Source organism: Oryza glaberrima, chromosome 1, assembly GCF_000147395.1.
Source record: "Oryza glaberrima chromosome 1, OglaRS2, whole genome shotgun sequence".
NCBI lineage: Eukaryota > Viridiplantae > Streptophyta > Magnoliopsida > Poales > Poaceae > Oryza > Oryza glaberrima.
The window spans coordinates 11,263,346-11,402,510 of record NC_068326.1 but is presented as its reverse complement, the minus strand read 5'-3'; the positions used below and the strand labels follow the sequence as shown (position 1 = coordinate 11,402,510).

The following is a 139,165-nucleotide window of genomic DNA, read 5'->3' as shown; positions in this document are numbered from 1 at the left end:
TTAGAGTTTTTAACAATTTTAAATCATGTATATGCTAGTTATGTGCGATAATTAGAATTTTTAAAAGTTTTAAGTCATGCATGTGGCATTTACATATGTTACTTAGAGTTTTTAACAATTTTAAATCATGCATATGCTAGTTATATGCGATAATTAGGATTTTTAAAAGTTTTAAATCATGCTTGTGGCATTTACATATGTTAATTAGAGTTTTTAACAATTAATTTAATATCATTCATATGCTAATTATATATAATTATTCGAATTTTTCTTAATTTTAAGTCATGCATGTCGTATGTATTTACATATGTTAATTAGAGTTTTTAACAATTAATTTAATATCATTCATATGCTAATTATATAAGATTATTAGAATTTTTATTAATTTTAAATCATGCATGCATGTCGTATGTATATACATATGTTAATTACAATTTTTAACAATTTAATATCATTCATATGCTAAGTATATATGATTATTAGAATTTTTATTAATTTTAAATCATATATTTGCTTATTACGTTTTATCCACTTAATTTACTACAGACAACAATAATTTTTCGAAGTAATTGTCATTAATTTTTTGACTTTAAATAATTTTAATGCATTATTTTCTATTTTAGAAACACATATGTAATGGAAATTAATATTCAGTGCGCTTATCAGTAGTCCCGGTTCTTAACCCTAACCGGGTTTAAAAAGAATTTGGAAATAGCTGGAAAATATCTTTACTCCCGGTTGTTCTCATCAACCGGGACTAAAGATCTAGGGGTATATATATTCCCGATGCGCGCCCTCGTCTTCTCCACCAACACTTAGAAGTTTTTTCCCCGATCGATCTCTCTCGGCTTCTCCTTCGCCGCCACTGCCTAGGGCATCCCCGCGCCGACGCCGCCATCGTATCTCGCCGTCGTCTCGCGCGCGTCGTCGTCGCCGCCTCCGCCACTGCCGCATCTCTGGGGTGAGAGCCGCCGCCGCCTCCCTCTCTCTCTATCCGATCTCGATCTCTCTCTCTCTCTCTCTCTCCCCAAATCGCCGTCAGCCGCCTCGTTGCCGACGCCGCCGCCGACGTCGTCGCGGCCGAACATGACTACGCTGCGCCGATGATGCCGACCCCGACCTCGATGCGGCCGGCACCGGCGACGACGTCACGACGAAGCCGCGCCACGACGCCGCAGCAGCACGACACGCCGGGACGCCACGACGCCGCCGCGGCACGGCACCGCCGCACCGCCCCGCCGTAGCTGCGCGACGCCGCCGCCGCGCCGCGCGCCACGCCGATGCCGCGGCGGCGCCAAGCCGCAGCCGCGCCGCCCCGCCGCCGCTCCGCTGCCGCCACGTGAATGAACGAACGTGAACGAGAACGTGAACGTGAACGTGAACGAACGAACGTGAACGTGAACGAACGAACGTGAACGAACGTTAATGAACGTGAACGTGAACGAACGTTAACGAACATGAACTTAACGTTGTATTTGAATGTACATAAACGAACGAACGTGCGTCGAAAAGTGAACTTAACAAGAACGCGAACATTACTTAACGTACGTTAACGTGGACGCACGTGAACGAACGAACGTAGGTGAATGAAACGTGAACTTAACGAGAACGCGAACGTGAATGATCGTGAACGAAACGTGAACTTAACGAGAACGCGAACATGAAATACAATATATGTTACTTCGCGTTTATCCTAATACATCTTTTTGTATGTTGCAGAAAAGACGTTGTCGTCATCGTCCCTCAAGCCGGAATGGTAGCTAGCCCTCGAAGGAATTCGCGCAGGCAAGTGATGTAAATATATGATTGTTAGATTTTTAATGCAATTAAGACTATTAGATTTAATATACGACACTTAGACTTAGCATTATAATTAGAGTTTTAATACAATATTATTTGAGTTTTAATATAAGATTGTTATAGTTTTAATATAAGATTATTAGATTTGTAATTAGACTTAGCATATAAGATTGTGTAAGGTTCTAATATATGACAGTTAGACTTAGCATATATGACTATTTGAGTTTTAGTATAAGATTATTTGAGTTTTAATATAAGATTATTAGATATGTAATTAGACTTAGCATATAAGATTGTGTAGAGTTCTAATATACGACAATTAGACTTAGCATATATGACTATTTGAGTTTTAATATAAGATTATTATAGTTTTAATATAAGATTATTAGATTTGTAATTAGACTTAGCATATAAGATTGTGTAGGGTTCTAATATACGACAGTTAGACTTAACATATATGATTATTTGAGTTTTAATATAAGATTATTATAGTTTTAATATAAGATTATTAGATTTGTAATTAGACTTAGCATATAAGATTGTGTAGGGTTCTAATATACGACAGTTAGACTTAGCATATATGACTATTTGAGTTTTAGTATAAGATTATTTGAGTTTTAATATAAGATTATTATATTTGTAATTAGACTTAGTATATAATTATTGACTAGCTAGGGTCCTAATATACGTCACTTAGACTTGGCATAGTTGACTATTACAGTTTTAATACAATATTATTTGAGTTTTCGTATAAGATTATTATAGTTTTAATATAAGATTATTAGATTTGTAATTAGACTTAGCATATACGACAGTTAGACTTAGCATATATGACTTAGCATATATGATTGTTAGCATATAAGATTGTTAAAGCAAAAATGTCTCATGACTTAGCAACTATTTCTTGTATGAACAGATGGCTGATTGCGATGAGGAACAGATATTATACGATACAATCACGGAGGGAAGCAGCCAGTACTGGAACGAAGAAGAGGGGAACAAGGATCCAAACCAGTACTTGAACGAGGAAGGGAACGTGGAGAGGGATGCGGAGGGGAACCAGGAGGGGCACGTGGAGAGGGATGTGGAGGGGAACCAGGAGGAGGAGGCTAGTGGAAGTCAACCCTCCGCTGGACAGAAGAGGGCACGCGGGCAACGAGGTGCCGCGAAGAAGCTTGAGGGTGGACACATCATAACGGAAGTGGACGAAGACAGCCGACCTAGTGCCCCGGCGGAAGCAGCCAAGAACTACGTACGTCACAGCGGTTGGGTTGTGCGGGATAACGTGCCTGTCAGTACGGTGTACTGGCGCAGAACAAGGGCACGCCGAGATCATGAGAGCTTTGTCCCAGATTCGGAGAAAGAGATGCTGTGGACCACAATGCTTGAGACATTCACTCTTCCCGCGGGTACAGAGGACAAAGTGAAAAGGTGGGCTCTAAAGAAAATGGCAGAACAGTTTCAGAGCTTCAAGAGAGATCTGTACCAGAAATATATCCTGAAGGGGCAGACACCGAACTTCGACACATTCCCAAAGCTAAGGGATCACTGGGACGAGTTCGTTGCATATAAGACAGGTCAACAAGGGCAGGCGATGATGGAAAGAAACAAAGAAAATGCCGCCAAGAAGAAGTACCATCACCACTTGGGGTCAGGCGGCTATAGCGTCGCAATGCCGAAGTGGGAGGAGATGGAGGCAAGCTTGCTTGAGAGGGGTATCGAACCGGCCACCGCTAATTGGCCAGATCGATCGAAGTTCTGGTACTATGCTCACGGTGGAACGCTCAACCCAGCTGATGGCTCCCTGGTCTTCAGCGATCAGATACGCGAGGCTGCGCGTCGACTAACAGATGCAGTGGAAGCCTCTTCTCAGGGCACGTTCTGACCCGACAGAGAGAAGGACGAGCTGTCACTCGCCCTGTAGACTCCAGAGCATCCAGGACGAACACGAGGGAAAGGGGTGATTCCTTGGAAGATTGGGTTCAAAGGAGGACATCCACACGTATAGGAGTCGGATGAGGAGCAAGAGAGATACCGAGGCGAAGATTGCAGATCTTGAGTACAGGGTATCGAGCTACGAGCTCAGCATGCAAGAGGTGGCAAGGAAGGTTGATGAACGCATGGCCGCACATCGGTCCCATGATCCCCAGCCGACCATTCCTCCTGCAATGGTGAGCCCTTCAGGAAATCGTAGCAGCTACGCCTCAACGGGGCAGGTAGGATCAGAGAGCATGGACGCCATGCAAACCCAGGACGAAACCACCTGCCCCGTTGATGACATCACTCAGTGGACACCATGTGAGCTGCATATTCCCTTCAAGAACTTATCAATAAAGGTAAGCTCGTAGTTTATAGATTTTAGATTTGTCCATTCCGCAAGTTGCTACTTATATATGTTGATTACTAATAAATAACCTCTCACCACGTGAAGGTGGCGTCGGGCATGGCCATCCCAACGGACCATTCAGGTACTTACCACTGTAGGCCGATTCCAGCAGGATACTCCAAGGTTGAAGTTGAGTTGGTCGAAGGCGCGTACGAGGACCTCGAGTTGGATTACCCTGGTAGTCTGTTTGGTTGGAGGGAGTTTCTAGGAGGGATTGGGAGTTTAAAGGGATGAGGCTATTAACTGTTTTGTTTGGTTGGGGAATATGGGAATTTTGGTGGGATGGGGATGGGGAATTGAGGAATGAACTCCCTCCTTTTCAATACCTGGGTAGAGGCAGGTAATTGGGAGGGAATTCCTCCTTTACTTCACCTAAACAAATCTCAGCCATCCGTTTTCATTAATGATCTAATCTCCAACTAAACTCCCTATCAATTTCCACCACCTCTACCAAACAAGAGACTGGGATGAAAAATCAAATTCCCATCTTAATCTCACCATCAATTCCCTCGTGTAAACTCCCAATCCCCTTCCCTCAAGTTGCCAAACAAGCCATGGAGGAGACGGTGAGACGCATCTACGAGACACAAGCCACGCCATTATACTATGGCGCAAGCGGTACATCATCCTCCCTGGGCGACAAGCGGCGTCTCGTGCACCATCTCCTCCTCAGGCTCCTGCACCGTCTCTTCCTCATGCTCCAGCACCGTCTGCACCTCAGGCTCCTGCACTGACTCCTCCTCAGGCTCCTGCACCGACTCCTCCTCAGGCTCCTGCACCGACTCCTCCGCAAGCTCCTCGTCCGGCACCTTCCAAGTCAAGGGCCCCCCAAGCTCCACCGCCTGCCCCCACAAGGGCAACGAAGAAGGCGAAAGTTGACGCCGCCAAAAACAAGGACCCGGGCTACGATTGCACGCAAGAGGAGCTTGACGCTTATGTGGCATCAGAAGTCAGGAGACAATTGAAGTCTCGAAGTCCAGAAAAGAAGATTCCTATAGACCCGAGTGTCAAGAACTTCTTCAGGGGTATGTCTGCACCTGCCAAGGAGGCCATAAAGCTATCGGACTATGAGCGAACACTCAAGAAAGCATCTTCTGGAAAGTCCAAACCAGTCCCTCAGCTTGGAGAGCAACCAAACCAGGAGATCGAGCCGTTGGTGACCGGTGAAGATTTTGGAATACAAGAATTTATTAATGACACCGGGCTAACTACGGATCAATTGCTACAAGGCGCACCAATCGAAAAGGCGGAAGTGAAATACATGTACGAACTCGGTAAACCGCTTGTCGAGCCTGAGCAGCTGCAGTCCCTACCCACACAAATGTACAAGTTCCATCAACTGTACATGGAGATGAGCGCCACCGGTAGAGAGATGATCGGAGCGAGGATCAGGGACACGGACTTCTTGCAAGGAGATGACATTATCTGGATCAATTTCAAGGATATCTACGAACTATACCAGCTGAACGCCCTCGACGTCTCTATTATGAGTTGCTGGATTTTGTAAGTATCGTTCAGTTAAATTTCTTATTACGTTTCCTTTAATTAATTAGGTCCTTGTATATAAGTACACTATATATAATATATACTCCCTTTTATCGTTGTAGAATGGAGATTCAAAGGGCCCGACGGCAGGGGGTTTTCGATACTGGATTCATCAACCCTCGGAAAGTAAACGTCGCAATGCTCGACCAGTATCCGCGAGCCACAGAGGACAATCTCATCCATCTCCTGAAGGCACAGCATTACAAGACATTCATACTATTGCCGTACAACACAGGGTTAGTTTAATTTTACTGTCTTCCTATACCAAATTTCATTCCCGTACGAACATGCTAAGTGTTTCATATGTAATGCATCCCACGCACATTGCAGATTCCACTGGGTGCTTTTACTCTTCGACCTGGAGGCCTGCACCGTCAACGTATATGACTCAATGGATAAAAAAGAGTCTACGTTTGACAAGGTTTTCGAACTTATAGACAGGTACTGTCATAAGTTCCTATGTTAATTAAGAATCTTGTTATAGTTAATTGCTACTATGAATCATAGCTTTAAACTCCATGTAGGGCTTGGTATCGGTTCCGTCATTTGGTCCGCGGCAAATGGAGAGAAAGACTTAGGCGGAAGTTCAATTTTCCTGTGAATACACATGCTCTACATTTATATTGAATCTCCAATTCAAATACATACAAGTGTATATTAATTAGATCTCTTGCCGTTTGTCATTTATTTATAGTGCGCAAAGCAAAAGCAGGGAACTAACTTGTGCGGCTACTACGTGTGCGAGTATTGCCACTACCTTGCAGACCAAATCATCACCACAAGAGAGCTCGATGTACGTACAAATAAATTCAAAATTTCATTACGTATCGATTTGTTGTTTAATTACTAATTAATTTCATACATTCATATAGTTTATTCGCACGAGGGATAACCTGATCACACACAAGGAATTTATCGCGGCGGTTCAAGAACAACTCATGGAATTCATCAACGAACAAATCCTTGATCCCAAGGGTGAATTCTACTACGACTGAAATACAATTCATAGGTCCTTAGCTTCTGAGATAACGACTACTACTACGTCGAAATCGTAGCTAGCTAGGACATCATAATGGATTGTAATTAATACATGTTTATTTTTCTATATGCATGTGTACACATTTTCTTTAATGTAAATATATATTTTAGTCATATATATATATATATATATATATATATATATATATATATATATATGCACAAAAAATGTTAAGTGCTTTCATCTATGTTATATATACATATATATATATATACATATATATATATATATACACACATGCATTTGCATAACATATGCATGGTTTATATATATATATATATATATATATATATATATATAAACCATGCAGCAACAGGGCCATGAAAAAAAAGGTCAGCTCGATCTTTAGTCCCGGTTGGTGTTACCAACCGGGACTAAAGATCGATATTTAGTCCCGGTTATTTCACCCGGGACTAAAGATAGCGATCTTTAGTCCCGGATTGGTAGTCCCGGTTTGGAAACCGGGACTAAAGGGGGTTACGAACCGGGACTACAAACGCTTTCTCCACTAGTGTTAGTTTTGCTCTTCCACTGACTATCTTAGATTGATTGATTGTATTCTAATCTAAACATACAAGGGTTGTACTTCATAATCTGATCTGATCTAAATTCTATTAAGCAATAATTAATCATGTTAAATTCAAGTTGTGGCATATTAATTGCTTCAGCACCTTCTCACTAGCTACATGGCTTACTGCTTCTCATAGCACTCTAGTTTGAAGTGAACGATTTCAGTGGTTTATAGCATAGTACGGTTAGGTGATCAAATCCTCGCACATTGCTGCTGTATTTTACTATTATGCCTTGCTTTTGACCAAATTTAAGTTATGAAGAATCCAGGATTTGTCCGCAATTTTTTCAAAGTTCATGATAGTAATGCCTATTTCTGAATTTTATCTGCTGATTAAAATAGCCTTTCCATTAGCCATAAGAGGGGGCAAGTGTGTTTCCTAGCTTTTCTGATGCTATGTTGGCTGGCATAGCTGCCAATGCTGCTGAGTTAGTTTTGTGCGCACCATTTAAATTCCTGAAATCTGCGGTGATAATGTTGGGGAAAGAGTACTCACCAACTATGTCATTTTGTATTGGCCGAGTTCAATGAGGAAGTTGATAAGGTGATTGAAACTCCTTGAATGTGCTTTGCACTTGCTGCAATAGGATGAAAGATTTAGTGAATGGCACAGTGTTGCACAACTTAACGTTGAATTAGCACAGATGTGACACTGTCAGCCAACGGGGCAACATCACCCTATCCTCTTATGGAGAGGTTGTTTTGTTCTTATGAAATAGTAGATATTATTATTGATTCCTCAATTTTCTCTCATTTTTCTATGTGAGTTGTAGCCTACTCGTTACAAGAGCCTCAGTAGCACCTGAGATCCTGGGTTCGACTATCCATGGGAGCGAATTTTTCAGGATTTAACGGCGCTGTGCTTCAGTGGTAGGCGACGTACCCGTCGACAGCGAGGCGCCTGTGGTGACTTCGTTAATCTCTCCAAGATTTGCCAACCCAGTCTTCGAAGATGCTCATAGGAGTAGGGTTTGCGTGCGTGTGTTCATAGGAGTGAGTGCACGTGCGTTGTGAGTGTCTGCGTTGTACTGTGTAATTCTCAAAAAAAAAATCCATCTTCGATGATTACATAACATGTGAACTATGCATATGGGGCTTAAATTGACCCATATTGTCTAGCCCTGCTCTGCTCACTCTCCTAAATTTCCATCATGGTTTTGTTCTGCTGGAAACATGCTTTCTCTCTTATCCTTTGTGATGCATTGAACAGGAGTTGAGAAGCACTATAATTTTGTAGAGAGCTTTTACGGTATTTGCATTCTAAAAGAGGTAAAAATCTAATGGTCCACAATAAAAGGTACCACTTAAAAGATATTTAATTATTAATATAGGTACCTAGGTAATAAGGGTAAAAGGATATAGAGAAGGGCATAATAGTCTTCATGTTAATTCTAGGTACACAGGTACCGCATCGGTACCTCATCTCTAGTATTGCCCAATGATTCTCATTTCTATTATTTACGTGTTTTGAAAAGATTTACATTTCCTTCCTAGGAACATGATCGTCGGTAATCCTCCATTGCAAAGTTTACGTGTTTCTTTCTTAGATTTACATTTTCTTTCTAAGAATATGATCGTGGTGTTTTTTAGGTTGATATTTTGTTTCTAATAACACAATCGGATAAAATATGACCGAATGTTTACGTGGTTATTTAAAATTTATATTTTATCACAAAGAACATATAACCTCGGCAAAAGATCATCGGTTTGTAGGTTCATATATAATTCATCGTCAATACGCTATATTTACACGGTTTGTTCATCTTTGCATATTATCCCCCAATGAACATGAACATAGATACTATAATTTCAAAGTACAAAGTCCTAAAGAAAAAAAATCAAAGTACAACAAATGACAGTAAGTGAAGAAGGAATTGATATGTTTTGTTGATCATGCAGCTACGTTGTTTTGGACGAAAAAAATTGTGTCGTTTTTTATTATTGTGTTGATTAGGGTGTAATCGCTAAAATTGAGGAAATTCTTTTAAGAATAAAATGTTTTCTCTTTAATTATACAGTAATCAAATGTGTTAATTAGTGGGACCCTGATCCTGTTCTCCCATCTCCTTTCTAAATATTTGAACTTGCTAGCTAACTTGCGTTACTCGTGTTAAGCACGCTAGAATTAGGGCTAATTTGACCATTATCGTTTCCAGCTTGATCATCGTGCATGCATGCAAGTACGTACATGCTAAATTTAGGTGCTAATTTGGCTGCCACGTACGTACTTTATATATAGAAACATGCATGTCAACTTACTTATAAATTTGTGATACATGAAACAACACAAAAATACATTCAAAAATTAGAAAACTATAAAATTTATTTGGGAGATAAAATGTATGCGAAGATTTACATTTTTCGACTGAACGATAACAAAATGTATAGGAGACAGAAAAAAAATGCCTCGGAAGATTTACAACTTTTTCTACCAAACAATACCGATCGATTCAGCTAGGTATTTGATTAACCTAAAATGCTCATATTTTACTAGTTAATTACTTCGCTGCTATCGATTACGATAACTTTTATTCCGTACCTTGTCCCTCTATTAATCAACGGTTTATATTGTTCTACCTATCCATACCTTTAGGTACCTCGCAAACGCTGTAAAAGCTCTCGATTTTGTAATGGCTGGGTGTTCCTTGGCATTACTGAGAGAACAATACCGAGAGATGGATCCAAACTCACAACATGCTCCCCAAGGATGTATATTAGTCTGTCAAAGATGTAACTTTTTTCGCATTTTGTTGATATTAGTCATCTTGGAACACCAAATCCATCTGATTCTGGTAAGTAAGAATAGCTCCTTAAGTATGCTTCTAGATCTCAAAACATTGGCTTGACAGTAAAAACGTCTAATGTACTCTTTCCATTTTCAATTTCTATCGATGTGAAATGGAGTAAGGTGATAATACTAGGTTTGACCCCAGTGATGCTGAATTGCTGATGATGGAGTGAAGTGAGAACGAAACTTTCGGAAGCCTTACAATCAAATGGTCAAGATGCCAGTTTGGATGGCAGTGATAGTGAACTCGAGAAGAATCACAAAACGTATCCTTTGGGTATGCATGTGAAGGTATGCATGCTTGCCTAATGGAACATTTCAAATCTGTAGATTTTTTAGTGTGTACAGATTGTGCAACAGTTCCAAATCTGTACATTTTACTGTAACATTGTCAACAGTTTCAATTCTTTAGATTTCAGGGATCAACCTCTAAACTCTGTGTAGAATCGTTGTGTGTGAAAGGCATGAATGCCTGACTACTTTGCATGAATGTCAGTCTTGCAAGTTGATCCGTACTTGCTGTAGGTTGTTCATCAGCAAATCATTACAAGAAATTGGATAAGCAAATATGCAGTTCAACATAGGGCAGTGAAGCAGAGGCAGGACCTGTCTGAAATGAGTGTATAACGGAAAAAGTTTCAGCTGTAAGCACGGTTCAAAGTCTTGGTTTCTTCCAAAGGTTACTGTAAAACACTAATTTACTTGAGAAGATTCTCAGCATAGGATGGATATTATATGGCTAGTAAGTAATAGCAATGACCATGAAAGAACTAATTAATCAAAGTAGCAAGCCAATGTCCGAGAGCACTTATGTGAAAGAACTGAACACTAATAATTCCTTCCAGGTATTAATATGTAATCCAAAATTCTGTGGAAGACTGTAATTCATTTGTTGTAACTTTCAAATGCTCATACAAGCTTAGATCGTAACGTGGATTGGTGTGTCAGTGTCCAACAAAAATTGCGTGCCACACTTTGATCAACCTAAGAGAGGCATTGCAATCTCCGAATTAAATTTGAAAATATATTATTAATTTGTTTTTTTCTCAAAAATATTTGGGATGTAAAAGTTTTGACAGAAATATACCGTCGGACTCACGTAACCATTGTGCGAGAATGATGTGGACATGACGATGCACGCGGTATCGCGCTACGAAATCGCGAGGCCGTACAGCCTCGCGGGACGAAAGGGCAAGACCGAACGGTCTCGCGTTACCAGCGAGCGATACCGATGGCTGGCCGGACTCAAAATGTTTAATAACCCTGATTAGTGATTAATTAATATGAATTAATCATTAGTGATTAATTCATAATCAAGATAATTAATTACTAATTATTATTAATTAATTCCTAATTGAGTAATTAGCCACGGCAGCTTCTGGCGCTCTCGCTCATTCTTTGCACCAGACCGCACCATCTCGCGTTTTTATCGCGCGAGACCGCGCAGTCTCGCGCTTTCGTCACGTGATACCGTGCGGTCTCGCGCCGTCATTGTGCGAGACCGTCCGCATCGTCACGCCCACGTCATTCTCGTGCAACCGTTGCACGAGACCGATGGTATATTTCTGTCAAAACTTTTACATCCCGAATATTTTTAAAAAAAGTACCAATCAACGGTATATTTTCAAATTTAATTATGCAATCTCTGGCGAATACAGACCATCAACCGAAGTGTAGTGTAGCCATCGGGTTGGACCGTCATCCGAAGTGTAGTGTAGCCATCGGGTTGGTCCGTCATCTGTAGAACTATCCATGATACTGAGATGGAGATCGAAAGATTGAGTAAATCTGTAGCCAAAGCAGACGACCACGTGCATACATTGGTCCTTGTCTTCCCGGTCCCTCAGTGATCTGTCAGGGAGACCGTAGTAGACTACATCACCAATACATGCACGGAATTCATGTCTGACGACCCACAGCACGGCGATGACCGGACCATGCTCATAGATGAATTTTGCTACTTCATTCATGCTCCAGCCTTCGTTTTCAAGCCGATGTGGGACAAGGCCGGTAATAGGCAGGATCAGGCCGGTAGTTGTTGTCAGTCCTCCTGTTTTGCTGAGCACTTCAATTACTCTGATAGCTGGGATACCTTCATCAGGTTCTAAAAAGGAACTATCAAGACAGTCCTGCAGAAGTATGTGTGGTGGCCTTTCGATGGTACATCTGAACCCATACTTGTGGAACTTAGCTTCGATGCAGAGAGCAACGGCAGAAACAGAGCAGGTGTCTGAAAGAAAAGACATGTGTTAGCTAAATTACCCAGTACCAATATGTCATACGCCAAAAGTTAAGTAGTTTTAGTCTGAAAGTAAAGGTATGTGTTGCCCTTTTTGTATCATTGCATATCACATATAAAATGATCATGAAAAGAAAAACTTAAAAGGATTGATAACATATTAACATAGATCATTGTAAGTTGTGTGCGTAGACATGCAAGTTTGAATTTAATATATACATGCTGAAAATGAAATAAACAGTCTAACTATGATTAGTACTAGCACATATTACATACTTAGATTTTAGTTTATCTGTTTTATTCCTCAATTTTCAATTTAGAATTGAAATTTTGTGAGACGATGGGTAAGAACTATTCTACCAATAGTTTATTCATTTTTTAACTATTTAAATGATATTTGTGGGTTAGGGGAAAAAAACAAGTGAGTGTGACCTATACAAAATAAAAATAGAGATGCCATACAGAAGAAAAATAAAGACAAGATTACTTACTGCCAATTTGCTTGATAGGAGGGCCAAGAACACTGAGCCAAGAGTGCTCCACAGGCAGAGGCCACCCAACAGCTTTTAGAACACATTGCTTTATCTTGTCTCATAGACTAGGCCAATTAAGAAATGGTCTTGCAAGCCAATGCAATATCTTGTGCCAAAGAGTTGGGGCTGTAGGGCGTTCTGCTACCTCTCCAATTGCGCCGACATAAAGTCTAGATGGTACCATAAGTGCTGTAAGAACATAGAACTAGTCACAATTAATTTAGGTAGACATCCACGTGTTTATTTGTATGCCAACTAAATGGTAATAAAAAAACTTCGTAAAATGATAAAAATATATTAATATATAATATGTCACTCCACAAATATACAAGTTTAAAATTTAAGTTCTACGAATTGTATCAAAAATAATAAATTAAACTCTAATTAGTATGTATATATGTGCAGTTATTTTTGTTACAACTTGTACAAATCGAATTTAAACTTGCATGTTTCTAAAGTGATATATTTCACATTAATCTATCTTGTTATATTTGTTAAATAAATTTTTCATAACCATTTAGTTGACGTACAATAAATGGGTGGACGCCCACTCACATGATTAGAATCCCTTTCCCCACATCATATTTCAAATTTAATTTTCTATGGCTTCATATTTTCCAGCAGTCTAAGTAAAATACTATAGTCTGTTTTGACAAACATGTTGTCTCAAATGTTAAGTGAGAGCAATGAGCATAAAGAATCAGAGAATAGATAGTAAAAAAAAAACAAAAACAATGATGACAGATACAGCAACAGATGCAACTTCTTAACGTTGTATATATGAAGACAGTAGATCTGAAAATACTACTAATACGAAGGCAAGTCTTGTTGTAATCACAGGCCCGTTTGAGAAATGAGATGAGCTCGCAAAGTGAAATTAATTACTCCCAAAATCATGCCCCTTGAGTACTAATAATTAACAGTAACAGACTAGTCAAGTGATCAGGTCATTCCTTGACACATACGCCTCGACAAAATCAGCAATCAGCACAGGGAAGCTAAGCATGAATATGAAGGGAGATCCTACCGCGCTAGAAAAAACATGCGACACACGAATGTATCAATCAATCATGCCCAAGTCTGAATATGTAGAACATTCCTAATTAACCAAAAACATTGTGTACAAGCTTGCAGGGAACTTGCCTGGTGTCAGGCCGACTTCATGCTCAAGCGTCCATTCCGAGTCCTCCGGATCGACCAACGTCCACGAGCTCACCACCGGCGCGTCCGGGATGCCATGGATCTTCACGCGCACCGTGGCGAAGAGCCAGCGGTGGTGCTTCTCGTCGTCGCCGACCATGACGCAGCCTTGGGGAAGCTCGACGTAGCGCAGGCGGCGGAGCTCGTCGGCGAAGGGGACGCAGCTGGTGAGGAAGCCGTAGGGGAGATCCGCGCAACAGAGCACGCCGCCGTGGCAACCCCCCATCGCGCGCTGGTGGTGCGGGCACTCCTTGACGTCCCACTTGTTGTCCCGCGCTGGGTAGTCGACGACGGTCTCGTGCTGCTGGGTGGTGGTCGTCGACGTTGGGTGGAGCTGCGCCTGCGCGACCATGCAGTAGCCGCGGTGGCGAGAATCCTCCACGCTTCGCCGCGGGAAGTTGAGGTGCTTGAGGGAGTCGGAGGGAGGCGGCGGGGTGGCGACACGGGTGCACGCGTCGCAGTCGCAGCAGATGTAGTAGGCGCCGTTGAGGCCGTACCACCCGTCGGTGGCGCGGAGGAGGAAGCGGCCGGAGGGAAGGGCGTCGTACTCGTCGACGATGACGTAGGGGACGCAGCTTGACTTGCCGGAGTCGGGGTGAAGGCGCCGGGGCACGGTGAGCACGGTGGCGCGCGGGCGCGGCGGGCACACGAACAGCAGAGGCAGGGGCTTCTTCTCGTCGCCGATCACCCACGGCGAGCAGGAGCAGCACCGCACCGGCGCCGCCTCCGGATTGTCTCCCTCCTTCGCCTGACCACGCCACGGCGGCGCCCCTTCGTCCATGGCCATGGGCTTCTTCCCCAGATCACGCTCACGCGACGGCTCCCCCTCGTCGCCCATCGCCGCCGCCCGGATCACGCGCGGCCCATCCCCACAAGGTTTGGCACTTAAACCTTGTGGGGGTTTATGGGGGGGGAGGAGGAGCTCTTATATTCTGACAGCGATATGATGGCGGTTGCGTGTTGGGTTTTGGGCCTCGGCGATTTTGGAGTAGCGCGCAAGTTGCCGGTGGCGTCCGCATCGACGGCGTGGTTAGAGAGCTCGCAAGCGCAAGCGGAGGCGAGGCGTGCAGTGCATGCGAAGAGTGTAGAAACTTCCATCGCCAATGGGGAGGTTTTCTGCTGCCTGCCTGCGTCTGACTGCCGGGGCCCACTGGCTCCAACCTGGCACCTCGCATTCGAGCGCCGCGGCCACCGCAGATCGCCCACTCCACAGCGGATCTGGGCCGTCCGCGGCCGGCGTTGCTAATGATGCACGAATTCAAACTAGGATTATGTTAGTATGAGTTTTGACCATGCCATATCCTTCATTTCTTAGCTGTTCAGAAGTGAAAAGATTTTACTAAGCTTTGTTCCAAACGTCAGCAGAAGCAAGAAGTCAGAGATTATGCAGTTCCTTACAAGGATCTAGGTGCCTGAGGCTGAAATTAATCTGCGCACGAATCGGGAGGAGTGGTGATCCATCGGTGGCCGCGCTGGCAGGTGACTGTGGCGGCGGCATGGCCCAGCAACCGCGCGCTCTGTGTGCGGTCCGTCGGCGAGGAGGTCGAGGACGAACACTTCCGCACCATATCTTCCCCCCGCCGACGTGTCACGTGCCTCGCCAGCAGCGCCCAATCAACTTGCGCGAGGGGAACAGCAAAGACGTCGGGTCGCGGCAGGCTACGGGCTACGGCCACCGGGAGGAACTTCGGCAGAGGGCCCTTCCAGACTTCCCGTACCAGGCGGCGTCGAGGGCACCGACCGCAGGAGGAGCTAGCGCGAGCCCGGGCGAAGACATGCGGCAGGCAACGAGATGTTCGGCGTCGGCGAACGACGTCGATGGCGATAGTGGTGGCTGATGGCGAGGATGAGGAGGCCGCCGCCGATGTAATACGTATAGGTGAACCCAGGCTCAGCATCTCTGGCCTCGCTTACAACTTTTTTTTTTTTGAAAGAACACCTCGCTTACAACCGGAAAGTCCAACCGGAACCGCTTACAACCTGTCGCAGCTGGGCCCAAACGACGAGGAGCGCCTCGCCACCATCTTCCGCGCGGACGTGCCTCTTCTTCGCATCAGGGGAGGCACGCCCATCTGGACAAACTGCGGCGGAGATCCCCCCATCCACTCGCCGTCGACGTCGAGGGCAACGACGCGCGCGGACCGCGGACGCGGCTTGTGGCGACTGGCGAGCGAACAGCCGCCCACCGCCGCCGGAGACGATGTGCTCGTAGAAAGGTGGCAATGGCGCGTGCGCTGCGTCCTGTGGCGCGGGGAGCACGATGCAGCTCTCGCCCTCGGCCGGCAGCGAACGGAGTTGGAGGAAGAAGGGTGCCGTGCAGGTGCGAAGCCAGGATTTGAGATTAGCGGGGTGTGGGGTGAAGATAAACCATGAGACCAAATAAGTAATATTGATAGCAAAGGAGGTCAAATAGTCACCATCAATAACAAGCAATACGTAAACTAGTCCTTTAAAAAAAACTTAAATTTTAGCTCTTTAATAATATCATTGGAAGTTTGAAACTAGTCTTTATTGCAAAATTCTTTTAATTTAAACTATTAAATAATCTCACAAATAAGTATCATCTATTTTACTTTGAAAAAGATGAGAAATCACAAACTAATTTTGTAGATCATGTTTCTTGCTAATATTTTTAGACTTGCTAACTAACTAAACTGATAATACTTTCAAGCTACACAAAATAAAATAGATAAATATTTATCTTAGCTAACTTAATATAGAGTAAAAATATGGGGGTGTAGTGGTGGTAGTGTTTGGATAGGGGGTGTTGGCGGGTACGCCTAATGGGCCCCTCCCCTATACGGCTATACCTCCGTCACTCCCTCCTCTCCTCCCTCCCTCCTCCCCCTTTTCTCTTCCTAATACACCATAAATATTTAAATTTAAATTCAGAATTGAAACGGCTATGTAAACTTTTGACTTATAAACTTTGGGTCTATAAACTAATATTTGAATTCAAATTCAAATTTGAATCGGGTATGTAAATTTTTGACTTATAAACTTTGGGTCTATAAACTTTAGGTGTATAAACTTTAGATGTATAGAAATACTATATATAAAAAATATTTGAATTCAAATTCAAATTTGAATCAGATATAATTCAAATTCAAATTTGAATCGGGTATATAAACTTTTGACTTATAAACTTTGGGTCTACAAACTTTAGGTGTATAAACTTTAGATGTATCTAAATACTATATATAAAAAATATTTGAATTCAAATTCAAATTTGAATCGGATATATTTCAAATTCAAATTTGAATCGGTTATATAAACTTTTGATATATAAACTTTGGGTTTATAAACTTTAGGTGTATAAACTTTAGATGTATAGAAATACTATATATAAAAAATATTTGAATTCAAATTTAAATTTGAATCGGATATATAAACTTTTGATTTATAAACTTTGAGTCTCTAAACTTTAAATGTGTAAACTTGAGGTGTACAAACTTTAGGTGCATAAATTTACTAAAATAGAAAAGTAATGCGGTACCAAAAAAGAAAACTAGGTGGAGGGAGGGAATCTGAATCTGAGCGCCCCTAGCGACCCCCTAGCAATCGATCGCTAGATAGCATTCTTCGGTGTTGGCACCCTTTGGCACCCCTAGCTACGCCACTGGTGCCGCACGTGCGCGGGGGAGAGAGGATGGCAAAAAGTATAGTACTACTACTCAGTCTCCTGCGCCTCTTGGGCTGTGGGCTGGTGGTTTGAAAGGAAAAGAAACCAGGCCTAGTTAGGACGTGGGCCGGTAGCTTTTGTAAGCGGAAAGTAAAGGAATAAGTTCATCTAAGATACCTTAACTTGACAGTGAGTTCGACTTTCGTCCCTGAACCGCAATACCTGATACAACAGTCAATCAACTGTCAAAACCGGTACAGACGAGATCCCTCGGTGGTTTACATAGCGGTATTTGGCTGACGTGACACCAACATGGTTGGTTGGACTTGGTCCTTAGTCTACATGCCAGTGATGTGGCACTGAAAGCAAAATATAAAAATTAAAAATTAAAACAAAAAATGTGGGGCCAACATACCATTCAAATAAAAAATAGTGGAACCTACATGTCAGTGGGTCACACACTCCTCTCTATCTCCACGGTGAGTCACACCTCCTCCTCTCTCTTCCCGGCCATCCTTGCTCCCTCCTCGAGATCCCTCGCTTGCGGGCGAGCACGCAAAGAGAGGGAGAAGGATGGCGGCTAGCCCTTCTCGCCGTCGCTTGTGGCGGCTGCGGTGGGACCTACAAGCACTGGGCAGGCCGCCTCAAGGAGATGTAGGAATCGAGGTTGCCGCAAGCAAAGGGGAGCGGGAAGGGCGAATAGGGCGGCGAGCAGCGGAGGACCTCTTCGTCAACCAGTCCTCCCTCATGTCCGACGGCTACCGGAGCCTCAACGACAACGACATGTCGAGTTATCTGTCGGATCCGGCAACGACGGCCGCACCAAGGCCGTGGAAGTCACCGAGCCAGGCGGCGGTGCGCTCACCGGCGAATCCCGTCCCAGCGGCAGTGGGGATTGTAGCTAGGTTAGGGGTGACCACGGCTACGGAGGCAGCATAGGTACAACGAAGGAGGCGGCCATGCATGCTACAAGTGCAGCGAGGAGGGCCACATGGCCAGGGACTGCTCCGAGGGTGGTGGCGACAGTGCGGAAGGAGTACAACAGATGACGACCTCACCTGGCACGGCCTCGACGGCAGCAGCAGCGACGACGAGGTCACCTCCTCCACTCTATCTCGGTCGACAAACCCTGACTCAACGTTGTCGTCGTTGTTGTCATCGTCCTCCGCTGCCTTTCCCCTCGTCTGTGCTGACTTGCTCCAGCTGCCGCCCGCCACCCGGCGGCCGGGTGCCCCGCTCCGACCTGCTCCGCCCAAGTGAGAGAGAGGATAGAGAGAAGAGGGATGACATGTGGGGCCAAATGGGCCCACCATTTTATTATTATTTTGTGTGTGTAACTGACATGTGGGTCCCACGGGTTTTATTATTTTTCTGATAGAATTGTCACGTAAGCACCACGTCAATGCCACGTGGAACGAAGGTCTAGTCAAAGGATATGTGTAGGCGCCACGTCAGCTAATACCAGGGTCAATATTGCAAGGGACCTCGTTTGCATGGTTTTGTAAGTTGAGGGGTGCGTTGTATCTGGTTTCCGGAGTAAGGACGAAAATCAGACTGGGTGACAACTTGAGGGACTTAGAATGAACTTATTTCCCCAGAAAAATCTTGATGACGTGGGCCGGCCTATTTAGCCAGAAATGGAAGGCAGCAACCAGGCATGCCCCCAGCTTGATTATAGTCTAGGATAGTACTCTCCTATTTACGTCGTGGTCCAGGATGAACCTGGACACACTGTTTGTCCAGGTGGGGATTTCGTGCTTTCCTAACTCGATTTTTTTTTCTTCTTCCGCGCGAATTAGCCGTTGTAGGAGTACGAGAGGAAGAGATGAGATTGGGTGTCACTATCTGTAGCACACACGTACTAACTGGCTCTGCATGCGTTATGTGTGTCATCGTGGCCCTTGAAGCAAACAGGCAGGCAACAGATTAAGTTTTATAAACTGGCAAATTGATAGTATCTTAGGATATATGATCACATCGCCCGAGCCATTTTCGGTATCGCTTGGCTGTACACACCATATTTATGTACATTCATTTCTTCTGAACATAAATCTGAATCTCTAGAAATTGATTTTTTAAACTAAAAATAGGGCTCAATCACTTTCCGTCTGTCTAAAGGCCTTATTGTTTGGCTTATTCACCAAATGAACGATATATTTGTAAACGAAAAGTAATTTGAGAATAAAATTTTTATAAGCGTGTTCTCGGCGATCTAAAAGTAAAGGCTGGAAAATAAACTTCAATGAAAAAAAAGCTTCAAAATCAGCTTCAAATTTAATGTTGAAAATTTAAATTTTAGCTGATAAGCATAAACATAAGCGAAAAGATGAGTCCGTAAAATCTTCGAGATATGTGCTTTCACCGTTGACACTTGTTCTTTGTCATCCCCCAACACGCTATTATGTGTTTTGAACTACTCCCTCTATCGCGAAATATAAGAGATTTTGGATAAATGTGACACATTCTAGTACTATAAATCTGGACATACTCTCTATCTAGATTCGCACACTAATACAATAACAATTTTTCCGTGTGGTCGAAAGCGGTTTTCACGTGCAGATTTTCCGCTTGACTAGAACGAAGTGTCTGCGAAAATATGATTTTATTCTACGAATCTGGACATACTATCTGTCCATATTCGCACACTAGTATAATAACGATTTTTTCGTGTGGATCTTCCGCCTGTCTAGAACGAAGTGTATGCGAAAATCTGATCTTTTTTTTCGTGCGGTGACGCACCCACACGAGAAAATAAAAAATTGAAATAAAAAAAAGAAAATCAAAAGCCGCCCTGGAACCCTAATCCCGCCGCTACCGCGACTGGCCTGCCCGAGGCCCGCCGCCGTCATCCCCGTGGTCGCGGTGACGGATCCAGAAGCCCAAGGCTAGGAGACCGCTGCCGCCACTGCCGTCGTCATCAGCGCCCTGCCCGAGGTCCGCCGCGACGGATCCGCCCTCCCCGCGGTGGCCGGTGACGGATCCGTCCTCACTGCGGCGGCCGGCAACGGATCCGCTGCGCTGTCACCACCCTAGCCGATGCCGATGCTGCTGCCGTCGCTCTCATCGATGCCGCTGCCGCCACCGCCTTAGCCGAGGCCGCCGCTGTCGCCAGGAGTGGGTAGAGGGGGAGGGAGAGGGGGGAGAGGGAGTGGGAGATGGGAGATGGGAGGAGTGGGAGGAGAGATGGGAGGATGAGAGGGAGAGGGAGTGGCCGAGGGTGGGTGGGTTATTTTCGCGTGCGGTTCACTTAACAGGTCTACACACAGAAATAAATTTATTTTCGCATGCGGATCTGTTAAAAGGCCCGCCTGTGAAAATTGATTTTTCCGTATGGTCATTTTAAAGAGCCGCATGCGAAAATGGAGCACGATTTTTACAGATGCGACCACTTATGGTCCGTCTACAATCTAATGTAAGTCCCGTATAGGAAAATCATTTATGTACTAGTGGTAGTACCAGGATGTGTTACATCCATACAGAATCCCTTATATTTCAAGATAGAGGGAGTATTATATCTTCATCTCAAAAGAGTAAGATGGAGGTAGTAGTTTACTTGCATCGGTACCCTTTCTTTTTATTTTTCCTCCTTTTACATACTATTCCTTCAAGTCTCATGAAAAACAAACATAGTAAAAACATACAATTCTATCCAGATTTGTAGTACTATAATATATCATATCTTGTGCTAGGTTTATTTTTTATGGGATGAAGAAATACGTAGTATTCTACTACTCAAATATCTATCATGTCTTTATCTTCTACTCTCTCCGTAAAAAAAGCTCAACCTAAATGAAGATGTAATAACACAGTATAACGAATCTGGTTATGTCGCATCTAGGTTGTTTTTTTTTTAAGGATGTGCTTCTCCAAGCGCACTCTCCTCTTCCTCTCTTATGACTAAGGCAATGCTACTGTAGGGAAGGAGTATTATCATCTTTTAACGGTGCTACAACATTAGAGACGGAAGGTTATTTATATGGACATAAAATACTTATGTGGAGGACACATCACCGTTACGTACGCCGGCATACGGTGACGTGTCCTCCACATCAGCCGGATTACTTAACCAACAGTGGCTTAATAAGCACTGAAGGAAAGAAGGCAAGCTGAAGCATGATGTTTCAGGAGAAGGAAGGGCTGGATCTTGCTGCCCACTGGCCATATCCTCTACTAGCTGCCTGCCTACCTATAGCTCTTGGAAGAGAAGAAGAGGCAGACACACACACACAGAGAGAGAGAGAGAGAGAGAAGGAGACAAAATAACTGAAACATAATCTTGATTGCTTTCTGCACGAAGCATGCTGTCCAAGACTCCAAGTTGTCAAATTTTTTTCGTGCTTTTTTCGCTTTTCTAATCTTTGATTAATCAGGATGTTTTGGTTGATGCTAGCTAGATGCTGCATGACAGATTGAGATTCCATGTAATTAACGGCTATATGAGTCTAGGGAAGAGATCATCTGAGGCTTTTTTTTGCCGTGTCATCATGAGTAATTTTGTAATGCATGTGCCAGTCCTTCTGAACATGGGTGCATGTTGCTGAGCTTCAGCTCATTTTTTTAGGCATCAAAAGATGAACATGAAAGCTGCGGAGGAGAATGTCAATTTGGAATCTTTTACTAGTAGCATTTTGCACGGATTTACAGGTGATTGGATAAATGTGTGGAAGTGAATCTCATGTTCCTTTACGAACAAATGAAACCATATTGACATATTTACATGAATACAAATTTTATTTTTCGCACAATTTATTCTTACAATTTTATTTTTTACACCGCAAATCATTGGAACAAGTTTGGATAAGGAAGCCAAACTAGATTCGTACAGAACACAACAACATTCACTCATTCTTTTTCATAAGCAATATTTTAAGACTCATAATTTTATTAAAAGATTAAGCACCAAGTACAAAAGCTAGGGAATGATTCTGTTGTACATCGATCGCCTTTTAGGAGGAAAATAAACAAAACGAACTTATAACCATCCTTCATCAGAAAGACAAACTGAAAATTTCAAGCTTGTTTCCAATTAGATGCAGTCGTGACAAAGAGAGGTTTCCCGAAAAATGTGATTACATAATAAGATTTAGATAATAAGGACAATATTTTTTCATCGAATAGCTAGCTAGTCCTTGTCAAGAAAGAAAATCCGTTACACTTGACCAAACATTTTTGAAACTTTCACTAAGCAGTTGGAAATTTTTAATTAGGAAAAAAAAATTCTCACTACAAACCAAACCGTTTTGAAAGCTTCTGTATGCAACTGGAAGTTTTCAAATTAGAAAAAAAAATCTTACAAAACCATAATTAAATACTCTCTCTGTCCAAAATTTTTCTTTTCTGATAACGAATCTAGACAACATCTATTTAGGTTCGTCTCTAAAAGTTGATTTTCTTTTGGGACGAAGGGTATGTAGTCAACAACAATTTTCTCAATTATGGACGAAATGCCATTTTCATGATATTCATTGCAAGCATTGTAGGAACGTCACTAATTTGTATGCACAATTTTTAAAACGATATACGGCAAGTATTTGGATTTTGACTCTGATGCTAAAGATGCTTATGCAATCTGTTTCCTTTACCCCTTTATTAATTTCTTTGTAACGCCTACAGTGTACTCTTCGCTTATGGCTCCTACTTCACCAACTACAAGTGGACTGAAAAGGAAAACGGAAAACAAAAGTTAATTCCTCAGTAACTCTCCATCACCACAAAATAAATAAAAACTTTGAACTCCCTTCCAAAAAAAAGTTCAAAACAAGAAAGAAAATATAGCTCACATCATCAAAAGCAATGGTTGGTGATGTGGAGAAAAAATTTTCTATAGCAAGAGAAAAAAAAACACACTAAAATCCGGAAAAACAAAATGAGAAAGTAGTGGAGGTGGAGAGATGTTTGGTGAGGCGGGCGTGGGCCCCACCCAACATGGGGTTGGTGGCCACTGGCCACGGCCACGGGGGGTTGGTGGACGCGGGGGCGTGGGCCCCACCTCCCCAGCGTCTGTCCGTCCGGCGGGTGAGAAAAGTTTCGGGCGGGGTCAGCGACGGTTCACTGGCTGTGTGTGCGGTCCTCACGTGCTCACCCCCCGGGGCGAAATACTTTTCGCACGCGAATCCTACCCGCACCCACGGTGGGGTGGGCCCCACTCCACTCCCCCGCGCGTCGTCTCCCACCTCCCGATCCGCACCCGACGCGCGCTATAAATAGGAGGCGCGAGCGCATTCCGGAGGCCACCCCCGTGCAGAATCACACACGCCGGACTCTCCCCTTCTCTCTGTCTCGCTCCTTCGTTCGCTCGCTTTATCCCCCCCGAATAAAGGCGAGAAGCCGCAGCGGCGGACGAAGAAGGTGAGCTCTCTCGTCTCGCCTCGTCTTCTTCTTGCTCGTGAGATCCTCACTCCTCTCGGGGATTTTTTTTTTCTCTGTTGGGGTTTGGGTTTGGGGGTAGATCTGGGTTGGGCGCTCTTCGATCTGAGGAGCGCGAGGTTTGGTGGATTGGAGATCTGGGGACTAGGGGTTAGGGGTTAGTGATTGTTTGTTTGTTTCGTTTTTCGGTCGCGGAAGTGGGAGGGGAAAGCGGTTGGGGGGATATTCTTGCTTTTTTTGTTTAATCTTTGATTGTGCGTGTATGGAGTTCTGGATTAGCAGAAAAAAGAGTCCGATCTTTTTGGTTTATGGGGGAGAACAGGCTAGGCTAGATCTAGCGTTGGTGGATCCAATTTTAAATTGCAAAATTTTGTCAGTACTTAGCTGTCGGCTGCAGTAGATCTGAAGAATGGATCTCTGTTTTGTGATTAATTTTCTCTGTTTTTTTTCCTTTTTTTGTTCTGTGGTCTACTACACCAATAGAGAATTCGAATTTGCTCTCCTCTTTCTTTCAGCAAGTAGGAGTAAAATCACTTAGTACTAGTATTATTTTAGGTGCAAAAATCGACTCTTTTTCTCTTGGATACACCAGTTCGTCCTCATCTTGGCTGCAACGAATGAATGGATTGATCATCTTTAGAAACTGTCTGCACAAAATCGAGTATTTTTTTTTCTGATGGCTTGCAACCGATGCATGCAGAGGGCAGATAGAAATGGCGGCGGAGACGTTCCTCTTCACCTCCGAGTCCGTGAACGAGGGTCACCCGGACAAGCTGTGCGACCAGGTGTCGGACGCGGTGCTCGACGCGTGCCTCGCCCAGGACCCCGACAGCAAGGTGGCGTGCGAGACGTGCACCAAGACCAACATGGTGATGGTGTTCGGCGAGATCACCACCAAGGCCACCGTCGACTACGAGAAGATCGTCCGCGACACCTGCCGCGGCATCGGCTTCGTGTCCGACGACGTCGGCCTCGACGCCGACCGCTGCAAGGTGCTCGTCAACATCGAGCAGCAGTCGCCCGACATCGCGCAGGGGGTGCACGGCCACTTCACCAAGCGCCCCGAGGAGATCGGCGCCGGCGACCAGGGCCACATGTTCGGCTACGCCACCGACGAGACCCCCGAGCTGATGCCCCTCAGCCACGTCCTCGCCACCAAGCTCGGCGCCCGCCTCACCGAGGTCCGCAAGAACGGCACCTGCGCCTGGCTCAGGCCCGACGGCAAGACCCAGGTCACCGTCGAGTACCTCAACGACGCCGGCGCCATGGTCCCCGTCCGCGTCCACACCGTCCTCATCTCCACCCAGCACGACGAGACCGTCACCAACGACGAGATCGCCGCCGACCTCAAGGAGCACGTCATCAAGCCGGTCATCCCCGACAAGTACCTCGACGAGAAGACCATCTTCCACCTCAACCCCTCGGGCCGCTTCGTCATCGGCGGGCCTCACGGCGACGCCGGCCTCACCGGCCGCAAGATCATCATCGACACCTACGGCGGATGGGGCGCGCACGGCGGCGGCGCCTTCTCCGGCAAGGACCCGACCAAGGTCGACCGGAGCGGCGCCTACATAGCCAGGCAGGCCGCCAAGAGCATCGTCGCCAGCGGCCTCGCCCGCCGCTGCATCGTGCAGGTGTCGTACGCCATCGGCGTCCCCGAGCCGCTCTCCGTGTTCGTCGAATCCTACGGCACCGGCAAGATCCCGGACAAGGAGATCCTCAAGATCGTCAAGGAGAACTTCGATTTCAGGCCCGGGATGATGACCATCAACCTCGACCTCAAGAGGGGCGGCAACCGGTTCATCAAGACCGCGGCGTACGGCCATTTCGGCCGCGAGGATCCCGACTTCACATGGGAGGTTGTCAAGCCGCTCAAGTATGAGAAGGCATCTTCCTGAGGAAGAAGATAAAGATGATGACCATGAGAGGGGGGTCTCTCTCTCGCTATCTACCTCCATTGCCGGCCGTTGTCGGCGCCGCCGCCGCCTACCTGATGTGTCTTTGATCAGTAGTGACTGGTTGCTCCATAGAAGAAGAAGAAGATGGGAAGATGATGAAAGGGTTGAAATCGACTTGCGAAGTTGCTAGTGATATCGGTGTAGCAGCCAGAGTTTTAGTGTTCGGATATCTTCGGCGTTTTATCCTTTTTTCATTTTTTTGAGTCAGCTGAAACTGCAAGAGAGCTCTGCAGTTTGCTCTATCAGTTTGTCTTGTTCTTTTTGTTTTCAGGTTGTTGTGTAACCGCATCTGTAATACTGTCTCTTTCAATATGAAGGAACCATATGTGATACTGGCACCATAATTCATCCATCCTCCTGGTCCTGGAGTATACAATTTTCTTCAAGCTGTTTTTCGCTGTTGTGTTCTTCACTGTTTAGTCTGACTTGGAAGAAATGGTGAAGTCAAGTTCAGTACTTCAGTCGGTAGTTGGTGCCATCATCATATATGGACATGGCCAAAGCTGAATTTACTACTGCTACTAGCAAAATTGATAATTTGACACTTTCTGAAAAACTTATTTCGCAAATAAGCCGCGGCCAAAATTTATTTAAAAATAAAAAGGAATATTAACGCCAAATCATATGGCGTTGAAAGTAGTCATCTCAGTGTCGAGTGAACTGGCACTGAATTCGTGGGGAGGTTGTGGAGTAAGTTAATGTTGACATCCAGCGTTAGTTAACTTAGCACAGAGATGATTTGGCGCTGATGTTTTGGTTTATTTTTAAATAAGTTTAGCCGCGATTTATTCGCAAAATAAATGATTCCAAATTTAGAGGTTAATCATAGTATGACAACTTTACGTAAGGCAGAGTTGGGTTTTTTGGGGTTGATAGTGGAAAAATTGATAGATAAGTCACTATTCCTGCCCCTCTACAGAACCGCACATGAGATTTTCACCTCATACGGCTCCTCATTCAATTCTTTCGAAGGGATCCTTTTTCTCGTTCGAGTCTCCGCCCTTCTTCCACTCCGTCCCGAAGACTAACTAAGACCAATTGAGTCACGTTTTCATGTTCTAATTGAACACTTTCCATTTATGATTGTTCTTTCTCGGTATCAATCCCCTTACCCCTTATTCTTTGAGAATCAGAATGATTCTTTTCAAGTTTCCATTTCTTGTTTTCTAAAAGGGTTAAATTATTACTCCCTCCATCTACTTTTAATAGTCATATTTCATCTTGACACACAGACCAAGGATAAGTAGCTCTACTTATCATTAATTTAAGCATGCTACTAGTCATTTCTCGTAAACAAGCGATTTATTAATGTTTACATTTCTCAAAGCCTATGTAGCCAATCATGTGTGGAAGAATAGAGAGTCATGCATTAAATTCGAGAAAATCATTAAGATAATAGATTGTTGGATTGAAATATGCCTATCAAAAATAAAATTTTCAGATTTAGAAATATAACTATCAAAATTAGACGGAGTGAGTAATATTTTTGTCAGCTGGATGTGACAGACTGTGGATTAACACGAGCTGAATAATCAACCCCAGAAATATCTAGTACTCATCTGTTCCTTAACCACAATGTACAGGTCCGAAATCTCAATCATGGAGACTGATTATTTTAGTAGTTTGTTGGACTGATTAAATTAAGTTTGCTGGAGTACATTATTAATACTCCCCTACATTAGCATGGAATTTATTTTGCCTGTCTCCATATCTATGTACCTTAAGCCACAAAGTTGTCTCAATCAGCAGACATCATTAAAAATTCCCTAATTTTTTGACAAACAAGCTCTTTTATGTATCTAAATATACTGCTCCCTCCGTCTCAAAATATAAGTAATATGTGTTATTGCTTACATTTTGAGACGGAGCGAGTAGTAGATGAGACCTGAAACATATGGTTTTCCTTAGCCCTCACAATACAGGCAGCAGACTCCGCCAAACAAGTTCTGAAATTCATTTTGCTCCTCCAAAATTACATGAATCAAAGTCCAAAAACTACTACTCGCTCCATCTTATAATATAACAATCTAGTACTTCCTCCGTTTTATATTATAAGATTTTATAGCATTGTCTATATTCATATATATGTTAATAAATCTAGACATATATATGTGCATAGATTAATTAACATCTATATGAATATAGGCAATGCTAAAAAGTCTTATAACCTAAAACGGAGGAAATACTAAATAAAACACTTTATAGTACAATAAATCTGGACATGCTTATTGTCCAGATACGTTGTACTCATATTCAGTCCTAACTTACTATATTACGAGGCTGAGGAAGCACATGAATCGAGGTTCTGAAATTCCACTGAAATTCAGGATGCACGACGTTTTGGCGAGCTTGTGGAAGCTACTAAGCAGCTGTCTGTGCGTGTGTGTACAGTGTGAAGGTCGCCTCGGCGAAGAAGATTGAGAGAGATGGAAGCAGCGGGCAGATCGACAAGGCACACACCATGTGACATGTGAGGACAGCGCCAAGCACACACATTCCTGTATGATGCATGTTCCAGCATGTCACGTACTACTAGTACGTCTGGCCGTCAGGCGTCGGCGAGAGAGCGAGTGGACACCACGTCGTGCTGCTGAGATTGTCGGTGTGATGAGACAGCTACTAACGAGGTGCCGCCCGCCGCCGCCGACGCCTGAATCCTGTGGATCCTCTGCTGCTGAAATATCTCTCCAACTGCCGTAGGACTCGTTGTTTTACGGGGAAAAAATGTTATAGAACATAGTAGTAAGATTGGTGATTTTTGCTGTTAGATATCATGAAAATAAGATATTTTAAATTATTGTTAATTTACTACTCTCCGTTCAAAAAAATCCAACCTAGACACAGATGTAACACTACATAGTACAACAAATCTGGACTGATTCGTTGTACTATGCAGTGTCACATCTGTGTCTAGGTTAGTTTTTTTGGACGGAGGAAGTAGAAGACACGAAAACGATTATTTTATTATTTCCTGCCTATTTGGAGAGAGAAGCAATTCAAAAAGACCGAGATGCCCAAGCTTTGGATCGGTTTTCTCAGTGGGCCCTAAGAGCATTCACAGTGCATCCAATCCCTCAAAGTGTCACGTAGGCTAGAGTCAAGGGTCCAAAATTTATTTTTCTTACAGTGCAAGTGGTTTTAATAGTGGCTTTGATTTTATAATTCAACCCCTGAAATTTTAGTAGTCAAGGGTCCTCCCCTAGCCAGTGCGTTGAAAAGCTCGACGATGCGGGAGCGGGGGATGGCTGGAGCTCGACCCCCATTCCTCTCCTCCTCCAACTAGCGGCCTTCCTCCCTTGGCCGGACACCGACAAGCTTCCCTCTCCCTCAACGTCAAGCTGCTATGTGGTTTGGAGCGGAGACAACCACGGGCTCGGCGACGCTGCACGGGGACGAAAACGAGGTTAGGCACTGCTATCCTCCCTTCTCCTCCCCCAACCACCACCGCCTTGTCGAGCTCGCCAGATCCGCTTTGGGGGCGGCGACGCATCTCGTGGTGGTGGCCTCGCTAGTGACCGCTGCTGCCTTGCAGAGATGCGGGGGCGTCGCACAGGGCCACGCCTCTCCCAACGCGTTGCTCGCCTCATTCCTCAGCTCCGCCCTGACATATGCCTACGCAATTTCTAACGAAGAACCTGTGTCTTTGTTTGGCTCCGTGGTCTTCAGGTTGGAAGCACGGACACGTGCCTGGCGTGGAATCTCCGACATGAATGGTCGGGGCCGAACGCCACGCACACACACACTGTGAATGGCCTAACATTAAGCAACTCCATGTTGATTTTTTTGTCAACATGATCAATCTAGTTCAAATCCCCAATTATCCCATGCAGATACTTTTCTTTTCCATAATCGACATACGGAGTAGTGCTTATTCAGTTCATAGGATTTACAAGTAAAACAGGAAAAAGTAAAGAATTAGGATGTCACATGCACTTTATTCTTTAGAAATTAGCTTGTAAGAGTAAATTATAATCCTTATGAATTTGGTAGGATCCGTTCAAATGAAACAAATGATGCATATAGGAAACGTCAAAACAGAATGAGTCCACAGCTTCGTCATTCGTCGTGGCCGACGTTGTTCGCTGGCGTTTAATGAGCACGGGCGACTGTTGGAGTGTATAAAGTGAATTGCCCGCTTTTTTCTATCAGTTTAGGCTTTTAGGTGTAATTGGCTGGTGTATGCAACTTAATATGGTATCAGAGCCAGAGGTCTCGAGTTCGAATCCTGGCTGGCGTGCAATTAAATAAAATAATTGCAGCCCACTCTAATATTCCACGCTTGAGACTTGAAGGGGTCTCGCGTGAGGTGGAGTATTGGAGTGTATAAAGTGAATTGCCCGTCTTTCCCTATCAGCTTAGGCTTTTAGGTGTAACTGGCTGATGCATACAACTTAATAGCGATAATGGTGCGCCGGGAAGTGGCTCTCGTTGGCAGATGGCAGCGATGCAACCGCACACTACACACCCTTACCCACTGGAGTTCTAGGGGCTCCTGGCCGCGGGAAGGATAGTGCGGCGTGAGCGACGGTGACACCGGAGATGATGCCTGTCTAGGATAGAAGGACAATTGAATTGATAGGGCAGTTGCACAAGGACACGATGACAGGGCAGGAGCATGCCTGCCACCGTGCCGTGTGGGCGTCATTGCTCAACCCCATGTAGGTCAGGGCGACGCCAGCTTGGGCCATGGCCAGCAACAGCGAGGCCGAGGCGCCACCACCTGCTAGCTATTCGTGGCAGCCAATGAGGTTCAGGGACGGATCTACAGTATAAGCGTGGTGTCAGGTGACACCGACAACTTTCGGTAAAACCTATAGAAAAATGCTTACCCATATATTATAACACCATAATCTAAGTATAATTAGCATACTATAACACCGATAGACACGTTATAACAGCAACGAACCGATTTTCTGGATTCGCCACTGAATGAGGTACTCTCTCCGTCCCATAATAAACAAACTCCGTCCCATAATAAACAAATCTAAAACTAGATGTGACACATTCTAATATAACGAATCTGGACAAAGATATATCCAGATTCGTAGTAGTAGAATATGTCACATCCAATACTATATGTTGATTTTTTTTTATGTGATGGATAGAGTGGATCGCTGTGAAGGGTGGTGTCATGGTGGTGATGCCAGTTTACAAAAGAGGAACGAAGAGTGAAAGAAGAAAAGAGCAAAAAATGATATTTCATAGGATTTCCCATAAAAACCAATCTATTACTAAATACTGACACATTCTAATATTACGAATATAGACAGAGATATGTTTAAATTTATAGTAATAGGATGTGTCAACATCTAATACTAGGTTTATTTTTAAAGGGACAGATTGAGATAGGCAAATCATGTCCATTCAGTTCTCTCATAGAAACATCATATTTACGGTGTACTATGTATGGCGAATAAGGGTGCGTTCGTTCCATGGACAATGAGTGAGATAGCACATCGTTTTTCGTGCACACGCTTCCCAAACTACTAAACGGTGCATTTTTTTAAAAATTTTCTATAGCAAAGTTGCTTTAAAAAATCATATTAATCTATTTTTGTAATTTAAAATAGTTAATACTCAATTAATCACATGCTAATGGTTCACTTCGTTTTATATATCTTCCCAATCTTCTCAATCCCCTGTTACTCAAACTCACCCTAAGTGAACATAGAGCCACAATCGGCGTAGCCAAACATGACCAACATCCCATATGTTAACTTTTAAGAGAGGTTGACCATGCTCGGCTAAGCTGGCTGCGGCTAAGTTTTTAAGAGAGGTTGGCCATATGGCTTTTAAAGGTGGTTGGCAAATGCAACTTTTAAGGGTCTTTGAAACATGGAATTAACAAAAATGAAAGAATAGAAAAAAACACATAATTTTAATACAAATTTTAGTGTAAGATAGATAATTTAAAACATAGAAAAAGACATAGGAATGATCGTTTGATTAGACCCGAGAAAAAACGCAGGAAATCAGATAAGAGATATATTCGAAGAAAAACTTTCAAGAGGTTAGAGCTCTTGCTATTTTTTTTTCCAAAATCTATATCTAACGAGCCATTGCATAGGAATTTCATAGGATTTTATAAGCTTCAATCCTTTATATCAACGAGTCAAATAGGAAAATTTCCTATAAAATTTAAATCCTACCAAATTTCTTCACAATTGTTTGATTAAAAGGGACTCTTAAGTGAGCTTGCCACTGACATTTCTTAGGTGGACTTTAAATTACTTGACCAAACTCGTTAGCCATAAAAGAGCTAGGAACTTTGCTGAATCTGGCAGCGTAGCAACAAACTAAATACGCATAAGATATAACTTTGACCACGTAATTAAAAAATACACCCAACTTTAATAACATGACAGTTTTTGTTATAATAAACTTGGCTAGTTATATGGTCCAAGTTATCCCTCTGTCCCATAACTAATATAACTAATATAAGGGATTTTTTAAAGATTTGACACTTTCTAATACTACGAATCTGGATAGGGAAGTGTCACATCGCTCTAAAATTCCTTATATTATGGGATGGAGGGAGTATTCTAGAAAATAGTTCTCCTAGTAACAATAGTTCTCATAGTAAGGCCCTTTTTTTTTATTAAGATTCAGATTTTATCTCTGTTTATATTAGCACGTTTTTTAAACTACTAAACGGTATGTTTCGTGTAAAAACTTTCTACATATAAGTTGCTTTCAAATATTAAATATATCTATTTTTAAAGTTTATAATAATTAAAACTTGATTAATCATGTTCTAATGATTTTCTCGTTTTATATCCGCCAGCTTGGTCTTTATTTTCATCAATTTCAACCACTACCTAAAAAGAATCACTGTTATTGACTAGAGGATTCTAAAACAGCGTACTCCGAATGTAACCGGAAAATACACTTTATGGTCATACACCATTATCACTTATAAAACGACTAGCTTTTTTACCTTCATGGCGCGACCAAGACTACTCAACTCAGTGAAAGACGTATAGCCCCATCGTTTTGGCCTAAACAGCCAAAGAATAAGCCAAAATTTAAATTTTTGAATTTGATTTTGAAGTTGATTTTGAAATGTTTTTAACGTAATTTTTGTTAGTGTTGGTTTTTAAGTCGCTACGAACAAATCTACAAAAGTTTTACTTATAAATTAATTTTAATTTTCTAATAAGCCAAATAAGCCATTTTGGACCAAATGGACAACCGATGGGAGCCGTAGCTGGGAGCACGTAGACTAACTAAAACCACACACTGAAAAAGTGAAAATTAAAGACCGTGTGTAACGTAACCTTAGTTCTTCAGGTATTACTTTACCTCCATTTATTTTTTCATGACACTGAACTATATATTTTTCTTTAAGATAATAGAATAAAATTTTGGTTTTTACTCAACGAGCTACAACCAATTATTATACAAATTCACCTCAACAACAAGCTCACATCAACAAGTAAAAAAAAACACACACCCAAATAATCTTTAACGTATTCTTTTTAAAATTTACGCTAAAAAAATTGTCTTACCATATTACTTTTCTTTTGAGACAGTATAACTGTACCATTTGCTTTCATCAAACACATCATAATTTAAAAATTATTGATCAAAGATAAAAATGACATTAATGGTTCACAGTAGCAAATAAAAAGAAACAGAGCGGGGGTAATTAGGTCGCAGTAGATGTTTGGTCAAGTCAGTCACCTAGATATGCCAACAAAATCGGGGGTTGTGAGCTGTGGCCCCGGACCGGTCATTACCAACCCCATAATCTCTCCATCTTCTCTTTTTGCTTGCAGGTGCCGTATTGCTGTTGGTCCATGTCCAACACTCAACCTCATTGCTGTTATGCATGTGTGTCTGCCTCTTTTTTGGGGGTTGGTCAAGATGCAAAACATAATTAAGTTTGATGGGTGCGAGATAATGGATGATTTAAGTAGTCTGCTTCCAGCTAGCTTCCTTGAATATATATGCTCACATGTCTTTTGCATGATGATGTGAGTGACACCAACCTGATCGATCATTTCCCAAAATTGCTCTCGGAAAAGATTTATTATTTGTATCAAAAGGAAATCTTTGTTGGAAAATAAAGTTGTTTTGATTTTGTCTTAAGTCAATCTTTTTATATAGATACAACATTTAAAACACAAAACAAACGTACTATAAAAGTATATTTCTATGGTTGTCTTTTTTGTTTGGTCAAGATGCAAACATAATTAAGTTTGATGCGTGATACATCAAAGGATGTACTTCCAGCTGGATTCCTCAAGTGCTTACATGCCTTTTGCATGATGTGAATGAAACCAACCTGATTATACCCAGAATATTGTTAGAAAGGATTCTGGCACCGGAGGAAATCTTTATTGGAAAATAACGCAAGGCAAATACAAATATTTCTTACGTCATCTTTGGAACGTCTCATAGTACTCCTAAAATCTTGTAAAAGTTCTATTAAATTTTTATATGGATGAAGATTCCTAGCTAGGTTTCAAAGTAATATATATCTTTAAAAAAAATCTCATTTTCCTTACGGATTATGCTACACTCTTAAATTAATATTAGTATTCTTTATCAATAATAGATGTGTTTGGTTAATCTTACTGTCGTAGTCGTTGCGGCTGCTGCGACAGCTATAAATGGTCATATACTCCCTCCGTTTCATATTACTAAGTCATTTGATTTTTTTTCCTAGTTAAGTTTGACTAAGATTATAAAAAAAATTAGCAACACTTAAAATACCAAATTAATTTTATAAAATCTAATATTAAATGTGTTTTGATAATATGTCTGTATTGTATTGAAGATACTAATATATTTTTTTATAAACTTGGTTAAATTTGACTAGAAAAAGTGTTTAGCGACTTATAATATAAAACGGAGGGGCGGTTGATTTGAACTGCCACAGCCGCTGTCTCAGCTTAACACCGCGAATCAGCCCCAATATTTCTTCAGTGGGATTAGTTGTGATGCAGACACACGAAAACTCGTGAAACTTGTGCTCATTGTGACATTGTGTTGTGCCAACAACTGTGGCAGGATTAGGAAGCTGCTTTACACTATTCTGCCATTTTCTGAAACACGTCGGCTATTGACGTGTGAGTGAAGCAGCAAGTAGCCAATTGACGGGTGCCACGAACAGGAAGAAAGATGCATAAGGGCATCTTAACGTTTGTGGTGTAGCGTAATTTTAAGATGGGTCCTATGAACAGCGAATCATTGTTAAAGATATACTCACAATTCTATGGTTAGAATTTAGCCACAAGATAGGTCCACATAGAATGGAAAAATAATTGTTTCATCTCTTGTTCATGAAGTGAGTGAATGAGAGAGAAAAAATATTTTCTTTTTGCTTGTGGTAGACCTTAAGCATAAGGTGCACCTTAAACTAATGCTACTTTCCACAATGTATATGGCTCATTTTACAAGTACAATTATTGTTTTAAGGTCATCTTTTTCATATATTGTGGTTGCCCTAATACTACTGGTTAAGCTCAGTCATCGACAAGTACAAGTGAGTGCTTTGGTGACTGATCTCTTTTCATGTAGTCCCTCCACCAAGAAGACTTCGTCCTGGTCCCATTCATTTGGTTCAGAAAATTTCAAATTTAAAAGAGTTTGAAAAAAATAATAGACACTATCTCCGTTCTAAAATAAGTGTAGCCGTAGGTATCCGTGTCCAACATTTGACTATCCATCTTATTTGAAAAATTTATAAAAAAAATAGTCACATATAAAGTATTATTTATGTTCTATCATCTAATAATAATAAAAATACTAATCATACAAAAAATTCAAATAAAACGAATAGTCAAACGTCGGATATAAACAGTGCAAAACTGTATTTTTTTTACGGAGGAGTATATTAGAGTTAAAAAATAATAGATAAATATATTGAAGTTTTTCAGAAAATAATATTCTAGTTTTTTACTTTGTATTGATATGTCTTATATAGATAAAAATGAAGCGACCAGTTTGAAAGGGATGATGAACTAGGACGGGAACGTGGCCAAATACAGAGCGACCAGCGCTGGCCGTCCGGTTTGACTGCAACAGCACTACGACTACCTCTCTTTGTTCTGCTCTGGGCAACTCGTAACACGTGACAGAGGAGAACACAAAAGAGAAGAAACAGGATTGGCACGTTGTGTTTGTAGACCTGTAGAGTTTTTCTTTTTTCCTTTTCGTTTGGTCTTTGCATCTGACTCGTGCCATTCTCATGTTCACCTTTCGGTGGTTTTCTGGGCCCACGTGTCAGCGAAGAACACATTGGCGAAAGCGAAATGCGAAACTTCTGCCCATCTCTTTGGGAAGCGGTACGCATACAGCTCTTCCCATTTCTTCGGACATTCATTGAGAGCAACTTCTGAACGTAGGTTGTGTTTAATTCCCATCAAATTTTCGAAAATTCCTATCATATTAAATGTTTGGACATATGCATGGAACATTAAATATGGACGAAAAAAACCAATTGCACAGTTTGCATGTAAATTATGAGACGAATCTTTTGAGCCTAATTACGTCATGATTTGATAATGTTGTGTGGTGCTACAGTAAATATTTGCTAATGATGGATTAATTAGGCTTCATAAATTCGTCTCGCAGTTTACAGGCGGAATCTGTAATTTGTTTTGTTATTATTCTGAGTTTAATACTTCAAATATGTGTCCGTATACTTCAATAAAATTTTGGCTGTGGAACTAAACACGGCCCTAGCTATCTCGATTTTCAAACTAAAATTGAATAGATTTAGGAAAAAAGAAGTTCTCCAATAAACTTCAAATGGCTGACCAATTTTCTCATTTGCTAGTCAAATCTAGCATGTTGAAACCAATTGTCATATGTGGGTCCCATCATCTGACCCTCTCTAGCTTTCCTCTTGCCCATAAGGGCATCTACAATGTAAGTCACTCCTAGAGTGCCCTCACTAACTGAGGGCACTCTCGGACACTTATCTCCTAATAGAGAGTGTCTCTGGATAGACTCTTCAAAATCTAGGGTCCAAAACAAGTGTCCTAGCCCAACCAGCCAAAAAGACCACATATGACAAATTACTCCCGTACCCCTCCCTCCAGCCCACCGACGCCCTCGAGAAAATCATCCGCCCCAGGCCCCAGCCGTGTCGTCCAGATCACCACTCGCCCATCTCTCTCTCCCGCCGCTCTCTCCCTCTCCGCCCTTCTCCCTCCACCCGTCGCCGCCTCCGTCGCGCCCGCCACCGACTCCACCCCTCTCCCTCTGCCTGTCGCCGCCTCTCTCTCTCTCTCTCTCTCTCCCTCCACATGGCGAGTGGCGCACGGGGTGGTCGCGGGTCACAGTGACGGACGGTGCACGGCGTCGAGTGGCGTGACGAACGACGGTGGCGGCATCGAGCAGTGCGGCCCAGTGGCGGCGGTGCCTCCCTCTCCCTCGACATCGAGCAGTGGCGGCGAAGTGGCGGCAAGCAGCGACCACGCGAGAGGAGTGGCGGTGGGGTGGCCAGATCCAGCCTAGGCTTGCCGGATCTGGCCTCGGGCAGCAACGGTGGCGGCTTGTCGGCGAGGACAGTGCCCGGTCGCCCTCCTCCCACTCCCCTCTCTTCCTCCAGCTGTCGCCGACAGAGCTCATTGTCATCGTCGCCGACGAACCTCCTCTTCACCGCCTCTCTCCAAGATCTGGCACGCCGCCAACCCCCAGCGCCGCCTCCACCGCCGGTCCTAGCGCCGCCGCCCTCTCGCGAGGACAACGACAAGGCGAGGGGTGGAAGAGGAACTCTGGGCGTGGGAGCGATGGCCAAGGGACACTCACCCTCGCCAATGCGTCTCCCGGCTCGGTGTCTCAGCAAAAAGGTGGTGAGGAACGCTCCCCAGTGAAGAACCACGCGCCTAGCTAAGGGAACGGGTGCGGCTGAAAAGGTAACGGAGGGCGGACGGCCATTCCCCGGGCTACGACCCTAGGACACCGATTGTAGATGGCCTAACTCTTTAAGTCTCAAGCCACTGCATTCCCCACTGCGTGAGCGCCCGCCATCATCGTCGTCACGCCTCCGCCATCATCCTCACCTCCTCCGCCTCCCCTTGCACCGCTGTCCCCTTTGCTCCACCCCAGATTCCTCTGCAATCGTTATGGCTGACCTTGAGCAGGCTATCCTGCTTGTCTTAGACTCCCCTGTAACGGTCGTCAGCTCGCCTCAGACTCCCCTGTAACGGTCATCACCTCCCTGGTCGTGTATACCGAGGCGCTCGCCTACTATGTCAGCGCCTGCGACGAGACCCTGCCATCGTCGTTTCTCCATGCACCGTCATCTCCACCTTCGCCTCCATATCGCTGAGGTGTTGGTGCCAGCATGCCGCCGCTGGTGGGTGGTGTACAGCTAGAGGATGGAGGATTGGAGACAGTGGTTGAGAGGAAGGTGAAGGGAGGAAGGAGTGAAACAATGACGTATGGATCTCGCTATCATACTCGCAACGAAGAGTATATGTAGATGGAGAGATTGTTGGAACACAAAAAAAATATGGCGAGGGATACTTTTTTGTCAACTTGCCAAATGCAAAGATAAAGAGCCTAATTTGGATAGGCTGTTAGAAATACCCACGCCCCAATTAATCACATGTTACAAACATATCAAAGAGAATATAATGACATCGAAGTGCTCTTTGGTCATAAAACACATTATGCAAGTGCTCTTGCAGGGAATCAGGATGCTTGTAAAATTATATTTCTGCAAAGAGGATATTCTAATTCGACCATGATAATTTTCTTAATCTCCCTTTTCTTTGCGTCATTCTTAGTACGAAATCTCAATTCCTTCAACATCATACAACCTATATTCTCGTGCAGTCTCTTTCACTGCAGCTGCAAACTTGCTGTTTTGAGACCCCCACAGCACCCAACCCAACCTTGTTCAGTGCCAACGTACACTCGTGACTTCCCAGCATTTTGGACGTTACAAACAAGCATCCTAAGTAGCAGGAGTATATATGTACAGCTGCAGAAACCACATAATGCCATCTTCTTATTATTGGTGATTGATGGATCAGTTTTATCTACACAGGCTGCATTTTGCAGACTACAGTAGTATACAGTTATCCAGTCCCTCTACATGTTGATTGGTTGCAAATTGCTGACTATCCTCAAAATATTGTTATTGATCGGACTGAAAGGTGGAATGTGCGCTGTATTTGTGATTGCAGGTCATTGCCCCATTGGACTGAACACTGAATTCATGATTGTTTGGTAATATAATTCACTCATCATTCAACTGTTTTACCACTGCGTCGATCGGTAATGCTCCCAATGGGACTGATGACTCCAAACGCTTAAGCATGTCATCTTCGAAATGATCATCCTCTGCGACATCAGAAGATTCTGTAAACTCATGTTGTTGGGGTTCAAGTGTACCTGTCTCAGGCTCATCTTCGGTGTATTCAGCATTTAGGACATCTGGGTTTGATTCATCATTGGCCACAAGCACAGCTGGAAATGAATGTTCGACAGCCTGAGATGTAACACTGAAGTCCTCTACCCTTGTAAGAAGGGAATCAGGTGTAAGAGCATCCACTTCAGCATCATCCAACATCAGTGCCACAGATGACTCAATCGCATTTGTCCATAGTTCAAACATTTTAGGTCTCAGTACTTCTCTTACTGCCAAACGGTCATCATCATCAGTGGCTTCATCTGTACAATAAATTGCATGTTAATCTAGAGAGTACAAAGCTCTTGAGAAAAAAAAAACTATAAAATAACTGGAAAAGGAGATTTTGTTCACACAGAACAAAAGGGCAGCATGTGGTTTCCATGACATTCGAGCACCTGAGAGTATTACTAAATTAATCGCGAACTAAAACATCTGATAAATCATTTGCAGAAATAGATCCAAAATGCAAACACTGATTGCAGCACGCTATTCTATGTAAAATGTACATGAATTTTAAAGCAATCGGATCATGGTTACACTGCTTCCAGTTGGATCTTATATGGTTGTTATTATCACTGCTTGAAAATTTTCTCCTGTCTCACTTGTGATAAGGGTAGAAAGTTGAGGATACACACCTGAACTACTCTCATCAGATGACATTGGAACATTATTCTTTCGAACTTTTGGAATAAGAGTCAGAGGCTTTGGATATCTGGACTTCCATTCCTTGCCTCTGAACATTAATATCTGCTCATTGTCAAACGACAAAAGAACACAAGGAACAAGATCCTGCATGTACAGAAACAAGAAACTTTATCTGAGGGGGTCAGGAAGTATATACAGGTTTCGCTTCAACTATCTGCAATGACATGAAACAGAGAAAGGCATGGGGATGAGTTGGACCCTTAGTTTTGCTCCAATCTTTTTGTAGTCACTTGGATTCAACCCCTCGCAGTCAATCTTCACCAGATCACTTCCCTCAAAAGCATCTCGAACATCCCTGACAAGATAGATGTATATACCATTTTTTGCTGCAAAACAAAGATAAAAAAGAGGATGTCATTAATGGTAGATTTTGTTTATTTCCGTATTCTGTCCGTTACAAACTTACAGGGTAAGAGGTAAGTAATATACATGCCAGTAACCTCAGTAAATCCAGTATATTCCCATCACCAGATGGAAGACAGATATAACAAAAATCGTAGTATTAGCAAACTGTATACACATTGGCGGAGGGTGGAGCAAACTAAAGGACAGACCAAGCAAACAAGCATATTTACAACCTTATCATGAGCTTTCCGCTTTAGTATTTGGTTGCCATATTTTCATAATCAATAGTTTTCTTAAGCAATATCCATAAAAAAACAGGGGACCAAAACCCACTCTGGACTCAAGGAGCTCTGCCAGTGTCTATTACTCCATCCGGTCATAAATATTTGATGTTTAGGACAAGATTCAATCGAACTTTCAAAATCCCAATCGCCAAATTTGTTGGCAAATGAACTCCTCCATCAGGGAACCGTGAGGCCCCCTCTTTGTGAGTTCGGCCGGGGACAGCGGGTGAGATCCGAGTGCTTGGTGAGCGAAGCTGTGTGATCTTGAGGGGGTTCAATCCCCCAAAGACGATGAGACAAAAGGGGTTTATACAGGTTCGGGCCGCTGAGAAGCGTAATACCCTACTCCTGTGCTTGATTGATTGAGTGTAGAACATAAGTGCTTGGGGTTACGAGACCCAAGCGCCAGTTCGCTCGGAAGTTCCTTCTCTCTTGCTAGGCCTGGACCTCCTTTTATACCTCAAGGGGTTACCACATAGGCCCAACAACCTAACTTTGTCGAGAAGTATTACAATCTTTTACATTAAATGCATGTCTTATTCCTTAACTTGGAAGCCGCATACACGTCGCCTCGGTCGTGGGGCCTACCACACCATGCCGCCTGACACGGGGGGCGCCCATGTCATTCACCATTTAATGGGTGAAGACTTCTGGGCTCCTATTACACCGGGAAACGGGAGCATAGCTTTGACCAGAGCGGGAGGACCGACTCCGGCTGGGATAAGAGAATGAGAACCTCTCACCATCATTATTTGACACACGAGCAGCGCACAGGCACACTACTCAGTCCCATCGGACATTTGACCGGTCACAGACCGGTTGAGTACACTGCACGCTGCATTAAATGCGGCGTGGCGCGACCGCTCGGGTCGCCATAAATGCGGGTAGGTGGGCACCTATAGGCGGACACCTAACCCACCGTACATGGTGACCTAAAGAGGGGGTCGGGGGAGCCCGACCCCTAGTCACGGGAGGGGGCGGTCGCCGCCCGACCTCGGGCCCGATCCCCCCTCGAGGGAGGGCCACGTGGCGCCTGGGGCAGCCTTCTCCCTCTAGTCTCGGCCAGGGAGTGGCCACCACCCTACCTCGGGCTCGACCCCTCTCGGGGGAGGGCCACGTGGCATTGGGGGGCAGCCTCCTTCATCTAAACATGATACCCCCGGGCCCATATCACCGACAAAATTTATATCAGAATAAATTTATAAAATTCTACTTCCTCCGTTTCACAATATAAGTAATTTTAGCATTTCTCACATTCATATTAATGTTAATGAATCTAGATAGATATATATGTCTAGATTCATTAACATCAATATGAATGTGGGTAATGCTATAATGACTTACATTGTGAAACGGAGGGAGTAGTAAGTTTATGATATTATGATACAGTAACTACTTTTCGAGGCAAATGTACATACACCATTATTTATGTTGTAAACTAAGCATTTGAAAAACTTATTCATGGTCAAAGTTTTATATGTTTAAGCAAATCTTATCCTAAGCATCAAATATTTATGACCAGAGGGAGTACCTTGCACACTTGCAACACAATCTTATAAATGATAAAAAAAGCAAAATGAGAAACCATGACCAAAAGGAAATTCCTTGTCAATTAGCTCTGGATTCATGGTACTAGGTTATGCTTAAATGGTGTAGAGCAGGGTTTAGGTTCCTTCAGAAATAAGCTACATTTATACTCACAACGGTGTGTTTGTACATGATTGGAATTGATGTCTATCATGCACTGTTTCCTATGGAACATGACACAGGAATAAGGCAAGGTTTCAGTATGTAAACACATCAAGGGGTTCTGAACATCGTGTAGAACACAAATATTCAGCCTAATCCATAAATACATACCTAATTTGCAAATTGGCAGCAGATCCTTCCCTCTTCTTCTCATTTCATCTGCTTCCTCTTTTGTAAGACCTTCTGGGGCTTCCTGTATAAGTTTTGGATAGACAGGAGTAGCTGGCTTCCAAAGCATTAGTGGATAACGAGGCCGGGTTCGAGGGTTGTAGTTTCTTCCACGGTATAAGAAAACTACACCACCTACTCGGTGAATAACCTTTCCGCCTGATTTTTCCTGTAATTGTGGATGTCACATGTCTGGAGCATAATAAAACAAGATACCTGTGTTGGAAAATGTTGAAGTGTGCATATATGAAAACAGAGGTCTTCTTGTTCCACAACATAGAGGGCTAACAATAGACAAGTCCTCCAGTCCAGGCTCATGTACTCTTTTCTAATAAGAAAACATGCAATTCTATTTTATGAACATACTCCTTTGGCTTCACAATATCCATACTGAAACTATTGTCCTACATTATTGCATTTTACCATGAATATAATAAATTTAAAAATTAGGGAATTGGGGGGTAAAACCACATCCCAACCAGAGTCTTAATTCCCTTATGTACAAGAAAGGCCAAATAACATACAACATTTTTGTCTTATTTTCTGGTTAAGAAATTGTGATGCTATCTTACATTATATATGAGCCATTATGAAGACCAGGAAACAAAACGAACTTCACCAGCATCCTTCTCAACGTCAATAAATTCACTTAAGTGTAAAGAACACAACATAGCATTGAATTGCAGATTTATAAATGGTACTTCTCAACCATTCTGTGGATGGTACCAGGAGGTGGCATGTCCATATTCCCACAGTGCATGAATGCATGTACATGAGCACAATTCAAAAATAGTTATACTTGGTAATGGTAGATACCTCAAGGTGATAGCACAGATTCTTCATATCAACAGTTGGAACTCCTCGGCATCTCACTTTGCAAATTTCCTGGCGCCTCCAATGACAATGTATCATTTCCAACATGTTGTGGGTCAATCCATCCCTTCCTACAAGTACAAAAAAAAAAAAAACAGAAAATGTATACTACTTAGTTATACTAGTATCAGCAACAAAGTTAGCTCTGCATTAATTTATCAAGTATTCAAGGAAAATGTCCAAGTGGTGCAGGAGTAAAGTTTTCCACAAAATGATTTTTCTTTTTAGTTTCCAGCTAGTTTTGACTAACATGTTCCAAGTTCTGGCCCAATTTGTTATCTCAATTCCTACTACAACATTGATTATCATAGATGAAGTATGAGACTGTGGGCTGTGACATGATACTTAAGCAGCTGTGAATCTCAGCAGTATGCATATGCTTTGCACACTCTTTCTGTGCAATAATGGTGGTTGAGATATTTTTTTCAGCAAGGTTGTTGGGTACATGGCAAATTACTAATGACATTAGGTATATGTTATCTGTACAAGGTTCTGTGACAGGATGCTTTAAGACTTTTTTTTTTTTTGGTTGTGAATGAGCGCTTTGTGAGAGTGAATCAGACCTGCACAATTACTCATTGTGCACACACTACTCGAGTTTGAAGAAGCAGCTGCACATGATCGAGGATGGATTCTAATCTCTCGGGTGAACGTCCACCCGTTTCTTGCATGCCACCTAAATGATTATGAAAAAATTCCAAAAAAATTCACAAGATAGGTTAATATGTAATATATCACTTCACAAACATGCAAGTTCAAATTCGACTTCTACAAGTTGTAACAAAAATAACAAATCAAACTCTAACTAGTATACGTATATTCACAGTCAAATTTGTTATTTTTGTTACAATTTGTAGAAGTCGAATTTGAACTTGCATGTTTGTGAAGTGATATATTACATATTAACCTATCATATCAATTTTTTTGAAAACTTTTCATAACCATTTAGATGACATGCAACACTCAGGTGGACGTCCACCCGAGTGTTTAAAACAGTTTCCCGTTACTTCTGGCAGAGTTGTGATATAAGTAACACAGTCTAGCATCTTATCCTTAGAACAAGGAACCATTTCACATTTTATTGGATGGCATGGTACCACCACAAATTTAGAAGCATGACAGGCAGTCATCGCCAGAAGATCTACTACCAATATCTACCCATGTACGGGAACTAGATTTGCTTAGGCATTAATTATGAGTTAGCTGAACCATGTTGCTACCCAATGTGACAACTAACAGAACATGGAAAATCTCCGCAATCCTTCGTAAGTACAGATTATTACAGCTGTTTCGTGAAATTTAAACCAACATGTACACAAATTACTCAGTTTGAAGTACTTCCTGGTTAGATTGTAACACAATTCACTCTAATCTGAACTACTGAAGTTTGGTCGATTAGCATCAGCAAAGATAAAAGATACTGTAGGAGTAGTATAGTACAGTTAGTTTACCGATGTTGAGCTGGCGGTTGTGCGAGATGTGGGGCTTGACGAGGTCGCGCACCTCGGCGGCGGTGAGCGGCTCGCCGAGCACCTCCTCCCTGCTCCTGCCGTCGCCGGGGCTGACCCTGGCCAGGTCCAGCTTCCTCCTCCCCCTCACCTCCATCATGATCCCGTGCGCGCTCACCGTCCTGGGCGCCTCCTCCCCGAGCGGGGTGTGCAGCCGCACGCCCCGCCGCCGCGCCTTCTCCTCCTTGGTCAGCAGCGGCGCCTTCCCCGTCCACGGCCGGGGCATCGTCGGCGGCGCGAACGGCAGGAACGCGGGCTCCCGGATGGCCACCGGCGGGGCGCGGGGGCACTCGGAGTAGCTGAACCGGAAGTCGAACGGCGCGCCCGGGAGCCGGAACGACAGCCCCGACGGCCCCACCACCACGGCCCGCCCGTCGGCGGCGTCGCTGGCGTCGGCGGCGAGGAGCGCCTCGCCCTCCCCCGCCGCCGCCACGGGTGGGACGGGCTTGCGGTAGGCGGTGCGGAGGTGCGGCGCGCGGAAGGCGGGGTTCCCGCCATTGCCGGTGGTCGGATTCGGAGGCTGGTCGTGGCGGCGGCGGCGGTTGCTGGGGAGGCGACGGGCGGAGGGGAGAGGCGGCGGCGCGGGGCGGCGGTGCTTGGGGTCGTAGCGGTTGGGGAGGGGAGGCGGCGGGGACGAGAAGAGGTTGGCGCGGCCTGCGCGGGAGGGGGATGGCCGCTGCGGCGGCGGCGGCGGCGGCGGCGGCGACATGGCGGGAAGTGGTCAGTTGGTCACTGGAGGGAGTGGAGGAGACTACGTCACGAGGAGGGAAGCAAGATAACGAAAAGATTTTTTTCGTTTCCCTTGTCACTGTAGCCGTGGGCTACTGGGCCGTGGGCCGTGGGCCTTGTTTGTCTCAAACTAACGGTAGAGTTGAGAATTTGATTTGGATTCTCTTTATCGTGGCTATCAGCAAGCATCACCAAGAGCTCCCCAAATCGACTTACAATCCTGAAATATTAGGATTCAGCTACCAAGTGGATCCATCCTGTTTATGGGGCAAACCAACCAAATATTGGGATTCAATTTTTCGTGTCTTTTCAAGGAGGGGTGGTTATTGGGCCCAATTGATAGTCCCAATTCAGAATTTCTGGAAGTCAAATATGAGGGGGAAATTGGGAAGTGATTTTGTAGGTAGTTATTCAGATTTACTCCATCCATTTTATATCATAAGTCGTTTTAATTTTTTTATATATCAAATTTCTTTAAATTTGATTAAGTTTATAGAAAAATATAGAACATCTACATAACCAAATTAGTCTCACTAAATCTAACGTTGAATATATTTTGATGGTATGTTTGTTTTGTGTTGAAAATGTTGTTATGTTTTTCTATAAATTTAGTTTAACTTTAAAAATCTGACTTGTAAAAAAATGAAAATGACTTATAATATAAAATGATGGGAGTAAATTTTAAGGGGTTCTTTTTTCTCTTGAGATATGTTTCATACCTTTTGTTTATGTATGAATGGATTTATTCTTCTTTAGTGAATCCAAGAATGGCGGAATTAAATTGTTCAATTGTTAGAGTATGTGAGTGCACGAATACAATATACCTCCGTTTCACAATGTAAGACTTTCTAGCATTGCCCATATTCATTTAGATGTTAATAAATCTAGACATATGTATGTGTTTAGATTCATTAATATCTATATGTATGTGGGCAACGCTAGAAAGTCTTACCATGTGAAACGGAGAGAGTATCAAATTGTTCTATTGCTGATAAGTACAGTAGAAATTTTTACATATTTCGTAGGTCGATTATATCATCCCAAATTGGACCGTGTAACTTTGCCATTTTTTCAGTTTGGACCACCACAAACAACCCGTATTATGAAATACAGAAAAAATATCTCATCAACAACCTCAATCAAATCGACTTTGGTACACACCAGTTAACTTTTCCATCTATATGCATGTCATATTTCACCAGAATGGAGGGCATACAGATACAGGAATAGTAAAGAGAGTTAATTAGGTGATCCAAATCGAAAAATAGCAAAGTTATGGCCAGTTCAAAATAAAAAAGATTAGTTTAATGATGGTCAAAATAAAACTTCAATAATATAAGGCAGTACTTTTGAGTGCGTACGTACGTCGTTTTAAAATGTAGATATATTTTAGGATAGAACTGGGGAAGTAGATCGATATTTTGTGCGTATATAATTCGGAGTAGCAATCACGTTGTTGGTTCGTTCATAGAGAGAAACCATCGAGTGGTAGGTCAGTACTCTAGCTACGCTATTTGTTGGCTGCTGTCAATGTTGTGTACTAATCATATCCCCCGGTTATTTTACTTGCAAGGAAAGGTTAACCCCCCTGTAAGTTCGTAGCAAGTAAGAACACAAAGCGAAGCAACCAACCAAACGATGCGATAACTACAACTATGGTGGTTGTTGATTGGTCTTATTCATGCCGAGGTATATATATATTCATCATGTACTTCTGTAAACAACATCAATATTGATCAAACAGTACTGCAAATATAATATCAAACATGTTTTCGTTGTTGGCTTTTTCTTTTTCCCGCCGCGCCGGCAGAACGAAGCCAGCCGAAATTCGTTAAGATTGGAGGAAAATTCACAGTTAGCTTTGATGGCCAAAAGTTTCCATGTCCGAAAATTTGTGTGCCATTCTATACATCTTGATCAGCTAGTTTAGCAAGACTAGCTAGATTTTTCTAGGTCCAAAATAAATTAAAGATGGAGTGTGGGGTATTTGGGGGCTATTTTAGTGAGCCATTTTGTATATATTTCATATTTAGAATTTAGACTTGCAAAGGCCGGAAGTTGTAGATCCATTGTCAGTTTAAAATATAGACCTAACAAATTTATTTTAGTATGCAAAATCCATATTCTCTAGGGATCGAGAAGTTAAAAGCTTTGCAAAAACAAATAGTTGGAGAGTATTAAGAATACACATAATTGGGTCATCCAATTAAATCCTATATATAAGAAATTTGAACACGCCGTGTCAAACCGATTATCCAACATGCCACATGATTGTTTATGATTTCCCTGCTATAACATAGAGAATGAGCAGAGAGAATTTCAAGCGCCAGTGCTTGATCAACCATCGATGATCACATAAGTGTACATGGGATTACATATGAATATGCCAAAGTGTTTGCACTGCAGAGACAGATGTTTCCTTTTAGACGAATGCTTCAAATGATACGTGGTACCCTCACATAGAATTTTTCTATTGCTCCATAGGAGTCAACTTGGAGATGGCAGTTTCTCATATCCTCTTTTTTTTTTATGATCTTTTCCAGAAGAACAAGAAAACAATCCTACTCACAGAGGACGGGGGAATGTACTCTTTTGTCAAACACTCTTTTGTTGTTGCTTTTGCCAATAAATTAATAAGCTAGACTTTTAGCAATGGTACAAAATTTTCAATATGGTCCTCTGGCATCATTATCTGAGATGACAAAAATGCACATATTGTGTGAATCTGTGCATTGGTACAAAAGCAATGCATGCACGACCTTACTTAAGAAGATACTCCAACCTACTACATATTTGTTCAAAATATAGATTGACATCGGATGGCCAAATGCTTTGGCTGATCAGCCATTTAAGCAAAATAAGCTAACCAATATGTATTGTAGTTTGGCTGGATTGGAGATGTATTGTAGTTTGGCTGAATTGGAGACAGCTTTGGCTGATCAGCCAAAGCATTTGGCCATCTGATGAGGCCGTGATAAGATATTAGCCTTGCATGTAGGCAGTTCTAGTTTATCCTTAAATACCAAATGGTGTAAATGGGTAGGACATGCGTGATACATTTCCTGTATTACGTTGTAAATCGAGTGAATAGCTAATTTAGTCCCTCAAGTTTTACCGAATGCTCAATTTAGTCCTTGAGGTTTTATTTTGTCCATATAGGTCCTCTAAGTATGTGTTTTTGCTTAAAATCATCCTTGGGTCCACTTAATATACCATATGGCTATATCTAGTCAACATTTATGTTATAAAATGTCCCTTTTACCCTTAATTTGTGTACAACAATACACTAGAAAAGTAAAAACCAAGATGAATAAACAACATTACAGATATACTTCCCATTATTTCAACATGTGCACATGAAACTTAAGCCTAATGGCTATGGTATACACTTGCAAGTACATAATTTATTTTCGTTTTATATAAATTACTATGCATTATCTAACAAAAAAAATCATTGCACGCAATTTTTTCTCTTATATATGTGAATGAAGGGGGTATAACTATCATTTATCAAGAGAGTAGTTGGTTATATTTAGCCATATAGCTTCTAAGTGGGTTCAAGGATAAGTTTGAACTAAAATGAAAACTTAAAGGACTAGTATTGACAGATTGAAACATTAAGGACTAAACTGAGCCTCAGATGAAACTTGGAGGACCTCTTTAGCTATTCACCCTTGCAAATCAAGGTATTGCAAAAAAAAACAAAAAAGCTTTAGCCAAGTTTAGTATTAGTCTCAATGTTAAACTAGCATGGCCTTTCTGTCAAATTTGGATGAGAAAATTTGGTGATCAACATTAAAGTTTTGACTAAATCTTCTTGAACATCAAATTTTTATAACCTCATGTGACTAAATCTTCTTGAACATATGGTAGGTTAACATCATGTGTTTTGTACTCATGCAAACTAATACTCTGTTTTACAAAACCTAACTATTTTCTTAGGGAAAATTTACTATTCACCATATTCTAAAAAGGCAATGCCCAAATGTTACTCTCTCAGATTTTCGTTCTCAATTATCACTCGGTCCCCACTCAAACTCCCGCATGGGCCACATTTATCACTTATTTTGTCACGTGGTATTTTTTTTTTGCAAATAACCTCCATCCGATGTCGTGCTTCTGGCAAAAACACGGTAATGCCCATGGGCCCACATGTAAGACCTCTTCCCTACCCAGCTACTCCAACTTGAGAGAGGGGAGAAGAAATGAAGAGGTGGAGTAGCAATGAGGTTGGTGCCAGCCATGGAGTTAGAAGGGCGAAACGAAAGGAGGGGATGGTGGTGGATGCATGCGAGTACGCCGGTGGCGGGGAGAGGTTCCAGGGAAGAGGCAATGCACGGAGGGAACCGATAGTGGTCTGATGAGCTCAGGTAAAGGAGGCAACCGACGCTGATAGCTCAAGTGCAGATTGGCGATGTCGCTTACGTTGTGGTAGAAGGTACTCAACGTGGACTCCTGTCGTGGTTCAGCTGTTGTATCAGTGATGGAGAAGGTTCGATGGTGTCAGCTTGTCGCCAAGGCAGCAGACGATGACGACTGTGGTGGTGACTACTTGGGGACCCCGACCATGGCCATCCTTGAGGCAGAAGATGACGAAGACATGCCTTTGCTGCCCGAGAGCCTCACCTGCAGGGGAGGAGAATTGCCACCATATCACCGAGATTCTCTCCGAGGCTAGTTGGCGCCGGCACCGCATTTGCTGCCAGGGAGGACGCAGCAGTGCTGGAGTTCCTTCAATCTCGCCAGCAGCTGCTCTTCTCTTCTCCTCTCTGCTTAGCTAGGGCAAGGTGGGAAAATACTTATAGCTAGGCCCAAGGGTATTTTCATATTTTTGCCTAGAGCACCATGTCAAACGGGGGGCTATTTGCAAAAATGCACCACGCGGACAAGAAAAGTAGCAAAATTAGCATATGGGAGAGTTTGAGCAAGTAGTAGGCGGCAAATGAGAATGAAAATTTGAGAGTGGCATCTTGCCATTAATGTTTTTGGGAAGATGGCAAATAGTATTTCTTTTTACCCATTTTTTCATGTATATCCATTTAAAAAAAACTACTTACTACGAGGATTATCACAAATTTCCCATCCTGTATTCTTAAATTAATACTTAAAAGGATAATAAATAAATACATTATGCATTTAGAAGGGGGTACTTGTCGACGGGCTATACCCGCAGACAGTATTTGTAGAGTAAAGGGATCATTGGAACCATGGTATATGCGAGATTTGAGTAAAAGATCGTTGGAAGAGATTTTTATATAAGTTCGGGCCACTTAACTGACAGGTAATAGCCCTACTCCTGTTGGCTGAAGCTAGTCTTGCCTTTATATATCAGTATCTCACGAGCACAATATTTGGGGATGACCTAATGTAGTCTCTATCGACTTGGTGGCATGGAGCTTTCTCACGTAGTCGACGGATAGTGTAGTCTTATTTCTCGAACATGAACTCAATGAAATTGGAGGTAACTCTAGATCCCTCATGTCGGCCTCTTAGGATCCAGATTGGGTTTGTCGGGGGAGGCTAATGCACGCGTACGCGCCAACAATTTAGCTGGCGCGCGCGGGCCTCCTCCCGTTCAGCGTGCTTTTCTTTTTATTTTTATTTTTCTTTTTTTTACGTTTTTGGCGTTCAGATCCATGTGCTTTTTTCTTTTATTTTCTCGCCGTTTCTTTCTAATTTTTTTAATCTTTCGCACACCTCTTTACAAATGTAGAGTTGAAAGTTTCTAATTTTAACTTGAAAGTTTTTAAATTTTGACTTGAAAGTTTTCAAATTTTAACTTGAAAGTTTTTAAATTTGAGTTGAAAGTTTTCAAATTTTAAGTTGAAAGTTTTCAAATTTGACTTGAAAGTATTCAAATCTGGGTTGAAAGTTTTCAAATTGGGGTTGAAAGTTTTCAATCGGGGTTGAAAGTTTTCAAATCTGACTTAAAAGTTTACAAATCTGGGTTGAAAGTTTTAAATTTGAGTTGAAAGTTTTTCAAATTTGAGATGAAAAGTTGAAAGTTTTCAAAATTTGACTTAAAAAGATTCAAATTTCAAGTTGAAAGTTTTTAAATCTGAGTTGAAAATTTTTAAATTTGGGTTAAAAGTTTTTAAAATTTGACTTCATGTATAAATTTCTTTTCAATCTATTACTTAAAAAAAATCTTCGGAAAAAAACAAATCTTATCTTGATTATCTTCATTATCTAAATCTAATGATTTTTACACACTAAATCTAACGGTTTAGTTACGCACGCCGTGAAAAAAAGAATCCCAGAAAAAAATCGCGCCGACGCGCGGTACCGCGTATACGCGTGGGCCGTGGGCCGTGGGCCGGAAGGGCGCGCCGGCAGCACATACGCGCGAATTAGGATTCTCGAGGTTTGTGTAGGCTTGTCTTGGTGTATGTTAGCTTATCTTGGATTGTCTAGATCTGTTGGTATGTTGCATGTATTCCCTCCTCCTAAGCAGCGGTTATGTATTTATACCCAACGATGTCCACTTTGTCCACATAGAACTAGTAAGACTAATATGGATACGATCCGAGTAGTCCTTGTAGTGCTCGAGTGGAACTTTGATTTTCCTTTCTTATCCAGATCACTTCCTTATGGTGGATCCCGTCGAGCCCAACCCAAAACTTTTGGGCATGCTTTATCTATAACCCTGACAATACTCATGGACTTTCTCATTATCCGTTTCCTAGTGCATCTATTAGTCTTATCAAATTTCAACGCAAAATACAACTTATACATAGAGAGAAAAAAGAAAAATGTTTTCAAAATTAAAGTGAAACATTTTCAATAGTTTGAAATGTAAAATGAGTCAAAAAAATTTTTTAGGGGCTAAATACTCCAAAGCAGGGTTTCCCAAATCGCCGGTGCCGGGGTTACCGCGCCCCGGCGGTAAACACGGTTACCGCGCGGTAACTGTGAAAAACCGTACAAAACCGTGCAAAATTTATCAAAAATTCAAATTATTTTTAAAAATTATTTGAATTTAAGGAGGTTACCGCGGTATTTATATTACCGTACCCCTGCGGTAAGCCCGGTAACCGCGGTACTGGCGCGGTTACCGTGGTAAGGGAAACCCTGCTCCAAAGATGTAGTTCGAGCAAGTAAAATAGATACTCAACATGTACAAGTATAAAACTTTAGATACGTGGGATTAACACGTCATCAAAAGGTAGGGGAGGGGGGGGTGCATATATGGCAAATGGCAAGAATAGCAAGAGGCGAGCGTAGGTTCTTCCCATTTGGCGGTTGGCAGCGGAAGGAAAGGAGAGAAAAGAGGGGGGGAAGGCCAGGCCAACCGGAGCGAAGGAAAGCCAGGGAGTAATAAATCGAGAGAGAAACGGCCAAAAAAGAAACCAACAACAAGAAAGAAATCAAGCAAGCAAGAAGAGACGAGACGAGGGAGAGAAGGAGAAGAGGGGGCCGGCCGCGGGCGTCGTCGTGTTCCTCCCCCCCTCTCTCTCCTCTCCTCTCCTCTCGATCTCCATCCTTCCTTCCATCCATTCCTCCCCGCACCCTTCGCATTGCTCTCGTCGTCTCGATTCGGTCGAGGATCTCCAGGAAAAGAGGTATTACTACTGCTTCTCCCTTCTTCTTCTTTGATTCTTTGATTCTACTGTTGTTGTTGTTCTTTGGTTCTTTGATTTTGCCGTTGTTTTTGTTGTGTTATTTTGGTTCTTGATCAGTTGATCGTCTTTTTTTCCTTTTCTTTTAATTTTTGTGGGGTTGTAAGATTTGTTGTATATTGTTTTGATTTTGTTCTCTTTTTGTTTTCATCGATGTGCAAGAAATTAATCTTCGTGTTTCCCGTCGATCAGCACTCGATCGATCTTCCCCATGAGAGGAGGAAGAAAAAATGTAGGACGAAATGCATAGCCGTTTCTTGTTCGTGCAACGGCCGCAAGAACGGTTACCGATCAAGAAAAATGAGTGATCTGTTTCTTGATTCCTTTTCCCCCACCAGTAGATGAAAAAAACGGGTGCAATAAATGCCTCCAGCTTTTTTGATACGACCTCCTCTTCCGATTTACGTTTCGATGTCAGATACTGTTGTGTTTTCAGTCGGCTGGGGTTTGATCATCGGATCAGTAAAATGTTTTTTTTTCTTCTGCGCATCTCGATTGAATATAGTTTGATGCAAATGCGTATTTGTTTTCCTGTCGTCTTGGATGTTAGGAGGAAGCGATATGGGTTGCTTTTCATGCTGCGGAGCGGATGATGTCGGCAAGAAGAAGAAGCGCGACGATCCTTACGTCCCGATCCCTGATCCAGGTTGCTAATCCTCTCTCTCTTTGCTTTTCACCTCCGTGTTGTTTGATCATGGTTGCAAATCGATGGAAGCAGTGAATTCATGCTTGATCGAACAAACTATTGCTTCCAGATTTGATGCAAAATTTTGATGTTAGCAGGCACTGTTTGTTGGTTGAACTTTGCAAAAGGGATACTGTCCTCTTTTATCCAATAAAAAAAGTATGCGTGATAATGTGTTTAGATAATTCTGTTACATTGCACTTGGGTATTGCATTGCATTCCCTTGTGTTTCTTCAATAGATAGGGGTAATAGTAAATAATGCCAGATGGAGGAGGAGTGCCCAAATAGCTAGTTGAATGAATTGGTAAACAAATATGTCAGACATTATTTAATTAGTTGCCTTGAAAAAGTTGCACTTGCATGCAAATAAAATTCATCAATACAAACAAACAGCTTGTTGCCAACCCTGTTTTAGATTATATGATCTGTGTTTTCTTTATCAGAAATCCCTTATCATCATTTCATTTTTTTTTGTCTCTCTTTCAAAGGGAATGGTCAATTCCTTTTTTATCTTTTTATACTGTATCCTTTCAAATCGATATAGTCAATACAAAACTGCCATTACCTCTAAAAAATTTGTATTCCAAGTTTGTCGACTGGAAATATGTGTGATTTTTTCATCAGACTATTTCTCAGCACATGAGAATCAAGTTTTGAGGTATAGTTCAACTCAATACAATCTAAAACTACACAGGAATGGATAAATAAATAAATTTAACTTTGAAAAAAAAGTTAAAACATGTCTCATTGCATAAATCAGCATCGCTGAAAGCCAGGAGTTTTTGAGCTTAGCATTTTTTTTTTTTGGTAGCAAAGGGCAAGGAGCCCCCATTTCTATTACCAGAAATGTAACTTGCTACAAAGTTCTTACATCTACTGAAACTGAAAAGACAGAAATGCCAGCATAGAATGATGTGATTTCATTAAAAATGTTCCACACGCAGGTGGTAACTATGGACGTAGCAAGCCCGGGCCCCCAGCCCCTTCTCGTTCTCCCCCCACCAGCAGAAATCTGCCAATTGCAGTACCGGCAATTCCCCTTGATGAAATAAAGGGAATAACCAAGAACTTCAGCAGTGATGCTCTCATCGGAGAAGGCTCGTACGCCAGAGTTTTCTTTGGTGTGCTGAGAGATGGCAGGAGATCTGCGGTGAAGAAGCTCGACTCCAGCAAACAGCCTGATCAAGAATTCCTTGTGCAGGTTCTGACACTCTTTTCTTTCATTCTATATGACTATATCTTGTCAATGTATATATGATGCAACGGACTAGCTTCGTCTCACCTACATTTTTCTTTTTCAGGTTTCAGCCGTTTCACAACTGAAGCATGAGAATATTATCCAACTTATCGGATATTGCGCTGGAGGGAGCATCCGTGTTCTTGCTTATGAGTATGCACCGAGGGGCTCCTTGCATGACATTCTCCATGGTGAGGAATATATAACCTTTCTTTATTTTGATATTACTCTTAGTTTGTCGCACTCATGAAGAAATGCTATCCGAATACTGTAAATGGCATTAGACCAGAAGGATTCAAATTAGCATTTACATTGTCCTCATTGGTATGAATAATGTAACCAAACAAAATAGATTGATTGGCAATTTATGATGTACTATTAGCATTTATATTGATTGGCTCGTACATTATTAATGCATGGCTGATGCATATCTGGATCATGATCACAGGTAAAAAGGGTGTGAAGGGAGCTCAGCCAGGACCAGCTCTATCATGGATGCAGCGAGTGAAGATTGCCTTGAGTGCTGCAAAGGGGCTTGAGTTCCTGCACGAGAAGGCGGAGCCTCGTGTCGTCCACCGTGACATCAAATCCAGCAACATTATGCTCTTTGACAACGATGTTGCGAAAGTAGGAGACTTCGATGTATCCAATCAGTCCCCAGACATGGCGGCTCGCCTCCACTCCACTCGTGTTCTTGGCACCTTCGGTTATCATGCTCCTGAGTATGCACCCAAACATTTCATGTTCTTGATCTGTTACTCATCAAGTAGGCAATTTTTAGGATGAAATGTGCTCTTATACGACTGTACTTACTGTTCTATTTTGGAATCTGCCAGGTACGCGATGACAGGGCAGCTTAGCACGAAGAGCGATGTCTATAGCTTCGGAGTCGTGTTGCTGGAGCTTTTAACTGGTCGCAAACCGGTCGATCATACGCTGCCCCGTGGCCAGCAGAGTCTTGTGACATGGGTACTGATCTTTCCATCATCCATGAAAACTTTGTCTTGGCTCTTGACAAGATGAACAAACAACTCATGTACTGTGGACTGTATTGACAATATTGCAGGCTACTCCAAGGCTAAGTGAAGACAAGGTGAAGCAATGCGTGGATCCAAGGCTTGAAGGGGATTATCCTCCCAAGGCTGTTGCCAAGGTAAAAATAACTTGTGTTCCAGATGGTTTCTGTTCCTATCAAGTAACACAAATTTCAATGCATACTGATTAGGTTGCACCAGATTTTAAACATGACCATGTTCCAGTTAATATACTAAACAGAACATACTAGAGACATTTTTCTTTATCAAATTGCACAGCTTTTTTTTGCGGGAAAGTACAATGGAAACTACAATTATTACCTTTTTTTTTCTAAGAACACAAAACATTTTCATCTTGAATTAGGAGAGCATATCAAGCATTTTCTGTCCTATATATACATCTGAACTACTAGTACATTATAACAACAAAGAGTTTACATCTCAAATAACCAAGTGGCAGCCTGGATTTTTTATATATATATAATGGAAATGGTTTAGCCTCTGCCATTAGGCACAGTGGTAGCCCGAAATCACGTATGCCATGATTCTTACCAGCTTGATGGTTTTGGCAACTTAAACAGATGGCTGCCGTAGCTGCGCTGTGCGTGCAGTACGAGGCGGACTTCAGGCCCAACATGAGCATCGTCGTCAAGGCTCTGAACCCACTCCTCAACAGCCGCCCGAACAATCGCCCCGCCTCCTTCACCGACGCCGGCGAGCGATCCGGATTATGAGCACGCCATGACCATTTTTCTCATCGGACTCCGGTGACACCACGACGACGGGAGGGAAGGCTCGGTTTCCATGGATTCCAAATGTGTAAAAATTCAGTGGAAATGAAGAGGGTAGCTCTGCTGCTGCCTGTCTTGTTCTTGCCTCGATCTCCAGACTCCTGTTGCTGTAAATTGTCGCAATCCCTCCTGATTATGTGTTCCTCTCGACCTCTTGTAGTAGTTTGAGAAATGGATGAATATATATACTTCTTGCTTGTCCACTTTTGGCTTCCACTGTCACCAGACAAGTTTTGTTGTTCTGCGTACAATGGGCAGATTAATAATTCTCATCTCATCATTTGATCTATCTAAGGCCGATAAGCGGCCGTGGAAAAATGAACTAAGCAACGAAAAATAATTTATGAGTAAAACTTTTTTATATTCTTGTATGTTTTTAGCTGTGTCAGACTGTCACTGCGCAAGACATTGGCACACTGCACTCTGTGTGTAACTATGGCCGAGTTTAGTTTCAAACTTCCAGCTTTTCCATCACATCAAAACTTTTCTACACACGTAAACTTCTAACTTTTCCATCACATCGTTCCAATTTTAACCGAACTTATAATTTTGGCATGAACTGAACACACCCATCATGTTATACTTCTACTCCTTCACACACTGCACTTTGTGTGTAACGATGTTATACTTCTACTCCTTCCTCTTCCAACAAGAGGATTTCTGATTTCCTCTTCCAACAAGAGGAGTATTTCCAGGTCACACCTTGGAAGGTTAACAACAAACCATTGCAAGTTGTTGAGTGTAAGCTTCACTTCTACTGAAATCATTGAAAGAAGATGGAAGGCCCTAACAACCAGTTTGCCTGAGGCCAATACTTGGTGTAGACCCCAAGCAGGCCAGCAGTACTTTTTGTCCTCCTGGATATACATTTGGTTCAAGTCTTCCAGTTATAAGGTATGTACTTCCTCTATTTTAGGTTATAAGACTTTCTAGCATTACCCACATTCATATAGACGTGTTAATGATGGTTCAAGTCTTCGAGTTCTAAGGTATGTACTTCCTATATTTCAGAGGTAGTGCTAGAAATGTAGGTAATGCTAGAAAATCTTATAACCTGAAAGGCTGAAACAGAGGTAGTAACCACTATCCAGAATTCTGTTCCACTCAGTTCAGCTGGTTCCAGATCTGCTAGTGAACTTGAAATCTGACATTCTGAACAGAACTCCTGAGAGTATTTTGCCCATTTTTCTCAATACAGGGCATTGTGTCAGTATCGCACTGGAACTTGTCAAGTACATTTTTTTCTTAACTGAAAATGCCAGCATCTGGGGTATTTCAAAACGGGCAGAGGCTTCCAATTGGAATATATATCATTCACAAATATTCGGGTTCGACCAGTATTCATAATGCTACAACTGTACACACTGTTAAAAACTTACAACAACAAATTGTCAAGACCACCGTTAAGTATATGTATATATATATATAAATTCATAAGTAGAAAAACCAACACCTTCTCTACAAATAAATCATAAACCGTTACAGCCACAAAAAAGAAGAAAAAAAAGGAATGAGAACCAATGTCTTCGAGCTTCTTTTGTATTCAAGCTTCAGCAATGGCGGTTACCAATTCGTCAGCAGAAACAGAGGGGGGACGGTCCGTTATGGACCAAAGGAATATAATAGGAGAGGAATGCTGGATGTTCTCATTTGGAAGATGAGGCTCTGCTCCTGCTTGGTTTGGAATCTGGATTGTCACTCTTGTCCGTGTCGGAGTTGTTGTCCCTTTGGGAATCCATTTCGGTGCTCCCTCCACGGTTGTGCTTAGATCTTCTGTCCTGCTTCCATACAATTTATCTGATCAGTATGGCATGAATCATGTGCCAGCTAATATTTGGAGTACAATGCTAAGAACAGAGTTAATTCAAGACTGCCACATAATCAGGTGAAATGTTTCAAATGGAAGTAAAGAAAGAACTAAAGTAAAACATGCATTAAGAAAACAAGGATAAAGTCCTTATTTCCTGTAATACAGTAATACATACCCCACGAGGAATTGGGTCATCCGATTCCAGCATCCTCACAACTTGACCCATCTTTGGTCTCTTTTCTGAATCTGGATCCACACATCTCAGAGCAGTTAAAAGTGCACGCTTGAGAGCTCTTGTCGAAGGCCGGGTCTCTATGGTGGGATCCACCACCTCCTCTGATCGCCTGCTAGCAACCATCATTTTTAGCCAGTCAACAAGATTTACCTGCATGTGGCACAAATCAAAATGTCCAATCAAAGAAGCAGAGAGAATGTTTTCTTTCCTTTTATTAAAGGAACCGTTAACAGGAGACAAACAGCAATCAGCACTGTGTCATAAAATCAAATATTGTAGATGATACTTTATTCTGCAATGGCCAAGTTATGCTATTTTTTCAATGAACTACGAAATATTAAATATGCAGCAGCATAGTTGTTAGCTGCAGTAGGTTTCGGATGGTACTTTCAAGCCAATAGTTGCTACATGTGTGGTCTTGGATAATGATTTGACAGGCTGGCCCAACAATTTACAGCATTGCTAGAAGCTTTTCCAACTCAAGGACAGCTAGGTTAAATTGTTACACTTCATAGCTAGACAGCTCTGAAGATGTTCAGATGGCAATTTATGTAACTTCAATGCCGTAGCTTCCAGGCCAGTCCAATATATCAGGACGCATGAAGGGCAGGAACAACAGTAGTGTCAGCAATCTATGGTTGGATAATGTTCACTTGAAGTGTTGTAAAACAAATGTCACAATGTTGCTTCAGTTAGACTATTGATTATTGTCTGATCTTTCCTTCAAGTGTAGTAGAGCGATGTAGTTTTATTTATCACTTCTGAAGTGAATTGGTAGAGCTCGTGCCATGTTTACCTGGTCAGCTTAAGTAAAATAGAATAATAACAAAATTTCTGGAAGGGCACAGATATCTGCAGCATGCGTATATGTCTATGATGTTGTGCGTCACATTTAAGCAGAATTTCAGTGTCATTATCCAGCCAGTTTAGTATATATAGCCTACAACCTCAGATAAAGGAAACAGTTCCAAGTCTAACGAACATCACAAGCGTCTAAGCCAATGGCATAAACATTATGTCCTGTTATGAAATAGGAGAAAATATCCACAAAAGCACAAGAATTACACAGCACACAACTGCACGTATAGAACAACTTATAGGTCAACATTAAGCATTCTAGATCATAATAAAAATAATTAAACTTGGAGTTAAGAGACTCAATTTGGTGAGATGCAGCATACCATACACAAGTATAAAAGGAGAATGCACATGGATGTTATCAGAACAAATTATTTTAACCAATTTATCAATACCTCATTCGCTGGACGACCATAGTCAACAGGATCCCTCCCTGTAATTGCTTCTAGAAGTACTACCCCAAAGCTGTAAATGTCACTCTTTTCATTCAAGAGTCCAGTGTTTGCATACTCTGGTGCCACGTAGCTGCAATGAGTGCAATGCAACACATCATTAACTAGTACTAGCAATCTAACATTCCGTTAACCATGGAAATCTTGTTCACAATTAACACAACATACCCGAAGGTTCCCATAACCCTAGTAGTGACATGACTCTTGCCAGCACCAAGAAGTTTAGCTAAACCAAAGTCTGATACTTTGGCATCAAAATCATCATCAATCAATATATTGCTGGATTTGATATCACGGTGCACCACTTTGGGTTCAATTGCCTCATGCAAGTAAGCAAGCCTGCAGATAGGTAGTGATAATTCTTCGATTTAGTTCAATTCACACATGGAAAAAACAGGGAGAAGAGAAAGTGAACAAAGTTCAGCAACAAACCAGTTCAGTGTTGTATTAGGAATTTATGTGCTTCAGCTCAGTTATACTCAAATAAAGAGGGATGTCATGTTGTTATGCAAGTAAAATAACAGAAATAGCTCCAGGAAAGAAAAGGTAATGCAATTTGGAACATGATAGGAACATAAGATTACATTGCCCTAAGGCGGACTGACAATATAACAAAAATATGGTGAAGTACTAGCAAAAAGAAACGACATCTCCAGGAAGAACTTACGCTTTAGCTGTCCCAAGAAGAATCTTTACACGGGCCTCCCATGTAAGGGAACCACGGTGACTCATAGCTCCATGAAGCCATTGCTCTAGGTTTCCATTGTTTACATACTCATAGACAAGCATTCTGAAAAAAGCACACAAAGTTAACAAATATGTCTTAGAATTCCATACAAGTATTGCAGTCAAATGAACCTAGAGGTCTCAGAGAGCATGGAATGTCTAGAAGAATATTCTTGCTTGGTAGTACATGTAGCTTGGAAATATGAACATTGCAATAGATACAAGAGAAATATCAATACCTTTGAGTACCCTCCACACAGTAACCCAGAAGCCGGACCAAGTTCTTGTGGCGAACATGACCAATAGCCTCAACTTCAACTCTGAATTCCTTCTCGGCCTGTCCTCTGCAAGTTTACAAAACATCGATTGGAAAAACTTAAAGCTGTCTGATTTGTGGTATTGGAGACAAGAGACAAGGAGAATAAACAAAAAGATCAAACTCTGATAAGCAGGGCAAGACTTACAGGTTATTGAGAAGCTTCTTAACAGCAACAGGAGTGCCATTGATCAGTTGGCCACGATAAACTACACCATATCCACCCTCACCAAGAATGTTATCCTTTGAAAAACGGCTAGTAGCAACTTCCAGATCCCTCAAAGTAAACCAATGGCCCCAGCCTAGGTAAGAGAACTCTGGCAGGCCAACCAAAGGTGAAGGAGCAGTTATTGCATGAGCTGAATTATGCCGAAATGTTCCTGAGCCTCCTTCATCAGCTGACTGGAATCCTAAATCCTTGTCCATGTAACGGAATGATCCTGAGTGGCTCTCATCGCCACGCTTCGATTTGCTTACACCCAAATGGACCATGACCTTGTCTGACTCCTTCTCACTAGACTTGTCTTGGATTGTCATCAGGACTCCATCATGTGCTGCAAAATCGCTTGTTGGGACTTGCTCCACCCTCACTTCCTTGATTTCCTTGGAAATGGCAGGGATTTGGGTGATTGGGATATTTGCCGAAGCCCGTCTAACCCTCTTCCGACTCCGGATCGTGAGCCACACGGTTACAAAGAAGATGACCACCATGAAAGCCCCCAAGACAATGCATATGACCTCCCATACTTTGAGATGCAAAGGGCCAGTTGGCGAAGAGAGATGATCTTTCAGACTTGACGGGGACGACGAAGGAGCCTCCATAGCGGAATGTCAATGCTTCGCTCCTGCAAACAAACAAATTCAGATGACCACGTTAGCTGCCCATCTAGCTCAGCTGCAATTACCACACAATGCAGTAAATACTAATGTCCTTACAGCTCTTTTCGCAGTGAAAAACAAATGCAAGCATCTACATTCGCAGTACTGAGCGTATAATAATTCCCGATTCATGAACTACTACTACAGACCACCAATTAAGACAAACGAGTACACTATCTTGGGCTGGAAGGGAAGCAAAGGCAAGAAGTTACTGCTCCTCTGCTCCAAGGCTGTACAGGGGATTAAATTCCCGCAATGCCGATCACGGTACGAACCCAACCCTGTACCGACATGCGCAAGGATCAACAGCTAGCACATTTAATTCTCTTTTTTTTTCACCGTGTTTGTTCGCCGCCCTGGACCTGGAGGAAAGATCATGGCCCTTGAGGGCGTTTTACACGTGAAGCAATCCTCAGCAAGCAAGTACAAAGTGGAGTACGAACCAAGCAGCCGCTGCTAGCTAGAGCTACCATGGTTGGCAAGACTTTACATCTTCTTCCCACAGTTGGCAAGAAAAAAGATACTAGTTGCTTTGTTTTCCTCTCTTTATCTTTTCTAGCTTGATTTCTTGCAACCAAAAGGACAAAAGAAAGATGGTTCTTTTTATCAAGAATCATCAATCATCCATTCCCCAAGAACTCCCCTCCTGGATCTTTTCCAGGTAACTCAACCATCCCAAGAGAAGCATTCACCCAAGAATAATAATCCGGGAAAAAAATTACAAATCAAATGCAAGAAGAGCATGACGGTCACCCCGAGATCCAGACCAAGAAACAAACAACAAAGGTAGGCACATTGCAGCAGCAATCACAATCAAGAAGAGAGGCAGAAGCAGCCACCACCTGAGAGATCTCCAGATCTCCTCCTTCACCTCCTCAGCAGCAGCAGCAGGCCACCCACCAAGAACAGCAACACCCCGGATCGACCACGCCCGAAGCTACACAAAACATCACCTCCTCTCCAACCAAGGAAAGAACTCCACACACGCACACACACAGAGCAAGCTCAGAGAATGGCGGATTCCTTCAGATTTGGGAGGTGAGGAGAGAAGAGGAGAGGAAAAAGGGAGGAGGAGAGATGTGGGGAGCGGTAGGTAAGTGGTGGTATGGTATGCGTGGAGTAGTATCCGTGTGCCTCCGCTGCGCTTGCTTGCTGCGCTTTCTTGTGTCTCCCCAAAGAAAACGAAAATGGTGAGAGGAGAGAGAGAGCAGCAGCAGCAGGAGTAGAAGTAGCAGCAGCTGATGCAGCGGCTGTAGCTGGAGGAGTTGGTGGTGGCTTTGGTGTTGGTGCTGCCATTTTCTGCTTGGTTTTTCTTGGGTTTCGTTTGGTGCTTAGTGCTAAACAGCGGGATTAAAGCAACGGTTTAGAGTGTGTTTAAGAGGGCCAAAGGAGATTATTAGAATATTATTATATGGAAACTAATTTCTAAAGCTAAACATGCAAATATGTTAAATCATTATCCACTAATACCCTGTTTAGAGCCCACCTAAAATTTTTCACCATGTCACATCGAACGTTTGAACACATGCATGAAGTATTAAATATATGCTAATAACTAATTGTACAGATTGCGACTAATTTGCGAGACGAATCTTTTGAGCCTAAGGGCATCCTCAATATTTGTAGTGTAGTGTAATCTTAAGGTGGGCCCTATGAATAGTGAACCATTGTTAAAACTATACTCATAATGTTATGATTAGAATTTAGTCATAAGATGGGTCCACATAGAATTGAAAAGGAATTGTTTCATCTCTTGTTCATGAAGTGAATGAGAGCGAAAAAAATATATTCTTTTTTTGCTTGTGGTAGACCTTAAGCATAAGGTGTACCCTAAGCTAATACTACTTTCCACAATGTATATAGCTAATTGCTTCATGATTTGACGATGTGGTGCTACAGTAAACATTTGCTAATGACGGATTAATTGGGCTTAATAAATTCATCTCGCGGTTTACGAACGAATTCTGTAATTAGTTTATTTATTAGTGCCAGAACACCCTATATGCACACTATATAATACCTGATGTGACACGCCAAAACCTTACACCCCTAGAACTAAACACCCCCTAACAATTATTATTGGAAGTATTTTAAATCTCATGCAAGTAAGTCACATCATCACTCGCCATTATTATCTAGAGTATTTTAAATATCATGCAAACCTAACATATTATATATAATTTTGTTGTATTCTTAGAACTCGATATCCAAGTAATATCAAATCATTATCTCCACATCATTTTCACATCATTTAAACATATATATTTATCATTTCTACAATGTATAAAATGCATTCATCCAAATATCTCGCAGCAATGCGCGAGATATCAACTCGAGTGGTGTTCTTTTCCCGTGAAAATGAATATGAAGATAAAGTTTTTTATGCAAAACGTGGTGGTATTAACGTATGATTGATTGAGTTTTAATTATTATAAACTTGAAAAATATATTAATATGATATTTTAGAGCATCTTTCATACAGAAAGTTTTCGCACGAAACACACTATTTAGCAGTTTGAAAAGCGTGCTACGAAAATCTTAATCCGCATCCAACTCTTGTTGGAGAAAAGAACGGGACCTTGGTATGTAAAATGAGATAAGCCACCAACAATGATTAATTAAGTATTAATTATTTTAAAATTAAAAATAGATTAATATGATTGTTTCAAACAATTTGTCTATATTTTTTTAAAATTATATATACTATTTATCAGTTAAGTAAACATGCGAGTGGAAAAGGAGATATTTCTTCTTTTTTATCCTTCTCACGAACGCTTTGGAGGGAAAAGCGGGGTATTATAGGGGTTAGGGCATGTACAACAGTATTTATTAGTGATCTCTTTCTATTACCATGAAAGTAATTTTAATGACATGGAAAAAAGAGAAATGAGTATGGTTGTTATGCATGACAACGGCTCAGAGTCGACTTTTAGCATTTATTAGAGCAAATTTTGTTGCATGGTGATGAAAAAAAGAAAAAAAGAGTAAGAAAAAGTATTTTGATACATTAATGATTAGATACTATATTGTCTCTAACTATTGTAGAATGCTACTCTCTATATATCTGACTCTATATTTGTACATACCGAATAAAAGATTAAGTAGAGACGAGAGAGTGTGAGGCAGGCTGTGACGTGGAATTTCGGGTTCGGTAGAACGAAATGGACAGCTAAAATACACGAGGCAGGCATACACACGTAGATTGATTTTTATTGGCCTGTATGATCCCTAGTGTCTTTTCACGTTAGCATGCGGAATTAAAATAGGAATATCCTTTTTTTTAAAGCAGATCTGGCGGAAATTTTAGGGTTACACAATCACCTTTGATATAAAATTGATGAATTTTATGAGATCATTTTGAAAAGTTTGAATTAAATCGTTTAAATTTATTGTGTCATGAAGAAGTCGAGCTGGACAAGATAAATAATTTTCCGTGAGTAATCCAATTTTAAAGGGGTAAGGTTTCTATATTATTGGCTTAAAGACCAGATTTTGCAATATGATAGCTTTTTATGCCAAAAAACCATTGGAATAATTGAATGGTATAAGAGTTATTATTACATTTATGTTGGCGAAGCGATACAATACATGAGTAAACCTAGTGAAAAAACAAAATGAATATTGTTTTAAGAATTCCTTTACTTCTTCCGTGATTATTATAACTAAAGGATTATTACAACCAACCCTCCTCCCAAAATACCTTGTTTTCCACTTTTCATTTATAAATGAAGTATATGAAGATCTGCAATTGCACACCAAACTTACACTGTTCCCTTAGGATAAAGAAGAAGAAGGAGAAGAAGAGACAAGAACATCTCCAACTTTTTTGCAAGGATGAAGAATATTTCCACTTTGATTTGCTTCTATTAGAGGTGAAAATGACAAGCCCTGGTACAATCGCAGTCAAAAAGGCACTATTCCGGAGTCTCTGTCCCAGCAGCAGACAAATCATTGTAGTACTTAGACAGCTTGTAGCTTCACTTGCAGGTTATTATTAGTCATCACCCCAAAAGACTTTCTTTTGTCTAGCCTTAAAGCCATGTGTTGCTCACATGATAGCTAGAAAAATGCATTTTTTTTTCATTGAGTCCTTGTGCAAAACGAGTTTACTTAGGCAGATGGTTTTGTGCTCTTGTTCAAACAGACCAAACTTTGCACTATCAAATCGGTTGTTAGGATGTCTATTTAGCTGCTAAGATGTCTGGGATTTGATGCTCACAGTCCCAGAAGAGACCAGGCACCACGATACCCTTAATACACCCAGCTAATCCTAGCTTTCTATAGCCTTCATCCCTACGACCCGTTTCAATTGGCCTGTACTATTAGATCTCAATTTGCGCCAGCCCATAGGCATGATCTTGGTAAAATAAATCCATGTTTTGACTTAGTAATCCGGTGACTAATTTGTTCTAGAAGTTAATTTTTCACTTTGAACTTAAAAAGGGTCATATTCTAATTAAGGTCATCAATATTATAATACTTGCTCTAAAATCCTCAATCCTATTGTATATTTTTCATATAAAATTGTACATGGGCGCCATGTGATAGAATATTTTATTTTAGTATGGGGGTATAATATGTTATGTATACTTTGAGAACTTTTTTAAACAGATAAAGTTCATTTGTGGCCTTAAACTTTTCTAGCAAAAATTAAACTTTATAACTGGATGTTTTGTACCGATAACTTTAAAACTGATAAATAGTGTGTCGTAGGTATGTGGTTATTTATTTGGTTTTAAAAATATATCTATTATATTATTAAAGGAATAGAAAAAGGAACCTCCACGTTCACTCTCATGGCCTAGAAATTCTCACATTAATCGGAGAAAAAGAAAAAACAGAGTCCATATAGAAATACAATTTAGAGATAGATGAAATTCGGAATTAAAGATAAGGAATATTAGAAGTAGAGTATATAGTCCATATAGAAATATAATTAGGAAATAATAGAAATTCGGAATTAAAAATAAGGAATATTAGAAGAAGAGACTAGAGTCCATATAGAAATACAATTTAGAAATAGTTTAAATTCGGAATTAAAAAATAAGGAATATTAGAAGAGGAGACTAGAGTGCATATAGAAATACAATTAAGAAATAACTGAAATTTGGAATTAAAAATAAGGAATATTAGAAGTAGAGTATAGAGTCCGTATAGAAATACAATTAGGAAATAATAGAAATTTGGAATTAAAAATAAGGAATATTAGAAGTAGAGTATAGAGTCCATATAGAAATACAATTAAGAAAAATAGAAATTCGGAATTAAAAAATAAGGAATATTAGAAGTAGAGTATAGAGTCCATACTAAAATTCGAAATAAACATGATAAAATTAAAAGTAGTGTTTAGAGTCCGTATAAAAATACAATTTACAAATAACTAAAATTCGAAATTAAGAAAAACATGGGAAGAAGAGTGTAAAGTCAATATAGGAATACAATTTAGAAGTAACTGAAATTAAAAATTAAAAATTAAAGAATATTGAAAGATGAGTTTAGAGTCCACATAGAAATACAATTAGAAATAATAAAAATTCAGAATTAAAAAAAAGAAATATTGAAAGATGAGTCTAGAGTCCATATAGGAATATATATAATTTACAAATAACTAAAATTTGATATTAAAAATAATTAATAACTAACATGTATATAAAATACAATATGAATATTACACATTAGTAGTTTCGTAAAGTTATTTGTAAAATTAAAAATTATGTTGTCATTTTAATATATTTGAATAATATAATGAGAAAACGTATATGTTATTATATGAGAGAAAATATAATGATGCTAGCCGCGCAATCTGCGTGGACCACCATGCTAGTTATGGATGAAAACAACTGATTTTTTATTCAGGGTGAGAATGAACTTCATGAGAAAAGTTTGAGGGCCAAATAGATTTTTTTGAAAAAATAAATATGTTATGTATACTTTTGTCTAATTATTTCAAACACGTACTATACCTAACAAGAGAGGGTGTAATTATTAATCTTGAGCCACCACGCAATTGTCTCTAATGCATATTTTTCTTTCTTAATAAATATGATCGTATAATTATATTTAGGGTTAATTGGATCCATTGCCACTACTATTCACGATATCGGCTACGTGTAATTAAAATTTGGGAAAATTGAAACCGTGCTACTTCGTCGCGTTTTCCGTCACTAAAATTATACAGTCGGGCTATTCTAACATGCCCCTGGAATAAAAACAGACCCATATGCATACAACATAGAAAGTGGACCTAACATGCGTCATGTTCAAAATGTATTAAAGGAATAACTATCTACCACTTTACAGTGACGCAGAGAAAACCAGTGTGAATTACTCAGCAGTGACCATCTAGAACCGGCAGTGATTAATCAGCTGTTCATAGCTATTTCCCCCCTCTATGATGGTGATCTACACATCGATCAGTCCTGCTGCTGGATCGACTGATCGATGTACGTAGATTAATTATTGAGATAATTATCACTATAATCAGTCAGTGGGGGTAAGTAAGCAAAGCAACTCATCAACCTGACCGGGGTTGCTACTTGCTAGCTAGTTGCAAGCTGAAATGCACACTACTGATCAGTAGTGGTGGTGGCTAGCTAGCGTTTGTCCGCAAGCAAAGGCAGGCAGGGAGGCAGACGGATGGATGGATGGATGCTGCCCATGCAACCACGCGAGAGAAGAAGGTGGGGATCGATCGCCTCGCCGGCGGCCACCGCAGGTTGGGGATGGATGGAGAGGTTGCACCAGAAACCCTGAAAGCTACTTGCCTTATTACTTGCCCCAGCTAACTAGCTTGGCTTTTGCTCTCTTTTCATCCCTGCACTCACAATCTTTTCGGTTTGATTGGTTGGATTAATTAATTAATTAACTGGCTCAAACATTTTTTGTTTTTGAAAAAAAAAATGCATGCATAGTCAAGATTATCTGATAGTTTATGACAATGACTTAATTAGTTTGTGAATTTTTTTATAGCTGCTAGCAAGTGCGGATGTAAAAAGGTAGGATTGACGCATCATACATATTTTAATGGGTTTTTGGCAGTTGCCTTTTAAGTGTGTATGTGTATTGGTGGTGATGGTAGAATGTTCAGAAAGTTGAATGGTTAGGATAAAACAGAAAGAAGAACCAAGAGGCACAATATTACAATGAATTGATTGGGGCGAAAATACTAGAGAAGCACCGCTTATTGATGAGTATCTCTCATGTCTTATCTTAGCTAGCTTTAATTTGCTAAGTCCTTATCATTTCAAATATTTGCTTGAAGTGAATTAATTTATCCGAATACTCTAATACACGGTACTCCCTACATCTTATATTATATTATAAGTTGTTTGATTTTTTTAGTCAAACTTTTTTTTAGTTTGACCAAGTTTATAGAATAATATAGTAGTATTTTCAACATAAAACAAACATATTATTAAAATATATTTGATGTTAGATTCGATGAAACTAATTTAATAATTTAGCTGTTACTAATTTTTCTACGAACTAGTTAAGCTTGCCTAGAAAAAAAAAGTCAAACGACTTATAATATAAAACGAAGAGAGTACTATACAGCTAGTTTGTTTTTTTACACTGATAGATAACTTTTTTATTTTTCTTATAATGTTGATGAATGACGACTTAAAAAAAATGAGAACAATTCACATATTGCATCATCAAATTATTCATTAGTTCTTCGTGCAAAACACTCGATCGAAACATAGACTTTCGTAAAAAATCAAACCACTTGGAATGGAATACCTAAAATTTTACGCATTTTACACCTCGCTAACCGGAATCTCTCCTAATAACTTAACTCGAATTGATGGAGAAAATAATGAAACAAAAATGTTGCCTCAAGTGGGCATACTTACGTATGATGTCATTGTCACCAAGGCATGGAGTAATGAGAGTTGGAGTATGTGCATATACATGCGAATATGGGGGTGTTGACTGTTGAAGCGTAGGTTTCAAATTAAGAGCCGCGCAAATAACGGGGGAAGAGCATGTTGTTATAGCGTGATTTTCTGTAATTTAATCTGAAGCTTTTAGGTGTGTTTATTAATTGATGAGGTTCATTTACGGCGTATTTATTTTATGGCCCTAACCCTTCCTGCCGCCGTACACGTGTGATCACGCGTTGCTGACGTGGACGGCTACGGATGATCGATGCCGCGGACAGTAGCGTCGGCATGAACTGGACCATGTGTCGCGCCAGCTGGATCGATCATCAGGGATATATGGCTACTGTTTATGTTAAATTATTACATGTGGTGAGCAAGAAACTCGAGTAAACTACGCCCACGGTATATGAACTTGTGTGGTGGGTGCAAATAAGTACAACAACTTACAAATTGCTTATTTCGGTACAATAACTTTGCTTGTCCGTGCAAACCTAGGCCAAAACGATACACACAAGCAAAATTGATCTAGCATGACGCATAATGATATGTAATTTTTATTACACATAAAAATTTAAAGATACAAAATGTGTTGTTATTATCCGCATGATATTTTTAAGATTTAGATTGATAAAAGAACCAAAACAATTAAACATGCCCGGTCATGAAAATAAACTTTCAATAAAATGGAGCTTCTGAATGTATAGAAATTAAAATGAATTTCCTAGTGTTACCTGTACTATGCCACGCCAGATTTTGTCCTGGCCCTAAAGATATAAATAAACATAAGATGAGTTATGAAGGAACGAAAATTCCTGAGAAATGAAACGAAACAAACTTTTGCATCACTAATTTCTCTTTTTATTTGGATTGCAAATAAGATCTCCAAAACATAATCAAGTATGTAAATTAAAGTGCCGCCTCATCAGTATGTGCTAAGGCTGTGTTTAGTTTCTGAAATTGGGGGAGAAGTTTGGGGAAAATTGGTAGTTTGGAAAAAAAGTTAGGAGTTTATGTGTGTAGGAAAGTTTTTGATGTGATGTGATGTGATGGAAAGTTGGGAGTTGGGGGAAGTTTGGTGTAAACTAAACCGGGCCTAAGTTCTAACAATTTTGCTTGTTTGGATCAGTTTGGTCCAATTCGCACAATATAGGCAAGTTATTGTACTGAAATGAGCAATTTGCAACTTGTTGTACCGTGAGCGTAATTTACTCAAGAAACTTAGTAATTAGTCAGGTAATCACTAACCCTTAATGTCATTTAGTGTCCATAGTATTAAATACATTGCCACGTAAGCAAAAATTTGATGTGGTAAGAGAGTGAACGAGGAGAGAGGTAAAAAAAATTGAAGAAACCATCTCTACAAAAAATCAACAATAAAAACAAGGGGTTGATAAAAGGAGAGAAAAGAGAATTGATTGGATGGGAATTTGATTTGAAGACACCGTACATTGAATATATAGTTTATGTACATATAGTGTCTATATAACATGGTATGTATGGAAACTACTTGATAGTTTTTGGGTTGGGGATGGTCTCACTGAACCAACCGTGCGTGTGCCATGTAATTAAACTCAGAAAAATAATAGGGACTATTAAAAACTGTCGCAAACTTTTAACAAAAAAATTTCAAATGTTAGTATGCGTAGTATAACTATATTATTTATGGAACTCGTATACATGTATTAGAAAAGAGAAAATTTGATTTATAGCATAGAAAAAGATTGGAACCACAGAATTACACACAAATTTTCCCTTCTCTATCCAGAAGCACATGCCACTATTTTTTTTTATTCATAGCACTTTCGTCACAATTGTCATTCGTATATGTGAGTTGGGATGAAAAAATGATTAATTTACCCTTGCGCACGAAGGGCGAGGACGGCGGCCGGCACGATGACGTGTGGTGGCAGGGGGATTCAGGTCTTTCCAATCTCCACCGGCGCATCCTACAAATTCACAAGGTCAATGGCGGAACAGCATGGCCATGCCGCCGTTGGCAAACCCGTTCATCTACATTGACGCAGCGGTGCTCAACTCCATACTCCCCTTCTCATCCCTGATCTCCCACCTCTACACCGACCTCCCTGTCTTCTCCACTAGCATCTCCTTCCCGCTCCCCGGCCACTATGCCCTCCACCTCCTTCTCCTCCTTATGTCCTCTTTCCATGCCGTTGTATCTCTCTTAGACTTTTTATCCGTTGTTCTCCTCGCCATCCTTGACGACTCTGTGCTTACCCTCCTCCGCATGGCTGTTGTGTCCATGCTCACCGCGTCCCTCCTGGCATCTCCCTTCCTCCCACCCTTCACCCTCTGCCATACCTCGCCGAAGCCCACGTTCATGTTTTGTTAGAATAAAGGGCAAATTTATTTCTTCAGGCCCTAATCATAGCTAAGCAATCGACCCGAATAACAAATATGGTGGAAGTACTGCAAATCAAAGAAAAACTAGTGACATGTGTGCTTCTGGCCGAGTGGGGGAAATTTTTGTGCTACTTATTGGTACCAACCTTTTTTTTTTCTATAGATCAAATTAAAAATGCATGAAACTTAGAAATTAGTAATTATCATATAACTATAAATATATTATAATTATACTATAGAAATAATGTAGTTATATTGCAGTTACATTAAAACTATATTACTCCCTCCGGTTTCATATTAATAGACGTTTTGGACAAGATTAAGGTCAAACTTTTATAACTTTGACCATCAATAACTTTTAAAATATTTAGTTTAAAAGGAACTAGAACAACATATATAGATTTGTCTTTTAAAATACTATAATAAAAGTAAACATGCATTTATTTATTATATGTATTATAATAGAAAAATAATGTCAAAGACATATCTTGTAGACCGTGTCATTGTCCAAAACGTCAATTAAAATGAAACTGGAGGGAGTATATAGTTATATTTGAAAGTTATTTTTCACCTAAACAACTTACGGCAGTTTTTTTAGCAAATTCCAAAAATAAATTTAATTTATTTTTAAATACTCCCGTCATTTTTAAATAACTATTACTGCTGTTTTGCTTTAACCAGTAATGGCTCTTAAATTGTTGAACTATGACGCATCAAAGTTTCATTCTTATGTTTGTGATGTACTACTCCGTAATACACTTTAATAATATGATATTTTGTAAGTATTTATATTTTTGTAAAAACATACGAGTAGCAAAAAAATAAAGATGGATAATTCTGTTGTGCGTTATTTATGAGTTTAATGAGGGAGTACGAAACACAAGTATTTGTCAAAATAGCTGGTCACAAATTTAACCAAAATTTTGGAGGCGTATTAATTTTTGGTGCATGTTTGTGTGTGGCACAGCTGCATGTGGGACAATCTTAGTAGTTCCCCTATTTAATTATAGAGACAAGAATATGCTTTCAGTACCAAATCATGTACTCCATTTATCCCTCCTCTATCTATAAAGCGTGTGCTAAAGAGTGCATTTGTTGAGGGTGTGTTTCCTGATGCATGTATGTACGTTTTCTATGTTATATACATTGGTTAAACCAAAATTTGGAATGTGCGGCTCAGCCTCATTCGCTTACACTAATTTAGCCACAAAAATCAGTATAAAAACTGAATATATCAGATAATAAAGAGTTATCATGGCCTGTGAATATTAAAGCTTACTCCGCTAAACTAGCTAGTCAGCAACTCAAGCGTACCATTCTGCCGCGCCAACTCAGCATAAGAGATAAAATTAGATCCAGATGAAACTTTCGGTGCTAAGGTATATGCCTGATTTGCTTTGCAACTTTACCAAAATCTAGCATTCCAAAATTTTTAATAAGACAACAAACCAGGAAAGCCCAAAAAAGATTTTGGCACCAACCCAAACAACCCTAGTTTATGAGTTGAGAGATTAATTTGAGGTTGGTGATGAAGTTTCAGGGACCTTTCGGTTTAAAAGAGGTTCAAGGAGCTTAAGCGCATTATATATCATACACTCCAATTATTAGAGCAAATATTTTTAAAAATGTTCTAAACATAAATTGCCCAAACCATCGCAAAACTCTCAGACACTATATCACAAAACTATGTATAGGCTTGTTCACTTCATTGCCAAAAAATACCTTATACTTTGATAATACCAATTGTTGATATTACCAAATTCTATGACAGTAAGATGAGGGTTGGTGTTCTTTGGTTGGAGATTTTATCAAAATTGGTAAAACTTTTAAGAGTGGAAAGCTCCGGAATTACCAAAATTTAGTAAGGCTGGGTTGGTAATGATGATGTATTTAGTTTGTTGCCTTGCAAAAATTTAAAAAGCTAAAAATAGTAACAGTAAATAAGCCTTACACATTTGACAGTGAATTTATATATAACTAGTTACATAATATCCGTACGTTATAACTAGATCACGAGATTTTTTAGGGTGGTTTATTTTATGGGAAAATGCTTTTTTTAACGCAAAAAATTATTTCGAGAGGCCTCTCGATCTGGCGCTATCGCGCGACGCCAGGAAAACCGTCCCAGCCATCCCACCACGCGTCATCCTCCTCATCCATTAGCGTGCAAGAAAAAGAGAGACAGAGAGAGAATGAGAGAGACAGACGTGGCAGGTTTCCTTAGACGTGGCAGAGGTTTCAAATAAAATTTTCTCTTAAACTACTCATCTGATCTACAATCCGATTACACTGTTGTGTTCGTAACAATTAAATCTTTATAACAAGATCTCACATAATTATATTTTGATGAAAAAATATAAATTACTTTTATAATATATCTAAATTACTTTTAGATTTCACTAAGTTACTTCTTAGACATATAAAAGTAAATTTAGTAACTTTAAAAGTATTTTACATATGTATTATAAAAATAACTTAATATAAAACCGAAGTAACTTTGTCCCGGCATTAGAAGTAAATTCATTGTAGGGATAAAAATATGACTATATATAGAAATTAAATTTAATCAGCACAGATCAGCACATGTAAGTTTAACAATTTTTAAAAGTAACTTCAGTGTTAATTGGAAGTAACTTTTACATTGTTCAGAAGTAACTCTCTATAAATCTGCTTAATCATATATTGTTTTTTTCCTTTTTTCATGTAGAATGAGAAAATAAGATAAAACCTTTGATGGAATATAAATAACATTGGTGGAATAACTAATGAGAGTTAATCATGTATAAGACGTAATAGTTACTTCATGATAACATGGAAGTTACTTTCTAACATGTAATAAATTACTTTTAAGTTAATAAAATGTTTGAATATATTCAATATGGATCTCGTTTTGTCACATATTTTGAGTGGAGTACAATGATGCAAATAGATCTTAAAAACAATATGTGATTTAAAAGATATAAGTTATTAAAAAGATTAAGAAAAGATACATACTACTGCATTTTTCAAGTTCAAAGGAGACACTGGATGGAGTGGCTACCACTAGTTGTGTAGTCACGTTCTATGAAAAAAAGACATGCATTAAAGTTACTTTCTTTTTTATAAGTTACTTCTATAATATATGTAAATTACTTTTAGGCTTTATTAAATTTACTTTTATATGTCTAAGAAGTAACTTAGTGAAATCTAAAAGTAATTTAGATATATTATAAAAGTAATTTACAATTTTTCATCAAAATATAACAATGTGAGATCTTGTTAGAAAGATTTAATTGTTACGAATACAACGGTGTAATCGGATCGTAGATCGGATGAGTAGTTTAAGAGAAAATTTTATTTGAAATATAGGTGGATAAGATTTCTCATATATGAAGTAGTAGCTAGTTTATATAAACCAGCAACCACTAGCTGTGTAGTCACGTCCGTTTTTTTAAGGGTGATTTATTTTAAGGGGAAGTGATTTTTCTTGAGAGGTTATTTTAAAGTAATTGAGCCTTTTTTTAAGGGAGGAAGGAGAAGGGAACAACTATACTTTTAAAAAATACTCCCTCCGTCCCAAAATATAAGCATTTAAGTCAACCATTTTTAACTTTAACTATTAATAACAAAATAATAAAAAATATCAATTATATAGAATTGATGTTACTATATTTATTATTAAACAAACTATCATAATATATGCAACTCTTTTTATTTAACACATATTACTTTTTATAGATATTGTTGGTCAAAGTAGCATCTCGGAGACTGTGTCAGAATCTAAAAATACTTATTTTAGGATGGAGGGAGTAGTTAAGAAAAACCTACTCATTTAAGTAGAGATATCACAGAGTTTTTGATCTAACACATAACTTAATAGAAAAGCTACATCGTTTAAAAGTTCCATCGGGATAACAAAGTTATGACAGAACCTTTATGTAATATGCATTTTTTTGGTACTTTTTTAATCTGTATATGGGTGGATACCGAACTGGCTCGGCTCAGTTCGGTTTAGCTCGCTAGGACGGCTCGTTATTCTAACGAGCTAAAACCCCACCTCGGTTTGGCTCGGTCGACGACTCAAGCTAGCTCGTTTAACTCACAAGCCAATAAACGCATTAACTATCTTGCCTTCAAAGATTGGCATCAAAGATTAGCTGCCAGGAACATCTTTTGCAATTGAATAAAAAAAATCAAGCAACAGTCAAATCACAAAGTCTTGGCATAATTTTTTTTACACATCAATTCGAAATATTGCATAATCAAAACATGTAATCAACCGAGCTTTACCAGATCTGGATGGAAAGCTGGTTAAGTTAGAAGTCACTTCCTCTGTTTTATATTATAAGACTTTGTAACATTATCTACATTTATATATACGTTAATGAATCTATATATATATATGTGTGCCTAAATTTATTATATTTATATGAATATGAATAATACTAAAAAGTCTTATAACTTAAAACGGAGGTAGTATTTGGAACAACCAAAAGACCCATCAAACAAATCACCAAGCCAAAACTAACATTCAGATCGACTTGCAGTGCCGAATTGCCGACAGCAGCACGGCCTCACAGTCAGCGGCGGACGACGAGAGGTGTGGCGCTGGTGGCATGAGAGAGAAGAGGATCGAGAGTGGCACGGTCGCGAAGACGGAGGCAATTCCGCGAACCTGGTTGCGACGAGCGGCGTGGGCGATGAGCGGCGCTAGCGAAATACTCCTTCCCTCAAAAAAAAAAATCCACTCCTAACATCCCGAGGTAGAATTAATAGAGATAGAGAATGACTACAATACCCTTAATTATTAGAAAAAGTAGTAAGGGTGTGTTTGGATGCCCCTTTTTCTAACTCCTCTCCCTCGTTTTCCACGGGCACGCTTTTCAAACTGCTAAACGGTGAGTTTTTTGCAAAAAAGTTTCTATACGAAAGTTGCTTAAAAATCAAATTAATCCATTTTTTTTAAAAAAATTAGCTAATACTTAATTAATCACGCGCTAATGGATCGCTCCGTTTTTCGTGCGGGAGGGTAAGGTTCCCAACCATAGCCAACGAACACAGCCTAAGAGTGCTTCTTGTTTTAAGTGATGTGGGTAGATAGGATGATAGAAGTTAGTTTTCTGTGGGACAAAATTCAAACTCTATAAGTTGAGTTTTTTTTTGACTGAGGAAGTACGGAGTAGTACTGAGTAGCGATGACGGTTGGTGAGGAGACCCACACAGCCGCACTCGCGTGAGGAAGTAAGGAGGCAGGCCGCAGGCGGCATCAAAAAGAAATCTAGAGCTAAGGTGTTGATGTTGTTGGGCCTTCTTAAAAAGGACGTGACTACACAACTAGTGGTAGCTAGTTTATCTAAACCAGCTACCACTTCACCTATAAGAGACTCTATCCACCTATACTTCAAATAAAATTTTCTCTTAAACTACTCATCCGATCTACAATCCGATTACACCGTTGTGTTCGTAACAATTAAATCTTTATAACAAGATCTCACATGATTATATTTTGATGAAAAATTATAAATTACTTTTATAATAAATCTAAATTACTTTTAGATTTCACTAAATTACTTCTTCGACATATAAAATTAAATTCAATAAAGCTTAAAAATAATTTACATATATTATAGAAGTAACTTATAACAAAAAAGAAAGTAACTTTAATGAATTTACTTCTAATGTCGTGACAAAGTTACTTCCGTTTTGTTTTAAGATACTTTTATAATACATGTAAATACCTTTTAGACTTTATTGAATTTACTTTTATATGTCTAAGAAGTAACTTAGTCAAATCTAAAAGTAACTTATATATATGATAAAAGTAACTTACGTATATAATAAAAGTAATTTACAAATATAAATATTTTTTCATCATAATATAATCACGTAAGATCTTGTTGTGAAGATTTAATTGTAACGAATACAATGGTGCAATCGGATTGTAGATCGGATAAGTAATTTGAGAGAAAACTTTATAAGAAGGAAGAAAAAGACATGCATGTCTAAGAGAAAAAACAAGCATGCACGTCAGCACGTGTAGCAGTACTTCTTCTCACAATCCATTCGTCGCTGGTTAACACTAAACCGAGAAACCTCTCGGTTTAGATTTTACCTTCTAAAAATCTGGGTCTGTGGGTTGTGGCCTGTGGCCTCTTGAGGTGTTACTTATTACTTTAGCTTGTTAAGGCTCGAGCTGGACAGCTCGGCTTGTTAGAAAAATGAAACGAGCTGAACCAAGTTGAGCTTGTCGCGAGTCGAGCGAGCTAACGAGTCACAAGCTTTTCGTCCACCCTTAGATCTGTAGTTATTTTTGTACATTGTAAATATGTAATTTTGTGACAAATTTTGCATCAAACGTATATAGCTTTATGATTCGCTACTTCAAATCTGTTGAGTTTCTTTGAAATCAAAAATATCTGCAGGCAAGTGAAACTCACTCGTATTGGGGGAGGGGGGGGGGGTGGCTGATACGCGATCAGCAGCCCGCGCGCGGAGGCGCGCGGTCAGTCGCCCCCCTCCCCCCTCTAGTCTCTCATATGTAGTACTATATACTATATATATAGTATATACTATATATATACATGTATATATATTTTTATGAATATATTTCAATACATAAAAAATATATACACACATACACAAAGTTTATATACGCATAAAAAATAAAAAAAATACATCATGAATAGAAAGTTTGTATACGCGTAAATAAACTTTGTATATGTGCATACAAACTTTGATATGCGTATAGAAAATTTGTATACACGTATATAAACTTTGTATATGTGTATACAAACTTTGTATATGCGTATAGAAAGTTTGTATACGCGTATAGAAAGTTTGTATGCACGTATACAAACATTCTATATTCTATATGTACGAATACAAACTTGGTATACATACGAATACAAACTTGGTATTTATACATCTTGAAAAAAAGGAAAATAAGCCGAACAGAAAAGAAACCGGAAAAATTACAAACCGAACAGAGAAAAAACCGGAGGAAAAAAACCAAACAGGAAAAAAAAACCGGTGAAAAAACCAACCGAACAAAAACGAAAAAAGGGGAAAAAACAAAAAATTCGCTCCTCCCTCCGGCGCGTCGCCGCCCCCTCTCCGCGCGTGACACGTGTCCAGTCGCGCGGGGAGGGAGGCGCGCGACTTATCGCCGAATAGCAATCCTGCGTATTACCATCATCTCAATCAATCAAAACTCCAAAAAGGCCCATGGGCCATGGCCCGCAAGCCCACAAGGCCCGTCAGCCCAAAAGTTGACGACTTCCCGTCGCGCTAGCCACAATCCGGCAATCCCCCCCACTCCCCCACCTCCTCCCGTCCTCCGGCCGCCGCTCCCCACCCGCCGCCGCCGCCGCCGCCCGCAGAAGCCGCAGATGGCGTCGTCGGCGTCCACCCTCGAGATCGAGGCCCGCGAGTACGTATTCACTCCCCCCCTCCTCTCTCCACCTCTGCTAGTCCACAGCTGAGAACCTTGCGGCGACGGAAGAACCAGCCCCGCAATCCCTAAACCCTACGTTCTGCTCCCTCGAATCCCTACAAGTTTAGTCCATGGATTGAAGGGGAATCGACGAGCGAATTTCATATGCTGTTTCTTGGATCTCTCTGTGTCTCTCGCTCGCTAAGAACCCCCCCTCCCATTGGGTAGTGCTATAGCTTAGGAAATTATTACGCAAGGTTGCTAGGTTTGATAGTGTTTCTTGCGTGATGTCCATGGATGCAGCGTGGTGAAGATAGTGCTGCAGTTCTGCAAGGAGAACTCGCTGCAGCAGACGTTCCAGACGCTGCAGAACGAGTGCCAGGTCTCGCTCAACACCGTCGACAGCATCGACACCTTCATCGCCGACATCAATGCCGGGCGCTGGGACGCTGTGCTGCCCCAGGTTGCGCAGCTCAAGCTGCCGCGCAAGAAGCTCGAGGACCTGTACGAGCAGATTGTGCTCGAGATGGCTGAGCTCCGTGAGCTGGACACGGCGCGCGCCATCCTCCGCCAGACCCAGGTCATGGGCGTCATGAAGCAGGAGCAGCCCGAGCGGTACCTCAGGCTTGAGCATCTCCTTGTCCGGACATACTTTGACCCCAATGAGGTTGGTAACTTGCTCTCCATGTATATAGTTTTTTGTAGCGTTCTTTTTCTTGTTTTAGCTATCTAAATTGTGAATTTCTGGTATGCCACTCCATCGCTAGGCCTACCAAGAATCCACCAAGGAGAAACGACGTGCACAGATTTCCCAAGGTGAGCTTGCTGATCATTTTTCTTCTTCCTTACTAAAAGGTTCTCTTAACTCCATATAATACAGGAGCTGGAGCTATTCTTATTTCTAATCCTAATAATAGTTGTCCCTCTGCCATGCCAATTTCAGCTATTGCTTCTGAAGTTTCAGTAGTTCCACCTTCTCGGCTAATGGCACTGATTGGTCAGGCTTTGAAATGGCAACAGCACCAAGGTACTTACCTGGTTGCACGTTATTAACTTATGATACTATACTATAATGATCTCAGCACGACTAGTATGAACTCATCTTGAGGTCCTTCCCCCACTTTTGTCACAGGATTGTTACCACCTGGCACACAGTTTGATTTATTTAGAGGAACTGCTGCAATGAAGCAAGATGAAGAGGAAACATATCCTACTACTTTATCACATCAAACAAAGGTGATTCTTTTGCTGTAGTCTCTTTATTACATTGGCACTTTTATTTATACCAAGGAACTTAATTAAGTTAACTTTTTCTGATTAAATTTTAAAATCAATGAGCTCAAAAGTCTAAAAGAACTGATTTCTGACATGATTGGATAATGGAGGAATTCTGACAAATATTTAATTACGTTAGCTTAATTAGCTAGCTTTAACATATGCTGATACCTATCTTTTGAACTAAGGTTCTGCAATTAACCAGGGTAAGAATGCTAAAGATCACTGAACGTGTGCTATTACTCTCTGCTAGTTACTTGTTAGAATTGATGAGAGACAAACCTGTTCTAAGATGTAGCTCAGGTGTTCTGTCATGCATTCTTAATGAGCATGAGTTTGTCAAGAGAATATATTGTATATGATACTCTGCTTCTCCATTGCGGCATTGCCACTAACTTACCTTGCACGGCTGATGCAATCTTGGGTTTCCGCATATAGGTCCCCTGTGGCTGGTTCTGGTACCAGATGTTGTAGATCTTAGTCGGGAGATTTTGTAAAGCCAGGAGCTTTTGAGAAGCGAGTTAGCTCTCACACTTGACTGGTCAGCCATTATAGCCACCTAGTGTTAAGGTAGGCCTGGTTGAGATATAGGGAGAAAGTGACATACTAGAGCTTTTGGTTAACTCTTTGCTTGACCTGTGAGCTAAATGATGGTATCATTACTAAGAACCTATATCCAATATTAAAGAATCAGTTTATTTGATACTCAAATTGGATCTTATCCGTAACACAACTAATCCAGATTTTTTTTTGCTGCATCATGAACAATAATATTCTTCTTTGTTTTGTTTATATAATGACTTTATAAGAAGAAAGCAGAGTATTATGTACATGATGGCGTGAAGTGCACCTCAAAAAAGCTAAACAGGACAGATAGAAAGGCATTGGGGGGTTACTAGCAGACCCAAGAAAAAACTAAAGGGGATTACTAAGCTTCTTTGCTCCCGCCATTTTCCAGCACCCCTTTTGCTCTGATATTCTGTCAATTAGCCGTTCACTAGAGAGCTCCTCTAGATGGGAGACTCGCTTATTTCATTTGCATCAAATTTACCATTAGACAGATTACCAGCGATCTAGTAATCATGCTTACTGTAACGGTGTGTGCTGCTCATGTGCTACACAGAGTGCACGATGCCTTGTGTGCAGGCCTTGGGGCCATAAGTCAATAACATAATTTTGCATTGTGTACTATCAACTATAACTAGATGTTATTTTCTTTATTGCAGTTCGGGAAGAAAACTCACCCTGAATGTGCTCGATTTTCACCTGATGGCCAGTACCTTGTATCATGCTCAGTGGATGGAATCATTGAGGTAAGTCTCTTTCAAGTCTGTTCTGCAGGTCAGTTCTTTTAATGTAACTTGGCTGAAATTTCACTAAAACTTTCAGGTTTGGGATTATATCAGCGGGAAGCTTAAAAAGGATCTTCAATATCAAGCTGACGTAAGGCCATAGGATTGATGTTTTCTCAAATCGAACAACGAATTAAGTTATTAACATGATTACTGTACTGGTGCATGTGGAAAGCAACATCTTCAAGTTCAGCAGCTTTATGGGGACATGCATATGTTCTTTTTTTTAGTTTAAATATAAATTTCAATAATTTTCAAAAACCACTTTACAGGAAAGCTTCATGATGCACGATGATGCGGTGCTTTCTGTTGATTTCAGTAGAGATTCTGAGATGCTGGCATCTGGATCACAGGATGGAAAGATTAAGGTACCCCCATTATTCTGCATGTATATTTTTACGCTTATTTGTTCTTGTCAAGTAGTTAACTTGATATCAACACTTCTCATCATTGTAATTTTTTTATATGAAGCTATTTATGGATTCAATGTTTAGACTTTAGAGTGGTTACAGCATTCACTATGAATTAAAATGCTTATATTTTATTAAGAGAAAAGCAGGCATAGTTGCAGTTATAGTATGGTCCCCTTTGTAATATTCCTAATATGCAGCTTTTAGAGTGAAAAAAATAATAGGCAGCTTTTACACATGGTTGGCTACTCTCTACTTGAACAAATACATTATTGGTCATATTTGATTACAATCATTCATTCATTTGGTAAAACCATATAAATACATTAATAGAGCGCACAGACCAAAGTTATTTGCTCAAATATCTAATTTCTAATTGTTATGCCAAAAATGTTCTTATTATGAACTAAATTGCCATACTAAACTATTTCTTACTTGATTTTAAGGTTTGGCGTATACGAACTGGCCAGTGTTTGCGTCGCCTCGAGCGTGCACATGCAAAAGGTGTTACAAGTGTTACATTCTCACGTGATGGAACTCAGATATTGAGTTCATCCTTTGACACTACTGCAAGGTTTCTTACAATCATAATCCAACTTGAATTTGTTATCAGAATATCTCTCTACATTTCTGTTTTCAATTTCTAAAAAAAAGAGCATTGTTGAAGGCAATATTTTGGTGCTTTGAGCTAGTGTATATTATTTGGGCAAAATTTCATGCTTTTCTCCATTCTAGTATTTGTGGACTTGACATTTGCATCATAGTGCAGCAATTCTGCTTGCAACTGCTCATGTGGTCCTCTTTTTTTTTTTTTTTGAGTCTTTGCCTCTTTGGTACAATCCAGTTAATTGACGGAGTAATTTAGGTGCTCTTCATTGATGTATTGTGTTTGCTTGAATATGGGGTTAGTTTGATGGTAAGTCAGAATAAAAGCCTGATTGGAGTCTGCAAACCACGTGTGAATTTTTTTCATCTACCAGACATCTGAGCCATGATCTGTATCTGTGAAATCCTGCCAACTGCTAATTTAAAAATATTGTTTTTCTTCTTATACCTTTGGTTCTGTTGATTTCAGTGTGGTTTTGCATATTCTGAAATTACAGTTTCTGCTATTTTAATCTCTGGAAAGAAATAGGCTTATTCTTTCACTTTTGCAGAGTACATGGCCTCAAGTCCGGAAAGATGCTGAAGGAATTCCGAGGCCATAACTCATATGTGAATTGTGCCATCTTTTCTACAGATGGTAGCCGTGTTATTACAGCTTCCAGTGATTGTACTGTTAAGGTATAGATCTCTTGTATACAATTAATCTTTATGTTTTTTTCTACTTCCGTATATATTATTCTGCATGTTGTATAAATGTCTCATATTCATGTATTATTTCTTGATGTAGGTGTGGGATACGAAAACAACAGATTGTTTGCAAACATTCAAGCCACCACCTCCTTTGAGGGTAATAACTAGCTTGTCTTTCCATCTGATCTCTTCTATTAACATTGGTTTAGGCCCTCAATCATGCTTCTTACCTTATGGTGGTGCTCCATTTCCAGGGAGGAGATGCAACTGTTAACTCTGTCCATTTATCTCCAAAGAACAGTGATCACATTATTGTGTGCAATAAGACATCTTCAATATACATAATGACTCTACAAGGACAGGTATAATGTGATTCTTCACATTCCATCGTCTTAGTTATCGTTTTCTTTGTGTTCAAAATTCAGGTGTCCATCGCCATGTACTTTACTTCTTCCTCAGCAGTCAATAAGCCCGAAACATGTACTCCTATATATATTACATGTTTCAGGCTTCTAGTTCTGGGCATTTGATTCCTTTAGTAAGCCTGGTGGCTGTTTGATCAAGTGTTGTTATATATATCAAGATCATACATGAATATTTCATGTGGTTGCAGTGCTAATATACTGTATTATTGTTGCAGTGATTTTTACACTGCACCTTTATTATTATTTCCTGAGTGCAGAATAGAAGTACCTAAATCATGGTTTTGTCTGGTTTATGCCTACTGATGCACAGTTTGCGGTGATTAGAGCTAAATCTATTGGGATTTTGGGACATGACATCACATAAAAAATCCCAACTATCATAGCACAAAGAACCCATAGAGTGTGCTGGGATTCTAAGTTTAGGATCTATCTCAAAGAGTATGCTAGGTTCTTAATCGAAAGGCATAAAGTGGCTATTGAGCATCGAAGTGCATTGCTTTTTTCATTTTGATGGTTATTTATGAATTCTATTATGGTTATTCTTGACTGGAAACTTGTTACAGGTTGTAAAAAGTTTTTCATCTGGTAAACGGGAAGGGGGAGATTTCCTTGCAGCTTCCGTTTCACCAAAAGGAGAATGGATATATTGTGTTGGTGAAGACATGTAAGGATACTGTGATAAAGTTCTTCATTGCATTTTCATCATCTTAGTTTATTTTGAGTGCCATCATGACTCGTACTTATTTTGCAGGAACATGTATTGCTTTAGCTACCAGTCCGGTAAACTGGAGCATCTAATGAAGGTTTGTATGACATATAAAATGAAGTTCTGTTGGCATGTGCAAATTTATAATGTATTTGTATAACGTTATATTAATGCTTTCTAAATGATAACCCCTTTCTGTATTCATGAATTTCACAGGTCCACGACAAGGATGTGATAGGCATCACTCACCACCCTCATAGGAACTTGATTGCTACTTATGCTGAAGATTGCACGATGAAAACATGGAAGCCTTGATTATTTGTAACTTGCCTTTGTTCTTATCTTGTAATTGTAGGAAGCATGATTATTCATCTCTGTTCTAAGTGCTAGATAAATAGGATCTATTTTGATTTTTGTAATTTAGAGAACTGGGAGGTGACCTTACTAGCTAACATTATCTTCCCTGGTGCTTCTGGAGCCCAGTGTATTCCCATTGTATCTTATATTATATAGCATTAGTAGGGATCATTGTATGGAGGAAACAAAATTAGGTGAGGTGAGCATGATTCCTTTTGTCGCGGACTCTTGTTTTTATTGGAGCGCTGAAAATCTGAAATACTGAATGCAATTACAGACACAGGCATAAACCATTACGGCAGCTAAAAATACTGTGAAATGTTTGAATTGTCTTGTGAATTGTGATGATGTAAGCTCAAGCAATTTGCATCAACGGTTTACAGTATACACAGGCATACATAAGGTGTACTCCCTCCTATAAACAGGCATACATAAGGTGTACTCCCTCTGTCCCAAATAAGTGCAATTTTGTACTATTAACATTCAACTTTTAACCGTTTGTCTTATTTGAAAATTTTTTATGATTAGTATTTTTATTGCTATTAGATGATAAAACATGAATAGTAGTACTTTATGTGTGACTAAGTAGTTTTAAATTTTTCACAAATTTTATTTTTATTGCTATTAGATGATAAAACATGAATAGTAGTACTTTATATGTGGCTAAGTAGTTTTAAATTTTTCACAAATTTTTTAAATAAGATGTACGGTTAAACGTTCGGCATGGATATCCACGGCTGCATTTATTTTGGGACGGAGGTGGTAGTATATATGTCATGAAGTTTTGCAGAGTCTGCTGACACTTGTGCTATATACTTTGGAAAATAAACTCTGAATGCTAGGCTATGTTTAGTTCCATCTTAAAATTGGAAGTTTGAAGAAATTGGAACGATGTGACGGAAAAGTTAGAAGTTTGAAGAAAAAAGTTAGAATCTAAACAGGGCCCTAGTTGAAGACGCATGATCTCAACAGCAGAAAATGAGTGAACTTTTGGATGTCATGGAGTAGTAACAAACGGTTCATCATTGCATTGCGTGGTCTGAAAACCAAGATTGAGCTTTTCTTTTGTTCTTTCCGGCAGTTACAGCAGGACGTGCCAAAAATTATACTACGGAGATTCTATTGCAAACTATTGCAATTGGCAAATCGCAAAGCATATCTTGAATTTTTCGCTTTGTTCTGCTTCCTTCCGTCCCAATCTTGCCCAATCTCCATCAGACCGCGCAGTTTCCTCCTCCCCTGCACTAAAACAGCTCCGGGTACAAGTGGAAAAAGATCCCTTAAATTACTATTTTGAACTAGGAATCATCAATGCATGTAAATTAGAATGCTATTTTGATCTAGAAACTAGCATAGCAATGCCAAATGAAATGCTATTCTGAGCTAGAAACATGGATGACATACCGTATGAAATGCAGTTTTGAGCTAGATTTAGTATGTCAAATAAATTATTGAAATGCTATACTGAGCTTAAAACTAGCATGGCATGCCGAATGAAATGCATGTTTTGAGCTAGAACTACATGCTGAGAAATAGTACGCTTGGTCCATTTTAAAATGTGTTAATTTGCAACAGCCCTTGAAGTGTCACATCACTCTAGTTTCATTTTTTTTTCTACCTACATGCTACAAATACCGTATCACTTATGGAAGGAAAATAATTACTAAAACATAAAAACAATATACTAACACAGAGAGAGAGAGAGAGAGAGAGAGAGAGAGAGGTGTGCAGGGGAGCCAGGGAAGAGGCAGTGCAGGGGAGGGAGCAACAACAACACCAGCCATCTCTCAGAACTCATTCACAGCTCATCATCTCTTGTGCAAGGAATAATCTACATCTGTTGATAGCCCCATCCCATGCTCTGCCTCATCCCTGTCTCCTCTCCTCTCCAATCACAGAACTCCCCTTCTCTCTATCTAACCATCCTTTTTCCCTTACCTGATGCACTGCAAATCCGGTTAGGCCAACGCCATCATCGTCAAGATTCAAGAAACATGGGAGATGTATATATACACACGCAACGCAATGTCTTTGCCTTGAACCATTCCACTGCTAGTACAGTAGTACTAGCTAGTACCACATCTCATAGCCTGCCAATTTGCCCATCCATCAGTACAAGGGGAGAGCAAAGCTGGAGTACACGATGCTGACCTGTCCCAAGGTTTGGTAGTACAACTCCCTCTCCAACATGCGTACTGCACACACCCAGCAGCAAATGCTCGCCGAGCTGAAACACTCTTCCTTCTTCGACCGGCGCTGCTCAGCCGCTTAGATTAGTACTAGTAGTACGTACGGCAGCAACAGGACATGTCGTACATCTCATCGAGACGAATTTCTACGGAATTTTGAGCTATTTTAAGAGAATATTGTAAATTCGATGCAGTCTGGATGGGATCTTAAAATGCTAAAAAAGGCAGAGAGTCTGAAGTAGCTACCGGTTTACCAGTTTGTGGTTGTTAGTCCTACTTATTATTCTCTCCTTAAGTAGAAGTACTAGTTTTTTTACCGTCTGCTTAGTTGTTTATCGGCTGTAGGAAAAAAAAATAAAATTTGAAACCTATTTTAAGTTAATTTCGGAGTTCTTTTTATGATAGTTTAATGATAGTCATAAATAATTTTAATTGTTTAGTTTCTTTTTATGGTTGTATCTCAAAAGAGGAGAAATATAATAGCCACAATATTTTGATGAATGTTTGTGACCAAGTTGTCCGGCAGAGAAGAAACACACGACCCAAGTGAGCGAAATGCCAGGCTGGTCAATGGGCCCCCAAAAGTAGCAGATTCAATGAAGGGGAAAAATATACGCAGTAAGTTCACTTTAGGTCCCCTTTGTCACCGAGTCTGATTTTAATCCTTGAACCAAAAACATGATGATACAACCCCTCCCAGCTTAAAAAATAGTGCAAACAAGGTCCCTCGGAAGTATTATCTCCGGTTTTATCTCATGGGCGTCTACGTGACTCCTTATGACTAGGTATTCGTCCCACATGGCATTGATATGATGCCTACGTGACAGTACAATCCCCCAGAAAAAAATATAAAAGCATCAAAATTGAAAACTAAAAATATAAAACAAAATATGTGGGCCCCACATGTCAATCAAACAAGAAGATAAAAATAGTGGTAAGTGGGTCCTGCTTTCTCCACCTCACCCTCTGTACCTCTATCTCCTCGAGCTCTTCACAGATGGCAGAGATGGTGATATCGCACTTTATTGGGTTCCTCCCCTTCTTGCCCTTCTTCCTCCTTCGCACTTTGCGGTCGCTTTCATCGGTAGAGTTTGATTTTTGTTTAAAGTTCTTAAAGCATATCAGATGAAAAAAAAAGTTCTCTAGCTAAAAACCTAGGGAAGCAGATCGTCTGACTTTGGGCGGCTAACGTCATAGGGACGTCGGGCATCGATCCATCATCCGATTGGCATTTCACGACGCTGCTGCTTCTTTCGTTCTGCATCGCACGAGAGTGGCAAGGATGGCCCATTCAGCCCATTTACGAGCAACTGCGGAGGGACAAAAACGAACGAGACTGCTCGTCAATCCGCCGTCGCACAGAAAAAAAAAGAAAAGAAAAACCAATCCCGGCATGGCTGCTCGCCGCTCTGCTGCGGCTCGCCGCCTTCCTCGACGCGGGCGTGGGAGGAGCGGACTGCCGAGGAAGACTCCTTCGACGTTGCCCTCCTCTCCAGCCCTCGGCCCCATGTCCTCCCCCACGCGAGAGCTTCCAGGCGTCGGCGTCCTCGACAATGACGACTTCTACGGCAGCGGCGGCGGCGGCGCCAAGCTCTTCTTCACCACCACCCACGTCGGAGGAATGCCAAGAGCCGCACAAAAACGGGCGAAAGGGCGACCGCTGCTGCCAAGCCCGGACAGGCATGGGAGGGAGGCGACCAGCACGGCAGCACCACCATAGCTTTCTGAAGGGCGACAACATATGTTTTAGAATTTGGTTATATCTGAATTGAGATTGAAAATCGATGTGAATTGAGACTGATTCAGTATTGAATCTAATAATAATGTCAATGTGATACTCTGATTTTTGTGAGCATTTGAGAATGTTAAGAAGTTAGGCCTTGTTTAGTTTCAAAATTTTTCTTCAAACTTCCAACTTTTCCATCACATCAAAACTTTTCTACACACATAAACTTCCAACTTTTCCATCACATTGTTTCAATTTCAATCAAACTTATAATTTTGGCGTGAACTAAACACACCCTTAATTGGGTCATTTTATTTGTGACAAAATCAGATTGAGAGTTTCAGATAGCAATGGCAGATAGGTAACTAGTGCAGACTTACGATCAAGTGCAGAAAAGCTTCTTGTTGTTCGTTCACCATCTTCATCGCCATAAGAACAGCAACCGAAAGGTCTTTTTTTTTCCCTCCGTTCAAGTATATTGGCGCCCTTTTTTTCCCTCTAGAAACAGAGCAACGAACGGCGGCGGCGCACGGCAATCAGGATGTTTGTGGGCCATTTTCACTGGCGTGGGCCGACTGCGAGCCTATTTGACCGCCCTATTCGTTGCGCTCGTGCGATGCGGAACGAAGGAAGCAGTAGCACCGTGAGATGCCGATTGGACGATGGATCGATGCCCGACGTCCCTCTGACGTTGGCCGCCCAACGTCAGACGATCTGCTTCCAAATCGCTAGGGAAGCAAAACCGTTGCTATAAAAAAATACGGTAACTTTAAACGCATCGAACTCTTTTGAAGAAAAATTAGCGGTTGACATATACTCCTATTGCTAGTCCCATATAAATATTTGAAAACACATACCTGGCGCTTATTACCGAACGGGATATAATAGCAAGCAACGAATCGTGCTTAACTTCCGGCCGGAGATACAGTTCCCTTTTTAAATTCAAACAAACAAATGCTCGAATTTAAAGGCGAAGACGATGAGAATTGTCGATATATATATATATTTTTGACATGAGAATAGTCGATATTGGGAGATGAAGAAGAAGATCTCACACCGGTTTCTTCCCGACGATCTCGTCCTCGACATCGTCGCCAGGAGCCGCAGCCCGGCCACCATCATCCGCTGCGCCGCCGTCTCCAAGCCCCTCCGCCGCCTCATCCTCCATCCCTCTTTCCTCCGCCGCGTCGTCATCCCGTCCGGCACCGGCCACGACGACGACGACCCCTCCTTCATCCCGTCTCTCCTCCTCGGCGTGTACCACCGCCCAAGAGACGACCCGTGTTGCCCCCTCGCCTTCGTGCCCGCCGCCCGCGGCGCCGCCGCCGGCGCGAGCATCGCCGCCGCGTCGTCGCTACCTCCCGTCTCGCCACCGGCTGACGTTGAAGTTGAACGACCGATCGACGGCAGCCATGGCGGCGCCGGCGTGTGCGTTTTGGTGGTCCCTACCGGCCCATGTCGTCGCGCAGGTCCCTCGTCGTGCTCCGCCGGCGGTGCGATGTCGTCAGCCACCATCACGGCGGGGAGCTCACCGTGTGGAACCCCGCGTCGGGCGGGAGATGGGTGCTCCCGCCCCACGACCACGAGGTGCTCGACCAGAGCATCGTCCTCCTCGACGTCGTAAACCACCACCACCACCACCACAACGGCGGCGCGGCTGCAGCAGCAGTAACCATTTGCTCGTCGTCGTTCAAGCTGCTCGTCGCGCACCTGCCGGCCGAGAGCTCTCCCCGGACGCTCAACGTCCAGGTCTTCTCCTCCGACGACGGCGAGTGGGGCCCTCCCCTCGCCTGCGCCATCCCCACGGACTGCGAGCTCCACAGCCACGCCAAGCCCGTCGTCCTCCGCGGCGCCGTCCACTGGCTCTGCCTCACGCACTCGCGCCACCGCATCCTCGTCCTCAAGTGGCCAAATCGGGACGCCGCCGCCGCCGCCGGCGCGCAGGCGACCATGGCGTCGCTGATGAAGCTCCCGCCGCCGTGCGAATCCGGAGCGTACGACACGTGCCTCGCGCTGTCGCCGTCGCCGTCGGACGGCACCGGCGCCGGCGCGGCGACGAGCCTGAGCGTGGTGGTCCTCGTCGGCGACCACATCGCCGTCTGGGTCCGCGCCGCCGCCGCGCGCTGGGAGCGGCGCCATGTCGTCCGCGAGGAGAGCATCATCGCGGCGTGGCCAATGGAGGGATCGAGCTTGGGCGACGGATGGCTGGGGAGGACGAGGCTGGGGTGGTTCTGCGAGGGGAGCGGCGCGCTCTTGCTGGAGAGGGACGACGACGACGGGCGGCGGCGGCCTCTGGTGCTCGACATGGGAGCCATGGTGGTGAGGAAGGTCGACATGGATTGCCGAGAGGCCGAGTTTGTCCACTACGAGGTGGATCTCGTCTCCTACATGATGTTCGTCATGAGAGCCTTCTGATTATTCTTGGGTCTCAATAGTAATCGTGCACGTATTAGCAAATGTGATAAAAAAAACAGGGAAAATGATTTCATCCCTCGAGGGGATATTCCCTCGTTTCATGCATGCCACCTAAATAGTCATCAAAAATTTTGAAAAAAATTTAGCAACATATATTAATATGAAATATATCACTTCACAAACATGCTAGTTTAAATTCAACTTTTACAAGTTGTAACAAAAATAACAAATATAGCTACGATTGTACTATAACTATTTTCAGTTTAATTTGTTCTTTTTGTTGTAACTTGTAGAAGTTGAATTTGGTTTTACATATTTATGGGAGTGATATATTTCATATTAATGTATGTTGTTAATTTTTTTTTAATTTTTTAATAACTATTTAGACGAGGAATGTCCCCGTGAGGGATGAAAATCCACATCCGAAAAAACAATGTAGTCCTTCAAGTTTTGCTGTGTAACATACCCGAAGTTATATACCTTAAAAAAATTTCTTGTCAAGATAGTTGGAAGATAATTTTTCTATTTTTGAGAGTCAAAAATTTCCGTTTTAACTTTGGTGAGACCAACCTAAAATATTGCATGATTAAAATTTGAGAAACAAATTAAAAACTTTTTCATTCCTAACTTTGAACATAAATGCAATCACATATGTATGCATGCATATGCATAAAGCATGGCTTGACTTGGGTCCTTGTGCATTTGGGTTTTGGATTGCATCCCATGTTAGGATTCATGAGCATAGATAGAAGATAATATCACTAAACAAACATATAGTTCTTCTTGTGTAGTTATTTCAAAGATATGATAATATAGTCGGTTAACATCACCTCATGTCAGGAGAAAATCCGATTATAATTTCTAAAATGATTTAGATGCATTTATAAAGTAGAAACATACATGTAGAGAGAAACATTGTAATTATCTAAAATAGTTCATACAAGGTAAAATCATGGAAAAATTTATGCAAGTGCTAATCAATATATCCGACTCACTGTAATTTTGGTACAACTTAATATCTAAGTTTGATGCCTCAAGCAAATTAGTCAAGGCAGTCAACTATAAGAAATTAAATTAAACCTTAATCGGCTAAAACCATACCTCACCCAAAAGTGAATTAAAATGCATAAAAATGTATATGATAAGTAATTTATTCAAATACTAGATTATTTATCATAACTAAATATATTTTTTCTAGAATTTGTATTCTCAGTTTAAGCCTCCTAAAAATTTAATCTAGTTTTTAATTAGCCCAAATTTTTTTAATTTCTGTGATCAATCCATCTATAATTTTTAATTTTTAAGTGCAACCAAAGAAAATAGAATTTAGGTATAATGATCTACCTCCAGTAAAATCAACAGTAATTTAACTGGTCCATACATTAAGTTACCAAGCTGCAAAGTTAGAGAAGAAAATAATTCCGAAAATTCATCTAAAAATCAAGTTCACCCATGTTCCTACCCATCCCACTCTCACCCACCTAGCCTACATCATCCTGGACCCACTCGACAGTGTCCTGAGCTCGCTTCACCTCTGTATCCATACTCCAACCGACCAGAGCACGCAAGAGAGAGAGGGAGAGATCGGCTCTGGGCGCGGCCGGCGCGTGTGCTCGACGTGTCGACACCCTCAAAGCGCCGAGCTCGCCTTCTCAACTCCTCCCAGCTGCATCGCCTCCTCCCCATTATCACTCCTAAGCCAAGCTACTTGAGAGGGAGAGCTCTCAGTCTCTCCGTCACCCTCTTCCTTGCCGTCGGCCGTGGAGACGACGACCATCGCCATCGCCATCGTGCCGCGGTCATCTCGATTTCTTTCCCGATCTGAAACCTCCTATCAATGCCATATCCATTCCACCTAATCTCACCGCTTGTCATGCAGTGGTGACGCCGGAACGCGGCCGTGCCCACGGGAGCTCCGGAACGCCGCCATTTCGACATCATCGTCACCCGACCATCCTCGTCCATCCCGGAGCAAGCCGCTGCGCTATCGTCATCGCCTCGACCCCAGGAGCCTGTTCACCGAAGGAATCAAGCCAAGACGCCGTGTACTGCGAGATCACCATCATTTTTCCCAACTCCGGCCGCCGGCATCGATCTTCGATTCCTGCCGCTCCGGTGAGCCATTGTTCGATTCCTTGCGCGCGCACCATCCCTGTGACCTCACAGCCCTCGTGCATGCCTTCCTTTAGCAGCTCGTCGTCCCGTTCGAGCCGTCGCCGTTCACCCGAAGTGGGGCGCCGTCGCTAAGCCGTTCCGCAAGTCACCGCTGTCGCCAAGACCTCTACAACCCCAACTTAACCCTCGGTGAGCATCCTGGAGGCTAGAAGGCCACATGCATGCACTCGCATTGTATTGATCCGGCCTCCAAATCGACATGCACCACCACCCCGAAAACCAACGCCGCTTCCACCGTCGCCAGCATCGATTCCGGCCACCTCTGACCACGAGACCACTACGGATAGATGCGCAAGAATCCTAGGAACGTTTTCTCTTTTGGTCGCATCGCGAGAACGGCCGCCATTCATCGCCGGCGCCGGCGACAGTAATATCTCAAAAAAGAAATCGCTATTCCCCTCGTTGAGTCACGCCGCCTCTGCTCCCGAGATCCAGCCGCCGCCCACCTCCTTTCCTCCTCGTCACCGTTGCCAGTTCACTGCTTCCGCGGCTCCGCCTGCTCTACCTCTTCTCTCACGCCGCCGCCACCTCCCCCTTCGCCATCCAAACCCTGCCCCGCATCCGGCAGAGTCCACCGGAGCCGACTCCATGTCATCACCACCATACCAGAACCGGCGAGGTTGACGGTGGCTCACCGCGTCCGCCTACTCCCTCACGATCACCGGTGGCGCCTTCACTTGTGCGTCTACCACTCATCCCTCCGTTGCAGTTGCAGTGCTCTATATCTCTGCATTCTTTTCTCACTCCTTCGGCCTGCTCATAAAAAAAAGGTGTTGTGTAAGAGATTGGGTAATGGTAATATTTTTATTTACATAGAACACTAGGATTTGATTTGTGTTCATAGAGAAAGGAAAGGGGATACTTTCAATCAATTTCAAAATTAGTGTTAAATTCTTGAAAATACATCAATGTATTTTATGTTTTCCTCTGCATATACATTTCTGCAAAAGAAAAGGGAAGTGCAAAATTCATGCAGCTGTATAGAATAAATGAAGCCACAATATAATTATTTATACTTCATAGATTTCATGTTCTTCTGTAGATGTCCATGGAGTTTTATCATATCAATTGCCAAAGTATACAGTGGTCTATTTCTCAGTTTCCATTTACATACGGCGATTTTATAGTATTAGCTACACACAAGATTGTTTCAAACATAATTTCAACCTGATGATAAAGTGCCTTCTTTAATCCTGTTTTACAAAGAAGTCAATGCCTACTTTAATGCTGTTTTGTAAAGAACTCAAGATGTTTACATAAAAGTCAAAATTTGATTGCAGTATAGCTCTGACCTGAAATAAGTTTCAGTTTGAATCCTGAATAGATGTTCTACCTGAAGACCATGAGTCCATTACTATAAGTGTTCCGTAAATGATCAAGTAATGTATCTAAGAGCAGTGTAGATACAAAGACTTTGCTTTTGCTCTAAATAATCTGTTCCTTAAAATTTAGTACTGACTACAAGGTCCATGATTTATGATTTTGTTTCAGACCATGGAAATAGAGAAGGTTAGACTTATATAATGTTGCTGTTTCAAGCATGAAACACTGGATGTATATATCACCTTTATTTTTACTTGCATGGTATAGAAGTTTATCTCACAAAATATTACAAATGCATTTTGCGGATAACTTGAGGAAGAACAGTTATTCTTAATGATAGCATCTCCTTTATTCAGAATAATGAGATTTTAATTAGGCAGTGGTAACACATAGTAAATTTCCTAACACATGTGTGTTGCTCCACTCTGTTTTTTTTACCAAACACTATTTTTTTAAACTGAGGATAATGGATGTTGTGATTAGGATAAAAAGGATGCCAGTCTGTGCTGATGATCCTGAACACTGTCACTACAATGACATCAATGAGTTGTCTCCTCACTGCCTCCAAGAGATCCAACGCTTATTTGAAGACTGTAAGAATGTATACTCATAGCCCGTTTTATGGTTTAAATTGCATAGCCCATATAGTGTACTATTGGTCATACATATATCTGTTACTATGCTTAACTATGTTTTTAGACAAGAAGAATGAGAAAAAGAAGGTTGTTGCTGATGCATTCTTGCCTGCCAACACTGCTCGTGATGCCATTCAATACTCCATGTAAGTTCTCTGGTTTTCAGTGAATAAGTCTATAACAAGAAGTTATTGTGTGTGTTGCGGGGTATGATTGAAGATTCAACTATTCCTTTTTGCATATATTTGACACATTTTTTTTGTTTATTTAATCACAGAGACTTGTATGCATAATATATATGTCTTGCAAAGCCTGAGGCAGTGGAGCGTGCTGTCTGATCTTTATCGTCAAAATATTGTACTATATTGTATTTGTGCCAACTGCAAAGTTGGAGTAGAGACTTTATTCAAAAAATGGAGTGCTATGGGGCTGCTGGCTATGATTTCCAGTTGTTGACATGTGGAATAGTACAGTGGCGGAGGATGGAAAAAAATTTAGGTGTGGCCAACGAATCACCACGAAAGTTAGCACAGAACGAAAAATCTCAATGCACGTTATTATACGATGCAATATTATCTCAACAAGTCTACATTAAGCTAGCAAACAAGAACTAATCGCAAGTTCATGATTCATCATCCATTTGCAAACAGTGTAGTCAAAAAATACCTCAACTTACTTAATATTTATGCTTTCAACAATACATCACATATTCACATATAGGAACTACAGTACTGAGTATAGATAGATAATACATGTGGAATCTATAAAACAAATACTCCAGTACCAAAGATTGATTAAACTTCACAAATGTAGAATCAGTTGGCTTGCTTGCTGTCGATGCTTGGTGCTGCACGCCTGCACTACTGTTGTGCCATTCGTCCCACCCAGGGGCGGAGCTCTCGGTAGGGCAAGGTGTGGCCCTCGCCATACCTTGCTCCGCCTAACCCCCCACCTCTCAATTCGTCCCCTCCCCCGGGATCCAGCCGCCGGTGAGGGAGCGACGTCGTGCGCGAGAAAGAGCGAGAGGGAACGACGCCGTGCGCAAAGAAAGAGCGAGAGGCGAGAGGATGAAGCAGGCGAGCACCCAAAATATTTGGCCCATTGGGCTTGTTTAGTTGTTTTGTGCAAAAGGGGCTTTTGACCATCAAACCCTAGACGGCTAAACCCAAAATTCCCCTCTTCTCTCCAACTCCAATCCCTAATCCGGCCGCCGGTCGAGTGGAGTTGGGCGGCGCTGGTGCGGGGTCGCGGGGAGGAGGCGCCGCAGCGGTGTGGGGAGGAGGAGGCTGCGACGGCGCAGGCTGGGCAGGCCGCCGGCCGCAGGCACTCCGGCATTGGGCACTCGGCACTTCAGCAGGGGCTAGCAGCAGAGCAACAACTCAACTCAACAAGGCACAAGCATGCAGCCAGTGGCGGCGTGGGCGCGCCGTGCGTGACTGCATCCGCCGCTCAGCAAGCAGCCAATTAGCAGGGGCAACCAAGTTTTGCGAAAATGGATAGAAAGGGAAGGGAAGGTCTTGACATCAAAGAGGTGCATATCCTTCCATGCATACTTTTATTTATTTATTTATGCTTGTTTGCAAATGGATAATGGATTGCGATCAATGGTTGTTGCCATGCGTAATATAGGCTTATTGACAAAATATCCTGTTGCAATTGAGATTGCTTTTTCCTTAGTCTTGGGTGTCCACTCCTTGTGCCACACCTAATTTTTTTTCCGTCCTCCGCCAGTGGTCCCACCCTGCCACTGCCTCTGCTCTTCCTGCGCTGCGCGCCTGCGCGTGTGCGACTGCGTGCTCGCATGCCCCCCCGGGCCCTGGAGGCTGGTCGCGCCGCCGCCTGGCCGGAGCGGATGCCGCAGCCGCAGCTCTGCGTCCTCCTCACCTCACCCAGTCCTCCCGCGCACGACGCACATCGCGGCAGTCGTCGTCCGCCGATGAGATCGGGATGGGGATTGGCGGATTGGGGGAGAGTGGAGGAGATGGTCAGATGGGGAAATTTGGGTCTAGATTCAAGACACAAAACAAGACGAGCCTCGCGGACACGCCCACGCCGCGTCTCAGCTGTCGCTCGTCTTCTCACGATGCGGCGTCGCCACTCTCTGACTCGGCTGCTGCTCTGCGCGGAGGAGTACGAGGAGGGGGGGGGGGGGGGGGGGGGGGGTCAGCGTATAAGGAGACTGCTGAATTTCAGGCAGCCATATAGGCATAAAAACATGTCAACTCATCCATGTAGATTGTAGGCTCCTGAAGTTTAGGTTGCATTTGCAATTATGTATCATTACGACCATCATCATTAACCTGTAGGTTCTTTACTCTCGAGCCTTTGCGCACACAAAACTTGTATAAATCTTTATCTCCTAGCCTTTCTAGACAAGGATGAAATGCTCAGTGCTATTAGAATATTTGGTAGAGTTCAAGATATTGCGTTATAATGTTGAGAGTCTTATACCAATCTTCATAATAATGTACTGATTATTTTTTTTGTACAAATTGATGAGCGGATCTTCCTATCAATTTTTACATGGCTCTAACATTTGTAATAGTAATATCGGTGAGGATATGTTGCATATATACTAGCAGTTCTAAAGTGCATTTGCAATAGCTCCTCACAAAACATAAATTTGGAAAACTTAAAATTTTCAAAATTATAAACACATGTTTTATCGTTAGTTGACAATTAATTACAATTTTAGACACACAAAAAAACCCTGAATAGCATGAATTGAAAGAAGAGAGAAAATTAAGGATCCTTCTCAACAATGCGATCTGCTATGTTGAATTGGAGCAATTCTGTGCAATTCATAGAAATTCAAATAATTTCCATAAAATTTCATGAAATTCGTACTAATTAATAGCACAAATTTCATACTAATTCATCAAACTTTATACAGGGGCTACAGAGCGAGCACGCCAGTTGGCGCGCTGCTTTTCTAGTTAGTAATGAATTTAAAGAATCTAAGGACTCTTAATGAATTTGGTTCATCACAAACTTTGGACTGTGGGTTGATTCCTAGGAACCTCAAGGTGCTTTTTGCATATTGATCTCTCACTGACCAATGGACCCCATCCTTTAAAATCTGGAAAATAATAAATGAAAATACCCAACCAAATATATGTTTAACAGAAAAATGCACGAACTTGGAAAATTCATATAAAATCAAATATAGCTCATTTTGAGGTGATTCTAGTTTCTGTAGATTCACAAAGTTATGAAATTTACTATAGAAACATAAAACTTGACACTCACTGTACAAACTTTGCCTCAAAAATTTGTCTAATATAAATCATACATAAAACATACACAAATTTATAAAATACATATAAAATTTATCTCAACTCATTTTGAAACAAACTCAAATTCTGCAAATTCATCATCATGCACTCTCTGGTTAGGTGAAATAAAAGTAATTACTTGCTTTGCATCAAATGCCTTTAAAACAATTGCATTTAAAATGATGAGATTTAGGGAAGCTAAACTTTAAAGATTTATCTAAAATTCATTTTAACTCCTTTTTGAGTAAACACAAGTTCTGTAGAATCACCGAAATATGTGTTTCCAATTTGTAAAATAAAAATATGTACTTACTGTATAATCAAAGCCTCTAAAGATTTATGTAAGGAATAACCAACATAGAGCAGCCTCTAACTTGTAAAATTTGTAGAAAATTCATTTTTAGTCCAAATGAAATGAACTAAGTTTCTATAGAACCAGAAAATAGTGAGCTTCAATATAGTAAAATAAAATATGACAAATTTTGTACAGGTTATAGCTCTAATCTTTAAATAGATAACCTAGGAGTTAATCACCTAGTGATGGTTAAGCAAAAAATATGTGTAGAGGTATTTAAAATGCACTCTAGCTATGAATAAACCAAAATAAAACTTGTTAGGACCAGTGAAGCCATAGTTCCATCCCCATCCACCAAAACTTAGAAGAACTTAGCTCATGTAATAACCTCTAAGTTGTTATGTTAAGAAAACTAACAAAGAACATCTCCCTAGTTTATAGAATGTATAGCAAATTAATACAAGCCCTAAAGTTATGAACTAAGATTAGATTGGTTAACCAAATTATTTATTTTATACATCTCAAACAAAGTAGAACATGTTCTGAACCTAAATCTCCAAAGTCATGTACACCTAAAAGTTATATGCCTAGAACACGTTATAACTTGTGAACCACATAAAGAATTCATAATAACTCTAAAAATTGTGAAACAAAATGTTTTAGTATTAAAAGAACACATATCTACACCCCTGAGAATTCAAATCTAATAAAACCACTTTGCAAAAATATTTTGTAGCACTGCCTAAACCTATACTACATTATACCGACGTAACTTCTAAAATTAATAACTTCCAAATAAAAAGAGATAAAATAGAAATTCTTTCATGTAAATTCATTTTAGATCAGAACCTATCCACTGTGAACAAATCATGCATTTTAGAGCATTTTGGATTTTCTCCTATTTCGGTGTTTAATTGTATAACGTGTACTTTTTATAGATTATTGTATAACGGTGAAGAAGTGACTTAGGTGCTAACAATTCCAGGAGCAAGGCAAATTCTCCTCCCATCCTTTGATCACATTGAATCCCATGATTTGAGGAATGAAAATATTTGTTTGCAAAGTTGCATATGAATTTAGACTATATCGGTATCTTTAAAACATGGTTATGGTAGTTATGTCCTATTTGCTGCATATCCTCTTTGAATAATTATTACTCTCACTGATTGTAACCTTAGAAATGGTTAGAGTACTTTCTAAGTACTCAAATAGGTTTATACATGCTTATATAAAAGCTCTATGCTTAGTCATGCCTAGAAAATGCTAAATGACATCATGATCACTTTGTAAATGAGAATTTGGGTAATATTTTCACTGCTGGACAGAGGTGAATAGCTCTTATATTTGTGAACTAAAATGTGTTAAAATGTGGTTTTAGACTTGGGCGGTAAGTGGTGTTGAGAGGCCCACTCAGAGGATTAGAGAGATTCGAGGCTAGCCCGGGGCAAGGTGGATATGCTCGGGCCCCTGCCTGGGCCCCCTAGCCACTTGTTCTGCACTCTAGGGTGGCCTCTGCTCCTCAGAGCAGCCGCACATCTGGGGCAGGTAGCGTGCTCGGGGTACCAGACCGTCCCAGGGCAACAAGGACCTCTCCCCTTGCTAATTCACATGTTTTCTTGTTACTTTGGGTGAGCTTCTCGAATATGTCGTTGACGAACAAGTTCTCAACGATCACCTCCGTGGAATATGCATCGAGCAACTATCTACCCCCTTAGCACCTTGAAGATATAGATCTTGTAGATCTGTATCCTCTCCTTGGCACCCTGGAGATTTAGATCCTGTAGGTCTCTACACTCTCCTCGGCACCTTGGAGATGTAGATCATGTGTATCTCTTGAAGATGTAGATATTGTTCGTTCCTTGAAGATGTAAATCTTGTGTGTCTCTTGTTGTAACATACAACCTCGGGTGCCCTAAAGACCCCGGAGGACCGGGGGGCTCCCGTTCCTGTTCCTCCGACAATATGTAAGGGTAAAACAACTCATTGCAGATTTTGCATGGGAGGGTGATATGGTATGTCCATGTGGCGATTTTAATAAGTCCGACGACTATATTAGCCCATATGACTAAATTGACGCAGGAGCGAACCTTTGGGATCACGTTGGTTTTCTCCATTATCAAATACTATTTCGAATTTAGACCAATTTTATCTAAGAATATATCATATTCAAACCATTCACCTTATCTTAAATCAATGCAAGGTGAAGTGACTTGATGATGTCATTTGTTGTTGTTTTTTTTTAAAAAAAAATGATACCATCTGCCACAAAGCTGAATCTTTCTATTCTTGTTGAAGTTTTGACAGTAGATTTTTTTTTTAAGGAATTGTACTTATGCTTTCATGTAGTTATTAGGACACTAGTATATTCTCCTTTGTTTCATATTATAAGTTAATTTGAACTTTTTTCTAGTCAAACTTTTGAAAGTTTGACCAAGTTTATAGAAAAAATTAATAATATTTTTAGCACAAAACAAATATATTATCAAAATATATTCAATGCTATATTTAATTTAATGAAACTAATTTGATGTTGTGGGCGTTGCTAAAATTTTCTAAAATTTTGGTCAAACTCAAGAAAGTTTGACTTAAAAAGTCAAAGCAACTTATAATATAAAACGGAGGGAGTAGAAAAGAGAAGAATACATGCTATTATGCTTGTCATATGCCTACTAAAGTATCCAGATGAATCCACTTGGCATGGCATAAAGACTCAGTTTAGCTGTTTATTTTGGCAACCTAAAATTTAAGTAAATCTTAATCTGGGACACATCCCATCTAAAGAAAAATTAAGAGCATCCTGTAGAATTGATTCCTTCACTATATGTAAATCAATCTCTCTGGCAATACTAAAACCCCTATAGGTATCGATCATTGGTGTCAATTCATTTAAAACCAGCACCTATGAACCTTTTTTCTACCTTCATGCGATAAAAAATATAGAACCGGAACATTTGAGAATTGTAGGTGCCACTTCTAGAGAAAAAAACCATAGGTACCAGTTTTTTAAAAGAACCTGCACCTATAATATATTATAGGTGTCGGTTTCTTAAAAAAACTAATACCAGTCTAGCCGATCCGAGCCAGCAGGATGGGAGCGAGATATTTTAGCGAGGATAGGAGAGCGCCTTATCCTATCCTCATCTCTCTCTCTCTCGCACATCTCTTTCTCCCTCTCCTATCTCTCGCACATGTGCCTGCCTCCTGCTCCCTCTCTGTCTTCCACTCCTCCTCCCCCTTCCTCTTCATCCATCGCCCCTCCTTCCCTCCCTCTCCCTCATCCCTCTCCGTCCGCTGCCCCTCCTCCCCTTCCCTCTCCGTATTTTCTTTCCGCCCACTGCCCCTCCTCCTCCTCTCCTCGGCGGCGCCCTCTCCTCTTCAGCACTTCCTCACTGCTCTCACTCCCCAGTCGCGCTGGATCCGATCACCTAGAGGTCGGGGGCCACCGGATCCGGGCTCCTTGAGGTCAAGGCTCGCCTGATCCAGCCGCCTCTGACCTCACCACGGTGGAAGCAGATGATGGCGGCATCTCAAAGGAGATGAACAGCAACGATTCAGGGAATCGGCGATGACGGCGGCAGATCCATTGGGACGGTGTGTCCAATATGTTGAACATGTAATTGTCCATGGTAGAACATGTAACGGTGAATTGTTTGTTCTGGTTTGTGATGTATTTGTTCTTGTCTTCTTGGTTTGTGGTGTGCTTGCTTGTTGTTGATGTGTTCATATACTCTTCTGTTCTTATTGATTTCCAATGTAGATGGAGAAATTGCAGATGGGGCTAGGAATCAGGGGGCTGAGAATCGGATCCGGCCTACAAAGATTTTTGATTAAATAAAAGTCTTTGTGATTCGAATTGTGCAATTTAATTAAGTTTGTTCGTTGGAACCATTATGGAAGTCCAATAAAAATCTACAATGCTCAAAAGTTGCTCCAACAAAGAGGATTCCAAATATTCCTTTTATATCCAAATACCCAATATGAAATCAGGGAAAGTTAAATATTTAGCACTATTGGGTTTAGCAATATTCTTTGGTTTGCACATCTAAAATTGCCACTAGATATAGGGACTTCTTAACTGTTTGTCTCTTTTACCTACATGAAGTGCTAGCATGAAAAGCACCGTGGGACCCACAAGTCAGTCTCTCCCTCCCCTTCATCTTCCCCTCTGGCACAGGCACATAACTAAAACCATCAACATGCCGCCTCTGCCTTCCCCTCCCCGTAGCACCTCCACCACTCACCGCCTTCTTCCCCAGCCTTCGACAACCCCGCACATAGCTCGCTCCGAGTCACACCGAGGTTGGAGTGCCTACTTGCCTGTCTAAGCCCTAGCTCCGTCACACCGTGAGCTATGCCTGCCTGAACCTGCCTACCTGCTTGCAAATTCTCCACCACAGTATTGACAATATACCATAATCCTTGGGATAGCAGCAACATCCATATTTTGATACTCCATATATCATTATTTTCTTATGTAAATACAGTAACCAAAGACTACGCCATGGTGGCGTCCGAACTTGAAACCATACCTACAGCTTCAATTGACAATGTCAATACACCGCACTACTTCGTCACGCCCTACTAGCCTACTTGAACATGTGCACTCTGATACCAGTTATTGGTGTTGAGTATGTTTCCAAGCAGGGAACAGAGCAAGTACTCATCACAGTGAAGCTAATGTTTGAAAGTTGTACAGCTTGTGTGCTAGTAACTTACTGGTATTCCTCGGTATAAATGGTCAAACGGCCATGGGCTCGACAGGTTTTGGCCTAGCCCAAACATGGTATGGCCCGACCTAACCTTTGGGCCGTGCATGGGCCTCTTCCTGGGCACGATGGGCCAGCTCGGCACAGCACGAACCAACGATTAGGGAGCCAAAATAGACTTACTTTAGCCATATAAGGCATAGCCCAATAGATGAGCGAGGCAAAATAGACTTATTCCACAAAAGAGCACAGTGGGCTTTTGTGTCTTCGGGCCAGCCCGACACGACCTGAGTATTATTGGGCCATGCATGGACCATTGGTGGAGCCCGTGGGTGAGCACAACCCGGCCCGGCGTGTAGGTCGAGCCGTGTCGGCCCAACTTGGGCTTGGTCATGCGCGGGCTAGGCTAGACGGCCCATTTGGCCATCTATGTTTTTGGGTCCGAAACATCAGTCACTTACACATACATTAACTACCTATTTATAGGCTATACTCCATCCGTTCCATAAAAAAACCAACCTAGTACCGTATGTTAACGACCAAATTTGGTAAATCATGAATCAGGTTCAACATCGGAATCGAAGTGGATCCGGCGGAGAATCGTATTCAAAGGACAGAGTACGCATCGGCTGCGAGGGGCGTCGGCTGAAGACCGCATCGGCTGAGATGAATCGGACAGAAGTCAACTGATACAGCTGATGTAGCCGATTTCGTTGAGATAGTTATGGAAACATCTCCGGGATTGATCAACGTGCTACACAAGGATTCACACGATGGAGATAAGCTCATGGATAGGCAATTGTATCTATTAATTAGGATATTTTAAATAGTTTCTTTAGAGATATGTTTCGGCAAGAGTCTGCTGTAAAGACTTGTTCGTATCTTAGAGTTTGTTAGAGATAAGAGTCATGTCCGGCAAGGACCAGTTATGTATCTCGGGTATAAATATGACTCGATCCCATGTAATTTACAACGCAGTTCAATAACACTTTCGGCGCATCGCCACCCTTTTTCTACTTTCATTGTTTCGACAAGTTCTTGCTTTCGGGTTGAGCTGCATCGATTTCAATCTTCAACAAGAGGTAAAGCTTGTCATGATGGCTTGCGTTCTTGGGATTAGTGCTTCCATCTTTACGATACCTTAATCTTGTTTATATAAATCGTCGAGTTATCATATATGCATCCTAATCTTTATTAGTATTATGATCTAACCCTCGATCGGCCAGTACTCTATCCTTGTAAGGTAGCCGATAGAGTTAGATCTAGTTGTTAATCTAGATTATATAGCATATCTACCATCTCCTAGAGAGATTTTCGTCGACCTGTTTAGATCTTGCATTTATTCTTATGCTTAATGCTGCATCGGTTGAGTTCGATCTATTAAGTAATTTTCATAACTGCAATATCTAGCTCGTTTTATGGTCATCAAGAGAGATAGTATCGGGGTTTCAGCCGATCTTACCTAATTTAGCTACTTTATTTCTTATATATTCGCTTGATATGCTAAATCTGTCCTTTATATTAAGATCTTATTGCTTTAAAGTATATTAGGCTTTCTGTTTGATATATTTTGCCTGTTTTAATATCTTAATATAGAGTGGTATCGGAGTATTAGCCGATACATGTTAGATCTATTTGATCGGCTATGCTATAAACGTACGTATAATCGTTATCTTAAAGTATCTTTAAACATAAGTAATTTATATTGTCTCGACTTACTGTTCGATCTATCTCAATCACTTAGGCCTGGTTTAGTTCCTAACTTTTTCGATCAATAAGTGATTTATAGGACGGAGGGAGTACAACTGAGGCCTGGTTTAGTTCCTAACTTTTTCTTCAAACTTCCAACTTTTCTATCACATCAAAACTTTCCTACACACACAAACTTCTAACTTTTCCGTCACATCGTTCCAATTTCAATCAAACTTCCAATTTTAGTGTGAACTAAATACACCCTGAAGCTTCAAGAACGTAGTAGAAAGAAATACTACTACACTACTATTGGCTGCCTACTGCTACTAGTACAAGGTTCCTCGAGAAATGTTCCCTCGTTAACTCTAAAAAATTTGATAACACTCATAAGATACATGTATACAACTATCTTAGGTTCAAACTCAACTTACATGTCGAGAAATAAAAAATGATAAATTTAGCACATGAATAATAGCATATTGTTCACTTCTAAATTTGTCTTTTTTTCCTAGATGTGTAAGTAAAATTTGAACTTGATTTTTAATGGAACGATAGATATCACTATACTCTATATTGTAAAAAAGACACAATTTTTTACAACTATTTGTACCGAATTTAAAAGAAAAAGGTACACGAGAGGGGCATTCTTGAGGGATTTTTTTTTTTTGATGATCCGTACAAGACATTGCGAAGATTCATATTGATATAGCATGAAAAAATTATAAGCTTATAAACCGAACGAGGGTCGTAATCAGAGAAAAAGAAAAAGCCGCATCGAATTGGTTACCGTGTTGTCTAAGTAAAATTCAGGAAATGTATTAGCTCCAACAGGATCGACCCCGGCCGCGGATTCGACGTACGAGATGCCGATCCGGTCGACCGGGTTGGGCCTCCCTCCGCGCGCCGCATCTATTGGCGCGGCGAGGCGACCGCTTCTTCTTCTTCTTCTTCTTCTTCTTCTCATTCCTGCATCCTGCATATGCTTCGTATACGCGTATACACACGTACGTCACCTTCCGCGTTTACGTACGTACGTACACGTGCAACTTGCATTTCTCTTTTGCTAACTGTCTGAATATATAACTGTATTTCAGCTGACGTGAGTGAAAGGGTTGCCGCGATTTTAATTTGCGGCGAGTGAATGATTAGCAAAGCTAGCAAAAAGTCTTCATCTTCCAAGATGACCATTTCCGTACATGTGTATACATGTGTAACCGTAGAAAAATGCATGCACTGACTGACTGAATTATGCAGCTTCTCGCGCTAACTATCAACGTCATGGAAAATTCTTTTATGGGTTTGTGCAAATTAAATAAAATTAACGTGTATGAGAGATTGAGAGATGTACCCAGTTGAGCAATCACAAAGTCTTTTTCTTCCTAATTAGAGGACCATTTCTAGTACTTGTGTAAACGTAAATGCACTGAACTTAGTGCCTCATCTACCTATCTGCATCACTGACCATTTCTATAACGAACTCCGGCCACAAAGTTCAGTTAATGTTCAGTAATCTCAGTATATATATCCATGTCATTCGATCGGCACTGATCACTCCACATCAAAACTAATCCCGATCATTCGATCAAAGACACAAAGAAGATCAAGAACACAACACCCATCAAATTACATCCAGGTCATAGATATTCGATGGATTATTATCACTTCGATTTCGACTTGGCAGGCCACGAGACGCTGGCCAAGTTCGCGGCGTTCGTGGTGGTGCAGGCGCTGGTGTACCTCATCCTCTCCAACTCCTCCGCCGTCTTCGTCTCCGGCGGCGTCGCCGGCCACGGTAGGAGCGCCAGCTTCCGGCGGCCGGACGGCGTGGAGAGGTCGGAGAGCGCCCGCCGCATGGCCGCGCTGCTCGCCGCCGAGATGACGCCGCGGTTCGGCGGCGGCGAGCCGTCTAGTCCCGCCGGCGGTGGCCAGCCGCAGGGAGGGCGGTCGACGTCGAACGACGACGACGGCGCGAGCGGTGACGTGGAGCTGGAGCTTCTGCTGATCCGATGCTGCTCCTTCTCGTGCTGATTTTTTTTTTTTTTTTGGTTTGATTTTGGTTTGGTGTGTAATTAATTTCAGTTCTGGATGTATACGGTTTGTATGCATGGCTGCAAAATTCTTTCATTGTTCGTTTGAATGCTAAGTAAGATGCATATATTAATGTATCCCGGTATAATTTGAGCTATATTATGACCATAATCTTGTTTTGATGCAACTGTTCTGTCTTGGTTTCTATGAACAAGGTGTGGTTCTGGAGACGTCATTGCATGACTCCTGACCATGGGATTCAAATCGTGCCCATCGATGTTACGCATACACGCAGTTTATCCTATCGGTAAAAATTTCAGTGAAGCCAATGATTTGAAGTAGTGGCTTTTTAAGAATTAATGTGTTTGGGGCCTTAATTAAGGGGTATGTGATAGTGTTTGCGTGCACGTGTGATGACGTGTGTACGTATATCTTTCATGAAGAGTTGAAAAGTTTGGGCATTATCAATAGATGTCTAATATGGATTCCAATACTAAAATTTTTTGAGCATTTGTTGAAATTTGGTTCCGAGAGTTGTCCTAATTACGTGACCAAAAATTGGAAATCCTATTTCTTCATCCCTTCTTGATCCCTGCGTGGAAAGGGCAAAGAGGCGACACGCATGTAGAGGGATCGCTTCGGGCCAGAGGAGGAGAGCATTTTTGTTTCTGGTGGTAGTTTCAAGTTAAACCCACTTGTTATTTTGGGAGTCATTTTTTAGATATCTTTTAAGAGAGGAATTAACACCTTAAAATCTAATTAGGAATCTAAAAGCGTACGTAATTTTTGGGATGGACTTTTTATTTTGGTATACGATGGTGAATTGGTGATGCTCTAACCATTGCTGCAATGCTGCATTTACACACCTCTAAGCAGCAGTCAGCTGTTTAATTAGTGGGGTTTTGAATTCAAAATTTTGTATTTAAACTTTTGGCATAATTAATACCTAATTTTTCAGAGATCTGGCATATAATGCATCACAAGAACGTAGAAAACTTAATAGTAATCAATATGAAGTCAAATTTATATGATTACTATGCTTAATTTACATAGGATTGGTCGGTATTAATCAATATAGATTTTGATTTCATAGGGTAAAGACAAAACCTAGCCATCAATTTTCAATAGCATGGTTGAACGAGTATGTCTTTGATGCATTACAACATCCTAAATATTTGAATTAACATTGATATTATACAGTCTATACGCCAACAAGAGCTCATAGGGACTGGGTTTTGCTATATTTCAGTATTCACTGTATAATATCAATGTTAATACTAATATTTTCTAGGGGGCCTTGTTTAGTTACCAAAACACAAACTTTTCACCCATCACATCAAATGTTTGGACACATACATGGAGTATTAAATATGGAAAAAAAAACTAATTACACAGTTTGCGTGTAAATTGCGAGGTGAATTTTTTAAGCCTAATTGCGCCATGATTTGACAATGTGGTGCTACAGTAAACATTTGCTAATGACGGATTAATTAGGCTTAATAAATCCATCTCGCAGTTTCCTGGCAGAATCTGTAATTTGTTTTATTATTATACTATGTTTAATACTTCAAATATGTGTCCGTATATCCGATGTGACAACCAAACCCAAAAATTTTTCCCAACTACACAAGGCCTTAGGGGGTGTTTGGGTAAGAGGGAGGGACTTATTTTTTGGTGAGAGGGACTAAAGTTTAGACCCTCTCACCAAAACACCCCATTAGTTAGCTTCGTGTGCTCTCTCCTTTCTGCCTGTAACTCCACTATGGCTTGTACGTCGGCGGGTCGTAAACTCATAGTTGCAAAAACTCTTTTTTTCCTGAGCATTCGAAGAAAAAACAATGAAATGAGACTCTTCTATGTTTTTTTCTCTTCTTTTTCCATTGAAGGTCCTTGTCGATATATAAAGTTTAAATTTATTTTAGTTCTAAACTAGGATTATCCTTGTCAATATATACAGCTAACCTAGTCGGCCACTGATCCAGAGCTCCAATCGACCATGACAACGCTTTATACTTTCTTTAATTCGCGAGGATTATTTACTATTTTATACTTTCTCCGACGCTTCTCCTTGGAGGCTTCGTTTAGAAGACCCTGCCCTACGTTATCTTTGTGGTCGCCTAGTTCGTAGTTTGTTCTTAAGAAGTTGGAGCTGCTCCTCTGAGCTTGGCAACGATGACTTTTGTTTCGAACTTCAGTAGTGCTGCTGCATGTGTCCTGTACTGTTCCTCGTGTGGGTTTTTGACCGATTTCCCTCAATTAACCGCGCACTTGTGAGGTTTTCGGGCCCGGTTTTCCCTAAAAACTGGGCCACATCTCTTCTTCTTAAATGAAAACAGGAACTCCCTATCCTCTTTTGAGGTTTACCTAAAAAAATTCATGTATAAAAGCGAACTTATTTTAAGAGGGAGAAAATAGTAAATAATCCTCTGATCGATCGATCCATCGTCTCTGCTACACTTCTTCTGTCCTCCCATAACATTCCGCGTATATACACACATGCACCCTCGCTACTTGTACAGCCGTTTCTTAACTGACTTGCTAACTATTTTTTCGCGGATCGACATGCATGAGGAATGGAGGAGTTGGCTTCTTTATAATAGTGAATGATTAGCTCAGTTGTTTTTTCGCTGCGGGGACCATGTATGCAATCATAGAGCCTCATCGGCTACCCACATTTTCTAACTAGGTGAGACCCTCACGCATTGCTGTGAGAGTTTAATATGATAACAATAGATAAAAATAATGTGTAAGATAGTTTAAACAATATAAGTTTTCACAAATTTAAGTTTACATAAGTTGATATGATTTAAATTTAAATAGTAAGTAAAATGATGATTCAAAACATTACGTGGCTTTATGAGATAACAAAAGAAGAAAGATAATTTAGACCATACATCTAAGAGCTAAAAAAATAAGATGATTGTTAACAGTGAAATTTGGTAAGCCCGGAGTAATCATCAGCTTAGAGTCAGCATCGGCTTCGAAGTCCTGAGATTAGCCGATGAGAGTTATCAAATTGTCAGTCGTACACCCGGGGTGTATGTAATCTATTCTCACGATCAGGTAAAAGGTAAAAGGTGGCGATGCGCCGAATTGTATTGATCGGCTAATCTCAGGACTTCGAAGCCGATGCTGACTCTAAGCTGATGATTACTCTGGGCTTACCAAATTTCACTGTTAACACATGCCCCCCAGTTTTGGAGTATGAGAACTCATGCTTCAAAATTATCTTCTTTCTCTATCTTGTAATCGGCTTTCATGAGCTGATACTGATGTGCTTCACCATGCTGAGCTGATGCGCTTGCCCCCCGAGCCGATATTGTTGTTCCTTCGTTAAATTCTCCACTGTGACCATGATCTTGGCATTGACTTCTTCTTCAGACATGTGGATATAAAACTCGTGGTCCCACCGGGCGTGCTAATCTGTGTTGATGAAAAAATCGAACACACTGGCCTGGGAGATCTGCTTAGCTCCTGTGCAGGTCCAAAGATTAATGAGATGCGGGCGTGCCAGTCAGTTTGATCCTGCAACTGACAAGATATTGCAAATAATAGATCAAACAGCCGATCGGCTGACAAGCCGATGGAGTAGTTCCAGCCGATAGCCGATAATAGCTGATGCCGATACCAGCCCATAGCGATAGGGTTTAAGCAATCGGCTATATGTCCAATGTAGATAATGATATAAAGGCAATCGGCTGATGATATTGTAATAAAATAACAATATAATCCAATATAAACCAATCGGCTGGAGGTCCGATGTCATGAAATCCACAAGATTAGATTAAACAATGAAACCTTTGTTGTCATCGGCTAAATCCAACTTATATGTATATGCAATCCTCATAAGCCGATGCAACGTCTAGATAACTCACCGGCTGAAACCCCGATGAAACCCTTATTGGCAATCAATAAGCAGGCTAGAGATTATGGTTCTAAGCATGACTTAGTAGATCAAACTTAACTGATGCAGCACTAAGTATGAAAAGAAACATAATATCTAGACAATCAAGCCGATGACTGATTTTCAGGGTGGTAGATGCCTAGGCTAATCTAATCTAGCAAGACGATTTAGACGATACCGGCAGAAACCCTAAAGCGAGAGACAGCCAATAGAGCTAAATTGATATGCTAAGACTAGATTAACAGAGACATGATAAATAGGTAGGCAAATATATCATCCAAACTAGAGCAATCCAAGAGGTCGAATGTACTGATGCAGCCTTGAACGACGCCGACGTAAACGTTACAATTGCCCGGGCCAGTGGAACATTGGACTTATCCTTTAGCCGGAGATCGAACACCGATGCAGCCCCGCGTCAGGTGCCAAGTCCCGCCGGACGATAAAATAAAGTAGAAAAGGTAAAAGGTGGCGATGCACCGAATTGTATTGATCGTGAAGATAGATTACATAGACCCCGGGTGTACATATTTATACCCATGGGTTGATACACGTCCTTGTCGGACAAGAAAGAAACTAACCTAAAGATAAAAAGAAAATATAAAGTCCTTATCGGACACTAAATACACTTTCCTAAAGATAAAAGGAAACTAACAAACTATTCCTAATTAATAGATAAACTGACATGCCGCATCCTCTTTAAACTCGGTCACTTAGGGATAAGCTTCCTTTAGTAGATTGATTTCCTTAACCGAATATAGCAGGAATCCGACTATTGGCGACTTGATAACTCCCATCGGCTGATTCCGAGATGCTGCAGCTGATAATGATTCTAAGCCGATGACGTCTTTGCCGATTACCAAATTTCACTGTTAAGAATGATATGGCTTAATAAGAGAAAAAAAGAAGAGAGATAATTTGAACCATAGATTAAGCATCTAAGGAGAAAAGAAAAATAACATGAACTAAGTGAGGATGAACTATATAGGCATATAGGATATTATAAAAAATGATGGAAATATATATTGACATATCATGTGAATTATATTGGATGATTTAACATGCTTACATTTTTAAATCTCTAAAATTTAATAAATTATTAAATTATAGATAATATAGCATGCTTGGATGAAGCTTAAATGTTATAATTGTTAATGGATGATGATGTGGCATCTTTTTATGTTAAGCTTTAGAAATTACTGGGTGGTTATAATCTTACAGTAAGAGAGAGGAAGTCAAAACGGTTTATCAGAGAATAAAAATTAATTTACTGGTAAAACTTTTATATATTCGTTCATAATCATTTAAAAGCCAACGTTAAAAAAATTACGTTGAAAATATTTTAAAATTTAGTTTAAAATTTAAATTTTGGTTTTTTACGTTAGCTTATTAGGCCACTGTTGGGGCTCATAATCTACTGAATATACGTATCTGGCTATCTATCTACATCACAGACCATTTCTTATTCTCTATGTCGACAAGAACAGCGCTTTATATATAGCCTTGAGTAGTACACGTTCTTCACCACTAATTAATGTTTTCTTTAAAAAAACTGCAAAAACTTTGCCTCGCTTATATTGATAGAGAAGGGGGCCACTAATTAATGAAACTACTACCCCATCAAGGAGCAGAAGGTGGAGGTGGAATGTGAATGTTAATTTAGATTTTTTTTTCTTTTTTACAAATGTGAATATGATTATACCCGTGATTATGAGGGTGTGGATGTGAAGATGGATGGTAATTTAGCTTCTGGATGTGCTGTTATTTTTTTTTTAAGCTTCTGGATGTGCACATCACTACGATTATATTACTCATATGTATCGGTTATTCACAGACACGGACACATATGAGATGTCGGCGAAGCAGCCTTAGTGGGTATTATATCTGCTGGTTCTTACATATAATCGACACACATATATCCTTGGTTGCTGGAACCATGCCACTCTAATTTTGTAAAATTTGATATATGCCATATGTATTTCAATGACATGTAGGACCCATATGAGTCAATGATATGTGGGCCAGGGTGGCATATCACAAATTTTATAAAATTTGTGTGGCATGATTTAAATTTTCCCTCCTTATATGTGTCAGATGTAGAACCGGCACCAATAACCTGGGTTATCAGTATCACTAAGTATTTAAATTTGGCACATATGAGATGCTGTCAACCGGCATCGGGTTCTATACGCTATTTGTATATATGAAAACATGATGTATGAATTGTATAACAATCCAACTTATTTACCCAAAATTGCGTGAGAAAACCCCTAGTTTACATTATTGTGTACTTAATTAACATGGAGATTGACCAATATTATTGGTCACTATTGATTTTGACGTATATATTATATTATTAAAAACAGCTTTGAAATGAGGCACCACGTTCGCTGTGGGGGCTAGAAATTCTCATATTAATCGGAGAAAAAGAAAAAGGAGAGTCCAAATAGAAATACAATTTAAAAATAGCTGAAATTTGGAATTAAAAATAAGCAATATAGAAAGAATAGTCCATATAAGAAAACAATACTAGATTAATTAAAATTCAGAATAAAAATAAAATGAAATCCAAAATTAGAAAAAGAAAAGGAAAGTCCAAGTAGGAATACAATTTAAAAATAACTGAAGTTCAGAATTAAAAATAAGAAATATTGAGAGAAGACTCTATATAAGAACCCAATACGAGATTAATTAATATTTAGAATAAAAAATAAAATACGAAATTAGCAAAAAGAAAAGAAAACTTCAAGTAGGAATACAATTTAAAATTAACTGAAATTCGGAATTAAAAATAAGCAATATTGAAAGAAAAATTCATATAAGAACCTAATACGAGATTAATTAAAATTTAGAATAAAAAATAAAATAATTAAACAAACTAAAAGAGAGTTCAAGTAGAATACAATTTTGAAACAACTGAAATTCAATAATAAAAATAGAAAAATTAAAAGAACACTATACGGTATTAATTAAATTTGGAAAAACAATTCTGAAATTAGAAAAAGAAATATTTCAATTAGGAATAAAATTTATAAATAACTAAAATTGGTGATAAATAATAAAGACTATTGAAAGAAAAGATCATCTAAAACACATGACGATATAAATTAAGTAACAGGCCTATAAAGGAGTAGAGTGGTGGTGGTTGATACGACATATAAAAATTGTTAATAAAACACTAAATAAAATTGTTAATAAAACACTAAATTAAAAGGAGGGACGACATGCAAGCCGTGAAGCAAAAGGGCAAGACGGTTGCCGAGACTTCTAGAAAGTAAAAAAACAAACCCCATTGATAATCATATTTGATTTTTAAAATCTCAATGACAATAAAAAGGAGAAGCAGCGGGCGGGGTGTATAGGAGTATAGTTGCATAGCCACCGACGGTTGGCGGGACTTCTGGAAAAAAAAAGAATTCCAACGATAGTTATGTTCGATTTTTAAGATCCCAATGACAATAAAGAGTAGGTGTCGGATAGGCCGTTGAGGAGTATAGTGGTATTGTTTGACGGGACTTCTAAAAATTATTAAAAATGAAAGCGAACAAGACAATAAACTCTAAAAACTATAAGGTCCAATATTTAAAGGTTCAAAACTTCTAAAAAGTAAAAAAAAACACAGTGATAATTATGTTCGATTTTAAAATATCAATGACAATAAAGAAGGGAGGCAGCGGTACTTATAGAAAGTAAAAAATGAACCCGGACGATAATTATGTTTGATTTTTAAAATCCCAATAATAATAAAGAGTGGCCATATAGGAGTATAATGACAGCGTTTGACGTGACTTCTAGAAATTATAAAAACGAAACCTAACAAGACATTAAACTCTAAAAACTATAAGATCCAATTTTTAAAGGTTTCAAAGAGAATGAATAGAAATAGTGGTAGATCGAGTAAACAAGTAAAGAAGGATATGACAGAAGTAAGGAGTAGCAACTGGTGTGACTTTTAAGAACTATGTAATTAGAAATACGAGAATGATAAGGTTTGTTCTTACGAGATAGCTATTTAATAAATTTTAAGTAAAATCATACTGAAAAATATATGATTTTGTTTATATGCGCGCGGGCCACCCAGCTAGTTCATAGTATACAAATCTTGATATCAAATTCTGATGATATCCATGAAACAAGTAAGCCTGCTCTACATATATCATATCAAGGGGCCGGGCAGATCTAGCCTTGGCACAAGGCCCCGGCCAACCCATTGTATTTTAGGATAACCTTGAATTTATATGGTAAAAAAATGTATTTTATAGTGGACTTTCTATCTAGGCCAGGTCCACCCATGAGACCATGGTCATATCGTACAAATGTGACTCTTGGGTTGTTTTCCCTCCTGTTTTATTTAAAAGCGTCACTCATTTCTTTTTATTTTTCTCAACTATATACAAATAAGTATCTCTACACAATAAATTGCCAGAGAAGAGAATATACAGTCTATATCATTAGAAAAATAATAAAAAATTAAGATTGAACTTAAATTGTTCCCAACCAGTATATCTATGCCGCTATCCTTTGAACCGTGTGTGTCATGAACATAGAAAAAAAAAGTAAATTAGTTTGTCCAATATTTGTGTATACCGCTAACTGCAGGTCGGCGGTTTCTGACCAGTGACCGGCCGTCGTCTCTCATCCGATCGACCAGGCGGCCAGGCCATAAATACGCCGCATTTCTCAACATTATTATATGGAGTATGGGGCTGATTGGATGCTTCCTAAACATTGCCACATTATAGTTTGACTTTTTTTTTGTAAATGTTTGGTTGAAGCCAAAGATTTGGCATGCCACACTTTTCTACTCTCATGGTCCACGTGTCATACACTCACTTGTTAACAAAAAATTTGCCACAAGTGTGGCTCTCTTTTTTTTTTTTTTGCCAAAAAACTATAGCATACCACACTTGTGACATAGAAGTTTGATAAAGTGAGTTATCCATCCAAACAGCCTCTATATCTTCGTCGATCCGCGACACCCTTTGGAGGCAGACGACCGGCTTGTTCTTGATGCCTATAGCTAATTAATTAACTTCTCTTGTTCTTCGACCTGATCCTGTCCCCTTCCGCGTATAGGTATATATACACGTACAGCTAGCTATACTTATTATACTTTTATACTATACCTCCGTTTAATAGATATATGTCACAGTTAACTACTTCTATTAAAATAATATTTAACCGTACCAGTTGTCTTATTCAGAAAACTAGTGTAATATGTTAACCTATACTTATAATTTACAATAAAATAAATAATATTTGTGATATTCTGAATAAAACGAATGATGAATGGTTAAATATCATATAAAAATCAATGGCGTTATCTATTAAAAGTTGGAAGGTATTTACTGCACTCTCGTGCTACTTTGTAGTACTAGGACTGCTTGCTTCCAACTTTTTTTTAGACCACATTTCTTACTATCTCCTACTGTCTGCCTAACTATAGTTTCGCCGACGTGGAGTTCAAGAGTTGACCTTTTTATAAAACGGTAATAATAGTAAATGATTAGCTGAGTTTTTCTTCTTCTGCAGAAGACCATTTCTACCAATACATTCTTTGATGCACTGAATGTACGCATCGGCTATCTGCATCACGCATCATTTCTTATTCTCTCGACAAAGTCAGACTAAAGCTCAACAAGCACAGCACCTTATATATAGACAGAGTCCTAGCTTACAACACTAATCAGTAACCACTTCAGATAAAACCAACTGGAGTAGATAGATCCCCATCAATTAACGAGACAAACAAGCTTAATTAGCATTCCGTAGGCCCTAAAATGGATCATTTCGACTTGCTGGCATTGTCAGGCAACAACGAGACGCTGGCCAAGTTCGCGGCGTTCGTGGTGGTGCAAGCGCTGGTGTACCTCATCCTCTCCAGATCCTCCGCCGTCTTCTTCTCCGGCGCCGGCGCCGGCACCGCCAGCTTCCGGCGGCCGGCCGTGGAGAGGTCGGAGAGCGCCCGCCGCCGCATGGCCGCGCTGCTCGCCGCCGAGATGACACCACGACGGTCCGGTGACGCACCGCCTACTCCGGCCGGAATCCAGCGGCGGGGACGGCGGTCGAACGACGACGACGGCGGCGACGTTTGCGTGGACGTGGAGCTGGAGCTTATGCTGATTCGATGCTCGTTTTCGTCATGACTTTTGTGTGTGATGCTAAGCTGCAAATATTTCAGTAACATTGATTGCAAATTTCAGTAATCACATTTTGTGCAACTGTTTTTAAATATCCCCGGCGGCGTTTCGTTGACTGATTTTATTTTAATTTAAGTTGCAAATTATGATACTAATGCGTTTAAATACATGTGGGAGCAATTGTAACACCACTTCAGTTGAAGACACACATCTTATTTATCCTTAGTTTGACTGCAATAATCCCTCTATCTTAAGGGATTTTGATTAGATGAGATATTTCCTAGTAGTCAACCAAAATCCATCCCTTATAGTTTAGGAGGGAGGGAGTATTACATTTTATGGAACGACTTAAAAGATAGACACAAAGCTGCATATTACAGTAGCACAAGAGAATGTTGCAGTTAACCTGTTCGTTTCCTCTAAAATTTGAGGGTAAACTTTTGAATTAAAACAGCACGCTTTTCAAACTGCTAAACGGTGCATTTCGTGTGAAAACTTTCTATATAGAAGTTGTTCTAAAATATCATATTAATCCATTTTTCAAGTTTGTAATAATTACAACTTAATTAATCACACGTTATTACCACCTCGTTTTACGTGAAACACTTAATTTTCATCTTTATCTTCAGAAGATTCAAACACCACCAAATAATCTCAGTAGTTCATACCGATAATAGACAGTACCATCATAATCAAGATCCTCTGCAGTAATGCACATGTAGGCCAAGGGTACGTGGAGCCTTACCAGGCCTAGCACATCTAAGTGAACAATACTGCACAATTGCACATCCGCGCCACCAGGCCTAGCATTTCTAAATCCCACATGTTAGTGTGACCGCAAATCGACCACACAAGAACAGAGTCCACCAGTCACACTACTAACTACAGTACAGTATTGGTTCAGGTATGACAGAATGACAGTTCAAGGTGAAATTAGAGAACCAAGGTTACGTAGATGAAATGAACTTTTTCGCAGCTGAAAAATGTCCCCAACTATGTGCAACCCAGGTAGAACTGGGAAAAAAAAACACCAGGGTTATAAGTGTATTCGTGCATTAGTATTGTTTTCGTTATCAAATTATCATCACCGCTGACAATAAATTCACACGCTACAAGAAAATCATGGATATTAATGCACAGGGAAAACAGGAAAAAACATATTTTTGCCAGACACCAGCCAGCAAAACCTCAGACTGTTGCTCTGTTACAGTTGTCATACGTCCCCATCACTGCTTTCATCATCATCATACTGCACCAGAGAACCAAGCACGCCCTTGGTGGCATCTGGGGGCTTGTGATCTGCACTGTGCCCATTTGAAGGAAGCTCCTTCGCAGGAGGCTTATCTTCCCCATCTAACTTTGCTTTCTTCGCTTGTGGTTTCACCGAAATTATTACATTTTTCAGGAGTGCAGGTTGGCTCCTTTTTGCCTTAGGCTTGCTCTCCTAAAAAGTTTGCACGTTTGATAATTGATTAGGACTGCAACAACTGGCCCAGGAAGAACTATGGATTGTAATATGTATATGACATAATTTTGTTATTCTCATCTTGAAACAATCAAATTAAAGTATTAGTCCTAGATCGCCTTTGTATTTATAACATACCTCTGGTCTCGAGACTGTAGGAGCCTCTTCATGTATAATATTAGACTGGGCCGCGACCGCCTCCTGAAAGAACAAGCATCGATTAGGCCTGTCGTGCAACTTGCATTTGGTAGATAATCTAAGGGAACCCATACTTCTTCACAATTCTAATTGGAACATACAAACATTGGACAGTGGTGAAAACAGCACGAACATACAGTTTGTTGGTAAAACACTCACTTGGAAACTGCGGAGTTGTTCAGCTTCTTCATTAGCCACCTGCTGCTCATATTCCTTCCTTGACTGCACAAAGGTGGCATAAAAGGAGGATTTAAGATGTTGCAAAAGCATGGGCTATAGATACATTCAATATACCTAAAAGCACATATGTTTGCACTCCATAATTTCTCATGTATTCAAATAACAAAGACTGTGAATTAACTTGGAGATTACAAATACAATCAAGCTATCGAAGCATTTGACTTCAGATCAACTTTGTACCATTTAAATTTGAGTATGATAATTGCCAACCCAATGGATAGTTGTTGTCATGAATCAAGAACAATCATCTTGAATAATAATTCAATCTAATATAAATCTCTACTACATGAAGGGGGAGTTCCATCCACCCGTCCACTCACTTCTCCCATCCCGAGCAAAGTTTTGTTCCTTCTATTATGTGAAGAGAAAATCGTTCCGCAAAAAAAAAGGTGGACCAAAAAACTCGTTTCACCGCAAAAAAAAAAAAGGATATAAAAAACTGAATGGCACGTCCTTTACCCAGATTCCGTTGCAAAGCACAGGAAACTTACTAGTATATAGAAAACAGAGGCATATGTTTCTCTTATACAACTTTCAACCAAAGTACATTTTTTTTAGCAAGATAAATAATTAGGTTCCTGTTTCTTATAATGTTTGCTGATTTGCAAACATAATAGCATGCATATCAATTGTTGATATCTTGTGAATAAACTAGTATATAATCTAAGGCTATCACGTCATAAATAGACCACTCTCAAGTCTCAACCCATTCCACAAAGTTTCATTATGAATGGTTTGCAATGGAACACCAAGGACGCAAGGGATAGAAACTTCAAGACCAGTGCAGATATATGTGATGGGGATAAAGCAAATAGAAGCATGTTTTGCTAAATATGGTAGCTATGAAGACAGACAAGATTCGAAATTTAGCCTGGACAGGGAAATTCAATGTTAGTATGTATCAAAATGCTCACTGATGCAAGTTTGTCAAGAAACTCCATCTCATCTTCATCCAAGGCTTTTGGAGGTCCTGAATTGAATAAAAACAAGAATATCAGGACACAAGACAAAACATGGTCACATGCAAACCCCAGTACCCTGCTTCTTTTGCTTACATATTCACTCACAAACCAAATGTCAAGGAATAAAATAGACAGCAATAGAAATGAAGGATACACTGTTCTTGTAAGCTAGAAAACCCAATACCTAGTGAGCACCCTCGTTTTTAGAGCTTATGTAAAACGATGGGTATTTTAACTAAAGTGTATAGGAAAAAGCAGAATATGTTCAGCATAACTAAATTGGAGACAGGGTGGACCTCTAGCTGGGAGGTTTAAGGATTGGCAAATTTTGCTACGGGACATCGCGACTTTATGGTTTTAGCTGTAGGACACCGCACAAACTCACTTTTGGGGGAAAACACTATCTAAACTTGGTTATTTGCCGGCGGACATCGTGGCCATTAAAATAGTGTATTCGTGCTGATGAGTCGATAGGGGGGCCAAATTTCTACACGAAGTGACCAAATTGCCCCTCCTTTCTTTTCCTCTTCCTCTCTTCTTCCTTATCTCTTCCTCTATCTCCCTCCACGGCGTCTCACAGGTGATGCGCCCACGGCTCAAGATGGCAGGCGCGGGGCGAGAGAGTCCCAACCGGTGGCGGCCGTGGTCGTCGGGCGAGACCTCCTGTTAGGTGTGCTGTGTCCAGACGCCACAGCTAAGCAGCCGCCAGTGGTGCCTGAGCACTCTACGGCGGTGGCACGCCAATGGGGAGCAGCAGCTGCTGCTGCTGCTGCTAGTGCTTGTGTGTGGCTTGCTGCTGCACGATTTGGTGTTTTGAGTGTTGCAATTTGGCTCAATGGAAAAAGGAAGAAATTGGAGAGGAGAGATTTGACTCCGTGATGTTCATTGCTCGTGGATTAGCACAGAGAGGGGAGAGATCGATGGGAACTGCTGTTGCTGCTAGTGGCTACTTATTGGATGGAGGACCGATTGCTGCTGCTGTTGTTGCTTGGATCGATTCACCAAGAAAAAAAAATGTAAAGGAGGGGAGAGTAGTCAGCTACAGGTGTTGGAAGGTTTATGGATGATGGCAATTGGTTCGCTTCTTCCGTGAGGAAGAACAAATCGATAGGAGGAGCTAGGTGGGTCCCGGTGATAGTGAGGTGAATGCAGAGGCCAATGCGGTGGGGCACAGGCGGCATCTGGAAGCCGAGCAGCCGCAGCCGTGACATTAGAAAGGGGAAATAAAGAGGAAGAGGAAGAATATGACAAGTGGGGCAAGGGGTATATTTGACCTTTCATGCTCTTTATCTCTCCTATTCAACCGGAAATTAATATTTTAAAGCGTGCGGTGTCCAGCAGCAAATAACCACGTTTAGAGAGTGTTTTCCCCCAAAAGTAAGTTCATGCAGTGTCCTACAACAAAAACAACGAAGTTGAGATGTCTTGTAGCAAAATTTGCCTTGATTTTATGTTCTCAGTTTCATGGACAAGAACAGGCTGCTTTTCATTAGGTAAAGAAAATAGTTTAAAACTTTAAATGCAGCAATGTGCTGTAATTTGGGGGGATTGGTGCTCAGTTAGGCCCTGTCAGGACTCAGGAACATGGGATTTTTCCCAAGTGCTATAGAAATTGAACTATTCACAATAAAAATTTAACATAGCTCTGCTTCCAGCTCTCATGAAAGAAATGTTGTTCTTCTACTCATTGAATTATCCAAACATTAGCCTCACTGTTTCCGTTTTGCAAATTTACGAACATAAGAGCGGGAGGGGAACTCACTGTGCTTGAACCGCTCGTTGAACTCGGCATCCTTCTTCTCCTTGTTCTCCTGCAGGATCTGCGCAGCGCGACAGAGGACGGCTTTGAGGAGGAGGAAGGAGAACAGGGCGGGCGGGGGTTAGCAGGGGCGGGGCGGGTGACCGACCTACCTGGAAGAGCGGCTTGTCGCGCTGGGCGGTGCCGTCGTCCGCCCGCTCCCCTCTCGTCCGCTTCGCCTCGTCAAGCTGCCAAGAAATTCCCCCACCACGAGAAACTCCAGATTTCAGCGGGTTTCTCTAGGGTTTCTGATGCCAGACTCGGCGAGTGGGCGCGCGGTGGCGGGGCTTACCTGGTCCTCGGAGATGAAGTTGACGAGGCGGATGGTCGTCGCTGCCGCCGGCGGCTTGGAGCCCGACGCCGTCTCCTCCCCGGCCATTACTCCGCCGCCGCGTCCACGAGCCGCCGCTGCCGCAAAACTCCTCGTTCGCTGCCTGAAGCTGCCTTTGGCGACCGATCCCCCCACAAACCAAATGAGAGACTCGTTGCGGTGACGTCTCTCCAGCGGTTTTCTCGACTTCTCGGCCGTTGGATCTCGTCATCTATGCATTCTTACAGTACCCAGGAACGTTTGGAGATCTCTACATTCTGAGAAACCATTTAAGAGCACGTTCCATATAGTTTTCCTATTTGACTCTTAAACTTAAAACTTCACCAACATAAAAAGAAAAAAAAAAGCTTCAACAAACTCTTCATCCAAATAGAAAAATAAGCTGACTAAGGGTATGTTTGGAGAGCTTCTAGCTGCTACAGTTTATCCCAGAATCAGAAGCTCCCCTGAACAGTCCATCTTTTGATCTAAATTTTGAGAAGCTGTAGTTATAAAATCTAAAATATGAACGAGAAGCCAGAAGCTAGGAAGCCTAGCTTTTCTAAATTTTTAGAAGCGGGCTACCAACCAGCTGCTTCTTAGAACCTTAAACTCCCCCAAACAAGCCCTAAATTGGCTCCCTGATTGCTAACGATAGGTCCACACCATTGGACACCCCTCTTCTCCCATCTCTATTTCCCCGCAATCACACAGAGAAGAGCACCGTCACCATCAACATCCCGTCAAGGCGGCTGCTATTCTGTCGTGCCAGTCGTGCCGTTATCTAGAGGGATTGTCCGCTGCAGCTATTGTTGTCTGGAGGCCTTTGCCTCCGCCCCTGTGCGGATTTGGCTACGCACTCCCAGTCACACAGAGAAGAGCACTTCTACCATCAACGTGAAACATGTCTAGTCTAAATTTTCTAAATATGGGAGTGCATAACATTCATTTGAATGTTCACTTACCCTACACTTCGGAGAATTAAAAGTTCCTCCTTATCTTCACTCTCTTCTCCTTGTTCATCTCTATGTTGGAAAAAAAACAAGTCAGTATTATTCAAATCGACTAGAACCAATCGGATTATTTGCAATCAAGCAACACCTTCATCGTACCACACCAAGTAGAAGTCGAGTTTATGTGCCAATATTATTTCAATTAATGGGATCGTTCAGGTCCTAATTAGGTGGCTCAAAGTTTATGTCAAATCTATGTAGCCATGGATTAGAGAGATGATAAGAAGAGATGGTGATAACAAGTTCAACTAAGAGATGATCGGAAGAGATGGAGACATGGAATATATGACCAGAAAGTTGTGCATCTTGCTCAAATTTTAAAAGAGGTGGATGCACCGAACAAGATGACCAACTATTACTTGCAGATCAATTTATCGAGATTGATCAAAAGCAAGATGATGCGGATGGCACGTCACGATTGTGGTATTTATAAGGCGAGGACAACATGGTAGCAGTGTGATGCGATGGAATGACACTAGATGATATGCGCAGATGCCGTGAAGCCGTGGGCAAACAAAGTGACCATGCAATGCGTGAGTAAACGAAGTGATAACGCGGGTCGTTCGATGCAACATAAATGTACTTTCGCTACACAAAACTTATATCTCAATCATACCGGAATAGAAAGAGTAGAATTCATTATATAATTTTAAATGGTAGGATTATATAAACATTGTGCAAGTATATAACACAAAATAAGATCAACGTTGACCCGGGTTGACCCACGGTTCTTCAACAAATGTACGAACCCAATCCTAGTCACCACGATCCACTCCAAAGCGAGCACACGCCTCAACCAATCGGAGCCCGAGATGAAGCCGCGATGACATCGACGAGAAAAAAAAAAGGGAAAAAAGAAAAAGCTAAAAAGAAATTCCGTGCTCACTGAGCTGTAATTTTCCCTCACCCCGCCGCGACGCCGCCCCCATCATCGACTAGCTGCGAATCTGGGGGCGATCTCCTTCTCCTCCTCTTCCTTCTCCAGATCCCCAAATCCGCGCGCGCCCTCGCATTCCGGGGAATTCCCAATTTAGGTTAGATCTGCGCACCGCGCCGCGCTCGGCGGCCGCCTCCGCCTGCGCCACCCAATAAGGCCGGCATGGAGGAGACGTCGACGCCGCCGCAGCCGCAGCCGCAGCCGGCGCACCCGTCTCCCCAGTTCCCGGCGGTCTTCACCCCGCCGCCGCCGCCGACGAGCGGATTCTCGTCGCGGGGCAGCCCCAGCCCGGGCACGGGCTCCGCCGCGGCGCAGGCGCAGTTCAGCACGCCGCCTGGCCCGCCGGTCTTCTCCTCCCCGCTGCGCCCCGCCGCGGTGCCCTTCCGCGCCACCCCGGCGTCGCCGCAGCCCGTGCCCTTCGCGTCCCGCGGCGGGGGCTACTCCTCCTCGTCCTCCTCCGCCGCCGTCTCGCTCCCGACCTCCTCCGGCCCGCACTTCCTCAACGGCGCCGCCACGCCCACCTCCCACCTCCCGTCCTCCGCCGCCGCCCCGCCGCCTCCTCCGCCTCCGCCCCCCGAGGAGTCCCCCTACGTCCTCTTCTCCGCACACAAGGTACGCGTCGCTCAACGCCTTGCTCTGCACTAACGCCTGTCCATCTCGTAGAGCTCAACCCGCACATAACCACGCTATATCATTTTGGTTCTCACACAATTACACTAGCATATCCAAATTACGTGGGATTTTAAGTCGCATATAGTGTTCATTGCGTAGGGATGTGCAGTTTCTGCTGCTTGTTTCTTAGAGAAAATATGTTCCTTCTGTAATTGGCAATTTCTACTTTGTAGGTGCTGAAGCAGAAGAAACTGCTGAATGCTCCTAGCTTAGGGTTCGGAGCTCTAGTGTCTCCTGGGAGGGAAGTGGCGCCAGGGCCAGAGACTGTGGAGCGTGATCCTCGGCGATGTCTGAACTGTGGGGCTTATGTTAATCTTTACTGTGACGTGTTGATTGGCTCTGGGCAATGGCAGTGCGTGATTTGCAAGAAGATGAATGGCAGCGAAGGGGAATTTGTTGTCTCCAGCAAGCATGATCTGCTCCAGTGGCCTGAGCTTGCGTCATCGGCCATTGATTATGTGCAATCAGGGAATAGGAGGCCAGGCTTTGTCCCAGTGCCTGATACAAGGGTGTCTGGACCCATTTTTATCCTCATAGATGAGTGCCTTGATGAGGCACATCTACAGCATCTGCAAGGTTCATTGCATGCTTTTGTGGATTCACTCCCTCCTACAGCTAGAATTGGGATCATTTCCTATGGGCGCACTGTCTCAGTGTATGATTTTTCAGAGGGGGCAGCGGTGTCAGCGGATGTGCTACCTGGAAACAAGTCGCCTACCCATGATTCTTTGAAGGCTATAATCTATGGAACAGGTATATACCTGTCTCCTGTACATGCTTCACTGCCTGTTGCACACACAATATTCTCATCTTTGAGACCCTACCAATTGAGTTTACCGGAAGTGTCAAGGGACCGATGCATTGGTGTAGCGGTAGAGGTTGCCCTTGGTATTATCCAAGGGCCAGCAGCGGAGGTGTCCCGTGGAATAATCAAGAGATCTGGAGGCAACTACAGGATCTTGGTTTGTGCGGGTGGCCCTAGCACATTTGGTCCAGGATCAGTGCCTCATTCTGTTCAACACCCAAATTATGCCTACCTCGAGAAGACAGCTATGAAGTGGATGGAGCGTCTTGGTCATGAAGCGCAGAGGCACAGTACTGTTGTTGATATCCTTTGTGCTGGAACATGTCCTGTGAGGGTTCCTGTATTGCAGCCACTAGCAAAGTGTTCTGGAGGTGTTCTTTTACTTCATGATGATTTTGGAGAGGCCTTTGGGGTCAACCTGCAAAGAGCGTCAACTAGAGCAGCTGGTTCCCATGGCTTATTTGAGATTAGATGTTCTGATGACATGCTTGTTACTCAAGTCATTGGCCCTGGTGAAGAAGCATCTCCTGATTCCCATGAAACATTCAAACACGATACCTCATTTTGTATCCAGATGCATAGTGTCGAGGAAACACAGAGTTTTTCCGTGTCTATGGAGTCAAAGGGTGATATCAAGAATGATTTTGTTTACTTCCAGTTTGCTGTCCATTACTCTAATATGTATCAAACAGAAATAACCAGAGTAATCACTATGAGGCTGCAAACTGTTGATGGTTTATCTGCATATCTGGCAAGTGTGCAGGATGATGTTGCTTCGGTCATCATTGGCAAGAGAACTGTCTTGCGTGCCAGAACTGCCTCAGATGCTATTGACATGAGGCTCACAATCGATGAAAGAGTTAAGGACTTAGCTCTCAAATTTGGTACTCAAGTTCCAAAATCAAAGCTTTACCGGTTTCCAAAAGAGCTGGCATCACTACCTGAGTGTTTGTTTCATTTGAGAAGGGGACCACTCTTAGGTAGCATAGTAGGACATGAAGATGAGCGATCTGTCCTTAGGAATTTGTTCTTGAATGCCTCATTTGACCTCTCGTTCCGTATGTTAGCACCTCGTTGTATAATGCACCGCGAAGGTGGTACCTTTGAGGAGCTGCCAGCATATGATCTTGCCATGCAATCTAATGCTGCGGTGGTATTGGACCATGGAACTGATATTTTCATATGGTTGGTAAGTTACATCATATCCTTCTCCTTGACCTTACCTCGTTTTGTAATAAGTTATTTAGTTATTCCAACACTTCTATGCCTCTGTTTTATACAGCTCCAATTTTTTTTTGGGGCGTTTATCTCCAGCTCCAAAAATTCTTGGAGTTGTAGCTGAGAGTAGACTTGACATCTTGTTCACATTTAGACAATTATTAGGGGAGTAAGCCACTTTATTTTAGTCACTAACAGGGCCTGGATGGCCATCTTTCTTGATAATAGGATTTTTTTTTCACTAGTGTTGAATGATACTTTTTGCATAGTTTACAATATAGCTATGAACATGGATTTGCTCTTCACTGCTATACTTGAACTTTCAAGATGACCTAAGCAAGTAAATGTCCGTGTTACTGCATATTAATGTAATTTGTGGTTTTGTAGAAGAAAATATACCTGTTGCTTGTGCACTCTCTGCTTTTCTAATGCAGACAAAACTCATTTGCTCCTAGTATTATATAATGCTCTACGTGGTTATGAAAGCATGCGTTTTATATATGGTCTCCAAAACGCAACTTTGACTACTAATTTATCTTGTTATATATTTATGATACCCTGAAGCCTGGCGAATCTATACATATGATTTCACGTATTGAATACAAATATTGATCCTCAAATGTTCAAACTTTGGCTAGAGATATGCGCAAAACGACATGTTTTCGTGACTGGTGGGAGTAAATACTAAATACTTTGCAATAGATAATATATAAAATATAATAATAGGAAAGGTGAATGCATTATAATCATTGAATTACCATCACTGGTATGTACAAATACAGCAGAAAACAACTTTTGGCTAGAAATATGATATGAGTAAATGATGTTGATATACTATGGCAAATTGACATTTTAACTTGTGGAAGATATTGTTTTCTTTTTTTGCTTTCTGGATGTTGCTTTTATACACATCACATAATTTGCTGGGATATTCTTTTTTCATTTCTATAAGAATAATTCTCAATGTACTTTGTTGTATATTTTCAGGGTGCTGAACTAGCAGCCCAAGAAGGACAAAGTGCTGCAGCTTTAGCAGCATGCCGTACACTGGCTGAAGAACTCAGCGAGCTCCGTTTTCCGGCTCCCAGGATACTTTCATTCAAAGTCAGTTTTTTGTTCTCACTGAACTATTGTTCTGGTTTCTAACCGCCTTCCCTTGTAGTATGAACTCTTCTGCTCAACATTTTTTTCCTGTCTAATATAGGCCATGTCCGTTCGTAGAAAAACAGGTCACTAACATTATCGCATTTATGAAGCCCAATATATACATATAATTTGCTTTGTAGCCTATAATATATCTTTCCATAAGATTATTGTGGCATAAGAACTTTGCATCTCTCATACAGAGTGTTCAGTTCTTTCAAACAATTTAGTCTGTCACATGACATCCAATTTCATTAACTACATTACTAGCATGTAGTACCATTTAAGCGGCACTATATGCTTTGCTTTTCTAATTGACCGCACTTTCTTGATTTTGTTATAGGAAGGGAGCTCTCAGGCTAGATATTTTGTCTCACGCCTTATCCCAGCTCACAAGGACCCTACTTATGAGCAGGTAATATTTTCTCCGAACCTCAGCAGATATGTTTTTTTTCACCAAAAGTCATCGTTGTTGGGTGATAATCAGTGTTACTACAGCTACTAATGTGGCCCCTTATAAAGTAAACTGCAGCGAGCTCTCTATACAGCTGTGATTTGTTAATAGATGCTCTTCTTAATATGTTTCAGGAGTCAAGATTTCCTCAGTTACGGACACTTACTCCTGAACAAAGGTCTAGGTTGAAGAGCAGCTTCATCCACTTTGATGACCATAGTTTCTGCGAGTGGATGCGCAGCCTCAAATTGGTTCCACCTGAACCAAGCTAATACCAACAATCGGATCCCTAAAGGTGGATAGCTGAAGAACCCAAGGCTTGGTTTCTGATAGAGTTGCGAAACGATAGCTGAAAGTTTTGTGAAGTAACATTGTGCATTGCGGGACACATGCCTATGCCAAACACATTTTGTTTGGAGTGGTGGGAGTTATATGATTTTGCCCGATTCTTTCTTCTGACGCCATAGCATACAGTTTAAATTGTCACTTGTCTTGCAGGCGCCAAATTTACACAATAAAATGGTCTCCTCCTGTTGGATAGTTCATTAATTGGATGTTTATATGATATATCTGGCCTAACTATTTTTTGGATTCCATTTGTTTGTTCTGGGCAGTGTCAGACTTTGTTCACCCTAATTAAATCGATGACTGAAGATTACAACCATATCCAAAGTGTTTATCTCCCCATTATTTACACTGCAAAAAGTTTGTTTGACTGCAAATAAGAACATCTATGCAAATCTGTAGTCACAGCAAGCAATTTGAAAAGAAAATAACACCTTTGATTTTGCTGTTCAGAAAGTTGGAAAGTGTTGTTTTGTGGAGTGGTACGCCTGGATGGCAATGAATATTATGCAGGCAAAGTGTCGGCGCACAAATAGCCAAATAGGTACAGATTTATTTGATCTTACACGCAAAATGATTGGGTGGCCTGGCCCAAGCCTAAAGCCCTAAACCCAACCCAGCCCAAATTTTGTGGCCTAGTACCATTGCTAGGCCGTCCAATTTTTAAGCCCACTTGACATCCCTCATCTTTCCGTTGTATTGAAATCATATCCCTAAATGGTAATATTGGAAATCTTTGACCCCTAAACTTGCAAAAATGGGTTAAATTTGGTCTATATCAATATGGATAACTGGTTTTGCTGATGTGACATCCAGTCATCAAGAAGAAACTTTTTAAAATATACAAGTGGCCACCTTATCTTCTTCCTTTACTTTCCTTCTCTCTCCTCTTCTCATTTCCTCCATGCTGGGCGTCACAGCCATAGCAGTAGCATGCATGCGAGCGGCTGGCTGCACGAGGAGTACGCGCCGAGGTCGTCGTCGCTTGTCGCGCAGTCCTGCATCGGCTCCAACGCGGCTCCCACCAAGATCGACTTCTCCAGCATGGATCCGGCGCTGTTGGGGACTGGGCGGTGGGTGCAGGTGCGGGACCAGGTGGACTTGCTCATCACCGACAACTGGTTCGACGCGCACTACCCACAGCTCACGCGGGAGCTCCGTGCCAGCATGTTCGACAATGTCGTCCCTCTTGACACCAAGCACCGCAGCTACTATTGCCTCGAGAAGCCCTTCAACGGCTACCTCAGCGGGCCTTCCGAACCTGGACGCCTACGAGAGCTTCGCCGTCATTGATGGCCTCAAGCCCAAAAATGTCCGCGCCTTTGTCGACCTCGTGTTTGCTCGACAGCTTCTTGTAAGCAACCAATCCCTCACGCCGCATCCTCAATCCCCACTCATCAAATCTTGTTCAAGATTTTGTCAATTCAGCACAACGAAGCGCATCGTGAATCTCGATTCTGGAAGGGGTGGTGCAGCGGATGATCCTGGAAGGGTTTGCGGTGGCGAAGCACCACGAGGCACAGAGCGAGTCCGCGGTACCTGTTTTGGATGGGCGAGTACAAGGCACATGATTCCAACGAGAAGATGACCGGGTACACTGGCCATGCATCAGGACACCAACTGGCTTAGGCTGTATTCTTACGTCAATAACTTCACCGCCCTCGTTTTCAGCGTGCACGCTTCCCAAATTGCTAAACGGTGTTTTTTTTTCAAAAAATATTATGGAAAAATTACTTTAAAAAATTATACTAATTTATTTTTAGAAACTTTTTTTTGCCAATACTTCATTAATCATGCATGCCTAGTTTTACATGCGAGAGAGGATGGCCTAACCGATCCTCCCGACTGCACCCTTAGCATCGTGTGTCAGAACGAGGTGAATGGGAACGGGATGCAGACCAGGGATGATGAGTGGGTCCTCGTCAAGCCATTGCTGACGTCTCTCATAATCATGTCACCCCCCTGGCGTGGAGGAGATGAGGGGAAGTAGAGGAAGAAGGTGAGGTGGCCACTTACATTGGGCCTCACAAAGTTATTTTATTTTCTTCATGATGACTTGGATATCACGTTAGTAAAACCAGCTATCCATACTGCTACGGGACCTAACTTAACCCGGTTTTACAAGTTGGGGGTTTCAAAATTTTCGGTATTGCAATTTAAACTCGACAGAAAAAAAGAGGGACGTCAAATGGACTTATTCCTTCTTGAAAGAGAACCGGAGGGTAGCCTGGATCGGCCCAATCTCAGGTTAGTCATATAAAGGAGCCCGGCCCTGGTCCGACCCACCAGAAATGCGCAGGCCCACCCCAGCTCAGATGGGCCGATCTCCTTATCCTTCTCCTTCCCCCACCTCCACCTCGCTCTGACCACCCGTAGCCATTGCTCTTCCTCCTCTGCCTGCGGCCATGCGCGCCTCGCTCCACTAGGCCACACGAAGCACCGAGCTACTCCGCCGCGGCGATGGCCATGGCGCCTCCCGCCGCCGCGACCTGCGCCACCGCCCTACGCTTCGCCCACCCATCTTCTTCCTCTTCCTCCTCCTCTTCTTCTTCTTCGTCTTCTCTCCCTTCCCCGCGTCCTCTCGGTGGCGCCTGCGGCGGCCGCCCCCAGCACGGGCGACGGAGCCTCCGGGCCCCGCGACGGCGGGGTGGTGGGGACCGCGTCGCCGCGCGCGCCGGGCTGGGGGGCCTGCTGGGCGGCATGTTCGGCGGGGCCGGCGGCGACGACGGGGACGCCGCGAGGAAGAGGTACGCCGACACCGTGGCGCGCGTCAACTCCATGGAGCCCGAGGTCTCCGCGCTCTCCGACGCCGACCTCCGCGCCCGCACCGCCAAGCTGCAGGAGCGCGCGCGCGCCGGGGAGTCCCTTGACTCCCTCCTGCCCGTGAGTACACGGCACGATCTCTCCCCCGCTACATTTCCAGCTGCGGTTTCGAGATTTCAGTCAATGTTAACTGTAGATTTTGTGGTTCTAGAAATACCAGCATGCTGCAATGCTAGCTGTTGTGGCTCCAGACAAACTAGTTGGGACTTGGGAGTAGATGATCTCTGAACATCCAGTAACAATAGGAACAAAGGTGGCCGTGAAGTTCAACGCCTAGAATCTAGATGATCAGTAACTAAATGTGTATAGTATGAGTAATACAGCGCTCCTTTTGCAACTCTTCTTGGAGAAGGATAAGAAGCAGGAGACGAGGAGACAGATAAAACCTATGGACATAGAATGAGGCCAGTGATTTCTACAAAGAAAAAAAACAAGTGTTCAATTAATAAAAAAATCATATGTTGTTTAAGACTTCAAGGCTGTGTTTGTTTGTGCCGGTTGGGAACCTTCTCCCCCGCCACGGAAAACTGAGCAGTTCATTAGCGCATAACTAATTAAGTATTAGTTAAAAAAACTTAAAAAATGGATTAATTTGATTTTTTAAAACATTTTTTATAGAATTTGTTTTGCAAAAAACACACCGTTTAGCAGTTTGAAAAACGTGCACGCAGAAAACAAGAGAGTTGGGAACTCTAAGAAACGAACTCAGTCTAAGGACAATACTAAGCAATATCACTTGAACAATTTGCATGTTTTATGCAAATGCTGATATGCCAACTAACAGCAGCTAAGTTGTTGCTGCTGTAAGATGAAATGTGATTCATGTTCAATGTTCATTTCTATTGATTTTCTTTTGAGTGACAAACATATACTTGTACAAAATGTTATGTTCACATTTATTCTCTGCCATCAGATTATGCAATGACTCGGACTAGGGCGTAGTACATCAAGTTGAACATAAAAAGATGACCTAAACTTAAAATATTTGAAATTTGTGCATGAAAAAAAAATTCATATTGCATTAAGAAAGGAAAAACGACATCCTTGAGGTGGCTTTCCATAGAAAAAGTAACAATGATGTGGCAACCCAAATGGCAATAACAATCACCTTGAGTTTTGATGCTTGTCAGCAAAACTACCCTCTAAAACTTACTGAATGTGTAAATTGGCCCTTTCTGGAAGTTTAGGGTGTTAAATAACTACCTTTTCAAGGCAGGACGTTAAATGGACTTATGTTTCAAAGTTCAGTGGTGTGAAATGTACTTATTCCGATTTTTTAATACTGTAGAAAAGCTAAATCTGTTACATATTTAGATTAGTCAACCTTAAGTTTGTTTTTTATTGCTTTGCTGGCTATTGCAGGAAGCATTTGCAGTTGTGAGGGAAGCTTCCAAGAGAGTTTTGGGCCTTCGTCCCTTTGATGTACAATTGATTGGTGGAATGGTTCTGCACAAGGGGGAGATTGCAGAAATGAAAACAGGAGAAGGGAAGACCCTTGTGGCCATTTTACCAGCTTACTTAAATGCTTTGAGTGGAAAAGGGGTGCATGTTGTAACTGTAAATGATTATCTTGCAAGACGTGATTGCGAATGGGTTGGTCAGGTTCCCCGATTTCTAGGACTGCAGGTTGGCCTAATTCAACGTATGTCATCAAATCGTTTTGTTCATTGTTGTTTTTTGTGCCATCTCCTAATTAAAAATTTTGTTCAATGTCCGGCTCAAAACTTCAAATATGATTAAGTATACTGCCCTGCCTGAGTACTAGTGTACGGAATTTTCCTGGAAGATATTAGTACTGACATATATTTTGAATAAATTGAATTATGGAAGCCCAGGGGACCTGATTTTTCATCCACAGAAGCTTGACAACTAATAAGGACGTTTAACTTGGCCTACTGTCAAAGCGAATTAGCTTGTATCAGGCACTACTAAACTATAGCTTCACAGGGCTGACTTGCAACCTCTCTTTAGATTTTGTGTTTCATTGGTTTCATTATTGGCTATTCTCTGCTTTCTTGTGATGGTTTGTTGAACCTTTACTCTTTATTTTGACAGAAAACATGACACCTGAGCAAAGGAGGGAGAATTACTTGTGTGATATTACTTATGTTACAAACAGTGAGCTTGGTTTCGATTATCTAAGAGATAACCTTGCAATGGTATGCTGTTTCCTTTGATAGTTATTTGTTAATGCCTGATTGGGCACATTCGTCTTTGAAGTGTCATAATCACATTTCCCTCTCCCTGTCCATAGGTGAAGGAGTGCAGTGATAACAGATTCACAGATTCTGCTAACTGATTCTTCATTTTTTTTGCAGACTGTTGATGAGCTTGTCCTGAGGAACTTTAACTATTGTGTGATAGATGAAGTTGATTCCATTCTCATTGATGAAGCAAGAACACCTCTTATAATATCAGGCCTTGCTGAAAAGCCAAGTGATCGGTATTACAAAGCAGCAAAAATAGCTGAAGTTTTTGAAAGAGATATGCATTACACTGTGAGCAATGAACTATTTTTGTTCCTGTGTAATCATCTTTTGATCATGTAACATCATTTTAGATTATGTCATATAGCATATTTTCTATACTGACAAAGGCCCGTGCGATGCAATGGATATTATAAGAGATAAAAAGCAAAGCAAAAATTACATGTTTATAGCATAGTTAGTTGATTAGGCATATAATTTTATCTCCAAAGACAACCATACTGAAATATGCTGCTAGATCACCTCTTTTTTATCCTCTTCGTCTATTTCCATAAGCCATACGGTCGGTTAATACGAGATTGACGCTTATAATTCATCTATGGGTGGAAGGCGAATTTGAATGTTTTGTATGTAACCCCTTACAATTTCTAGAATCAGCAATTCTAGGGCCATTCACATATTGTGGGGACCTTATGCTTGTCGCCCCACATGTCAGTTTGTGGTGTTGAAGGCGGACTCAGACACCACCACTAACATTATTTAAAGTAGTACAGAGTATAGATGCTTGTATCGTGATATTATATTGCTCATACAGTATGATTACTCCTAGGCACATTGTGCTTATTCATAATTTTATCTGCTTTATTAGCTATAATGCTAATTGTGATCTTATAAATGATTTCCTTCAGGTTGATGAAAAGCAGAGAAATGTTTTACTTACAGAAGAAGGCTATGCGGACGCTGAAGAAATACTGGACATAAATGATCTATACGATCCTCGTGAACAATGGGCTTCATATGTTCTGAATGCAATCAAAGCTAAGGAACTCTTCCTTAGAGATGTGAATTACATTGTCCGTAGCAAGGAAGTGCTTATTGTGGATGAGTTCACAGGTCGAGTAATGCCAGTAAGTGTTGCATCATTGTTATCAAAATTGTGAAACATTAACTCATCCACAAAGCTGAAAAATTAATTAGTTCTGTTGCCTCCTGACTAGTACATGCATGCTCTACTTCTAATTCTCAACAACTATTTGACATAGAAAATTACTCCCTCCATTATGTGATGAACTCATTGTCATGGAATTTGTGGTTTCAAAATACAAGTTCAGTGAGGGATTAGACTAATCTGTAGCTATTGGATAATTTTACTCCATATTCTGTCCTTTAATGTTGTTAAAGTTGTAGTTCGAGTATGCTATTTAATAGTGGCATATGTGGTCTAAATCAGTAACGTACTGGTTGATCTACATGGTTGTGCGTGTGGGTCCACACCATTTGTGCAAAACATTCTATTTTAAAAGCTTGGTTGTGTTTGGGAGTTGGATCAGAATTTAGTTTAAATTCGATCTAAGTACCAGCCTAGTTATCTTCCTCCAAATTCGTGAGTATTTGATGCTAAATTTTTTGTTTGCATCCTTCTTCATTATTTCTGCAGTCATGGTTATCTTTTTGTTCAATATCTATCTTAGTTTAGTTTTCACTTTTCAGATGTTACCTTTTGGCAGGGCAGAAGATGGAGTGATGGTCTTCACCAAGCAATTGAAGCTAAAGAAGGTGTACCTATACAAAATGAAACAATTACCCTTGCGTCAATAAGTTATCAGAACTTCTTTCTACAGGCAAGTGACAATTTTTTTCCAATGCTGGAAAGCTACTCACACATGATTGTATGATATGTAAAATGGCAAGCATCCATTGATCATACCCATTGTTACTAGCAGAATACTTGTGGAAGAACATACATAATGTGCAAATGAACAACAATCCACAGATTGCCATGCCATACTTGAACAAATGATCTAATTATCCACCCTTAAAAGATCATGCCAACTCTAGGGGTTGTGGTGGGATGGCAGACTCAACCACCACCACAGTTAAGTTCTTTGATATAGTTGAGATACAAGGTGAACTGAAATAGCTCCTCCATCTGTCCCGAAAAGACTTGATTTCTAGCCATTCCAAGAAAGTGTAGTAGTGAGGGGAAAAGATTATAGTGCCCCTCATTAATGGGTATTGAAGGGATAAAACTGCTTGATTTGTGGACTGAGGGTACTTAACTCTTCTGGGACAAATTTTGAGTGCTAGACATCATGTCTTTTTGGAGCGAAGGGAGTACTAACCATTGTTTAGCATTTCGTTTCTTAATGGTAAATCTCCCCTTTATTTTCAATATTTTCTGTTTGTTGTTTTCTAAGGGAACTGATTCATTCTGTGGCAGTTTCCGAAACTATGTGGCATGACTGGAACTGCTGCTACGGAAAGCCAAGAGTTCGAAAGCATATACAAACTAAAAGTTACCGTTGTTCCAACAAACAAGCCAATGATACGAAAGGTGCCTGCCTTCTTTCTACTCTGCGTGTTTTAATTCTAAATAGTTGTGAAAGAGATGTCCTTCCGATTCAACTTCCCCAACCCCTTTCTCTGACAAAAGATGATTTCATTTCTTCCTATGTAGGATGAATCGGATGTTGTTTTTAGAGCAACAAATGGAAAATGGCGTGCTGCTGTCGTGGAGATATCAAGAATGAACAAAGTTGGTCGCCCTGTGCTTGTTGGTACAACTAGTGTTGAACAAAGTGAAACCTTATCAGAACAATTGCATGAAGCAGGGATTCCTCATGAGGTATGCCTGTTCCTGTTAGCTTCATTAACAGTAAATATTCATCTCTGTTGGCTTTCAATTAAAAGCTGGCCCTTTGGCCTCTTGTCTTAAAAACAGTACATATTCAGCTACTTTCCATTTAGTGCAATGCTATAACAAGAATACTGATCTTTGCATTCTCATACCCCATACACCACAAAAAAGAGTTTTGTGCATTAATGTGTAGCTTGGTTGATGTTTCAGAGCAAACTTTTGCTACTTGCATTCCATCTGTAGGTTATTTAGCACCCACCCAAGTTATTGCCCAAGATAAATTAGTGCTTGAGTCGCAGCTGGAGTAGATGAATATTAGTAGGAAGGTGATGAATGACATGCTATGGGCTGCGATACTGTTCTGTGAACAGTAGTACAGTACACATGCTGTCATGGGCGTTGTGCTAAGGGGCCGAGGATCAAGGCAACCCAGTATCGATTGTGGTACACGGCACAGGAATAGAAATCAGTTAACCCCTCACTCTCTATATTCTATGCATTTGCATGTTTCTTGTTGCTTTGTGGAAGCCTCTTCTGCTGCTGCCGCCTTATTCCCTCTCTACCCCAGCTACCCTATACCATCTCAAGACTACAGCTTAACTGCAATAGAAAAAGGAACTATCTGAGAAGCATTTATGCTAGCCTTCTGATTATGTGCTTCAAACTTTGGAAGCCACAAGCTCATGATTTCATTTCCTAACACATCGAAAATCGTCTCAAGTTTTACTTTGAATTTGTACTGTAGGTCCTCAATGCTAAACCAGAGAATGTAGAGAGGGAGGCAGAAATTGTAGCTCAGAGTGGACGCCTTGGTGCAGTGACAATTGCCACCAATATGGCGGGACGTGGTACTGATATTATTCTTGGAGGAAATGCAGAATTCATGGCAAGGTTGAAGCTGCGTGAGATGCTTATGCCAAGGTATTTAATTTTATTGTCAGAATTTCAAATGACACCAGATATGCTGCTCCTGACTGTTTTCTAACAAAAACAAGTATTGATTCAGTTCTTTATTTACTTGCATGCCTGTTGCTTGCACTAGTTCCACCAAAAAATAAATATAACTAGAATGACATGAATTAACTGGATTTCAGCTTATAAATTAAACGTAAGTGGTATATTACTAGAGGCGGTATAACAAGATTTCAACATATATGTAACCACCAGAGAAACCATGCTGCGACTACTGGTAAGATCTTTTGTGGTGTTTTACAGTGACTTAGTGTGACCTGCTCACCTGCCAACGTACCCATACCCAGTGAACCTTAAAGGATTGCAACTCTTCTGATTTTATTAGTGTTAACACAACCTTCAGA

At 41.2% G+C, this 139,165-nt stretch overlaps 8 protein-coding genes and 2 long non-coding RNA genes across 13 annotated transcripts in view; 6 read left to right on the top strand and 4 right to left on the bottom strand.

Moving 5' to 3' along the window:
- The first annotated feature begins 23,927 nt into the window (after window positions 1-23,927).
- On the top strand, window positions 23,928-26,399 carry LOC127776269 (S-adenosylmethionine synthase 2). Of its 2 annotated transcripts, none has more exons than XM_052302635.1 (2): window positions 23,928-24,071; window positions 24,790-26,399. In XM_052302635.1, exon 2 carries the CDS (start codon window positions 24,803-24,805, stop codon window positions 25,985-25,987), a length of 1,185 nt encoding a protein of 394 aa, XP_052158595.1. In that variant the 5' UTR covers window positions 23,928-24,071; window positions 24,790-24,802; the 3' UTR covers window positions 25,988-26,399. The 2 variants fall into 2 exon arrangements, with proteins under 2 accessions (XP_052158595.1, XP_052158600.1); XM_052302640.1 differs by having other exon boundaries at window positions 23,936-24,071; window positions 24,797-26,399.
- Window positions 26,400-38,997: 12,598 nt separating this feature from the next.
- Window positions 38,998-45,800, bottom strand: LOC127760765 (CRS2-associated factor 2, chloroplastic). Its single transcript, XM_052285064.1, has 6 exons — window positions 44,998-45,800; window positions 43,490-43,617; window positions 42,617-42,842; window positions 40,326-40,453; window positions 40,058-40,211; window positions 38,998-39,682 (listed from the first exon to the last, which is right to left on the bottom strand). Exons 1-6 carry the CDS (start codon window positions 45,761-45,763, stop codon window positions 39,249-39,251), a joined length of 1,836 nt encoding a protein of 611 aa, XP_052141024.1. The 5' UTR covers window positions 45,764-45,800; the 3' UTR covers window positions 38,998-39,248.
- Window positions 45,801-53,067: 7,267 nt separating this feature from the next.
- On the top strand, window positions 53,068-57,353 carry LOC127771735 (pto-interacting protein 1-like). Its single transcript, XM_052297663.1, has 8 exons — window positions 53,068-53,345; window positions 53,953-54,048; window positions 55,033-55,289; window positions 55,390-55,516; window positions 55,774-56,047; window positions 56,162-56,294; window positions 56,392-56,478; window positions 56,941-57,353. Exons 2-8 carry the CDS (start codon window positions 53,964-53,966, stop codon window positions 57,091-57,093), a joined length of 1,116 nt encoding a protein of 371 aa, XP_052153623.1. The 5' UTR covers window positions 53,068-53,345; window positions 53,953-53,963; the 3' UTR covers window positions 57,094-57,353.
- A 1,205-nt stretch (window positions 57,354-58,558) lies between these two features.
- On the bottom strand, window positions 58,559-63,638 carry LOC127771726 (probable receptor-like protein kinase At5g18500). Its single transcript, XM_052297653.1, has 8 exons — window positions 63,269-63,638; window positions 61,696-62,392; window positions 61,471-61,575; window positions 61,173-61,295; window positions 60,674-60,844; window positions 60,449-60,578; window positions 59,136-59,345; window positions 58,559-58,928 (listed from the first exon to the last, which is right to left on the bottom strand). Exons 2-8 carry the CDS (start codon window positions 62,367-62,369, stop codon window positions 58,797-58,799), a joined length of 1,545 nt encoding a protein of 514 aa, XP_052153613.1. The 5' UTR covers window positions 62,370-62,392; window positions 63,269-63,638; the 3' UTR covers window positions 58,559-58,796.
- Window positions 63,639-79,962: 16,324 nt separating this feature from the next.
- On the top strand, window positions 79,963-86,139 carry LOC127754022 (suppressor of mec-8 and unc-52 protein homolog 1). The gene is made up of 15 exons (XM_052279478.1): window positions 79,963-80,078; window positions 80,385-80,748; window positions 80,849-80,897; window positions 81,025-81,108; window positions 81,214-81,317; window positions 82,583-82,669; window positions 82,746-82,799; window positions 82,981-83,076; window positions 83,565-83,692; window positions 84,276-84,402; window positions 84,512-84,571; window positions 84,669-84,776; window positions 85,403-85,503; window positions 85,591-85,642; window positions 85,762-86,139. Exons 1-15 carry the CDS (start codon window positions 80,038-80,040, stop codon window positions 85,858-85,860), a joined length of 1,554 nt encoding a protein of 517 aa, XP_052135438.1. The 5' UTR covers window positions 79,963-80,037; the 3' UTR covers window positions 85,861-86,139.
- Window positions 86,140-86,881: 742 nt separating this feature from the next.
- LOC127754033 (uncharacterized) lies at window positions 86,882-88,095 on the bottom strand. The gene is made up of 2 exons (XR_008012746.1): window positions 87,841-88,095; window positions 86,882-87,146 (listed from the first exon to the last, which is right to left on the bottom strand). It is a non-coding gene; the product is annotated as an uncharacterized LOC127754033 (long non-coding RNA).
- A 5,732-nt stretch (window positions 88,096-93,827) lies between these two features.
- LOC127784023 (uncharacterized) lies at window positions 93,828-96,821 on the top strand. Of its 3 annotated transcripts, none has more exons than XR_008019432.1 (6): window positions 93,828-94,030; window positions 94,112-94,347; window positions 94,422-94,536; window positions 96,214-96,331; window positions 96,430-96,511; window positions 96,643-96,821. It is a non-coding gene; the product is annotated as an uncharacterized LOC127784023 (long non-coding RNA). The 3 variants fall into 3 exon arrangements; XR_008019431.1 differs by having other exon boundaries at window positions 93,839-94,030; window positions 94,425-94,536; window positions 96,214-96,323; XR_008019429.1 differs by having other exon boundaries at window positions 93,844-94,030; window positions 96,214-96,323.
- A 22,618-nt stretch (window positions 96,822-119,439) lies between these two features.
- On the bottom strand, window positions 119,440-123,555 carry LOC127762885 (uncharacterized). Its single transcript, XM_052287417.1, has 7 exons — window positions 123,358-123,555; window positions 123,179-123,253; window positions 123,030-123,087; window positions 121,220-121,275; window positions 120,225-120,287; window positions 120,006-120,068; window positions 119,440-119,846 (listed from the first exon to the last, which is right to left on the bottom strand). Exons 1-7 carry the CDS (start codon window positions 123,442-123,444, stop codon window positions 119,616-119,618), a joined length of 633 nt encoding a protein of 210 aa, XP_052143377.1. The 5' UTR covers window positions 123,445-123,555; the 3' UTR covers window positions 119,440-119,615.
- A 1,700-nt stretch (window positions 123,556-125,255) lies between these two features.
- Window positions 125,256-130,283, top strand: LOC127753183 (protein transport protein SEC23). The gene is made up of 5 exons (XM_052278651.1): window positions 125,256-125,937; window positions 126,171-127,991; window positions 129,008-129,124; window positions 129,507-129,578; window positions 129,752-130,283. Exons 1-5 carry the CDS (start codon window positions 125,488-125,490, stop codon window positions 129,887-129,889), a joined length of 2,598 nt encoding a protein of 865 aa, XP_052134611.1. The 5' UTR covers window positions 125,256-125,487; the 3' UTR covers window positions 129,890-130,283.
- Window positions 130,284-132,318: 2,035 nt separating this feature from the next.
- The window catches only part of LOC127776654 (protein translocase subunit SECA1, chloroplastic), a 12,889-nt gene continuing 6,042 nt past the window's right edge, over window positions 132,319-139,165 (top strand). Inside the window, exons 1-9 of the mRNA XM_052303152.1 lie at window positions 132,319-132,845; window positions 134,148-134,427; window positions 134,841-134,944; window positions 135,104-135,283; window positions 135,901-136,119; window positions 136,720-136,833; window positions 137,433-137,546; window positions 137,670-137,837; window positions 138,595-138,770. Coding sequence (XP_052159112.1) covers window positions 132,423-132,845; window positions 134,148-134,427; window positions 134,841-134,944; window positions 135,104-135,283; window positions 135,901-136,119; window positions 136,720-136,833; window positions 137,433-137,546; window positions 137,670-137,837; window positions 138,595-138,770 — 1,778 coding nt within the window. The 5' untranslated portion in view covers window positions 132,319-132,422. The remainder of the gene's footprint in view (window positions 132,846-134,147; window positions 134,428-134,840; window positions 134,945-135,103; window positions 135,284-135,900; window positions 136,120-136,719; window positions 136,834-137,432; window positions 137,547-137,669; window positions 137,838-138,594; window positions 138,771-139,165) is intronic.

Coding starts and splice junctions, on each gene's coding strand:
- LOC127753183 (XM_052278651.1), top strand. CDS start 125,488: ATGGAGGAGACGTCGACGCCGCCGCAGCCGCAGCCGCAGCCGGCGCAC. Junction 127,992..129,007: donor CTGATATTTTCATATGGTTG/GTAAGTTACATC, acceptor GTATATTTTCAG/GGTGCTGAACTAGCAGCCCA. Junction 129,579..129,751: donor AGGACCCTACTTATGAGCAG/GTAATATTTTCT, acceptor AATATGTTTCAG/GAGTCAAGATTTCCTCAGTT.
- LOC127771726 (XM_052297653.1), bottom strand. CDS start 62,369: ATGGAGGCTCCTTCGTCGTCCCCGTCAAGTCTGAAAGATCATCTCTCT. Junction 60,845..61,172: donor CTTCTTGGGACAGCTAAAGC/GTAAGTTCTTCC, acceptor ACCTATCTGCAG/GCTTGCTTACTTGCATGAGG. Junction 58,929..59,135: donor ATGACCCAATTCCTCGTGGG/GTATGTATTACT, acceptor GTATGGAAGCAG/GACAGAAGATCTAAGCACAA.
- LOC127762885 (XM_052287417.1), bottom strand. CDS start 123,444: ATGGCCGGGGAGGAGACGGCGTCGGGCTCCAAGCCGCCGGCGGCAGCG. Junction 121,276..123,029: donor CAACGAGCGGTTCAAGCACA/GTGAGTTCCCCT, acceptor TATTCAATTCAG/GACCTCCAAAAGCCTTGGAT. Junction 119,847..120,005: donor CTACAGTCTCGAGACCAGAG/GTATGTTATAAA, acceptor CAAACTTTTTAG/GAGAGCAAGCCTAAGGCAAA.
- LOC127760765 (XM_052285064.1), bottom strand. CDS start 45,763: ATGTCGCCGCCGCCGCCGCCGCCGCCGCCGCAGCGGCCATCCCCCTCC. Junction 40,454..42,616: donor GCTGCCAATTTGCAAATTAG/GTATGTATTTAT, acceptor TTTGTTTTGCAG/CAAAAAATGGTATATACATC. Junction 40,212..40,325: donor AGATTGGAGCAAAACTAAGG/GTCCAACTCATC, acceptor CTGTACATGCAG/GATCTTGTTCCTTGTGTTCT.
- LOC127771735 (XM_052297663.1), top strand. CDS start 53,964: ATGGGTTGCTTTTCATGCTGCGGAGCGGATGATGTCGGCAAGAAGAAG. Junction 56,048..56,161: donor TTCGGTTATCATGCTCCTGA/GTATGCACCCAA, acceptor GGAATCTGCCAG/GTACGCGATGACAGGGCAGC. Junction 56,479..56,940: donor CTCCCAAGGCTGTTGCCAAG/GTAAAAATAACT, acceptor CAACTTAAACAG/ATGGCTGCCGTAGCTGCGCT.
- LOC127754022 (XM_052279478.1), top strand. CDS start 80,038: ATGGCGTCGTCGGCGTCCACCCTCGAGATCGAGGCCCGCGA. Junction 82,800..82,980: donor ATCTTCAATATCAAGCTGAC/GTAAGGCCATAG, acceptor ACCACTTTACAG/GAAAGCTTCATGATGCACGA. Junction 85,504..85,590: donor TATTGTGTTGGTGAAGACAT/GTAAGGATACTG, acceptor CTTATTTTGCAG/GAACATGTATTGCTTTAGCT.
- LOC127776269 (XM_052302635.1), top strand. CDS start 24,803: ATGGCGGCGGAGACGTTCCTCTTCACCTCCGAGTCCGTGAACGAGGGT.